Raw genomic sequence first — 144,179 nt, forward strand, 5'->3', positions numbered from 1 at the left:
ATCAAGGCCTACCATGTGCTCAGCAAGCCATCAGGCCTGATAAACCACACCTCAGCTAGAAATCTACAAGCTAGCTTTTAGTTAGCTACGGCTAATACCCTTGTCTTTAGCAACACGTGCTCAGTAGGCCTCACTAGGCCTAACAAACACACTCTAGCTAGGCCATAGGGCCTTTAGCAAACTCACACTAGCAACACAAGGCTAAACACAGAGCTAATCCTTTGTTCTGTTTAGATAACATTCTTTTGTTTAGCTACCAACAAGCTAGGCCTCCACCACGTGTAGTTAGCTACACGAGGCTAAACACATGGTCAAGTCCTACACACACACACACACACACCTCACTGCTTGTATATATTGATTTATTATTTTTCTTTTTCTTTGTATAATAAATTCATTTATTAAACAAACTGTGTTTATTTGTGTGAACAACATCTGAAGTCCCCAATCTTCTCAAAGAACTCAAAAAGGGTGCATATAAAAGTTATGTAATATGGTAAGTGATTGTAATAATTTGGAAATATACCATAATCTAGCTGTTTGGTAATTTATCCAGGATTCATGGTATGATTCATTGAACGATTCCCTAAATGATTCATTGAACAATTCCCTAAATGATTCATTAAATGATTCATTGAACGATTCACTTCAAATGAGAGTGATTCTATGGTATGATTCAATTCAAACGAGTCAAATTAAACGATTCAATGGGATTGATTCATTTTAATTATTGACCTTCAAAATTTAATGAGACTGATTTAACGAGATTGATCACTTAATATCAATAATTAACTGATTGCACCCACAGTGGATTGGCTTACTCTCGACACCTTGTTTGGGCCTGTTAAAGATGTTTGGTTGATGCTCTTACCTTCGATCTTTTTGTCTTTTGAATGCTTCTCTGGTGTGTGTGTATGTGTGAGAGAGAGAGAGTTTGAGTGGAATGATGTAAGCCATGCTGTGAGATGTAGGCTATGTTTTCCCCACCCTGTTTGTTCTCTGAGTGGATTGGCTTACTCTCGACACCTTTGGGCAAGTTAAAGATGTTTGGTTGATGCTCTTACCTTCCATCTTCTTTTTGTCTTTTGAATGCTTCTCTGGTGTGTGTGTGTGAGTGAGAGAAAGAGATAGTGTAGTGTTTGAGTGGAATGAATTTTGAATGATTAGGATGTAGGCCATACTGTGATGTCTATGTAGGCTATGTTTTCCCCACCCTGTTTGTTCTCTGAGTGGATTGGCTTACTCTCATCACCTTTGGGCAAGTTAAAGATGTTCGGTTGATGCTCTTACCTTCCATCTTCTTTTTGTCTTTTGAATGCTTCTCTGGCGTGTGTGTGTATGAGGGGTGATTGTCTGGACTGACATGGGGGTGCTCTCCTCTGCATGGTGTCCAGGGGGTGTGAGTAGAATGAATTCTGATTTGATTATTTTAATAAATGTAATTTTGTTATTTCAAACACTCGTAAATAGTAATTATTTGAGGTTTAATCTGGTGCTCAATATGATTTATTCTTCCCTAATGAGTGCGACAAAGGTATTAAATTTCACTTGAAATGGCATTAAAAAAGTCTTAAGTCTTAAATTTTGGTTTAACAATCCTGGGGGTACCCTGTCATCACTGAGAAATAAACACACACACAAAAGTGGATACACAACAGAAATCAGTCTGAGCCGTTGACTGAGAGAGCCTGTTTTTCAGAGCAAGTGCTTTGTTGGAAAGTTTACCTCCATCCAGTTCCATCCAAATCTTTTGGATGACCTCAAAAGTATAGCGGAGGTCAGCAGGGTAGCTGAGGTTCAGTGCATACATCAGTCCAAACAGCATAGCAACAGCTAATGCTACATTATCAAGATCTTATAACATCTTGATGCCTTCGAGAACAATGCCAATGTCCTCTTCATCACTTGAAGTATGTTCTTTAAGAACATAAAGCCCAATGGTGGTGTCTTCAGTGGCCTCACTGATGGTGTTTTGATCCATGCTCTGTACAAAACAGACAAAAGGTAGGTAAACCAATGTTAGGTAAATCAAACCTTTTCACCAAGCCCTATCAAGAAAAGGATAAACATAAAATAGTGACACTATAGATCTAGGTAAGGTGAAAGTTAGAATGAAGGTAAATTTAAAGACAAGAACAAGTAACTACAGCAGAACATGATATCATTTTTATATATATATTTATATAAGTGTCCTCAGACACTTCCTACTTTTGTTTTAAAAGACTCAGCCCCAGTGTATGATAGAACTGAGATCTTAAATTGTTTTAATAAGCACTTTGTGTCATCTGGGTCCTTGTTTGAAGCCACAAGAACTGTTCCCGTGCCTCATTGTACTACAAGCTCTGAAGCATTCTTTGGAGAACCTTTTACATTTGTACCTTTTACCATGCAACAAGTACGTAAGGCTCTTAAAACTTTGAACCACAGTAAACCTCACGGGCCAGATTTTATAGAGCCTTATTTTGTGAAAATGGCTGCTGATTTTATTGCACAGCCCATCACAACACTTTTTTTAATTTATCAATTGAAAATAAAGAACTACCTTCAGTTTGGAAGTCAGCCTTTGTTATTCCTCTTTTAAAAGGAGGTGATCCAGCCGTATTAACCAATTACAGGCCAATATCTAATTTGTGTATCCTGTCAAAAATCCTTGAATCTCTGGTGTGTGAGCAACTCAAAGATTTTTTATATTCAAACGACCTTCTTTCAAAGCTGCAATCAGGTTTTAGGAAAAAGCACAGTACTGTCACTGCTGCCACAAAAGTGATTAATGACATATTTGTTGCCCTTGATAAAAAACAGTACTGTGCTGCGCTTTTTATTGACCTGTCAAAGGCGTTCGACACTGTGGACCACATAGTTCTAAAGAAAAGGCTCTCCAGTTTTGGTCTTTCAGATCATGTAGTTTCCTGGTTCACAAATTATTTAAGTGATAGAACCCAATGTATCAAATATGATGACTTGTGTTCAGAATTTGTGGGTGTCCATAAGGGGGTGCCACAGGGTTCTATATTAGGTCCCCTCCTATTCATTATGTATATAAATGACGTGGGTCAAAATGTGTCTGATGCAAATATGCATTTCTATGCTGATGACACAATCATTTACTGCTGTGGGTCATCCCCTACTAATGCTGTTGAATCCTTGCAGAAGGCTTTTGATGTGATCCAGCACGCATTTCTGCAGCTAAAATTAGTACTTAACGTGGACAAGACTAAACAAATGTTGTTTTCAAAGCCAAGGAAGGGACTGTTAAACATCCCCACAGTATTCACTCTTGAGGGAAATGAAATAGAGGTGGTCCACTCGTATAAATATCTTGGTATCCTGCTTGATGACACCCTGACATTTAAAGCCCACATTGAAAATCTTGTTAAGAAACTTAAACTGAAGCTGGGTTTTTTATTTAGAAATAAATTTTGTTTTTCTTTTGATGTTAAGAAGCGCCTTGTCGCTGCAACTTGTTTATCTATTTTAGACTATGGAGACTTGTTGTACATGAATGCTTCAGCTCAATGCCTGAGTAAGATTGACTCTGTGTATCATGCTGCCCTGAGGTTCATCACTAATTGTAGGGCCTTGACCCATCACTGCGAACTATATTCCCGAGTCGGATGGCCATCATTGTCTGCCAGGAGGCTGACTCACTGGTATACCTTTATATACAAGGCAATACTTGGACTACTGCCACCCTACATCAGTAACCTAATCACATTGAGGAACCTTGACTCTTATGGCCTGCGCTCTAATGATCATTTGCTGCTCTCTGTCCCATCCGTCTGCACAGAGCAGGGAAAAAGAGCTTTTGTTTTCTCTGCCCCTACCACCTGGAACAAGCTGCAAAAGGACTTAAAAATTAAAGAACTTATTCCATTGAGCGATTTTAACTCCAGACTGAGAGCACTTGAGACGGCGTCCCTGATTTGTAACTGTTTTAAATGATTTTTTCTTTTTTCTTTAGACTTCTGTAAATTGTAATTTTAATTTTGTAACTTGTGCTGCCTCTTGGCCAGGACGCCCTTGTAAAAGAGATTATTAATCTCAATGGGTCTTCTTTCCTGGTAAAATAAAGGTTTAATAAAAAAATAAAATAAAAATAAACATTTAATAAAATGGAAGCATTATCTGTTCCATGAGAACACACTGTGAACACACCTGCTGATTGGCTGAAATAATGTTGTGAGGCTCGGTCCGAGCCACTTTGTTGCCCAGTTACAGAACCATGGTTGTGTATGAACACTGGGTTCTTTTTCAGTGCACACACAGATCAGACAGCTGGCGGACCATGAGGAGATATTTACTGAGTTTGACAAAAAGTGTGTTACACAATTGTTCTTGAGAACCATTTATTCTACCTTTAAGTTAAATCATCTGTGTGTGTGTGTGACAGCAGCCTATACTGCCAGACACAATGTGGAAGTGCCGGTAGGATTTTTGTAATTATGTAGAATTCCTCTAGGGGTCAACAGAAGTTGAGCACTGTCGCTTTAAAGGAGAACTGAAGGCAATTTTTTTTCTCATCTCATCATCTCTAGCCACTTTATCCTGTTCTACAGGGTTGCAGGCAAGCAGGAGCCTATCCCAGCTGACTATGGGCGAAAGGCGGGGTACACCCTGGACAAGTCGCCAGGTCATCACAGGGCTAACACACAGACACAGACAACCATTCACACTCACATTCACACCTACGGTCAATTTAGAGTCACCAGTTAACCTAACCTGCATGTCTTTGGACTGTGGGGGAAACCGGAGCACCCAGAGGAACCCCACGTGGACACGGGGAGAACATGCAAACTCCGCACAGAAAGGCCCTCGCCGGCCATGGGGCTCAAACCCGGACCTTCTTGCTGTGAGGCGACAGCGCTAACCACTACACCACCGTGCCGCCCCTGTTTGAAATATGCTCTGTAATATATCAGTCCATATGTCAAAGCAATGACCGTAAACGAGATTCACTGAGACCTGTGCGAGACATCGTAGGACGGAAGTATAACGTTAAAATCGCGCCTCTCCTTGGTTCACCTCTGAGCTTAGGGCCATGAAGGCCAAGGGAAGGCAGCTTGAGCACCTTTATAAGAAAACCGGCCTTACTATTCATCTTTCATTCTTCTCTGAACACATCGCAAAGTATAAGGATGCTCTTAACACTGCCCGATCCTCTTACTACGCTAACATCATTAAGAGTGGCAACCATAGACCCAAAGCTCTGTTTAATACAATAAATAAACTTCTTCAGCCTCCTTCCTCAACCACTCCCAGTTCCCCTGCTCAGTGTCAGACTTTTTTGGATTTTTTCAAGGATAAAATTGACAGTATTTACCAACACTTTCATTCTGAAATTCATTCTTCTGTCTCGCAAGTAGCTCTTTCTCATAAAGCTGACTGCTGTCTCTCTGCTTTCTCTCCTGTTGATTCTTCTAAAGTATCAGAAATCATGACTAAGTCCTCCTCCTCCTCCTCATGTCTGTTGGACCCTGCACCCACTGCACTTCTTAAATCCTGGGTATCTGCTATCTCCCCTTATATTGCTCATATGATTAATCAGTGTTTTGCTTTAGGCACTGTTCCCATCTCCCTCAAAATTGCTTCTGTTACACCAATACTAAAGAAACCTGGTCTAGATCCTCTTTCACTGTCCAATTATAGACCCATTTCAAATCTCCCTTTCCGAGCTAAAGTAATGGGGCGAGTTGTAGCCTCTCAGCTTCATACTTTCCTTGCTTGGAATGATCTCTATGAACCCTTTCAGTCAGGCTTTCACAATCTGCACAGCACTGAATCTGCTCTCTTAAGAGTTGTTAATAACCTCCTGCTCTCAACTGATGCTGGTCATCTCAATATCTTTGTTCTCTTGGACCTCACAGCTGCCTTTGACACTGTGCATCATGAGAGACTCATTTCCAGACTATCTTCTTTTGGTATTACTGGCTTAGCTTTAGCCTGGTTTCAGTCATATCTAGCAAACAGGCAACAGTTCATCTCTATTGGTGTTCATAAATCATCCACTGCTACTGTTGCTCAAGGTGTGCCTCAGGGTTCTGTCCTTGGTCCCCTTCTTTTTATATGTTTCTCCCCTCGGCCAGATTATTCGTAACCATGGCCTTAACTTTCATTGTTATGCTGATGACATTCAAATCAATATCACTATCACCCCTTCCATAGCCTCTGTTCAGCTTCTAAGGACTTGCATCGCTGACCTTAAGCAATGGCTGCATAAGAACTGCCTTAAACTTAATGCTAGCAAAACGGAGGTTCTATTAGTAGGTACCAAAAGACAGGTTCTGAACTTCTCCAGTTTTACTATTGATGTTGATGGCGTGTCTATTAGCCCTTCCCAAGTTATAAAAAACCTTGGAGTTCTCTTTGACTCCACCCTTACGTTTGAACCCCATTTTAATCTCATTACTAAGAATGCTTTCTTTCACCTCCGCAATATTGCACGTCTCTGCCCTCTTCTCTTGGAAACTGATGCCAAAATGTTGGTCAATGCATTTATTTTTTCTCGTCTTGACTATTGCAATTCTCTCTTTTATGGTCTCCCTGTCACATTGCTCAATCACCTGCAGTACATCCAAAACTCAGCAGCTAGAGTCCTCACACTCACCAAGCGCACTGCTCACATCACTCCTGTTTTACAGCAACTGCACTGGTTGCCAGTTATTTCTCGGATCAAATACAAAATCTTGCTTTTAACCTATAAAGCTCTTCATGGTTTTGCCCCTTCCGATCTCTGTGAGCTAATTCATTTGTACTGTCCCTCCCGCTCCCTCAGATCTTCCGTCTGTGGACTTCTGACTGTCCCACGTTTTAAACTGGCATCTATGGGTGGCAGATCATTCAGTGTTGCTGCTCCTAAACTTTGGAACTCGTTACCACAATCACTTCGGGACTGTTCCACTCTCTCTTCCTTCAATGCTAACTTGAAAACTTTTCTCTTCACCTCACACTACTCTTCCTAGTGTGACTTTTTTTTTGTAACTCCTGTGTAAAGCATCCTTGGGTTTGTGGAAGGTGCTATATAAATTGAAATTATTATTATTATTATTATTATTATTATTATTATTATTATCATCGTTATTATTATTATTACAGCAGAAATCAAAATGACCAACATCTGCCAATGTTCCCTGTGTCTGAAATTGCTCACTCGTTCACTATTTCCTACTCCCTATATAGGGAATTACTATATAGAGGACTATACAGTGAGCTCATTGGTAAAATGTAAAAACACTTTCGGACACTAGTCCATTGCGCTGGTATTTACGTCATTACTGTCGTACAATTAAAACGTGCCAGATCAGTCGGCTGGTGGGTTTCAAAATAATAAATACATGCATGTGTTTTTATGATAAATCCATATTATACTGAGCGCATTTCCCACATTAATCAATACAAAGTACCTGCAGCTTTCAGTTCTTTTAAATCAAGGCTGAATACTTTCTTCTTTGCAGACTGTTAATTTGATTTCTTTCAGTGCAACCACAAAAAAGACGCGCGCCCTCTCTTTCGAATGCTGATGTAATCAAGCCGGAAGTTTTGTTTGATAGCAATCAGGAAAGTTTGAAAAAAGTAGGCAGTAATCGTCATTTAAACTCGTTTTTGTGCAATACTTCGTTTGGAAAACAGTTTTCAAAATGGCGGCACTGACACCTGGCTGACACGTCATGTTTCGAAGTCTTGAGCAAGTCTCGTGAAGATCGCGTGGATAAGCAATGCCTGCCGTCGACCAAATGAACTAAACTCAACACGGCTAAAAACCGAATAGGCCGATAAGTATAATATTTAATTGCAATGAGCTGCCAATACGAGTCATGATATAAGGTTACTAAAACCGAAAATGCAATTGAATAGCACGTTAATTAAGAAATAAAGCAAGTTTAAAAATGACTTCAGTTCCCCTTTAACATTGACATGAGCTCGCATTTTACTGACACTTGCACCAACACATAGCCACATAGCCACACCAGCATTTATTTGACACGTTTATTCTCACACACACACACACACTGTCCTAAACATGTCATTCCTAAATAAACGGCTGCTCTCCACCAGCTGCGACTTTAACGAAGCACCGTGGTCAGTAGCAGGACTGGGAGCCGGGGCTCAGCGGAGAAACACAATTATTCAAGTTAACAATCAACTGTAAATTAACTAGCGGGTGTTAGCTAACGTTCGCAAACATGCAATGCATATATATATATATATATATATATATATATATATATATATATATATATATACCAGAAAAAGTTAACAGGCTGTTGTAATTGTTCCATAACATTACTATTTGAAAACAGCACTCGAGTGGACTATCGCCCAACTTACTTGAACACAAACATATATATAAATTTGAAGAACTTACTTTTTCAGTGATTGGGTTTCTCTCCACGGTGACTTGTTGCTGAAGAAAATGGAGACTTGTCCATAATTTTCACGGGCTTGCGGGTCTTCTTGGCTTATTTGGCCTCCAACTTATTGGTGCATTAGCGCCACCTTCTGCTCCAGAGTGGGTAATGACACTTCCTGGCGACATTTGAACGTATTCCATTTCCGGTAGAGACTAAACTCGATTACACTGAGTTTGTTTTTTTAATTCAATAAATTTCAATCAACATGAAAGAAATTATTACATTCAGCATTCTCTATAAACAACTGAAGTCTACTTGATTAATCCATGTTCACAAGCAGAATATAAATTAATTGTGTTGCATTTACTAACTTCATTTTTGTAAAATTTAAAGACCCGATATTTCCCTTTTTTCAGTGTGTGTGAGAGAGAGTACTGTTTGCAGGAGTGTGTGAGAGAGACAGAGTACTGTGTGTGTGAGAGAGAGCGCGCGTGCTCTCTGTGTGTGTGTGTGTGTGTGTGTAAGAAAGAGAGTACCAGGGGTGGAGCTAAAGGGGGGCAGGGCCATTGCCCCTGGGCCTTGGGCCCTCCCCCTAGCCATACAGGGCCCCACCCTTTGACATTCAGGCCCTCCCAATAAATGTGCCTTATGCGATTTCATTGAAAATTCCTTGAAACCTACAAGTTTTCACATGATTACAGACTAGTTGACCGATATATCTCTCATTTTTGCTACACGTTCTTATCATGGTTAAAAAAAATAAAATACCCCCCCCATGAAATCCCTAAACAAACTTAAAATATAATAAATTGTAATGTTTTCAAGCTAAACTTGTTAGGACTAGGACTGTTTTGGCCTCTAGAGGCCGCTGTTATTTCCTTTTCATGTCGTGTTTATTTTGGCCTCTAGAGGCCGCCACTGTTCCTGTGTTTTGTGTTTGTGTTAATTGCCTAATTATCTTCACCTGTGTCCTTAATTAGTTTGTCTATTTATACCCCTGAGTTCAGTCCTCTTGTCACGGAGTCTTTGTGCTGTTATGTTTATCTCCAGTTTCCTTTGTACTGTGTTTTTTGATCTTCTTAGCTTTTGAATTTTTGCACTTTGCTTTTCTTTTGGATTATACTCTTTGGTTTTTTTTTGTCTTTTGTTTTGCCCTGTATATAGTGTATATAGTTTAAATAAACCTTTTGATTCTTTTTCTACTTCCGCCTCACGCCTCTGCATTTGAGTCATCCCCCTGGTGGCCTAGTGGGGGTTTGCTGGATTATCACACCAACGAACCAGGTTCGAATCCCAGCAAAACCCTAACAGAAAGACTCCATCATGACCGACTCAGCAGAGGCTGCTTCAACTGTCTACCCGGCCAACCTTCAGGGAATTATGGCAGCTTTGACACGCTTCGGAGCGACCATGGACGCTCATGGACGTACGCTCACCAGCCAACGTGAGGCCCTCGCTCGCCACGAGGAACTGCTTCAGCAAATTGGGAAAACCCTGGCACAGCTGACATCTCTGCCTGCATCTCCTGCTCCTGATCCAGTTCCTGCTCCTGATCCAGCTCCCACTCCTGCTCCAGTGCCTCCTGCAATGCTGCCTTCTTCACCTCGCGAACCCAGCCTTCCTGCACCACAGAGGTATGACGGCAAGCACAGTGAGTGCCGAGAGTTCCTTACCCAGTGTCAACTCACCTTTGAGCTTCAGCCTACCACCTACACTACGGATCGCCGCAAGATTGCCTTTGTGATCACCTTATTAGCTGGTAAGGCGCGAGCCTGGGCTACTGCTATCTGGCAAAGACAGGGACCTGAGTGCTTTGATTTCCAGCTGTTTTCTGAAGAGATGCTTCGGGTCTTCGATCAGGCAGACATCAGTACCGACGCAGCCCGAAAGCTCATGTCCATCCGGCAAGGAGGAAGCGTCGCAGATTACGCCATCTCGTTCCGAACACTCGCAGCAGTAAGTGGATGGAACGAGACTGCCCTGGTGTCAGCCTTCCACCATGGTCTGTCTGACCCCATCAAGGACGGTCTGGCCTCTATTGGATGCCCAAGTGACCTCGAAACCCTCATCTCACATGCTATTCGTCTGGACAACAGGATGAGAGAACGCCACCAAGCCTTGAGCCCCCCCAGCCTCCCTACCTCTACCTGGAGACCGTCTACCTCCTTCAGTGACTGTCCAGAACCCATGCAAGTGGGTCGTACTCGCCTCTCCGCATCTGAGAGGGAGCGCAGAAGGAGGGACAAGTGCTGCATCTACTGTGGCAAGCCTGGTCACTTCCGAGCATCATGTCCCGAACTCTTGGGAAAAGGACCGCCCCGTCCAGCCGAGGGAGGGTTGTGACGGGGCCTACCCTCTCTCCCGGACTCCCTGGCCAAGGAATCTACATCCCGGTCTCCATCTCCTGGGGTGAGTCTGTCCACTCTTGTCAAGCTCTGATAGACTCAGGGGCGGCTGGGAACTTTATGGATATTCACTTCGCCCAAAGCATCAATATTCCGACTGCACCTCTTGAAGTCCCACTGTCTGTGTCTGCCCTCGATGGCCAAGCGTTAGGTGATGGAAGAGTCACCCAAGTTACTTCTCCAGTTTTCCTCCAGTCTCAAGGTCACAAGGAAGAAATATCCCTGCACCTGATTCCTTCACCTGAGTTCCCAGTTATTCTAGGCCTTCCTTGGCTTACTCGCCACAACCCTCGCATAGACTGGGTAACAAGCCAGGTTGTGGAATGGGGCCCTGCATGCCATGCCTCTTGTCTGCTCTCTAGCTCTCCTGTGTCTCCTGCCGAGCCCCCTGATCTCACCGAGTTATCTCAAGTTCCCACAGAGTACTGGGATCTCAAGGAGGTATTCAGCAAGAGCAGGGCCGCCGTTCTTCCTCCGCACCGGGCCTACGACTGTGCCATCGACTTGCTCCCTGGGACTACCCCTCCTCGTGGCAGACTGTTTTCCCTCTCTCAGCCAGAACGCAAGGCTATGGAGGAATACCTCAAAGATGCCCTGGTCTCTGGGTTTATTCGACCCTCCACTTCACCTGCTGGAGCCGGCTTCTTCTTTGTCGGCAAGAAGGATGGGGGGCTCCGACCATGTATTGATTACAGGGGCCTGAATAAGATCACTGTGCGCAACCGATATCCCCTTCCGCTGATGTCCACAGCTTTCGACCTGCTCCAAGGCGCCACCGTCTTCACCAAGTTGGACCTACGGAACGCATACCACCTCATCCGTATCCGACAGGGAGACGAGTGGAAGACTGCCTTTAACACCCCGTCTGGGCACTACGAATACCAGGTGATGCCCTTCGGACTCACCAACGCACCAGCTGTTTTTCAGGCCCTAATCAACGACGTCTTAAGGGACATGATTAACCTATACGTTTTTGTCTACCTCGACGACATCCTTATCTTTTCCAAGACCGTGCAGGAGCACCGCCACCATGTCCGCCAGGTTCTCCAGAGGCTGCTACAGAACAATCTGTTCGCCAAGGCCCAGAAATGCGAATTTCATGTTCCCGAGGTCTCCTTTCTGGGATTTATTGTACGGACAGGCCAACTCCAAATGGACCCTGCCAAGACCCTGGCCGTCCGGGACTGGCCTACTCCCAAGTCCGTTAAGGAGGTTCAGCGGTTCTTAGGATTCGCTAACTTCTACCGCAAGTTCATCAGGAACTTCAGTTCTGTGGCAGCACCCATGTCAGACCTCACCAAAGGGACAGGTGGATCTTATGGCTGGTCTCCTCAGGCAGAAAAGGCGTTCAAAGACCTCAAGGACCGCTTCTGCACGGCACCCATTCTGGTTCTCCCGGACACCTCCCAACCATTCATCGTGGAGGTGGACGCCTCGGACAGTGGTGTCGGCGCGGTGCTCTCTCAACGTTCGGAAGGAAAGCTGCACCCCTGCGCTTACTTCTCCCACCGCCTGAGTCCTGCTGAGTCCCGGTACGATGTGGGGGATCGAGAACTGCTAGCGGTCAAACTGGCCCTTGAGGAGTGGAGGCACTGGCTGGAGGGAGCACAACATCCATTCCTGGTTTGGACTGACCACAAGAACCTGGAGTACCTCCAGCAAGCCAAGAGACTGAACCCTCGACAGGCTAGGTGGGCCCTGTTTTTCAGTCGGTTTGACTTCACCCTCTCATACCGCCCCGGCTCCAAGAACACCAAACCTGACGCACTGTCCAGACTGTTCTCTGCCACTAACAGGGAGAATGAAGTCGGGCCTATTATCCCTGTGTCCCGGATTGTGGCCCCTGTCCGCTGGGGTATTGAGGAGGCTGTCCGACGAGCCCAACGCCAGGACCCCGGTCCTGGGACGGGGCCACCAGGCCTCTTGTACGTCCCACATCAAGCCCGGGCCAAGGTTCTCCAGTGGGGTCACTCTTCCCCTCTCACCGCCCACCCGGGAGCTCGGAGGACCCTGGACTTCCTGAAAAGACGCTTCTGGTGGCCTAACATGGAGAAGGAAGTAAGGTCATTTGTCCTGTCCTGTGAGGTTTGCACCAGAACCAAGAACCCACGACAGCGTCCCCAGGGTCTCCTGCATCCTCTGACCATTCCCCGGCGTCCCTGGTCCCACGTGGCAGTCGACTTTATCACGGGTCTCCCTGAGTCACAAGGTAACACGGTCATTTTGGTCTTAGTTGACAGATTCTCCAAGGCCTGCCGCTTCATACCACTGTGCAAACTCCCCTCTGCTCTTGAAACTGCGAAACTTTTGTTTAATCATGTCTTCCGAGTCTTTGGTCTTCCACAGGACATCGTCTCAGACCGAGGGCCCCAGTTCTCCTCCCGAGTGTGGCACGGGTTCTGCAAGGTCATCGGAGCCACTGCCAGCCTCTCCTCTGGGTTTCACCCACAGTCCAATGGTCAGACGGAGAGGCTCAACCAGGACCTGGAAACCACCCTGCGAGGCCTGGCTATGGATAACCCGACATCGGGGAGCACCTGGCTGCCATGGGCGGAGTACGCCCACAACACCCTGCAGTCATCGGCCACCAAGCTGTCGCCATTCCAGTGCCAATTCGGGTTCCAGCCACCTCTGTTCCCGGACCAGGAGGAGGACGCGGGGGTGCCCTCGGTCAACCAATATGTGAGACGGTGTCGCAAGACCTGGAGCAAGGTCAGGAAGACCCTCATACAGACCTCCAGAACCAACCAGACTCAGGCCAACCGCCATAGAAGACCTGCACACGCTTTCCGCCCTGGGCAGCGTGTTTGGCTGTCCACTAAGGACCTTCCACTGCGGGTGGAGAACCGCAAGCTTGCTCCTCGCTACATTGGCCCCTTCAAGGTGGTGCGCAGGGTGAACCCTGTCTCCTACCGGCTCCAGTTGCCCCGGACTCTGAGGATCAACCCCACTTTCCATGTTTCCCTGTTACGGCCCGTACTGACATCTACGTATGCCCCTGCCCCTAGGAACCCCCCACCCCCCCGCATCTTCCAGGGGCAGACTGTGTTCACTGTGAATCGCCTGCTTGACTCCCGCCGGGTCCGCGGCGGGTTGCAATATCTGGTGGACTGGGAGGGCTATGGTCCTGAGGAGCGCTGCTGGGTTCCTGCTCGGGATGTCCTTGATAAAGAACTATGTCGGGACTTCCATTCGGCCCATCCGGATCGCCCTGGGAACATCAGGAGACGCTCCTAGGGGGGGGGTCCTGTTAGGACTAGGACTGTTTTGGCCTCTAGAGGCCGCTGTTATTTCCTTTTCATGTCGTGTTTATTTTGGCCTCTAGAGGCCGCCACTGTTCCTGTGTTTTGTGTTTGTGTTAATTGCCTAATTATCTTCACCTGTGTCCTTAATTAGTTTGTCTATTTATACCCCTGAGTTCAGTCCTCTTGTCACGGAGTCTTTGTGCTGTTATGTTTATCTCCAGTTTCCTTTGTACTGTGTTTTTTGATCTTCTTAGCTTTTGAATTTTTGCACTTTGCTTTTCTTTTGGATTATACTCTTTGGTTTTTTTTTGTCTTTTGTTTTGCCCTGTATATAGTGTATATAGTTTAAATAAACCTTTTGATTCTTTTTCTACTTCCGCCTCACGCCTCTGCATTTGAGTCATCCCCCTGGTGGCCTAGTGGGGGTTTGCTGGATTATCACACCAACGAACCAGGTTCGAATCCCAGCAAAACCCTAACAAAACTAAGCTGTTCCTTTTGTATTTAATTGTTTTTTGTTTGAGGAATTTGCAAAAAACTGCAATGCATGATGGGTAGGATCTAAAGGCTGCCTAACATCCTCATCCGTCTGACGACATACAACAAGACTAGGAAGGTGCATGCCTGGTTGCGGTTGTCGGTTGTCTACTAGAAACGAATTCAGCATGTTTAAAAGTAAAAGTGGGGCACAAAAGAGGAAGGAAAAGAAAAATAAAGAGGAGGCAAACTCTAAACTTCCAAAGTTGAATTCATTTTTTACTTTGCCTTCTCCTGTCCCTGAATTTGCTAGTAGTGAACATGCACTGGCCTGTGTTAGCACTAGCAGCATTAGCGTGGTGGTGCTTAGCAGTAGGTCTGGCCAAAGTCATATAGAGGAGGGTGGGGAATGTGGAGAGGGGTTAGCTGAGATGAGCAACCAGAATCAGGAGGGTAGGGAACGTGGAGAGTTAGCTGAATTAGCTGAAGTGAGCAGCATGATTCCCAGTATGGAATCATCAAACCCAGCTAATTTTCCAACAGACCATGGTAATTTCCCTGAAAACATTGCAGATGCTAATGTGAAGATGTATATCCTTCAAACTGGCCCACGTAAGCCGAATGGTCCCTTTCCCGTCACTGGCAATCGCAGTTTTTCAACTCATCACTACACATCTGTCACGAAAGCTGGTATTAAACTTCCACGAAGCTGGTTATTAGAGTTGAGCTGGATACTCGGCTGAAACGAGTATCCGGTACAGTTAAAGCACTTTTGCCGAGTATGAGTATTATACGAGTAATACGAGTCAATATCTGTGCTCAGACTGAATGAAAATCCTCACACAGCGTCACAACACCCCTTTCCTACACACACTGCTCTGCTCACTCACACAGAGAACAGCTCTCTGTCTCTCCCTCAGTCACTCAGGTTCGCGGCTCTTTTCCGTTAACGTTTCGGGTTTCTTCAGCTTCAAGTTTGTTTTTATTTCAGTTTGTACTTACTTATAACCAGTAGAGTTCTGGGTTCGTTCAGACGTGGTGCTTGGTAGAAAGCGACTCGCGTTGCGTCTCTGCCTGTCGGAGATTTTTTTTTCTTTTTTTAACCATCGGTTAAAAACAGTTTTTTTGACTTCACGCATTGAGTGTCTGACACTTTCTTGATGTAATTCATGTAAAAATAAAGGTAGTAGTGGTATAAGTATTACAAATTAAGCTACACTCTCTCTCTCTCTCTCTCCCTCCCTCTCCCGCTCTCTGCCGGTCGTCAGAGTTTTTTTTTTAAACCGTCAGTTGGCTCTAACCAGTTTTATTTTACTTCATGCACTGAGTGTCTGACACTTTCTAGGTAGTAGTGGTATAAATAATATTACAAATTAATCTACACACACACACACACACACACACACACACACACACTCCCCCCCCCCCCCCATGATCAGTGATACAGAATAATGAGTGATATAGAGAGTACTTCAGCTGACACTGAACCACCAGTCAGAGTTTGCTTAACCTTGCAGGACAGTGAGCGTCAAATTAGTGACAATGAAAACAGTGGCAGTAGCACCCACCTTTCCCCCACTGAGACCAATATTGCATCTGGTGATGGAGGTCCTCCTCCACCAAAGACCAAGAGGACTTCTGCAGTATGGGACTCTTTGACTGATTCTGAAAATGATCCCTCCAAAGCCATTTGCAAGCTTTGCAAGTCCAAGCTAAGCAGAGGTAGAGATGCAAAACATTACAACACAACATCTCTACATAACCATCTGCTATATGCCCATCACATTAGAAAGCCCACTGTATCAGCCACCTCCTCCTCCTCTCTTCTTCCTTCTCGGGTCACTGGTGTTCAGCTGGGTGCTGCTAAGGGCTCACATTCATCTTCCTCTTCACCAATACTCACTGCATTTGCAGCAAAGCAGCATTTCTCAGCAAACCATCCCCGGTCAAAACAAGTTACAGAGATGATTGCTAAAATGATCTGCGCTGATCTTGAACCTTTCTCTGTGGTGGAGAGGAGAGGCTTCAAGACACTTGTTGGCTTTTTAGAGCCCAAGTATAAGATCCCATCGAGGCACTATTTCAGTCGAACTGTAGTGCCTGAGCTGTATGAGGCAATGAGAGGGGAGTTGGTCCAGTCACTTAAGGCAGCTGAAGGAGGTGTCATCAATCTCACTACAGATCTCTTGACCAGCAATCACAACGCACATGCATATCTCGGTCTTACTGGGCACTGGTGTGAACGTGTAGGGGAAGCTTCAGTACAGAGGAAAGCAGGGCTGCTAAATGTTGGTGTGCTCGACATTGAGCACACATCAAACAACATTCTGTGCTGCCTTAAGGAAAAGATGAGAGAGTGGGAAGAGTCTGTTGGTCAGTCTGTCACAATACGGTTTGTTGTTTCAGATAATGCAGCCAACATGGTGAAAGCTTTGACTGAATATGGGCACATCCATTGCATGTCCCATACGCTTCACTTGGTGGTGATCAAAGCACTAGAGAAGGACAGGGTTGTGACATCCCTTCTCTCCAAAGCCAGGATCATATCTGGCCATGTTCATCGCTCAAGCAAAGCCAGCAACAGACTACATGGGCTGCAAACACAGTTGAATCTCCCCCAGCACACGCTCATAACAGATATAAAAACAAGGTGGAACTATATGTTCTACATGCTCCAGCGGCTGGTGGAGCAGCGCAGGGCTGTGCAGATTATGACACAGGAGTCTAACATGGGTAGAGCTCCAATAGTCATCTATCCAAATGAGTGGAGGTTAGCATCAGACATGCTCACTGTTCTTAGTCCTTTTGAGGAGGTCACACGGGCGCTCTCAAAACACAGCGCCTCCATCTCTGAGGTCATCCCCCTCCTGCATGGCCTGTGCTCCATCATCAGGTCACTGCATGTGGGAGGTCTTGCAGCTGGTGAGGAATCTGAGGATGAATCTAATCAGTTCATGGCTGGTGATGATGATCAGGATGCCACAGTGGGGCTGGGCCAAGATGTTGCGGATGAGTCCAGGGAAAAGTTAGGCACAGCAGCAAGGAGACTGGCAGCCAATCTGAGCAAAGAACTAGAATGGCGTTTCAAACCAATTTTTGCAAACTCCACATTTCTGCTTGCCACTCTCCTTGACCCCAGATATAAGGCCAGCTGTTTTCCAAACAATGTTGATGTGGAGGCACTGAAGAGGACATTACTCCTCAGGATGGACCTCTGTGACCCTGTGGCTACACCTGCAAGAAACACAGAAGAGACACCTGCCACCAGCAGCACTTCAGTCTTGTCTTTCCTGCAGAAAAAGAAATCGGCTATTCCAATGAGGACGCATTTACCATCAGGTGATGTGGAGGCCTACCTGGCAGATGGGGACATCAGCCTTACCGATGACCCAGTGAAATACTGGTCAGGCAAGCTTCAGTGCTGGCCCAATCTTACAGGCTTTGCACTGCAGCTTCTCAGTTGTCCACCTACAAGTGTCCAGTCTGAGCGTGTTTTTAGCACAGCTAGAAATGTGGTCAGTCCACAGCGTGCAAACTTAGACCCTAGCCATGTGGAACAGCTGGTCTTCATTAAAGTCAATGCAGACCTGAAAAACAGCATCAGACTATTTGATCCGTAGAACACAGTCCCCCCCACCCCTGCTCCCCCCATCTCTCTCTCTGTCTCTGTCTCTCTCTTACTCACACACACACACACACACACACCTGGTGTGGAAATAAAAAAAAATTAAAAAGAACCAAAAAAAAAAAATCACACTGATCATAAAAAAATTAAAAGTTGAAAAAAGAAAATTATGTTGAGCATGAAAACTCTTGTTCATTACATTTCATTTCATAATTGCAACCGCATGTGTTGTCTTCATTGTTGCAAAACTTGTTCCGTAAATAGTTCATTTGCTATCGTGATCAAAACCATTGATCGGAAGCTCAATGCTGATGCTGTCCTGTAAATTGTTTTCTAATCAGAAATAAATATAACAATTTCTGATCAACCCATATCAATTGCATGCTTAAAATAACATACTGGTTAAAGACCCGCCCGTTTCAAGACAACCAGACCCACTTCCGGGTTAAATCCTGTCCACTTCTGGGTTAGGCCCCGCCCACTCTGAGTACAGATACAGATAATTCATATGGTTAACAGATACAGATAATGCTGTATTTGCTCATCCCTATTTTCTCTATTTCTTTTCTCTGTTTATCTGTAATGATGCTGCTGGAATCTTAATTTCCCTGAGGGAACCCTCCCAAAGGAATCAATAAAGTTTTATCTAATCTAATCTAATCTAATCTAATCTAATTCCTTGTAACTCAAATAGCAAGGGACCTTAGCATCCCAGATTGCTGTTCCCCACTCCTGAGCCCTTGTGATAGCATAGGCAATTCAAGAGTTCTCGGAAGGGAAAGCAGAGGCCTGGAGTTCTATCAACAAGGAGCACTGGGAAAGGAATAAGTGGCAGGTCCCAGGCTCCCTATCGTAAGGCAGCAGGGCAGGCAGGTATGGCTCTTGGAGGGGTTGTGGAGCTGGAACGACTGTTGGAGCAATGGATGAGCTGACTGGCGCAGGTGCTGGTTGACTGGAGATCGTATCTGAAGGCTTTCCATCTGAGAGGAGAATTTCTGTAATGCGTCTGTGATGGCCATCATGCTCTGTTGGACAGCCACAGTTTCCTGCTGATGGTAACGCAGAATACATCCTTGTTTGGTCAAAGCTGCTCTAATTCTTTCAAAGTCTGCTGGGTCCATTTCTCTAGTGGGATTGTTCTGCCACGAGCCAAATTGGAGTAGGTGCTGCCTGGACCCAAAATCAGATTTGCATGTACTGGAGTGAAGAAGGCTGGGTGTAATACGCCCTCGTGGGTGGAGTACTGAAGCATGGCAGGCAGGAGATGATGTTCACACACACTTTATTTTTATGATTATTGCTTTTCAGCATCATGCGTTCGCTCACTCACTCGCTCACTACTCAGGCACACATGTGTTCTGGTCAGGAGAGCTTTCTTCTCTTTGCTCTCTCCCTCCTTTTCTACCTTCTCCAATCACTGCAACAAACACACACACACACACACACACACACACATACAACATTAACTGACAACAGGTGCATTGACTTTGCCATTCATCTTCCCTGACCCTGCCTTCCATTCACAAACTGATGCTTGGCCATTCCACCACTGCCACATACCCCCACCGCCCGACTCAGGCCTACTCCCCCCCGATGGGACAGGAAGTCCACCACTACCATCTGCACCCCCAGTCTGTGGACCACCTGGACGGCAAGATACCGACAGGTGTTCCGCACATTGGCATCTTTCATGCGGTGGAGCCACTGGAGGGGCACATGGTCCAAACATAAGGTGAAAGGGTGCCCCAGCAGGTAGCATCGGAGTATGAGGATTGCCCACTTAATGGCCAGGCACTCTTTTTCAATGGTGCTCTACTTACTCTCACGCATTGAGAGTTTGCGGCTGACATACAACATGGGACACACAGTGCATCTTTTACCCTGGTGAAAGCCTGTTGGCACTGTATCTGCTGCTCCCTTCTTAGTGAGATCAGTCAGCGGGCTGTTGATATCTGAATAATTAGGTATGAACCTATGATAGTAGCCAGCCAGCCCCAGGAACTGTCTCACCCCCTTTTTGGTCTTGGGCCTTGGGCAGGCTGCAATTGCTGCCGTCTTGTCAATTTGAGGACGGACCTGCCCATGACCCAAGTAAAAACCCAGATGCCGTACTTCCACCTGCCCAGTTCCACACTTTTTTGGGTTAGCTGTGAGACCCGCATGCCTCAGTGACTCTAGGATGGCCCTAAGGTGTTCAAGGTGCCACAGCCATTCATTGCTATACATGATAATGTCTTCGAGGTACACTGCCACATAGGCGGCGTGGGGATGGAAGATCTTGCGAGGCATAGGGTATGCATCAAATTTAGACACCACGGTGACTTTTCTGTAGTCTACACAGAACCAGACCGACCCATCAGTCTTGGGTCCCAGGATCACCGGGCTGCTCTAGTCACCATGTGACTTCTTGATTATGCCCATGTCAAGCATGGCCTTGAGTTCATCCCGAACCACCTTTTTTTGTGTGTTTGGGTAAGCGGTAAGGGCAGCTACACACCGCCACTCCCAGGGGCATTTCAGTGTGGTGTTCTATGAGGTGGGTGCAGCCAGGAAGGGGCAAGAACAGGTCCAAAAATTCTTCTTGCAACTTGGCAACTTCTGTGAGTTGGGCCAGTGAAAGGTGGTCTCCACACAGGACTGGAGCGGTTTGAGTTGTTGCTTTTGTTGTTTTTACCTCCGGCCCCAGCTCTGCCTTCTCCAGAACTACTGTACCAATGCCAATGCCACAGGGACCCCCTCATTCCAACATTTTAATAGGTTGAGGTGGTATATTTGCAGAGCACCGCCCCATCCATTCGCCTCCCCTCAAAGTCAACATCCCTGATTTGCCATGTGATGTTCACACACATTTTATTTTTATGATTATCACTTTTTAGCTTCATGCATTTGCTTACTCACTTGCTCACTACTCACACACACACACACACACACACACACACACACACACACACACACATGTTCTGGTCGGGAGAGCTGTCTTCTCTTCACTCTCTCCCTACTTTTCTGCTCTCTGCCAACACTGCAACAAACACACACACACAGACACACACACATACACAACGTTAATTGACAACAGATGCATTCACTTTGCCACTCACCTTCCCTGAACCCACCCTCCATTCACAGACCGATGCTTGGCCATGCCCCCTGCTGCCACACTGGGATTTAATCCCGACCGTGAATGACTGGAGGAGGGAAGCAGCTGACGGGAGTAATACTGGAATAGGTAATTAGAGAAAAACGGAGACGAGAGACAAACTGTCAGATGAGCACAGAAGCACAAAAATGTAGCAGATTCCAGAATCCAACTCCACAGCAGGAAAAGAGCTCTCAGCTAATAAACAAAAGTTCAAAAGTTCTGAGCGCTTCTGCATCAGGAGAAATGTGCTCACAGTCCCAAAATAAGAGGCAAAGTAATCCACAGAAAAAGAGCAAAGTAATTCCACAGTGCAAAAAGTAACAAAATAACTGAATACAAAAATAGCAAAAAAAAAGGGTGAAATACATAACCTGAGGTGAAGACAATCCCACGCCAAGTGACTCACCAAGTGATATAATATAGTCAAGTTTATTTGTATAGTGCTTTTAACAAAAAACATTGTCGCAAAGCAGCTTTACAGAATTTGAACGACTTAAAATATGAGCTAATTTTATCCCCAATCTATCCCCAATGAGCACGCCTGTGGTGACAGTGGGAAGGAAAAACTCCCTCAGATGACATGAGGAAGAAACCTCGAGAGGAACCAGACTCAAAAGGGAACCCATCCCCATCCGGGCAACAACAGACAACATGACTATAACAGTCCTAACAAAGTCAGCTTCGTTGATGCTATAAACCCCCCACCAACGGAAACCCGAGTGCAAAACTGTTCATGACAACTGCAGTTCCAAAGTCAGCAAGTCAACTGCAGTCCTAAAGTCAGCCACAAAAACACCACTGCAAGAGTCCAGCGTGTCCTCCAGGTGCGACCCCCAACTATCCACATGGGGTTGCCCTCCACAGGAGCGATGCGATGAGACTCCAACCAGACACAGGGCACCAGGATGGATCAGGCAGGTCCAAGGAGCAGAAGAGGCCAGCATCTCGATTCCAGGACCGACATGTAACTCTGAGGGACAGATTTTTTTTGGGGGGAGAAGAGAGAGAAAACACAGGTTGTTAGGTATGCCCAATGTCACCTGAATAAGTAGGAACAGGATACATATTGCACTGAGTACAAGCAGGGACTCCGGCAACTAACTATGACAGCATAACTAAAAGGGGAGAGCCAGAAGGTAACACAGGCATGAGGGAGCCCTGGGACATAAAGCAGCCAGCCACTACACCATCAACAAACTTGAGTGAGCAAGTGAGTGGGGACTGACAGCATCCATACATCCCAGTTTACCAAAACACTCTATGTCTGAGGATCCTCCAGATCTACACCTTTACTTCATAAACGCCATTAACAAAAGGCTTGACTAAACAGATATGTTTTCAGCCTAGACTTAAACACTGAGACTGTGTCTGATTCCTGAACACTACTTGGAAGGCTGTTCCATAACTGTGGGGCTTTGTAAGAAAAGTATCTGCCCCCTGATGTAGCCTTCACTATACGAGGTACCAGCAGATAGCCTGCACCTTTTTATCTAAGTAGGCGTGGTGGGTCATAGAGGACAAGAAGTTCACTCAGGTACTGTGGCACAAGACCATTCAGTGCCTTAAAGGTCAATAGTAGTATTTTATAATCAATACAAAATTTGATTGGGAGCCAATGCAGTGTGGATAAGACGGGATGATGTGGTCATATTTTCTAGTTCTAGTAAGGACTCTTGCTGCTGCATTTTGAACTAACTGGAGCTTGTTTATGCACTTACTGAAACATCCAGACAGTAAGGCATTACAATAATCCAACCTGGAGGTAACAAAAGCATGAACTAGTTTTTCCGCGTCATGTAGTGACACTAAATTTCTTATCTTAGCAATATTCTGAGATGAAAGAAAGCTATCCGGGTGATGTTATCAATGTGAGTTTTAAATGAAAGACTGGGGTCAATAATCACTCCGAGGTCTTTTACTGCTGCACGTGAAGAAACAGAAAGGCCATCCAGAGTTACTGTGGAATCAGAAAACTTACTTCTAGCTGCATGTGGTCCGAGTACAAGTACTTCAGTCTTGTCAGAGTTAAGCAGAAGGAAGTTAATAAGCATCCAGTGTCTAATGTTCTTTACACATTCCTCAATTCTATTAAGCTGGTGTCTCTCATCAGGTTTTGCAGAAACATACAACTGTGTGTCATCAGCATAACAGTGGGAACTAATACAATGTTTACAAATAATATCACCCAGATGTAACATATATGAAGAAAAAAAGCAGTGGACCCAAGACAGAACCTTGTGGAACACCAAACTTTACCTCAGTACGTCTAGAAATATCACCATTTATATCAACATACTGATAGTGATCAGTTAAATAAGAGCTGAGCCAGGAGAGGGCTGTTCCCTTAACTCCCACAACATTTTCTAGTCTATCCAGAAGAATGGAATGATCAATGGTATCAAATGCTGCACGAAGGTCAAGCAACACAAGCAGCAAGACACAGCCCTGATCAGATGCCAACAGTAGGTCGTTTACTACTTTAACCAGTGCTGTCTCTGTGCTATGATGAGGTCTAAATCCTGACTGATACATTTCATGGATGTTATTCCTATGTAAATAGGAGCATAACTGCTGTGCTACAGCTTTTTCAAGGATCTTGGAGATAAAGGGGAGGTTTAATATTGGCCGATAATTGGACAGCTGACAGGGATCAAGGTCAGGTTTTTTAATCAGGGGTTTGATAACTGCTAGTTTAAAGGATTTGGGTACATAGCCAATCATAAGAGAAGAATTTATTATTTTTAGAAGCGGTTCAATTATTTCAGGTATTATCTGTTTGAATAGACGTGTAGGTAAGGGATCAAGTACACAAGTTGAGGCTTTTGATGCCGAGATGAACGAAAGTAATTCAGTTTCTTTTAGGGTAGTAAAACATTCTAATTGATGATCTGATACAGTTATATTGTTAACTACAGGGTCACTTACATTGTCTGACCTTAAGTTAGTAGTTTGAATTTTTTGTCGGATATTCTCAATTTTGTCATTAAAAAAATTCATGAAATCATTGCTACTACATACTACAGGTATGCATGTGTCTATAGTGGACTTATTCCTGGTTAATTTTGCTACAGTATTAAATAGGAATCTAGGATTATTTTTGTTATCTTCTATTAGGGAGGAGAGACATGTTGATCTAGCAGCACTAAGAGCTTTTCTATACTTCAGGAAGCTCTCCTTCCAAGCTAATTTGAACACTACCAACTTTGTTTGATGCCATTTATGTTCCAATTTTTGAGTGGTCTGTTTTAATGTGCAAGTGTCATCATTATACAGGGTGCTAATTTTTTGTCTCTGACTATTTTCCTTTTAAGAGGAGCTACATTATCTAAGGTATGGCGGAATGTTGACTCTAAACATTCAGTTGCCTGATCAAGTTCTACAGGGGCTGACAGTGACCCAATCAAAGTTGATAACTCTGGGAGATCATTTATAAAGCTCTGTGCAGTAGTTGACATGAATGTACTTTTAAGACAGTAGCATGGTGAGGTGCATATATTATTACTCAGACATAGTTTGAATGAGATGAAATAATGATCTGAGATAACTTCAGACTGTGGAAGTATGACTATATTTTCTACCTTTAACCCGAATGTTAGTATTAGATCGAGGGTGTGACCACCATTGTGGGTCGGTCCTATGACATTCTGATTAATCCCTGTTGAATCTAAAATGGACACAAACACTGTTTTCAAAGGGTCTTCTGGGTTATCGAAGTGAATATTAAAATCTCTGACAGCCAAAGCTTTGTCTAAGGAAATAACCAGATCTGAGATAAAATCTGCAAATTCAGAAAGAAACTCAGAATATGGCCCCGGGGGCCTGTAAATAATAAGTAACAGAATTAACTGGGTAGACTTATTTTTCGAGGCTACATACATTATATGAGTATGACGAATTTCAAATGTATTAAATTTATAACCAGGTTTTTGTGTTACACCTAGATAATCATTATAAATAACCGCAACGCCGCCTCCTCTGCCAGTTAGACGAGGCTGGTGTATATTACTGTATCCAGGAGGACTTACTTCATTTATTGCTATATATTCATTTGGCTTAATCCATGTTTCAGTTAAACAAAGTACATTAAACTCCTGATCAGTAGTGAGTTCATTAACCATTAGCGCTTTAGATGTAAGAGAGCTAATATTTAATAGCCCCACCTTTAGATCAAAGGTGCTGGCAGCAGCTGTACAGTCAGTATGATCTAATTTTATATTGATTAGGTTACTGGAACAGACCCTCTGAATATTTCTACCTTTTTGTTTAGCTTGGGGAACAGACACAGTCTTGATGTAGTGGACCCTGAGTGACGACTCTGTGCAGCTAGCAGACAGTCAGTTTAGCCTGTTTGTCTGCTCCCTGGCCTTGGCCCTGGATTGTCAGAAATTAACTAGGCCTGTTCTGAGACTATGACCTATGCTGCAGGAAATGAGAGCAGCACCTTCCCGAGTAGGATGGATACCATTCTGCCCTAACAGGCCAGTAGTGCCCTCAAAATTAGCCCAATTATCCATAAAGCCCACACTGTTTTCAGCTCACCACCTGGACAACCAGCAGTTCAGTGACCATAACCTGCTGTAAGCTATATTGCCACACTGCATTGGGATGGGGCCAAAGCATACTACAGCATCAGGCATCGCCTTCGCTAATTTAAACACCTCTACAAAGTTACTCTTAGTAACCTCAGACTGACGAAGGCATATATCATTAGCTCCTGCATGGATAACTATCTTTGAGAACCTGTGCTTGCCTAGGACCCTAAGATTACCTGCTATGTCCGGTGCCCTGGCTCCCAGTATACACCTGACTAAAGCTGCTGGTGCCCCTAAAGGCTGAGCTAATTTCATGTGCCGTATGATAGAGTCCCCTATAACCAGAGCTCTTTCAGGTTTCTCAGTGGGTGCATCACTAAGGAGAGCAAACCTGTTCGACACGTGACGCGGAGAGGAGTGGTGCTCCCGTGGGCGAGCCTCAGTGGTAGCTTTGGCTCTATGCTTATGCCGCCAAGCCGTCACCCATTCGCCCCGCTGTAAGGGCTCTAATGCCGGAGTTGGGGGATTACTAACTCCACCTAGGGCATCCAGACTTTCCCCTACAGAAACTACACTGTTCTCATTCTCACTGGCCTTCTCTAAAGCCTGGACACGTGCTTCTAGCACTATAATTTTCTCCGTCAGAGAGCTAACTAATCTGCACTTATCACAAATAAAGCTATCACTAGCGAAGGAGGAAGAATGACTAAACATCCTGCACTCAGCACACTGAACAGGCTGAAGGTGTGCCATGATGAAAAGATTCACGTACCTTAATTGAAGATCTGTTGATATTAAAGCAGAGCCGATGTAGATGGCCTCCGCTTATGGTCTTTACACAGGAGGAGAAAAAAAGAAAAAGAAAGCTTCCAGTCTCGGCATTCTTCCGAAAAAAGAGAGAGAGAAAAAAATGGAAAAAGGAAAGTGAAAGTGGAAAGTACAAAAAGGAAAGCAACAGTACAATAAAAATGAAGAGGATACTGGAAAATTGTCTCGTCTCGTCTTCTTCCGCTTATCCAGGACCGGGTCGCGGAGGCAGCAGTCTAAGCATGGAAGCCCAAACTTCCCTTTCCCCAGACACCTCGGCCAGCTCCTCGGGAAGAACACCGAGGCGTTCCCAGGCCAGCCGAGAGACATAGTCCCTCCAGCGTGTCCTGGGTCTTCCCCGGGGCCTCCTCCCGGGGGGACATGCCTGGAACACCTCCCCAGGGAGGCGTCCAGGAGGCATCCGAAAAAGATGCCCGAGCCACCTCAGCTGGTTCCTCTCGATGTGGAGGAGCAGCGGCTCTACTCCGAGCTCCTCCCGAGTGACTGTGCTTCTCACCCTATCTCTAAGGGAGCGCCCAGCCACCCTGCGAAGGAAACTCATTTCAGCCGCTTGTATCCGCGATCTTGTTCTTTCTGTCATTACCCAAAGCTCATGACCATAGGTCATGAAAATTGTTACTGGAAAATTGTTTGTAGAAAAAAGTTAAAAAAGATTAGTAATTAACGCCAACACTTGCGGGAAAAAAGGACTCGTCGCAAACAACTCAGGAACCAGGAAGTGCATAGCACAGAATGCGCATAATATAGAGCCGTGGATGAGCAGACGAGAGACAGATGTGCTGGCCGCAGCACAGGGAAGGTTCAGGGAAAGCCAGGGAGTGAAGTAAAAGATCGAATCAGTACCTAGATTTTCCCGGCTGGCTCGTGACACATTTGTGTCATCACATGGACTGCAGACAACACCAGTTTTGTTGTTATAATGGGATGATATCAGTTTCCACTGTGCAGATGACATAGAAGAATGGTTTGCCACACATCCAGCTGATAATCCTTCCACCATATCCCCCTTTCCTCAATCCAAAATAATTTTTTTTCAGTGTGTCAGTGGAAGGTATATGGGCAGAACCCATAGCAACAAGTGAAACTTCTTGAGGCAATGCATAGAGCCTGTGAAGATATCACTGCAGAGTCATGTCAGGGGTGGATCTGTAACTTTAGGTAGTTCTTCCCCAGTTGTTTGTCCAGGAAAAATGTAGAGTATGGTGTAGATGAGGTTTTGGGGCAAAATCCTCATGATCTACGTACAAGATGATGTTGAAATTTAAATTTTTTTAAATTTCTTTAATTTTGTTTATTTTTCTGTAAAGGAGAGTGGGGAGACTTGGGACAGTTTGTATTACCATAAATTAATTTCAACCAATCAGGTTTTAGATTCTATCAGAAGTTAGATGTTGCCCCTTAGAGTAACCGACTTCCTTTGCAGCCACGAAGCTAGATACTGCACTAAGGTTTGTGCAGTTCAATATTTTATCAAGCAAAACTTGTATTTTCTATTTCGCCTCCACTCCCATTCTATGATGTAATATACGCTGGTGAATTGGGGATTTGTTAGGAATTAAAGTATGTAGCCTAGAGTTACCATATATAGTATTATTTATTAAACTTAAATTTCAGGGAAAAATATTGAAGGATTTTTTTTCCAAAATGCCCAGATGGGGAGAGTTGCAACACATGTGGTGCAATGTGGCATTTCTTGACACATGGTCAATTTGGTCAATTTTAACCACACTTGCAGTATAATTTTAATCAGCCAATAATTTGAAAGAAGTGTGAAAGTGTAAAGAAGCTGGAGCAGACAACAGTGTAGGATACAAGTCCACTGGATATTTATTTACCAAGTGTGTTCCTTCGTGGGTAGCAGGCAATATATAAATCAACACCTGGGGTCGCCACCTAGTGGCGTCTTCCAACTGTGGCCTATCTGATTTAAAGTGATTAGGGATGAGCGAGTACAGCATTATCTGCATCTGTATCTGTTAACCATATGCAGGGTTTTTTCTAGAAAAATTTAGTATGAGGGCGCTCACCATGGCGAGGGAGCGAAGCGGGGGGGGGGGGGGAGATGGTGCTGGTTGTCCCGCCCCGCCGTGCAAAGCCTTTGAAAAATGCTCCAATGGGACATTCTGAGGCTATCTGAGAGGGAAATTGTAACAAATTGTCTGTCAACATTGAAAAAGAAAGAAGTAAGGCCAAAAAAAAAAAAAAGTGTGTTTCCGGTAACATGAAATATTAAAATAAGGTCGGTAGGTAGGAAAGTTTTTTTTTTTTCTTTTTTTTTTTCTTTTGTTCGAAAAAATTAACACAAGTAAACATCTTACAAAATAGTATTTTGGCACAGAATCCTTTATACCACACATCATAAGAAGTGTTTTAAATCTTTAAACGAATAAAAAAAAAATCGCGAGAGTTCGAGTTATGATCTACGGAAGCGATATTTCATGATATTTTCATGTAATAACGTGAAAACACCTTATCAAGAAATAACATGAAAATAACGTCCTAGGCTAGGCTACTTCCATTAAAAGCAGACGGCCTAGCCTAGCCTACTGTAGAACTTGGGTCGAGCAAAAACATGGCTGAATCCTGAATGACTCCTATTTGTATAAATAGGGGACTACATAGGCGGCAAAATGTAGTGTTTTTCCCTGCCATGGAAGTGCACTTGTATACTGAAAAGGAAGCAATTTGCATTACAGCCTTGAATGAGGATTCAAAATGGCGGCTCGGCTCAGTTTATGCAGGAGGGCTGATAGAAGTGGCGAAACATTTTACTTTTTATCGTTTCTTTCACAACTTGAATGCGTTGAAACAAAAAATGACAAACTAACGCCGCTCACACTAAAATATCGAGGGAAATTTGTAATAAAAACTTTACGGTCGGCAATTTCGACGCGGAAATTCTCGATCGGTCGGGTTACCGGAAACACACTTTTTTTTTTTTTGGCCTAATCTTCTTCTGCCCCGGACAGTCTTTGGCTTTCTTCCGCTTCGTGCTGCGGGATGATATCTTTAAATGCCCAAGTGTCAACAAAAACAACTCGCAAACTACTTCTATCAAAAGCTCCCACGCCGGTGGGTGAAAGGTCATTCAGTCTCGAGAAATCTCACGCTACAAGTCAGCTGACCTTGTATGTAACCCATGTCAAATCTCGCGAGAGCAGCTGCGACAAGTAAACAACTAAACAACATGGCGCCTCAGTCTGGAAAACGCCAATTCGGATTGTTTTTGCACCGTCTGGCGGTGTATCTACTATGATTGGAATATTTTTGGAGCAATTATAACGTATTTGATGATCAGACACATTGTCACGTAGTATTGCTGGTATGTTTTCACGGAGTCGGTAAGGGGGCGCACGCCGAGAGTAAGAGGGCGCAGCGCCCCTGTTCCCCCGTTTAGATGAAAGCCTGATATGAATTATCTGTATCCGTATCCGTACTCGGAGTGGGCGGGGCCTAACACGGAAGTGGGTCTGGTTGTCTTGAAACAGGCGGGGCTGTAACCAGTATGTTATTTTAAGCATGCAATTGATATGGGTTGATCAGAAATTGTTATATTTATTGCTGATTAAAAAACTATTTACAGGACAGCATCAGCATTGAGCTTCAGGTCAGGGGCGTGTTTAGCCTATTTTTGGGGGTGCTCAAGCACCCCCAAAAATGAGCTCAGCACCCCCTAGCTCAGCACCCTCAAAAACACTGCTTTTGGACGTAATTTTCAGAAATAAGTGCCCTTGCGCACTGCGCAATGAATGTGTGTGCGGGCATGTGTGTGTTCTTGAATTCACCTGTTACGTGATAGTTCTATGACCAGTAAAATACCTCTCCTCCTTGCGTCCCCTCTGATTGGGTTGCCTGTCTGCACGAGTGCTTGCTACGACATGGTGTTTTTTTTAACTGGATTCCATGCCGATGAGGAACTCGAAGTAGCACCTGAGTATTACTGGCATAGTGAGATGTGAAGGTATGGACTGGAGTTACAATTGTTAAACACAACACAATAATATGCATAATGCAATATTGATGTTCCCTGGTCTATGAACAGAATGATAAAAATGACATATCATCCATATCGAGATACTTTGTGGTTGTAAATGTGTAGATATCATAGTTTATTGGGTCAGCTTCTGTTAAAACATTGCATAAGTCTAGTCTTGTCTAGTCTAGTCTTCTTGTCTAGTTAAGTCTAGTCTAAATGCGGAATAAACGTGGAAACACTGTCGTTCAAGCCAGGTGCCTCTGTCAGCTCTGGGGGCTAAGCACACCCCAAAGATCAGATGCTAGAATCGCCCCTGCTTCAGATCAATGGTTTTGATCACGATAGCAAACAAACTATTTACAGAACAAGTTTTGCAACAGTGAATACAAAACATGCAGTTGCAATTATGAAATGAAATGTAATGAACAAGAGTTTTCATACTCAACTTTCTTTTTTAACTTTTGATTTTTTTATGATCAGTGTGATTTTTTTTTTGTTCTTTTTAATTTTTTTTTATTTCCACACCAGGTGTGTGTGTGTGTGTGTGTGTGTGTGTGTGTGTGTGTGTGTGTGTGTGTGTGTGAGTAAGAGAGAGACAGAGAGAGAGAGAGAGAGAGATAGAGGGGGGGCAGGGGTGGGGGGACTGTGTTCTACGGATCAAATAGTCCGATGCTGTTTTTCAGATCTGCATTGACTTTAATGAAGACCAGCTGTTCCACATGGCTAGGGTCTAAGTTTGCACGCTGTGGCCTGACCACATTTCCAGCTGTGCTAAAAACATGCTCAGACTGGACACTTGTAGGTAGACAACTGAGAAGCTGCAGTGCAAAGCCTGTAAGATTGGGCCAGCACTGAAGCTTGCCTGACCAGTATTTCACTGGGTCATCTGCCAGGTAGGCCTCCACATCACCTGATGGTAAATGCGTCCTCATTGGAATAGCCGATTTCTTTTTCTGCAGGAAAGACAAGACTGAAGTGCTGCTGGTGGCAGGTGTCTCTTCTGTGTTTCTTGCAGGTGTAGCCACAGGGTCACAGAGGTCCATCCTGAGGAGTAATGTCCTCTTCAGTGCCTCCACATCAACATTGTTTGGAAAACAGCTGGCCTTATATCTGGGGTCAAGGAGAGTGGCAAGCAGAAATGTGGAGTTTGCAAAAATTGGTTTGAAACGCCATTCTAGTTCTTTGCTCAGATTGGCTGCCAGTCTCCTTGCTGCTGTGCCTAACTTTTCCCTGGACTCATCCGCAACATCTTGGCCCAGCCCCACTGTGGCATCCTGATCATCATCACCAGCCATGAACTGATCAGATTTATCCTCAGATTCCTCACCAGCTGCAAGACCTCCCACATGCAGTGACCTGATGATGGAGCACAGGCCATGCAGGAGGGGGATGACCTCAGAGATGGAGGCGCTGTGTTTTGAGAGCGCCCGTGTGACCTCCTCAAAAGGACTAAGAACAGTGAGCATGTCTGATGCTAACCTCCACTCATTTGGATAGATGATTGTTGGAGCTCTACCCATGTTAGACTCCTGTGTCATAATCTGCACAGCCCTGCGCTGCTCCACCAGCTGCTGGAGCATGTAGAACGTATAGTTCCACCTTGTTTTTATATCTGTTATGAGCGTGTGCTGGGGGAGGTTCAACTGTGTTTGCAGCTCATGTAGTCTGTTGCTGGCTTTGCTTGAGCGATGAACATGGCCAGATATGATCCTGGCTTTGGAGAGAAGGGATGTCACAACCCTGTCCTTCTCTAGTGCTTTGATCACCACCAAGTGAAGCATATGGGACATGCAACGGATGTGCCCATATTCAGTCAAAGCTTTCACCATGTTGGCTGCATTACCTGAAACAACAAACCATATTGTGACAGACTGACCAACAGACTCTTCCCACTCTCTCATCTTTTCCTTAAGGCAGCACAGAATGTTGTTTGATGTGTGCTCAATGTCGAGCACACCAACATTTAGCAGCCCTGCTTTCCTCTGTACTGAAGCTTCCCCTACACGTTCACACCAGTGCCCAGTAATGTGCGTTGTGATTGCTGGTCCAGAGATCTGTAGAGAGGTTGATGACACCTCCTTCAGCTGCCTTAAGTGACTGGACCAACTCCCCTCTCATTACCTCATGCAGCTCAGGCACTACAGTTCGACTGAAATAGTGCCTCGATGGGCTCTTATACTTGGGCTCTAAAAAGCCAACAAGTGTCTTGAAGCCTCTCCTCTCCACCACAGAGAAAGGTTCAAGATTAGTGCAGATCATTTTACCAATCATCTCTGTAACTTGTTTTGACCGGGGATGGTTTGCTGAGAATGGCTGCTTTGCTGCAAATGCAGTGAGTATTGGTGAAGAGGAAGATGAATGTGAGCCCTTAGCAGCACCCAGCTGAACACCAGTGACCCGAGAAGGAAGAGGAGAGGAGGAGGAGGTGGCTGATACAGTGGGCTTTCTAATGTGATGGGCATATAGCAGATGGTTATGTAGAGATGTTGTGTTGTAATGTTTTGCATCTCTACCCCTGCTTAGCTTGGACTTGCAAAGCTTGCAAATGGCTTTGGAGGGATCATTTTCAGAAACAGTCAAAGAGTCCCATACTGCAGAAGTCCTCTTGGTCTTTGGTGGAGGAGGACCTCTATCACCAGATGCAATATTGGTCTCAGTGGGGGAAAGGTGGGTGCTACTGCCACTGTTTTCATTGTCACTAATTTGACCCTCACTGTCCTGTAAGGTTAAGCAAACTCTGACTGGTGGTTCAGTGTCAGCTGAAGTACTCTCTATATCTCTCATTATTCTGTCTCACTGATCATGGTGTGTGTGTGTGTGTGTGTGTGTGTGTGTGTGTGTGTGTGTGTGTAGCTTAATTTGTAATATTATTTATACCACTACTACCTAGAAAGTGTCAGACACTCAGTGCGTGAAGTAAAATAAAACTGGTTAGAGCCAACTGACGGTTTAAAAAAAAAACCTCTGACAACCGGCAGGGAGAGGGAGGGAGAGAGAGTGTAGCTTAATTTGTAATACTTATACCACTACTACTTTTATTTTTACATGAATTACAGCAAGAAAGTGTCAGACACTCAATGCGTAAAGTCAAAAAAACTGTTTTTAAACGATGGTTAAAAAAAGAAAAAAAAATCTCCAACAGGCAGAGACGCAACGCGAGTCGCTTTCTACCAAGCACCACGTCTGAACGAACCCAGAACTCTACTGGTTATAAGTAAGTACAAACTGAAATAAAAACAAACTTGAAGCTGAAGAAACCCGAAACATGAACGGAAAAGAGCCACGAACCTGAGTGACTGAGGGAGAGACAGAGAGCTGTTCTCTGTGTGAGTGAGCAGAGCGGTGTGTGTAGGGGAGGGGTGTTGTGATGCTGTGTGAGGATTTTCATTCAGTCCAAGCACAGATATTGACTCATATTACTCGTATAATACTCGTACTCGGCAAAAGTGCTTTATACGTACCAGATACTCGTTTCAGCCGAGTATCCGGCTCAACTCTAAAAGTGATAGTGTCACAACTCTACATCCCCTTTATTTCAGATCAGCACAACACAAAACACTGCACACAAAAGTTTAAAACATATGTGACAACGACACTGCACACAAAAGTTTAAAACATATATGACAACTACTGGATAAACAAAACACTGCACACAAAAATTTAAAACATAGGTAACAACTACTAGATGAACAAAACACTGCACACAAAAGTTTAGAACATATGTAACAACTACTGAATAAACAAAACACTGCACACAAAAGTTTAAAACATATGTGACAACTACTGAATAAACAAAACACTGCACGCAAAAGTTTAAAACATATGTAACAACTACTGGATAAGAAGACTTAATAATGACTCAGTGCCTACTGTTAATTAAGGCCTATCAGCATAACATGATAAGGCACTAACAATAACATAGGTTCAGCAACAGCAATTACACAGAATCAGCACACATGGAATCACAATGTTCAGGATACGGGTGGGTTATTCAGTGACAGTCCTGATATCGCTGGCTGGGTTGGCTGACTCTTCCTGCATGTGTCACTACTGGTTGCCTGCCAGATGAATCACCCGTAGAGACCACCTGAGTGGCACGGGGTGGTGTAGGTGGTGGTGCATCATCGTGGTCAGTGTTGGGGTTAGATGGTGCTGAAGAGAGCATTAGTGGCATGTCTTCTTCTGTGATGACTTGTATCGGTTCATCAACACAAAGGAGATGTCTTCTGTTCCTGATGTACGTGGCACCTTGTGATGTTATTGTGTAGCTGTTAGGTTGCAGAGCCGGGCCCTGCACTCTTGCTACCTGGTCAAAACCACGTGCAGTCTGCACCCTGACAGTTTGACCTGTGTTTAATGTAGGGAGGCGCTGGGCAGTGCGGTCATAATATGCTTTCCCCCTCATTCTGTGTTTTGTGATGGTGGCAGTGACATTTGTTTGGATGACTGGCTGCAATATTGCTTTAGTTGCTGGCAAGAAAGTTCTGGTCCTCCTTGATAGTAGACACTGATGGAAGTCCAGCATGGGGGATGTTGTGAGCATGCAGGGGGGCTGCTTGAATGTCTGTGCAATCACGATAGCACTTCTCCAGAAGGTGCTTTGCTGATCAGACTGCTTGCTCAGCAAGGCCGTTGGATTGAGGGTAATGTGGACTACTATGGATGTGTTTAAAGTTCCAAGCATGTGCAAAGTCTACAAAGTCCTTACCCGTGAACTGAGTCCCATTGTCAGTCATGAGAGTGTGAGGGACTCCATGTCTTGCGAAGTGTCGCTTTAATTTCGCAATCACTGTGGTGCTTTTCAAGTTTGGCAGGTATTCTAGCTCAAACCACCCTGACTAAGAGTCCACCAGTACTAAGTGCATTTTGTCTTGCCATTCAAAAATGTCAGCTGCAGTGAACGACCATGGCAACTCAGTAATGTCGTGAAGGAGCAAGGGTTCCTTTGTGTAGTGGGGTGTCAGAACATTGCAGGCAGCACAGTGAGATACTTCCCTCTCAATGTCTACATACATTGAGGGCCAATACATTGTCTCTCTGGCCCTGCATTTAGTAGCTTCAACTCCAGGGTGGCCCTGGTGCAGCTGTGTGACGTAAAACCTTTGTAACAATGCAGGTATGATGAGTCTTTGTCCATGCAGTATAAGCCCATTGTCAACAGTCAGCTCTTCTTTCATAGAAAAGAAGGGACGCAGTGCATGAGGCACTTCCTTGCATGTCTTTGGCCAACCCTGCATGATGATATCAGAGAGCTGTTGGCAGATGAGATCATTCTTCACAGCATCCCTGAGTTCATCTATGCGACAAGAGGAGAGAACCTGAATAGTCATAACCTCCAAGAGATCATCAGTAAGTGGGGGCTCAGTCACAGGCAAGTGTGCACATGATAAGGCATCCACAACATACAGTTCTTTCCCACATTTGTATATCACATCAAGGTTGTAGCGATGTAGTTTCAACATCATACCTTGCAGGCGAGGTGATGCAGTGTGTAGAGGTTTCCTCAGAATGGTTATTAATGGTTGATGGTCTGTTTCAGCCGTGACAGGGCGGCCATAGATGAAATCATGGAACTTCTTAGTCGCAAACGCCAGTGCCAACATCTCTTTTTCAATCTGAGTGTACATGGACTCAGTTGGCATTAAAGCTCGTGATGCGAATGCTACAGGCCTCCCTTGTTGGAGGCACACTGCACCTAGCCCATGTTGTGAAGCATCTGCTGATATGACTACTGGCCTTGAGGCATCAAAAACTGCAGGACCGGTGGGTTTGTTACAACTTGTTTCAGCTTGTTGAATGCTGCATCATGTGCTTCGTGCCAATTCCATTCAACATCCTGGTGTATCATCTGTCTCAAAGGGCCGGTGAATTCACTGTACTGAGGGCTGAACTTTGAGAAATAATCTGTCATGCCTAGGAATTGCTGTAGAGCATGCTTATCCTGTGGTTTCGCCATGTCACAGACTGCTTTGGTTTTCTCGGTGTCTGGCTTAACACCATCAGCAGTTAGTAGATGGCCCACATATTGGACAGAGCTGACTCTGAATTTACATTTATCTGGGTTTAGTTTTAAGTTAATGGCACGGATTCTGTTCAGGACTTGTTTCAGGCGATCATCATGTTCTTGTAGTGTACGCCCCCAGATCAGAATGTCATCCACCACAATCTCACAAGGCTGTCCAGTGAATAGTTGTTCCATTACATTTTGAAAAACTTCGCTGCCTGTACAGATGCCAGATGGCATTCTGAGGAACCTGTATCTACCATAAGGTGACATAAATGTTGTGAGTGTTGAGGAGGCATCATCCAGGGGGATTTGCCAAAGCCCACATTTTGCATCCAGGATGCTGAAAACCTTAGCACCCGGCATATCTGCAATGATCTGATCAATTGATTTCAGAGGGTGACGTGGTCTGATAAGGGCCTTTTTAATGTGCACTGGGCCAATGCAAATTCGAACAGTTCTGTCTTTTTTTGTGGCTGCAACCATGGCCAACACCCATTCTGTGGCATCATTTACTGGTGTTATGACACCCAGGGCAGTCCTCTGATCTAGTTCTGCTTTGACCTTTTCTTTCATGGCAATTGGAACTTTGCATGGTGCACATACTGTGGGAACAACAGTGTGATCCAGCCTCATATGATAGAGTACGGGTAGTTTACCTATTGAATTGGTGTCAAAGAGGCCTTGGTATTCACGCAGCTCTAATGCGTCTTGTAAAGTATGGACATCAGGTCCGAGATGTATGAGTCCCATGTTAACACTATCTTGTAGCCCCAATAATGGCTTCACATCTCTGTTAACAACATGAAATTTGAACTGACCCTGCATGCAGTCCAAAATCGCTGTTCCCTCTGTATTTATTGTTTCACCACCATATGCAACTAGGTTAACTCTCTCTGCTGTGTTTACAGAAATTGTATGGTCAGTATCATGCAGAATGTGTTTGGCCAGCACATTACATTTGGCACCAGTGTCTACTTTAACTTTCAGTTGGCCAAGTCCATTTTCTAGTTTCAGCATGGTGAAGATTTCTCCCTTGTTGGTGGGTAAGTGAACAGTGTCACAATAAAAAGCATCGCCATAAACCCTATACGTTTCGGTGGTCAGCTCATTTACCCTGCCTGTCACTCGTTTCCGGATCTGATATGTGACCTTCAATCGTGTTGCGGACTGTAGGCCTAACGGTGTTGAGCGGCAGCATTTGGCAAAATGGTTAAGTTTACCACAATTATTGCATTGTTTGTTAAATGTGTAGCATTTACTGCGCTCAGGGGAGTGTTGGCCGTTGCAGTTGCCACAACTGGGCTTTAGAATTGCACACACTTCAGCATCTTTTTTAAGCACCCTTGAGCTTTTCTCAGACTGTTCATGAAGCATACACGTGCTAACTGCCAATTCCAGGGTGAGATTCTTCTCACGTAATAGTTGCTTGCGAACGTAATCACTTTCTATGCCACAAACAATTCGATCCCTGATTAACTCATCACAGAGTATACCAAAGTCACACTTCTTAGCTAATATTTTCAAAGTAGAGACATAAGTCTGAACTGACTCACCGGGCTTTTGGCTAGCAATGTTAAAAACATGCCTATCCATGATGACATTTTTTGCTGGCAAGCACAAATCTGCAAACTTTTTCAGGAATACCTCCGGATCTTCGTGACTTTCCTCTTCTCCAAAGATAAATGATTCCGATTTTTCAACAGCCTCAGGCCCAGCGAGGTTCAGTAGCATGTAAGCTTGCACTTTCTTGGATTTGTCCGCCGGTCCTGCATTGCAATATATCCTCCATTCCTTTTCAAACTTTCGCCAGTTGTCGGCAACATTGTCATCAAAAACCAAGGGGTCAATACGACACAGTCCTTGAGCCATATCTGCACACTTCTGACACCATGTAAAGAAGCTGGAGCAGACAACAGTGTAGGATACAAGTCCAATGGATGTTTATTTACCAAGTGTGTTCCTTCGTGGGTAGCAGGCAATATATAAATCAACACCTGGGGTCGCCATCTAGTGGCATCTTCCAACTGTGGCCTATCTGATTTAAAGTGATAGTGTCACAACTCTACAGAAAGAAAGAATCCATGCTGTGGTTCTTCACCAGTGTGCATGAACAGTGAATAAAATCAAGATGTGTGAGAAGTAATGTCAGAATGGCAGCTGTTAGCAACTGAAGTAATGTCACTATAAATGTTATAAGCAGGCATTGATACTGACACCATTTTAATAACCAAGCTGACTCCCTACACACTTCTGTTGCCAAGCCATGAGAAACATGCACTTTATGGCATGCTGTGTTCTGAGTTCATTTGTGATGAGCTTTTTGATCATTTTGACAACTCAAGTACCTGATTCAGAAAACGAGCAAGCACTTAGACCATTCAGGCTATTGTGTGTTTGCCACTACATTGTTTAAAATATTTTTTGCTCAAAATGTGGGCATGTCCCTGCAAGATGATTAATCTTATTGTATTACTTCTTGAGAATAGAACTGTTTTGTGCAGTGGGGTTTTGTCAGAGTGCAGGCACTTATGGACACAATTGCAGGGGAGAGTGGATGCATGGCAAACTGGTGAACAAAGACAAATCATGAGACAAGAATCAGGGTCAGGCTAGTGTTAAATGTCGGTTGATGCAAAATCAGAATGTCAGAGGTAAACCACAGTCTCAGAGTCAGTAAATCTGTAGCAAATGTCAGAACAACTAGAGTCAGGCCAAAATAACAGAACGACTCGGTATGATCAGGTACAAGAACACAGAATAATACTTCACAACAGCCTGGAGCGTTTGGCATGCTTATATAGGGAGTGTGATTAGAAACAGGTGTACTCTCAATCAGTACTGGAGAGAGGGAGGGTGCTGTGGCACTTGGGAGTTGTAGTCCATGGCAGCCATGTTTGAAGGCTGCCACGAACTCACACGGTCACTGACGGAACACCCCCACCCCCCTCGGTGCTCAATCTGGGAGCGCAATTCTTCCTGGCACACCCTATCTTTTTTGGTGTGGGTTTCTCAAGGTGCTATGTGTGGAATTTCTGAGTGAGCATGGGGTTTAGAATGTCCCTGGCAGGTACCCAGCCGTGCTCCTCTGGGCTGTCCCCCTCCCAATCTACCCAATCTTGCTGGCTATGTGTTCCAGATGTTGGTGAATGATCTCCCATACTTGCTCTAGGTTACCTTGTCTGTGGCGAGAGTTGAGAGGTGAGAGCAGCTCTTTTAGTAGTAGATTGCTACACCCACGGTGTAAGAAGGAGAGGTACCACAGGTCATTCATACCTACTGCTGTCAGACTGTATAACACCCACAACTTGTAATGTAGCATCAATAACCTGTTTGTCGTTTAATTTGCACTACTTCACCACTACTACCTCTGCCATCTCTCATCGATGCAATTATTATGTGCAATAATATAGGCCCTAAATACTTATATATGGCAGATCACAGAATCCAGGGACACATGTCGGCCCGGGGGCATTTTGAGTTATTGACAGATTCAGAAAGTACAGTTTCTAAGCTTTCCAATGATGCCTTCTATGTGGAGATCTGACAATATTTGAAGAATGTGTGGCCTTTTGAAAGTGTATACTTCTTAAAACAGAAAAGGGAGAAAATCGCCCTCAAAGTTTTCCATCTCAGCTACTCTGGGTGTAGGGCGGGCACATAATGGTGCTCATTTGCATGACATTAAGGAAAGCCCTACCCCCTACGAGCTAGCATGATACTACTTTCATGTAAGCAAAGATCAGACGTCAATTTTCCTTCCATGCAAAGTATGCCCAACACAATTATGAAGTACAAAAATAAGTCCTAAAGTATACTTTAACGTTTTGTGGTTGAAAAATTACTCACACCATAAGAAAGAAAGATAGCACGATGATGACACAACTAACACAACACTAGTTTCATGTAAAGCCTCGGTCACAACCGGCCGTATGTGCTCCTACAACCGGTCTACATGCAAAAAACGCAAGAAACACACGGAGAGCACGTATGAAACGCACGAGAGCGCGCGTGTGAAAAACACGAGAGCACGCGTGTGATGTGCTGATTTTCGAGCCGCAGACTGGCCGCAGAGGTTCTTTGTCATGTCAAACAAACTCTACGGGCGCTTACGTTTTTTTCAGGTTGCAAGACAAACTTACGGCCAACGCGCGTCTTTCTCCGTGAAAAAAAAAACCCGCAGCGATTTGGGAAACGCCAAAAATCACACGGCCAAAAAATCGTACGTCCGGTTGTGACCTAGGCTTAACCAAACCACAACACTCTCCGTTACATGTAAAAATAACCACACAGCCTTAGATTAATAAACTTACCCCATCAGAAAGAGAAACGGCGCCTTGCACACACCAATGCCTCCGATGGAATGTAATCCTAGAACGGTCCGTGTATCATCCAATCATTCAAGTATTCCATTCAATCTGGAAAACGAGGTTGCGTTTTTTTTTTTTGCTAGAAATGGTGATCTCCGGTGTAAATACCGAGTGTCTGTTTGCTTCGCGGTGTGTCACCTCCTCTGCGCTCTGTTTAATAACTCATTCCATAGTGAAATCACACGCCTGTATGCAGTTAAGTAGCCATGCGCTCAACTCGGATCATACAGCTGATTCACAAAAAACAACAACAAATGACTTAAATCATCATGTGAATGGCCCATATGGTAATTTACCCACACCCCCCAGCAGGCTACAGTCCTGACAAAAACGAGACAATTTGCAACAAAAAATGTATGCTTTTCCAACAAAACAATCTATTATCTGAAATACTGATTGCATTCTTCAAGATCTCAACTTGCACATGATGGAAAAAAAACAAAAATCACAAATTTCGAAAAAAAAATGCTTCTTTTGCGATTATCTCGGATTCGTTTCGGCCGACATGTGTCCCTGGATTCGGTGAGGGGTCACATATACATATATATATATATATATATATATATATATATATATATATACAGAGTCTACCTGTAATGTGCAATTTTTCCGAGCCTCTCAATAAGGCAATTTTTCTATACTTTTTCACAGTAGATAATGCAAATAGCCCTTTGTATTTAATCCTTCATTTGTCTAATTTTTATTTCAGTTTTATTTGTTATCTGTTTGACATTTTCTTGCTACTGTAACACGTGAATTTCCCCGATGTGGGATGAATAAAGTGAATCTAATCCAATCTAATCTAATCTAATCTAATCTAATCTAATCTAATCTAATCTAATCTAATCTAATCTAATGTCCATCAGGTTGGATGGGGAGCACCGGTACACAGCCATTTTCAGCTCCTTCTACAGATGTTCAATTGGATTCTGGTCTGGGCTCTGGCTGGGCCACTCAAGGACATTCACAGACTTTCTCTGAAGCCACTGCTTTGCTCTTTTGGCTGTGTTTCAGGTCATTGTCAAGGTAAACCTTCACCCCAGTCTGAGGTCCAGAGCACTCTGGAGCAGGTTATCTTCAAGGATCTCAGTGTACTTAGCTGCATTCATCTTTCCCTCTATTAGGACTAGTCGCCCCATTCCTGCTGCTGAAAAACATCCCCGCATCATGATGCTGCCACCACCATGCTTCACTGTATGGATGGCATTACCCAGGTGATGAGCGGTGCCTGGTTTCCTCCAGACATAATGCTTGGTATTCAGGCCAAAAAGTTCAATTTTGGTTCATCAGACCAGAGAATCTTGTTTCTCATGGTTTGAGAGTCCTGTAGGTGCCTTTTGGCAAACTCCAAGTGGGCTGTCATTTGCCTTTTACTAAGGAGTGGTTTCCATCTGGCCACTCTATCATAAAAGCCTGATTTGTGGAGTGCTACCTGGATGGTTGATCTTCTGAAAGGTTCTCCCATCTCCACAAGGATACACTGGAGCTCTGTCAGAGTGACCCTTGGGTTGCTGCTCATGTTCCTGGCCTAGGTCCATCTTCCCTGATTGCTCAGTTTGGCCAGATGGCCAGGTCTAGGAAGATTCTTGGTGGTTCCAAACTTCTTCCATTTATGAATGATGGTGGCCACTGTGCTCTTTGGAACCAGTAAAGCTGCAGCAATTTTTCTGTACCCTTCTCCAGATCTATGCCTTGGCACAATCCTGTTTCTGAGGCCTGCAGATAATTCCTTTGACCCCATGGCTTGGAGTTTGCTCTGACATGCACTGCCGACTGTGGGACCTCATATAGGCAGGTCTTGGCAATCCCCAATAATGTCCAATCAATTTAATTTACCACAGGTGGACTCCAATTAAATTGTAGAAACATCTCAAGCAGTATCAATGAAAACAAAATGCACCTCAGCTCACTTTTGGGTGTTATATCAAAGGGTGTGCACACTTATGTACATATGATATTTTACATTTTGATTTTTAATAAATTAACACAAATTTCTAAAAACCTGCTTTCACTGTCATTATGGGCTATTTTGTGTAGAATTTTGTGACAAAAATGGACTCAATCTATTGTAGAATAAGTCTGTGACATAACATAACATGGAAAAGGTGAAAGGGGTGTGCAGACTTTCCAGCTTGACTGTATACTCATGCTATCTGTTATCACCCACATGAGGATGGGTTCCCTTTTAAGTCTGGTTCCTCTAAAGGTTTCTTTCTTGTGTCACCTGAGGGAGTTTTTCCTTGCCACCATTGCCACAGGCTTGCTCATTGGGGATAAATTAGAAATAAAATTAGCTCATGTTTAAAGTCTTTAATTTTCTGTAAAGCTGCTTTGCAACAGTGTCTTGTTAAAGGCACGATAAAAATAATCTTGACTTGGAAAAAAAGCTACTGGATGCAGCTTGGGTTTTTCTCCATGGTGCAGGGACAGCACTCCACCAACTCTGGTCTCAGAAACATCTACCTCAACAGAGAAAGGTTTCGAGGGGTCTGGGTGCTTAAGGATGGGTGCCGTGGTGAAAGCTGATTTCAGCCGAGCAAAGGCTTCCTCTGCTCCCTGGTTCCACTGTCAATGTTTTTGGGCTGTTCTTGAGCAGTGTTGTGAGGGGTGCCACATTGATGCTAAATCCCTTGATGAACTGGCGGTAGAAGTTGTCACACCCCAGGAAGCATTGGAGTTCCTTAATGGATGTGGGCATGGGTCATGAAGTGATGGCAGAGACCTTGTTTGAGTCCATGCTGACCTCATCGACATAAATAGCATACCCCAGGAATGAAATCTTTGAAATATGAAACTCCCTTTTCTCTGCCTTGACAGACAACTAATTTTCCAGGAGTTTGCTGAGAACTGACTTGACATGCTCATGATGACTGGTTTCATCGAGGGAATACAGTAGATCAGAATGTCATTGATATAGGCTATTATGTAGCATCCCAACATGTCCCTGAGCACATTGTTGATTAGGCACTGAAACACGCTGGGTACGCAAGATAGTCCATATGGCATGACTAGATATTCATAGTGACCCAAGGTGGTACTGAATGCTGTCTTTCACTCATCCCCTCCCCTTGTACACAACAGGTTATAGGCACTTCTGAGGTCAAGTTTGGTGAAAACATGAGAAGATCTTAGCTGTTCTAAGGCAGATGAAATGAGGGGAAATGGGTATGGATACTTTATGGTTATCTGGTTAAGGCCTCTGTAATCAATACAAGGTTGAAGGCCTCCTCCTTTCTTCTACACAAAGAAGAAGCCCATGGATGCTGGAGATTTCTGTAAAGCTGCTTTGTGACAGTGTTTATTGTTAAAAGTGTTATACAAATAAACTTGACTTGACTAGATGTAGATGGACAGATGTAACCCTGCTGAAGTGCCTCCTGTACATACTTTTCCATTGCTGACTGCTGTCTTCTTGAAAGAGGGTAGATGCAGCTGCGTGAAGGGATAGTGCCTGGAAGGAGGTCAGTGGCACAGTCATGTGGTCTATAAGGTCTTTGCTGAAGACTTCACAGAGTTCATGATAGCAATCTGGTACCTGCTCAACAGAGGTGGAAAAACTGGATTGACAGAGTAAAAGTCCTGCTTAGGTTTTCCTTCTGCCTGTGCTCTCAACACAGGTGATTTCACCAATTAGCTCATCAACCTGGCTTAGGGGATGTGGTAATTAGGATCAGCTGGTTCATTGAATTGGCTGGAGCAAAAACATGGCAGGGTTTTTACTTTCTGCACCCAGGTTTTTCCACCTCTGCTGCTCAATGTCCCCAGGGGAAGGGCTCTCCATGGAGGCGGAAGCCACAGTGAGTTGAGGCAATTGCAGGCAGTTCTAATGGCAGGATGGGGACCATTTCAATATTTCTTTTTGTTGCCAGGAGATGAGTGTATCATGCAACTGCAGCCATGGAAATCCGAGCACGATTGCATGGTTGGAAGTTCGAGTGATGTACAGGGACAGATGTTCCTTGTGCAGAGCCCCAGTGTGAATCTTCAGAGGTCTAGTTCTTTTGTTGACGAATAATAATAATAATAATAATAATAATAAAAGTTCAATTTATATCGCACCTTTCCCATACACAAGGTCACATTACAATTAGAGAAAAAAAAAGTCCACCAAAAGAGGGTCAAGATGCAATTCCCATGGTGTAGCTGCCTACAGTTCCACCAAAAGGTACATGAAGGTATGTCTCACACTACCTACATAGCCACCACGATGCCACCAGGCAACATTGCCCGAAACACCATGCCATGGATCCACAAAATGAGCACAGAAGCACCTCTGCACAGACCGCTGGTATGTCCCAAACTGCCTGCACAGCCACCACAATGCCACCAGGCAACATCACTCAAAACACCGCACCAAGCACAGAAGCACCGCTGCACAGAGTGCTGGACAACCTTGAGATTAAAAAGAGCAACATGCTCACTGCAGTCCATAGCGAGGAGCACAAGCATCACCCATGGCAGACCAAGGCCCGAAGGGAACTGATGCCCAAAACTGGGTCCAGAGCTACACCACAACTGGCGGACAAAACACCCAAACAAAGAACATTCAAATAAACAACAAACATCAAATCATACATTCACAAAAAGAAAAACAACGGGAAAAAAAGAAAAAGCAAAAGCTCCAGTTAGAAGCAGCAGCCAAAATGTGCACAGTGTACTCTCAACCAGAAAAACGATTAATGCCATCTTCCACTTCCATTGTAGAAGGAAGCCTTTTCACACAGTTACGTCACCAGAGAACTGATCTGGCCATGGAATGGCTGTAGCAGAATTACCGGTGGATGTTGGACATGTCAGGAGGGCCTGCTATATAGCAGCAGCAAGCTGAGAGAGATGTATGTCAATATCGCTCAGCATCTTCTGATGTTCTAACAGATGTCCTTGCGCCAAAACTGCAGTTTGCTTAGCCTCTTCTGCTGCGTCCATGATAGCAAAGTACTGTCAGAGTGCAGGCACTTACGGACGCAATTGCACGGGAGAGCAGGTGTGTCACAAACTGGTGAACAAAACAAAATCCTAAGACGAGAATCAGGTTCAGGTTCATGCCAAAGGATGGTCGATGTATAATCAGAATATCAGAGGTAAACCACAGTTTCAGAGTCAGTAAATATGTTGTGAAAGTCAGAACAACTAGAGTCAAGCCAAAATAACAGAACAGCTCGGTATGATCAGGTACAAGAACACAGAACAATACTTTGCAAGGGGCTGGAGTGTTTAGCTTGCTTTTATAAGGGAGTGTGATTAGAAACAGGTGTACTCCCAATCAGTACTTGGGAGAGGGTAGGCGCTGTGGCGCTTCGGAGTTGTAGTCCATGGCAGCCATGTTTGAAGGCTGCCATGAACTCACACTGTTGCTGACAGGTTTTGGGTAAACTGACATTTTTTTTTTCACTGTAGCAGCATTGTGTGTTCATACAGTTCTTATGGTACACGTTTTGATGATGCATAAAAATTAAACATGCAGGCCTAGGTATTTTATTTTTGTTCCATGTCTCCCTAATATGTCCCAAGTCTCCCAACTTAATGTCTCATGTCTCGCCTCAGTGTCTCAGGTCTCCCTGCAAAAAATAATGACAGAAAAAGTGAAGGCTGAAGGCCAGCATATGTCACAAGCTGAGAAACTAATGTTGTGGTAAGAGGGTATAGTAAATACTCTCTAATGCAATATGAATGTGATGCTACCTGCAAAGAATTTCACACAACCTACAAAAGATGAAAACATGTCCCAAGTCTCCCCGCTCTCCCACACCAAGACTACATTTTCTTCCACAATTGCTATAATATTACAATTGCTTCTTCAGTGGCTGCTTTTGTGGATTTTGCATTTTTTAAAAGAGTAATTTGTGCTTTGAAATACTGTGTCTAACTTGGTGGTTGGTGTGTACATATCTGTGTGTGTGTGTGTGTGTGTGTGTGTGTGTGTGTGTGAGAGAGAGAGAGAGAGAGAGATATTCTGACTGGATTATTAAGCTATGAGTCAAGTGCGTAGAGTTTTTGAATTAAAAGTGTGTGTGTGTGTGTGTGTGTGTGTGTGTAACCCATGGCAGCACTGTTGTGTTTATGGAGACGCTATGACAAGTATAACACTCTGAAGGTTTGGCTGCTTTAGAGTATGGCTGAGGATAAAAAAGAGAGTTCATCAGAGGAGCTGAAGGAGAAGATCTGCTTTCTGACTAATGAGAACGTAAGAATTTATAAAAATCACTGTTGCTGTGTGTGATCAGCTAGAAACTGGGGAAATTATTTCACTCAAAGGCTGGAATTGGGATCTAAAAATATTAAATTGCTGGCTTCTGATACCTGTTATATCCCTTTGGCTCTGTCTCAAACGTTAGCATTCATGGTTACCCACAATGCACTACAAACTGGGAAATGTCATCATGAAATAAAGGACAATTTCATACTTGCCAACTCTACCAATTCGCACGGTAATCTGCCGATTTTGACAGGTGAATACCACCTACCGCTTTTAGTTCTAAATACTACTGCATTACAAAATAATCAGTGAACACTTTAGGGTTTGCTCTTCTGACCTCGCTTCAGCTGTTTTCAGCACAGGGGATACAAGTAGATAGTGTCAGATAGTCATGGAACATTGTGATAATGATGGAACGGTGTGATGATGTTGACTCTAAACTGTATTGCTCTATAACGCCTTTCCATTGGTTCTCATTATGGTTCTAGCGAATCAGCAACAAGCTCACATGTTACAACAAATCGTGCCAGTATTTGTAAAAACCAAACACACTCTGATGATCACAAACAATGAAAACTCTGAAGAAAAAAAGATTGGCTATGACAACAAGTTCAAGGTGACTTGGTCATCAGATTATCCAGCATCAAACCATCAAGGCAAGGTGAGTAGTAGCATTCTGTGAAGTACATCAGTCTGATTTCCCAATCAATTTTCTTCAAATATGGCACTCAGAATGCAGGAGAATGCACCATTTTACACCTTTTTTTTCTCAAAATTTTCTGGGGGAGCATACCTCTGGACCCCCTAGAAGGGCATTACTGTGTTGCGCAATCTGATCTACTGCTCTTTATTCTCTAGGGTTTGGCAAGTGTGCAATTTTAAGAGCTATGTTATCTGTGATTAATATATCCATGCCCTAGGTCAGTATGTAATTAATGTACAAGAAATTGCTAGAAGTTTGCTAGCATCTATTTTGATTGAGTATTTTACTTAATGTGCCTGATGCAGACACAAAAAGAGTGACTTGCTTTTGTGTGTGTGTGTGTGTGTGTGTGTGTGTGTGTGTGTTTAGGACCATCTGTGCAGTAAACTGGGTTCCTCACAAAGCAGAGTGGTTCAACATGCTGCCTCCAACAGGGACCTGAGCTCCAGATTGGTGCAGAGTGAACAGGACAAATTAAAGGTGGGTTTCAGAGCACAACATTGCCCCTTTTACCTCGAATATATATTTTTTAGCTACACTTTAGCTGCACTTCTCATCCTCCTCAACCTTTCAGCATCATTTGACACAATCAAACATGACTCTCTTGTCCATCTTCAAAAGTCTTGGAATCTACAACACACCATAGCAGTGGCTGGCTTCCTATCTGGAGGGTCAGTCCTATGAGGTGACATGGACATGATCCACATCTGCTCTACACAGAATCTCCACTGATGTCTCACAAGGTTCAGTGCTGGGTCATCTTCGGTTCTTCCTCTATACCCTCTGCCTCTTATGACCTCTCTTGAGGACATATTCTCTATACCCAGTGTCTTGGTGTGTTCATATCCTCACATGGGTTTTCATATTACTGCTATGCTGATGACACGCAACTCATCCTCTCTTTTCCTTCCTCAGTTTATGCACAGATCTCAGCATATCTACATCCATCTCATCATGGATGGCAGCTCAGAAGCTGAAACTTAATCCCAGCAAAACTAAGCTGCTGTACAGCCCTGTCAATTCATCCCCATATTAAGATCTTGTGATCTCCCTGGATGCCTATGTGATCTCACCATCTGTCACTGCACGCATGCTTGGAGTAACCATGGGCAACATATTGTCCTTCTTGCCACACACTGCTTATGCTAGTTTTTCCTTTTCAACATGAGTTTTCATCCATTTCTATACACAGAGGTCACTCATGTCCTTGATGAGTCCCTTGTAATTTCAAGACTGGACTACTGGAACTAATTCCTGGCAGGTCTGCACCTGCATGGCATCTGACCTTTGCAAATGATTCAGAATGCTGCTGGACAACTTGTTTTCAACCTTCCCAAGTTCTCCCTGCCCATTACTATGCTACCTTCAATGGCTTCCTGTAGCTGCCTGCATCAGATTTAAAACATATATGCTTGCCTACAAAGCCAAAATACAGTGTCTTGCAAAAGTATTCATCCCCCTTTGTGTTTGGCCTGTTTTATTGCATTACAAGATGGAATTAAACTGGATTTTTCGAGGGTTAGCACCATTTGATGTATACAACATGCATACCACTTTAAAGGTGCAAGCTGTTGTTTTATTGTGACGTAAACAGAAATTAAAATGAAAAACAGAAATCTGGAGTGTGCATAGGTATTCACCCCCTTTCATATGAAACCCCTAAATAAGAGCTGGCCCAACCACGTCACTTCATAAGTCACATAATTAGTTGATTAAGAGCCACCTATGTGCAATCAAAGTGTCACATGATCTGTCACATAATGTCTGTATAAATCAACCTGTTCTGGAAGGACCCTGACTCTGCAACATTGCAAAGCAAGCAACATGAGAACCAAGGAGCCTCCAGGTCAGAGACAAAGTTGTGAAGGAGTATAGATCAGGGTTTGGTGATAAAAAAAAGTCCAAACTTTAAATATCCCATGGAGCACCATTAAATCCATTATACCAAAATGGAAAGAATATGGCACCACTACAAACCTGACAAGAGAAGGCCCCACCCACCAAAATTCACAAACCAGGCAAGGAGGGCATTAATCAGAGATGCAACAACGCTGCCAAAGATAACACTAAAAGAGGTGCAAAGATCCACAGTGGCGATGGGAGTATCTGTCCATAGGATAACTTTAAGTTGTACACTCCACAGAGCAGGGCTTTATGGAAGAGTAGCCAGAAAAATGTCATTGCTTAAGAAAACACATTTGGAGTTTGCCCAACAGCATGTGGCAGACTCCCCAAACACATGAAAGAAGATCCTCTGGTCAAATGAGACTAAAACTGAACTTTTTCGCCATCATAGGAAATGCCATTGTAGAAATCAGAGCGGGTGGGTGGAGCACAGAAGTACGGCAGGCCAGAACTGAGTTCCAAAAACTCTTTTTATTTGCACTTTTCAGTCGCAAAAACACACTCTCCCAGCCACACGCATACACACACACATAAGTCATCTGGTTGGGGAGAAAGCTCCCTTCCTCTGCTCTCTCTCTCTCCTTATATAGGGCGCGGTCACTGGGGAAGGCACACAAACACAGGTTAACTAACATCAGGTGTAGTGATTCTGCCACTTACCTTCCCTGACTCCACCCTCCTGTCACAGACCGATGCTTGACCACGCCCCCACTGCCACAGCCATGTGTGGTGCAAACCCAACACCCTGAGAACACCATTCCTACAGTGAAGCATGGTGGTGGCAGCATCATGCTGTGGGGATGTTTTTCATCTGCAGGGACAGGAAAGCTGGTCAGGACTGAAGAAAAGATGGATGACACTAAATACAGGGCAATTCTGGAGGAAAACCTGTTTGAGTCAGCCAGAGGTTTGAGACTGAGATGAAGGTTCACATTCCAGCAGGACAATGACCCTAAACATACTGCTAAAGCTATACTGGAGTGGTTTAAAGGGAAACATTTAAATGCCTTGGAATGGCCTAGTCAAAGACCAGACCTCAATCCAAGTGAGAATCTGTGGCATAACTTGAAGATTGCCGTATACCAATGCAACCCATCTAACTTGAAAGAGTTGGAGCAGTTTTGCCTTGAGGAATGGGCAAAAATCCCAGTGGCTAGATGGGCTAAGCTAATAGAGACATACCCCAAGAGACTTGCAGCTGTAATTGCAGCAAAAGGTGGATCTATAAAGTATTGACTCTGGAGTGTGCATAGGTAGTATGGACTACCTATGCACACTCCAGATTTCTGTTTTTCCATCTTGTTTGTGTCATAATAAAACAACAATTTTCACCTTTAAATTGGTAGGTATGTTGTGTAAATCAAATGGTGGTAACCCCCCAAAAATCCACTTTAATACCAGCTTGTAATGCGACAAAACAGGACAAATACCAAGGGAATGAATACTTTTGCAAGACACTATTTCAATTTTGATTCTTGCAACACATTTCAAAAAAGTTGTGACTCTAAAGCATTTCACACTTTATAATGTTTCCATTCCATGCACCACACTCCCACTGATCCTCTATCACTGCTCAACTGGTCCCACCATCTCTCAGGGTACAAGGAAGGTATGCAACAGGGGTGATTTCTCAGAGACAACAAGGGAAGCCGAGCTTCCCCTAAAATTCTCTCCTCAAACTGCGGCATCTATTACGTTGAATTCTCATTAAAACAATGACTTGCATAACATAATATATGCCCAAGATTGTATTTACGTTCATAACTATCCTGTAACTTATTTGAGTGATGTCTGATGAACTTGCAGTTCGCTACGAGAATCACCTTTGCTGCCAGGCTGTAACCAGCGTTGCCAGATACTGCTGACGTTTTCCAGCCAAAATATGTTCAAAACCCGCCAAAATGCACTTAAAACAGCCCAATCTGGCAACACTGGCTGTAACCTTTCTTATTTCAATGGGCTCTATGCGCTGGCAGCCGGGTTTCCATTGCAGTCTATGAGAGGGCTCTGAACAGCCAATTTCGGCTAGTTGTTATTGGTTAAAATCGACAAAATCGTCACTTCCAGGGAAGCCAGGCTTCTCTGGGACTAAACGAGACAGTGGGAGGGGCAAGAAGCTGGGCTGATGAAGGATTATTGGAGGTAGTGAGGTGGGCGGGCTCTGTACTTCGGCGTCGGCGAGGAACATGGAAGTATGATCAGTCCCTAGCGGATGTTGAGAAAGTGTAGTCGTGTGCCAAAGTGCTGTTCGAATTTCTTTTCATATAAACGTTTCTTCTCATTGATGTCTCTGTACATTACTCTGTAAATAAATGTAAATATTATTCGTTGTGCTCCGTTAACTTTCATCCATTCTATCAGTTTGATCATTCGTGAATTCACTCATTTATTTCATTTGTAGTTCAATCTGGTTGTAGGCTAGCTTGAGCCTTCTTTTTTTTTCTTTCGATTACGTTCATTATTTCTTATATTGAATATTGTTAGTTTTTTCTTTTTTATCAGACATCTAATTTTTTAGGTTTGTTTACCTGACATGTTTCGACGTACGACTGTCGTCTTCCTCAGAGTGTCACCGGATGTTATTGGTGATGCATCTTTTATCAGCTGATGTTTCCGAAGGCGTGGCCTTCCTGTCTGGATTGATATCCACAATGGGCAATATCCAAAGGGGCGGAACAGGTCAAAAACAATAAAACACAGAAGAAAGAGAAAAAACAAACCAACAAACAAGAACACAGGGGAGTAGTGACATTACCATACATCAGAGGAATAACGGAACGCATTCAAAGAGCAATGAGGAAATACAACATTAACACACCTGTCAAACCACACACAACACTCCTTCAGATCCTGGTTCATCCCAAAGACAGAATACATCCGGAAAACAGATGCAACACCATATATGAGATTCCATGCCAATTATGCAATAAAACTTACATTGGGGAGACAGGAAGGAGTTTCAACACAAGAAAAAATGAACATAAGAAAGAGTGCGAAAAGGAGACAGCTACAAGACAAACCCGAACAATAAAAGAAAAGGCACAACAGGAAAATTATAAGTCAGCCATAACAGATCATTGCAAAAGGGAGAATCATATTATGGACTGGGGGAATGCCAGAGTCATCCGCACAGAAGATAATAAACATCAGCGCTGGATCAGGGAGGCCATAGAGATCCGTAAGCGAAGCCCGAGGACCATCAACTGAGATGAGGGAGCATACATGCTCTCCCATACCTGGAGTACCATCTTGCAGGGGACGAACTGACAGTAGAAGGCGTGACCGACCTGTCAATCCAGACAGGAAGGCCATGCCTTCGGAAACATCAGCTGATAAAAGATGCATCACCAATAACATCCGGTGACACTCTGAGGAAGACGACAGTCGTACGTCGAAACATGTCAGGTAAACAAACCTAAAAAATTAGATGTCTGATAAAAAAGAAAAAACTAACAATAGCTTGAGCCTTATTGGGATCTGCAGTGCTAGCTGCTAACAGAAATTGGTGAAGTCTCTGGAAAGCACAACCAGCTAGTATGACAGGGTCACAGACCATTTTCTGGAAAAGGAGCAGAGGGCAGAATTTGTGCATAAATAGTGTGCATCATATAATGTTCATGAATCTGAAGTGTGTATATTGTTCAGTAATGTTAAGAGAATGGTGGGCTCTGTGCTATAGGTTATACCTGGGTATAATATTCAAGGTTCTGTGTGTTGCATAGCCTACCTGGTTATGAATTTCCAGACTGTGTTGCAGAAGATGTTCAAGGATGTGTTGCACAGCTGGGTGTTGTGTTAAAGACTCTGTGTTGCATATCAGGGTATGATTGTTCAAGGCTCTTCGTTGAATAGCCAGTGATTTTTGGATGTTTGATATTTTTGATTAAGGATATGAGGCACTAGCCTGGCAAGCCAGACTATAACATGAAATGTACAAGCAAAAATACTTTCTGCCACTAGGTAGGGTTGTCTAGTTCACTATGCTAATGGGGCACACCTTTCTATGCTTTGATATCCGGCCTACAGGTTTTACGATGAATACGTAAAATGGGCTTCCCCTGTTTTAAAAACCAGCAGCCGCCACTGGTATGCAACAAGACATTTTTTTTATCCTGGAACCTAGATGGTGGAATAAACCTCCCCTAGTTGTCCAAACAGCTGAGTCTTCAAACAACAACTAAAGACTGACCTTTTCACCACGCACTTAAATTACCACTCATAATCCCTAACCAGGTTAATCATTATAAGGATGCATTTGATATTGACACTTCTGTGTGTGCTTTTAGATCTCCAAAGATCTTGTGGAAGTGCAGATCGAAGCCAACAAATTGAAAGAGAAATATGAGGCAGATATATTTGAGCTGCAGAATAAGGTAGTGCGTGCGCACACACACACACACACACACACACACACACACACACAATATCTATCATCATATAGTGTTTCACAATTGTCGTTCCCTACTTCCTATGCAAGCTGCTAATTAATTAGCTACTCATAATCACAATGCAACAACAGAATGAGGGTTAATTTCATATACTAACGACTAACTAGCAGATTCAGAAACACACCTGTCTTGTTCATTATCTCTGTCCCACCCCCTCAGGTGTTGTGTCAGGAAGGTGTGGTGTTGAATCTGGAGGCAAAGCTTGACCAGCTGAAGCGGGAGGCAGAGTCAGCATCATCACGGTTACAGATTGCCGAGAGTAATGAGCGAGACATGGCGGAGGAGTACTCAGTCCTGAAGAGTAACTTCCTGGCTGTGAGTGAGGGGCTGGAACGTGAGATTACACACTCACAGGAGCTGAGTGATGAGCTGCTGATGCTTGCACACACAGATGACACACTGCTGCAGGAAAAAGAGCGAGAACACACACACAAACTCGAGCTGGAGAGAGTCAGAGCTCTACTGAGCAGAGTGTCACACAGCAGAGTCAGGGTGAGACACACACACACACACACACACACACTGACCTTTGACCCTATACGTGTCCTGTTTTAGCCAGAGGAACTGAGCTGAGGATGCAATGCTATGGGGGACAGACATACACATGTGAGGACATTTTTCATATATGTACTGTACGTGTGTGTGTGTGTCTCCATGTATGCATTATTGAAACACAACTTGTGTTTATGCATGCACTATGAATACCTCTGTTTTCTGCTTAATTTTTCAATAATATTTATTGTTTATTTAAGTTTTTAATATTTATTTTATTAAAAAACATAAAATTATGGTTCCATTTTATCCTGTCATACACAACCTCTCAGTAAATATATGTAGAGAGAGACATTACAAAGGAAAATAAAGCTTGGAAGGAAGTAGTAGGCATGCCTCTGTTGAGTGTATGTAGCTAGTACAGTTAATTCGCTTTACCAATCTCAAAATGAAGCTAGTACGAAGCCGAAAACACAACTGAATTTCACTCTAAGTGCATTTGGTAAGGGACATGAATGACATGCCACTCATGTTTGAATACAGGGTTAGTGTTCACTATAGTCAACATATTTAATGTTTCTTTAAACCACTCTGTTAATGAATGAGACATCCTCACAAGGCACTATGGGACTTTTGACTGATAATATGATGATAACATGAATGTATGTGGATCATTTCTGTCATTCCTTCTCTCTTTGTGTGTGTGTGTGTGTGTGTGTGTGTGTGTGTGTGTGTGTAGAGGGCCCAGTATGAGCTGAGGGAGGAGCTCGAGAAAATGAGAAAGAGTTATGAAGAACAACAACATCAGCTGGAGGAGAAAATGTGAGGCACACAGAAGAGCGAAAGATTAAAGTTCAAATGTTAATATTACAACCCCGATTCCAAAAAAGTTGGGACAAAGAACAAATTGTAAATAAAAACGGAATGCAATGATGTGGAAGTTTCAAAATTCCATATTTTATTCAGAATAGAACATAGATGACATCAATTGTTTAAACTGAGAAAATGTATCATTTAAAGAGAAAAATTAGGTGATTTTAAATTTCATGACAACAACACATCTCAAAAAAGTTGGGACAAGGCCATGTTTACCACTGTGAGACATCCCCTTTTCTCTTTACAACAGTCTGTAAACGTCTGGGGACTGAGGAGACAAGTTGCTCAAGTTTAGGGATAGGAATGTTAACCCATTCTTGTCTAATGTAGGATTCTAGTTGCTCAACTGTCTTAGGTCTTTTTTGTCGTATCTTCCGTTTTATGATGCGCCAAATGTTTTCTGTGGGTGAAAGATCTGGACTGCAGGCTGGCCAGTTCAGTACCCGGACCCTTCTTCTACGCAGCCATGATGCTGTAATTGATGCAGTATGTGGTTTGGCATTGTCATGTTGGAAAATGCAAGGTCTTCCCTGAAAGAGACGTCATCTGGATGGGAGCATATGTTGCTCTAGAACCTGGATATACCTTTCAGCATTGATGGGGTCTTTCCAGATGTGTAAGCTGCCCATGCCACACGCACTAATGCAACCCCATACCATCAGAGATGCAGGCTTCTGAACTGCGCGCTGATAACAACTTGGGTCGTCCTTCTCCTCTTTAGTCCGAATGACACGGCATCCCTGATTTCCATAAAGAACTTCAAATTTTGATTCGTCTGACCACAGAACAGTTTTCCACTTTGCCACAGTCCATTTTAAATGAGCCTTGGCCCAGAGAAGATGTCTGTGCTTCTGGATCATGTTTAGATACGGCTTCTTCTTTGAGCTATAGAGTTTTAGCTGGCAACGGCAGATGGCACGGTGAATTGTGTTCACAGATAATGTTCTCTGGAAATATTCCTGAGCCCATTTTGTGATTTCCAATACAGAAGCATGCCTATATGTGATGCAGTGCCGTCTAAGGGCCCGAAGATCATGGGCACCCAGTATGGTTTTCCGGCCTTGACCCTTACGCACAGAGATTCTTCCAGATTCTCTGAATCTTTTGATGATATTATGCACTGTAGATGATGATCAGAGGTGGAAAAACCCGGGTGCAGAAAGTAAAAACCCTGCCACATTTTTGCTCCAGCCAATTCAATGAACCAGCTGATCCTAATTACCACATCCCCTAAGCCAGGTTGATGAGCTAATTGGTGAAATCACCTGTGTTGAGAGCACAGGCAGAAGGAAAACCTAAGCAGGACTTTTACTTTGTCAATCCAGTTTTTCCACCTCTGATGATGATATGTTCAAACTCTTTGCAATTTTACACTGTCGAACTCCTTTCTGATATTGCTCCACTATTTGTCAGTGCAGAATTAGGGGGATTGGTGATCCTCTTCCCATCTTTACTTCTGAGAGCCACTGCCACTCCAAGATGCTCTTTTTATACCTGTCAGGGAAAACAGACAAGGACCCAAGAGCGCAAGTTAAATGTTGAGTTTTATTGATAACAGGGGAAAGGGAGTTGGGAGGATGTGCATGTGTGAAGTTCAATGGCAGGAGGACTGAGAGGCAGGGATGGCTGGTGGGAGCATGGTGGTGATGTCTGCTGTCTCCCATCCAAGCACTGGTCAGGCTTGACCCTGCTTAGCAGCAGAGATCAGATAAGATCAGATGTTGTCAGAGTAGGGAGGCTGTAAGCTGATGGCACTAGGTGTTCAGGCAGTGTTCCAGTGAGCAGTCCCTCAGCAGACAGACAAGACAGCACAACAGGCAGGAGTAGGGAACAGGCTGGAACACAGAGTCACAGATCAGGTAGCAAGATAAGGGACAGAAATGCAGGGTCAGGTTACCAGGACTGAAGAGCTGACAGAGTCAATGCCTAGAAGACGATCTGACACTAAAGCTTGGGAGGACAGCAGCTTAAATACACACAGAGGAGGAGCAGGTGATAGGCAACAGCCAATGACAGCCACTGAGAGTTAATAAGAGGAAGTGTATGCGGGCGTGGCCGGTAATGCTGAGTGGAGAGGAGTGGAGATGTTACCTGAAGAGAGGAAACCCACAGGTAGGACCATGACAGAACCCCCCCTCAAGGGACGGCTCCAGAAGTCCCTAGTCACAGATCCACCAAGACGGGCGTGAGGAGGGGGAATACCGGTGGAGGGTCAGAATTCCTCTGACCGGTCAGTGTCCATAGCCTCCGCACCATCTTCACTGTTGGAAGCCTCGTCATCCCAGGGCCCCCGCCCAGGATTTGGTTCAGTATCAGGTTCGGGCACTGGAGCAGGGGCAGGGTCCGGAAGGGGATCCGCACGGTGAGAACCCCTACGTCGACCCTGTCGGATGGAGGGTTGGTCAGGGTGTAATCGATGGAAGTCGGCGATGAGGGCCGGATCCATAATCCTTCCAGCAGGGACCCATGCCCTCTCCTCAGGACCATAACCCTCCCAGTCTACCAAGTATTGGATGCCCCTACCCCTTCGTCGCGAGCAGAGCAGTCGCCGGACCGTGTAGACTGGTCCACCATCAATGAAGCGTGGAGGAGGAGGTGGCGGTGTTGCCGGGACCAGGGGGCTCTCGTGCACCGGTTTGAGTTTGGAGACGTGGAAGGTGGGATGTATCCTCATGGTCTTGGGCAGCAGCAGCCGAACTGCCATGGGACTGATGACCTTCTGTATGGGAAAGGGTCCGACGTAGCGAGGCGCCAATTTGCGTGACTCCACCCGTAGTGGTAGGTCTCGAGCCGACAACCATACCTTCTGGCCGACATGGTAAATGGGTGCAGGGGTCCTCTGCCGGTTAGCCCCAATAGCATAGCTGGTACTGGACTTCAGGAGTGCGGTGCGGGCCTGGGCCCACGTGCAGCAGCAGCGGCGGGCATAGGCGAGAGCAGACGGGCAGGTGGCTTCTCCCTCCTGGCTGGTAAACAGAGGTGGTTGATACCCATACACACACTGGAAGGGGGAGAGTCTGGTGGCAGAGCTGGTGAGGGAGTTGTGGGCATATTCCACCCAGAGCAGATGTTGAGCCCAGGCATGGGGGTTGCGCGAAGCCACACACCTAAGTGCCTTCTCCAGTTCCTGATTCATGCGCTCCATTTGGCCATTTGACTGTGGGTGAAACCCGGATGACAGACTGGCAGTGGCCCCGAGGAGGTGGCAGAATTCCCTCCAGAAACTGGCGGAGAACTGTGGGCCCCAGTCGGAAATGATATCCCTGGGCAGGCCGTGGACCCGAAAGACATGTTCTAAGACGACCTGGGCAGTCTCCTTAGCAGTTGGCAGCTTTGGGAGAGGCACAAAGTGGGTCATCTTACTGAAGCGGTCCACGATGGTGAGGATGACCGTATTACCTTCTGATGGAGAAAGACCAGTAACAAAGTCCAGGGAGACATGGGACCAGGGACGCATGGGTACTGGCAGGGGCTGGAGTAACCCGGCTGGGGGCTGCCTGGGGGACTTGTGCTGGTTGCAAGTGGGGCAGGCTCTCACAAAATCCTGGATGTCCTTCCTCATCGACGGCCACCAGAATCGCTGAGACAGCAGATGGAGGGAGCGTGTGACCCCGGGGTGACAGGCCAGGTGGGAGTCGTGTCCCCATTGAATCACCTGAGACCTCAAGTCAGCTGGGACATAGAGACGGTTGGAGGGGCAAGCGCTGGGGCCTGGCTGGTCCCTGATGGCCTCTCGAACCTGCTCCTCAATGTCCCAGGTCAGGGCAGCAACAACACAGGGGCTTGGGAGGATGGGTGTTAATTCCTCCTTGGAAGCCTCATCCCTCTGAAACATCTGGGAGAGTGCATCAGGTTTGATGTTGTGGGAGCCAGGATGGTAGGAAAGGACAAAGTTGAAGCGGGTGAAGAATAGTGACCACCGGCGCTGGTGGGAGTTTAGCCTCCGGGCTGTCCGGATATATTCCAGGTTTTTGTGGTCTGTCCAGACCACAAACGGAACCTTAGGCCCCTCCAACCAGTGGCGCCACTCCTCAAGGGCGAGCTTGACCGCCAGTAGCTCGCGATTGCCGATGTCATAATTGCTCTCTGCTGGGGTCAGTCTTTGGGCGTAGAAGGCGCAGGGGTGCATTTTTCCATCCTCAGCTGCCCGCTGGGAAAGCACAGCCCCGACTCCCACATCCGAAGCATCAACCTCCACCACAAACTGCCGCTTGGTGTCAGGCATCTGGAGGATGGGAGCTGAAGTGAAACGGACCTTGAGAGTTTTGAAGGCTTTGTCAGCTGCTGCCGTCCATTGGAAGGACTGTTTGATGCTGGTCAGTGCGGTGAGTGGGGCTGCCACAGTGCTGTAGCCCCAGATGAACCTCCTATAGAAGTTGGCGAACCCCAGGAACTGCTGCAGCTTCTTACGGCTCTCTGGAACTGGCCACGATGTCACTGCCGACACCTTCGCAGGGTCCATTTGTATGCTGCCCTCGGTAACCACATATCCCAGGAATGAGACAGACTGAGCATGGAACTCGCACTTCTCTGCTTTCACAAACAACAAATTCTCAAGCAGGCAGCGCAGGACCAACTGGACGTGGTGAGTGTGTTCAGACAGGGTTTTAGAGAAGATCAAAATGTCATCCAAGTAAACGAAAATGAACTTGTTGAGCATCTCTCTGAGGATGTCATTTACCAGTGCCTGGAACACTGCTGGGGCATTGGTGAGACTGAATGGCATGACCAGATATTCATAGTGTCCCATCAGGGTGTTGAACGCAGTCTTCCACTCGTCGCCTTCTCTCACTCGCACCAGATGGTAAGCGTTCCGGAGATCTAGCTTGGTGAACACTGTGGCCCCTTGCAGTAGTTTAAAGGTGGAGGAGAGTAGTGGCAAGGGTAGCGGTTCTTAACCATAATGTCGTTCAAGCCCCGGTAATCTATGCATGGGCGAAGAGAACCATCCTTCTTCCCCACGAAGAAAAATCCAGCTCCGGTAGGAGAGGACGATGGACGGATTAGGCCGGCAGCCAGAGAGTCGTTTATGTAGTCCTCCATGGCCTTTCTTTCCAAGGCTGACAGGGAGTAGAGATGGCCCTTAGGGGGTGCGGTGCCTGGCAGGAGGTCGATGGCGCAGTTGTATGGTTGGTGTGGGGGCAACGATGTGGCCTTGGACTTGCTGAACACCTCCCTCAGGTGGTGATAGCAGACAGGAACCTTGGATATGTCGGGGGTAGAGCTGGTGGTCTCCTGGTTGGTTGGCAGGACGGCTCCCTTCAAGCAGGTCTGATGGCAGCCCCTTCCCCACTCTCGTATGGTGCCAGTCTCCCAGTCGAGTTGGGGGTTGTGTAGACGGAGCCATGGGTACCCTAGGATGAGTGGTTGGCCGGGTGAGTGTAGGAGGTGGAATTGGATGGACTCCTGGTGGTTTCCTGACAGCAGCATTGTCATGGGGGCTGTGATGTGTGTAACTGTGCCGAGACGATGTCCACCCAGTGCTCATACAGGAACGGGTGGAGTAAGATGGTGGCATCCCACACCCAGCTGCCGTGCGAGCTCTGTGTCCATGATGTTAGCTTCGGCTCCAGAGTCCACCAGGGTGGCCAGGGCACAAGCGGTGTCAGGAAGCTGAAGGCGGAGCTGAAGCAGGGGTTTACGGATGGAGGTTAGGCGGCGCTGTTGCTCCTCGGGGGTGAGGGAGGCATGGCCGATCTCCATGGGGTCAGACTGATTATGTCGGCTTTGGGGCATGATAGGCGGGAACTGGGCAGCGGAAGACTCACCCCGAGTGTGGGTGGCAGGTTGACTAGGACGCCCCTTCTCTCGTCTGCGGATCTGGATACGGTGATCGATGGCCTCATCGAGTGTCGGGGGTTGCTCATGGGAAACAAGCTCGTCCTTGACGTAGTCCGCCAAACTGTGGAGGAAGGCATCCACCAGCGCCACCATGTTCCACGAACTGCGCCTCGCCAGGGTGCAGAAGTCAATGGAGTAGTCCGCCACCGTCCGGTTGCCCTGACGGATACTCATAAGTGCTCGTGACGCCTCTGTTCTTGATGAGCCCAGGTTGAACACCTTTACCATCTCCTCGGCGAAGGCACTGAAGGAGGCACAGGCCGGGGTTTGCCGGTCGAATTCAGCTGTCCCCCACAGCCGAGCCCAGCTGGTCAGGTGAGTGATGACATACCCCACCTTGGTTCCCTCCGTCGAGAAGGTCCTGGGCTGCAGAGAGAACTGGATATGGCAGCTGGTCAGGAATGGCCGGACCTGGTTTGGGTCACCATTGAAACGTTCCGGATTACCGATCTTCGGTTCCGGGTCACCGGGAGCCAGAGCAGGTGGAACATGAGTGGATGGAGTGGTGAGGTTGGTGAGAACTTGCAGGACCTGGGTTAGCTGATGCTGCTGTTGCTGGAGCTGTTGCTGTTGAAATAGTTGTTGCTGCTGGTTGAACTGCTGTCGTTGTTGGTGGTCAAGCTGGAGCAGAGATGCAATGTCGCCGACCATCCGGTTTATTTCTCCCTCTGTACGTTCCAGTCGCTGCAGGGCAGTCACTTCAGGCTCAATCACCATGCTGGTTGGGGAGGACACTGGGTCCATGATGGTCAGATCGTTCTGTCAGGGAAAACAGATGAGGACCCAAAAGCGCAAGTTAAATGTTGAGTTTTATTGATAACAGGGGAAAGGGAGTTGGGAGGATGTGCGTGTGTGAAGTTCAATGGCAGGAGGACTGAGAGGCAGGGATGGCTGGTGGGAGCATGGTGGTGATGTCTGCAGTCTCCCATCCAAGCACTGACCAGGCTCAACGCTGCTTAGCTTCAGAGATCAGACAGGATCAGGTGTTGTCAGAGTAGGGAGGCTGTAAGCTGATGGCACTAGGTGTTCAGGCAGTGTCCCAGCGAGCAGTCCCTCAGCAGACAGACAGGACAGCACAACAGGCAGGAGTAGGGAACAGGCTGGAACACAGAGTCACAGATCAGGTAGCAAGATAAGGGACAGAAATGCAGGGTCAGGTTACCAGGACTGAAGAGTTGACGGAGTCGACGCCTAGAAGACGATCTGACACTGAAGCTTGGGAGGACAGCAGCTTAAATACACACAGAGGAGGAGCAGGTGATAGGTAACAGCCAATGACAGCCACTGAGAGTTAATAAGAGGAAGTGTATGCGGGTGTGGCCGGTAATGCTGAGTGGAGAGGAGTGAAGATGTTACCTGAAGAGAGGAAACCCACAGGTAGGACCATGACAATACCCAGTCATGTTAATGACCTATTGCCAATTGACCTAATGAGTTGCAATTTGGTCCTCCAGCTGTTCCTTTTTTGCACCTTTAACTTTTCCAGCCTCTTATCGCCCCTGTCCCAACTTTTTTGAGATGTGTTACTGTCATGAAATTTCAAATGAGCCAATATTTGGCATGAAATTTCAAAATGTCTCACTTTTGACATTTGATATGTTGTCTATGTTCTATTGTGAATACAATATCAGTTTTTGAGATTTGTAAATTATTGCATTCCGCTTTTATTTACAATTTGTACTTTGTCCCAACTTTTTTGGAATCAGGGTTGTACTTCAGAATAAATCCATTGGTTTGTGGCACATTTTTTTTTTGCTTGTGTGTTCTCAGTGTGACTATGGGAAAGGAGCAGCAGGAGAATAAGAGAGCAATCTGCAACACACAACAGGAGCTTGCACAGCAATCAGCTGTAAAAGTGCACGCACACACACACACTTGTCTTATTATCCTTGTGAGGAACACCCACTGACATAATTATTAAAACAGCTCATTAATGCTATGCTACACCTGAATATATCACTAACCTTTACCTTAAAAAGAAAAAAAGCAGCTTATTAATGCTTTTTTAATTAAAAATTAAATTTAAATTCAGTAAAAAAAAAAGAAAAGCAGATTTCCTTATAGGGACCAACCAAATGTCGCCAGAAAGTCAATCCTGTCATAATATATTCTCTCCGTTTTTTTCCACCAAGACACCATCTGTGATTGGCTGGCACATGTGGGTTTTATTTTCTCATTCCAGGATGTTTGTCATGCGATGGAGTTGGAGGGAGGCAGATGCAAGTGTAGATTAATATTTTAATTAAACATCACTGGCAAACAATTCCAAAAAGTGAAACAAAAAACCTAAACAAGAGCAGGCAGAAAGTCAGGCACTCAGCAAACAGTACAACATGGGTGTGGCAGCAGGGGTGTGGTCGAGTGTTGGCTGGGAATGGCGAGGAGGCAGGTTGAACCAGCAGGTAGCATGTGATGAGGTGCACCTGTGTCAAGTTACTGGCTGTCTATTAACCTGTGTCTCTGTGTGTCTTTCAGACAGTCAGGAACAAGAGAGAGAAAGCTGTGTTCCCCAATGTGAGTGGTGTCTGCCTGTGTGTGTGGTTCAATATTTCCAATGAAAAGTGTCAAAATAAAATGAACACACCTGTTATGAAGCTGGCTTCCAGTTCCTCTGTTTCCCAAAGTCAGAGAGTTGTTACACTGGTGCCGAAACCTGAGGAACACTGCCATGGGATCCAAACCAGTCCGAGAACTCCTCCAAACACTCACTGACGGTTGCTGGCCGGTGAGTGTGCCACATCGAAGCCATCATTGAGCAAATGACTCTGGAGCAGTTTGTTGCTCAGCTGCCAAGTGGGATGTCAGCTTGGGTCCGGTGTCATTTGTCATTTAACGACATTGCTGGAGGAGGCAGTCTGACTGGCTGAGGATCATCTGATGGCATATCCAGAAGCAGGCTCTGCTACAACTTCCTCTCTCTCTCACTCATTTTCACTTTCTCCTTCTCCCTCTCTCTCTCCTCGGCCCTCCCCTCCCCTCCCCTCCCCTCCCCTAGCCTAGCCCCGTAGAAATAGGGGCCAACTCCCCCAGAACCTGCTCTCCGCACCCGTGTTTATCCTCATGTTTCTACTCTCCCTTCACCTTCTGTGTCTTTGCTGCCATTAAACCCCTCTCTCACTCCACAGATGAGTTCATCCATACCCACCAGAACTGAGAGCAAGCTTGGGCAGGTCTGTAGGTGTGGAGGGAAGGCGGGGAATCAGCACTTCCGCAAGGAGGCGGGGCAAAGCATCCCCGATGCACCTCAGGCTTCCCCTGATCGAGTAGGGGCATACATGATAGTTGTGAGTATGCAAGGGTGTACACATCGGGCTTTGGTGGATTCAGATTGCAATCAGACCTCCATACATCAAAGTCTGACACAATGCGGGGCACTTGGAAATGCACATTTGGTGAAGGTTAAGTGTGTGCATAAATATCCACTGATGCCCATCACTATCCACTTCCAGGGAGAAAATCATAGCATAGAGGCCGTGGTTAGTCCGAGCCTCGCTCACCCACTGATTCTGGGAACCGATTGACTGGGGTTTAAAACATTGATGAAACAGATAGTAGTGGGAGAGTCCTGCAGTACTGCAGTGGTGCTTGAAAGTTTGTGAACCCTTTAGAATTTTCTATATTTCTGCATAAATATGACCTAAAACATCATCAGATTTTCACACAAGTCCTAAAAGTAGATAAAGAGAACCCAGTTAAACAAATGAGACAAAAATATTATACCGTACATGGTCATTTATTTATTGAGGAAAATGATCCAATATTACATATCTGTGAGTGGCAAAAGTATGTGACCCTTTGCTTTCAGTATCTGGTGTGACCCCCTTGTGCAGCAATAACTGCAACTAAACATTTCCGGTAACTGTTGATCAGTCCTGCACACCAGCTTGGAGGAAATTTAGCCCATTCCTCTTGTAGTAAGACCCTGATGTGGGTGGAGCACAGAAGCATGGCAGGCGAGAGATGATGTTTCTACAAACACTTTATTTTTACTTTTCAGCTTGCTTTTCCAGCTTTCTTTCGCTCACTTCCTCTTCCATTCACTCACTCACACATGTGTTGTGGTTGGGGAGAGAAGCCTTTTCTCTGCTCTCTCTCTCTCCTTTTATGCTCCCTCCCTGTAACAACCAAACACATACATACGCACACACACATTAATTAACAGCAGGTGGAGTGACTTATCCACTTACCTTCCCCGATCCCGCCCTCCATTCACAGACTGCTGCTTGGCCATGCCCCCGCTGCCACATACCCCCACCGCCCGACTCAGGCCGGGGACGTGTCCGGCCTGAAGCTGACTCCCCGCCCCCCCCCACCCCCCCCCCGATGGGACAGGAAGTCTGCCACCACCATCTGTGCCCCCGGCTTGTGGATCACCTCAAACTTAAATGGCTGGAGGGCAAGATACCAACGGGTGATCCACGTGTTGGCATCCTTCATGTGGTGGAGCCACTGGAGGGGTGCGTGGTCTGAACAGAGGGTGAAAGGGCATCCCAGTAGGTAGTACCAGAGAGCGAGGACCACCCACTTGATGGCTAGGCACTCTTTCTCTATCGTGCTGTACCTGCCTTCCCACATTGACAGCTTCTGGCTAATGTACAGCACAGGACGCTCCTCCCCCTCCACCTTCTGGGACAGAACGGCCCCCAGCCCTCTGTCCGATGCATCTGTCTGTAAAATAAAGGGGAGAGAAAAGTCAGGGGAGTGTAACAGTGACCCCACACACAGTGCAGCCTTTACCCTAGAGAAAGCCTGTTGGCATTGCTCCATCCACTGGACCGGATCTGGTGCACCCTTTTTAGTGAGATCAGTCAGTGGGCTGGTGACATCCAAATCATCATGGCTTGACTTTGCAAACGAAGATTCTAAGAAGGACATCCACGTCCATGCCGACTACAAGCCCTTTCATGGCTGACGAGGCCAATCCGGGACAGGCAAGTCCTGGTGCAGTGGCAGCAGTTGAAGGACTGGTCGGGGTTTGGGTTTGAGATGGCAGCAGCAGCAGTGCATTTTTTTCTCTTCTGGCGCTTTTCTTCCAAGGCTCCTCGTCGGGTGCGTTCAAACAGGTTAACAGCTTCGTTATGGAAATGACGCCATCCATCACGCTTGGCAGCCATGCAGGACCACTGTTTGGGATCAATGGACAGGACTTGAGAGACTTCTTGAGGCTGTCCTTGTATCTCTTCTTTGGAACGCCTCAGTCTCGGTGACCAGACGAAAGTTCTCCAAACATGATGATCTTGGGGAGGCGATGGTCCTCCATTCTAGAAACATGACCGGCCCAATGGAGCTGGGACTTCAGCAGCATGGCTTCAATACTTAGGATCTCGGCTTGTTCAAGGACCTCAGTGTTGGTTATGAAGTCACTCCAGTGGATGTTGAGGATGGTACGGAGACAGCGCTGATGGAAACGCTCAAGGATTCGGAGGTGGCAGCGATAAGTGACCCAGGCCTTGGAGCCGTAGAGAAGGGTGGTGAGGACCACAGCACGGTATACATTGATCTTGGTTTTGCTTTTCAGGTTCTTATTATTCCAGACTCATTTATAGAGTCTGCCAAAAGAACTATTGGCCTTTGCGAGTCTGTTGTCGATTTCCTTATCAATCCTGTCGTCAGAAGATAAGGTACATCCTAAGTAGGTGAACTGCTGTACTGGTTTCAGTTCAGTGTCACCAATGAAGATGTGAGGTGGGTGGTATACTTCACGGGGGGCAGGCTGATGGAGAACCTCGGTCTTCTTCAGACTGACTTCTAGGCCGAAGAGCTGAGTAGCTTCTGCAAAGCAGATGGTGATGTGTTGGAGAGCTTGTTCCGTGTGGGCGACAAGGGTGACATCATCTGCAAAGAGTAGGTCGCGGACAAGTCTTTCATGGGTCTTTGTATGGGACTGAAGCCGCCAAAGACTGAACAGGCTGCCATCCAGATACCTTACATAGACTCCATCCTCATCGTCAAGGTCCTCGGTGGCCTATTTGATCAGCATGCTGAAGAAAATGCTGAAAAGCATGGGTGCCAGGACGCAGCCCTGCTTCACGCCGTTGGAGATAGGGAAGGGGTCAGAAAGGTCACCGCCAAGTCTGATCTGGCCACGTTGATATTCATGTAGTTGGATCACCATCTCGAGAAACTTTGGGGGACAGCCAAGGTGCTTCAAGCTCTGCCATAGTCCCCTCCTGCTCACAGTATCAAAGGCTTTTGTTAGGTCAACAAAGGTTGCATAGAGTCCTTTGTTTTGCTCGCGGCACTTCTCCTGCAGCTGCCGGAGGATGAACACCATGTCTGTTGTACCTCTGTTGGCTCTGAAACCGCGCTGGCTTTCTGGGAGTTGGTCTTCGGCGATGGAAAGAACAAACCTGTTAAGCAGGATTCTCGTGAGTATTTTACCGGCAGTGGCCAGAAGGGTAATCCCCTGGTAGTTGGAACAATCAGACTTGTCTCCCTTCTTCTTATAAATTGTGATTAGGACAGCATCTCGCAGATCGTGTGGTAACTTTCCCTGCTCCCAGCAACAGAGTAGGAGATCAAGGAGCTTGCTGTGCAGCATAGAACCTCTGTGCTTCCAGATCTTTGGAGGAATGCCATCTACTCCTGCTGCCTTACCACTTTTGAGTTGGTCTACAGCTTTAATTACTTCCTTGAGGGTAGGTGGTTCATCGAGTTCTGTTCAGATTGGAAGCTGGGGAATGTGCAGGATTACTGAGTCCTGGACTGTGCGAGTTGCACTGAAGAGGGACTGGAAGTGCTCTGTCCAGCATTTGAGGATTGATGTCTTGTCATTGAGAAGCTCCTGGTTATCAGAGCTGTGCAAGAGACTTTTGACCTGATAAGTAGGGCTGTATACTGCTTTCAGAGCTTTGTAGAATCCCCCATAGTTGCCACTGTCTGCAAGGAGCTGGATACGTTGTGCAAGGTGGTTCCACCATTCATTCTTGATCTCTCTAAGCCTGCTCTGAAGGAGGCTGCAAGCATGCCGGAAAGAGGCTTTCTTTACTGGGCAGGACGGCTGCTGTAGGTGGGCCTGGTGATCAGATCTTTTCTTTGCTAACAATGCCTGGATCTCCTTGTCATTGTCATTGAACCAGTCCTTGTTTTTCTTTGTGGTGTAGCCGAGAACCTCTTCGGATGACTTCAAGATGGCTGTTTTCAGTTGGTCCCACATGGTCTCAGGGGAGGGTTCACAGGAGTAGGTTGGTTCCTCAAGTTTCTGCTGTAAGTTTGCCTCGAATTCAGCTTTCAATTTGGCTACGTGAAAGTTGCTGACATTGAGTTTTTTTCATCCTGGGACTTCTTTTCTTTGACTTGGGTTTGAAGTGAAGTTTGAGTTTGTATCGGACGAGATGATGGTCTGTATGACACTTGGCACTGGGCATCACTCTGGTGTGTAAGACATCTTTCTGGTCTCGTTGGCGCACTAGAACGTAATCGAGAAGGTGCCATTGTTTTGACCGAGGATGCATCCAAGTTGTTTTAAGACTGTTCCTTTGCTGAAAGATGGTGTTTGTGATGACGAGTTGCTGCTCAGTGCAGAATTCTAGCAACAGACGCCCATTGTCATTGCAGTTTCCAACGCCATGTCTCCCAAGAACTCTTTTCCAGGCATCTGAGTCTCGGCCTACTCTGGCATTGAAGTCACCAAGGATCAGAACCTTCTCATCAGCAGGTCTACTTTGCAGGAGCCTGCATAGATTGGAGTAGAATTTAGCTTTTTCTTTGGGCTCGGCCAAAGCTTCAAGTTTGGATACCAATGAGTTTCTCACCATGAAGCCTACACCTGAAAGGCGTCTCTCTGTTGATGGTTTGCCCGACCAGTAAAGGGTATAGCCAGCACCGTGTTCTTTGAGGCTACCTTCTTCCGGAAAGTGAACTTCGTTTAGAGCTGCGATGTCAACATCGATGCGAGACAGTTCGTGTGCAAGTCCAAATAATTAGGTGTGAACCTACGATAGTAGCCAGCCAGCCCCAGGAATGGCCTCGCCCCCTTTTTGGTCTTGGGCCTTGGGCAGGCCGCAATCACTGCCGTCTTATTAATTTGGGGACGCACCTGCCCATGGCCTAAGTGGAAACCCAGATACCATACTTCCACCCACCCAATTGCACACTTCTTTGGGTTAGCTGAGAGACCCGCACACCTCAGCGACTTTAGGACGGCCCTAAGGTGTTCAAAGTGCCATGGCCAGTCATTGCTATAGATAATATTATCGAGAGATGCAGCTGTGTAGGTGGTGTGGGGGCAGAGAACCCTGTCCATGAGCCGCTGGAATGTCATGGGAGCCCGAACAACCCAAAAGGAAGTGTGACGAATTGGTGTAAGCCAAACGATGTGGAAAAGGTTGTTTTCTCTCGGGACAGAGGAGTCAAGGGGATCTGCCAATATCCCTTTGTTAAATCCAGTGTTGAATAAAAAAGAGCAGTGCCTAATCGATCGAGCAGCTCATCAATATGAGGCATTGGGTACGTGTCAAATTTAGACACTGCATTGACTTTTATATAGTCCACACAGACCTGGACCGACCCATCGGTCTTGGGGACCAGGACCACTGGGCTGCTCCAGTCACTGTGGGACTCCTTGATTTATGCCCATTTCGAGCATGGCCTCGAGTTCATCCTGGACCACCTTTTTTTGTGTTCGGGCAGGCGGTGAGGGCGGCTGCACACTATCACTCCCGAGGGCGTCTCAATGTGGTGTTCTATGAGGTGGGTGTGGCCGGGCAGGGGTGAAAACACATCAGAAAATTCTTTCTGCAACTGGGCTACCTCCGTGAGTTGGGCCGGGGAGAGGTGGTCTCCACAAGGGACCGGAGTGGTTGGCGATGTCAATTTTCTTTTTTGAACCTCCGGCCCCAGCTCCGCCTTCTCCAGGATTACTGACACCAACTCCATGGGGACCTCCTCATTCCATCGTTTTAATAGATTGAGGTGGTAAATTTGCAATGCCCCGCCCCTATCTGTTCGCCTCACCTCATAGTCGACGTCCCCAACTCGCCGCGTGACCTTGAAGGGCCCTTGCCACTTGGCGATCAATTTGGAGCTCGATGTGGGCAATAATACGAGCACTTTGTCTCCCAGTGTGAACTCTCTAAGGCACGTGCCCCTGTCGTACAGCCGTTCTTGTGCCTCCCACAAATTCTCCTGAATTAAGTGCGTGAGTGCATGGAGTTTGGCATGCAGGTCGAGAATGTATTGAATTTCATTCTTACTAGATGAAGGTCCCTCCTCCCAATTTTCACATAGCACATCCAAAATGCCACACGGCTTACGCCCTTATAATAATTCAAATGGTGAAACCCTGTGGAGGCTTGCGGGACCTCTCACATTGCAAATAACAGGGGCTTGTGCCACTTATCCCAATTACGTGCATCTTCGCCTACGAACTTCCAAATTATGTTTTTGAGAGTTCGATTAAAACGTTCCACTAAGCCATCAGTTTGTGGGTGATAGACGCTGGTGCGGACAGGCTTAATCCCCAGTAACCCATACAGCTCATGCAGTGTACATGACATAAATGTAGTGCCTTGGTCTGTCAGGATTTCTTTCGGAATCCCGACCCAGGAGATAAAGCGGAAGAGCGCATCTGCAATACTGCGTGCTTAGATATTGCATAGAGGCCCTGCTTCTGGATATCGCATTGCATAGTCCACCAGAACTAAAATAAAATCGATATCCCTGTGCTGACCGATCTCATGGCCCGACGAGATCCATCCCAATTCTTTCAAAAGGGGTCTCGATTAAAGGGAGTGGGAGCATAGGTGCTTTTGGAGTGGCCGCAGGATTTACGAATTGGCATTCGCGGCATGCCGCACACTACTGATGGACATCCCCGTGAGTCCCTGGCCAATAGAACTGGGCCATTATTTGGGTTAGTGTTTTATCCTGCCCTAAGTGTCTGGCCATGGGATTAAAGTGAGCCACCTGGAATATGGGTTCCCCAAAATCAGCGAGTGGGTGAGACGAGGGTTAACTGCTGTCTTTATACTATGCTTTTCACCCCTAAATAGAATGTGGACGGACACTAATGGGTAGTTGTGAACATCCCCTTGCACACACAACACCTTCACCACTCGTGCTCTCTCCAGTGCCTCACCTTGCACCAGGCTTTGGTGGATTGAGATCTGGTTACACCCGGAATCCACCAAAGCCTGGTACGTATCCCCTTGGACACTTACTGGTATACAATACGCTCTGGCCCAATTGAGGGCGGTTTCTAGTGTGTCGGGGACCCGGACCACCGTGCCCACCTCCATCGCTGAGCACTGATTTTGGAGATGTCTTGGCTCCCTGCAGCACCAGAACACCGGCCCAGACTCTCCCTCTGCACCAGTGTTACGGTCATCACTCACCTGGGGGGGAGAAGACACAGACAAGGAAGGGAAAAACAGGAGGACACCACGGGTGCGCTGGGCCAGCTGGGGGGGAGCCGGCCCCCGCCTCTGCGGTGGGGGAATGGGGCAAGGACAGGAAGCAGAGGGAGAGAGAGAGGAAAGAGAAGAGGAAATGCATCTTCCTGCCATCGGAACTGCCACCATGGGGTCCTCTGCCAGCTCGATAGCTTGATTCAGCGATGCTGGGCAATGACACTGGACCCACTCTGCCATTCCTTCTGGAAGTAGCACGAATTGCTCCAGTGTCACCAGGTTGATAACTCCCTCGGTGTCACGGTCATCTGCCCTCAGCCACGGCCAGCAGCCATCCCGGAGTTGTTGCCCGAACGTGAATGGCTGGCTGACCTCCTCCAAGTGCAGCGAGTGGAAGCACTGCTGCTGTTGGTCTAGGGAGCCGCCAACACGCTGGAGGATGGCTCTTTGGAGGTCCGCATATACGAACCAGCTGTTGGCGGGGAGCTGCAGCGCAGCAAGCTGCGCCTCGCCAATCAAAAGGGGGAGGAGGTGTGCTGCACGCTGTTCAACCGGCCAACCCAATGCCTCCGCCGCTTGCTCAAAATGCACGAGGAAGGCTTCCGGATCATCGGGCAGACCCATCTTTGTTAGGGTGAGGTGGGGAGGGTCCGCTCCGGTGGCGGTCGTGGACCCCACCGACATGAGCAGGTGCCGGAATGCCTGGCGGTCTTCTTGTTGGGCCAGCACCAAGGCTTCCAACCGTTGTTCTTGCTCCTTTCAGAGGGCAATCAGTGCTTGATGCTGGTTCTGCTGTGCTGTAGTGAGGGCATGGATGAGGTCTTTGAATGGCAAGGACTCCATAGGGTTGTTCCCTTCTGCACTCCTGGGTTTTGGCACCACTGTAGTAAGACCCTGATGTGGGTGGAGCACAGAAGCATGGCAGGTGAGAGATGATGTTTCCACAAACACTTTTAGGATTGGACAAGGAGGGTGGAGCACAGAAGCATGGCAGGCCAGAAGGCAGGCCAGAACTGAGTTCTCAATGAACTATTTATTGCTAGCTTTTCAGCCTTTTATCACTTCCCAGCCATGCGTGCGTGCACTCGCGTGCACACACACACACACACACACACACACACACACACACACACACACACAGTTACATGGAGTCAACAGGAAATATTTTGGTGGAGAAGGTGGAGACCTCGACTGGCTATCGTAGCCTGCAGGGAATCGGCTGTCAAATATTCTGTCACATGTCCCAGACCCGGTGAAATGTAACTGAATTGTCTTGGCCAGCCCTAAGGGTCCCATCTGCATCTCATCATTGCTGAGGAGTGTGCTCCCATCACCCAATCAAGCATCCAGCCAGAGCAGGTCATGATATTTTTTAACCATATTAACATGCTATTGTTGTGTGTTATGCCTGATGTCAAGAGACTTGTCTCTGTGAGCCTACCACACAGATTTAATACTTGTGTCATTTTTAGGGCATACCTAACAACCTGTGTTTTCTCCCCCCCATCTGTCCTTCTGAGTTACATGTTGGTCCTGGGATTGAGATGCTGGCCTCTTCTGCGCCTCGGACCTGCTTGATCCATCCTGGTGCCCTGTGTCTGGTCAGAGTTTTATCGCATCGCTCCTGTGAAGGATGGCCCCATGAGGACAGTTGAGGGTTATACCTGGAGGATGCTCTGGACTCTTACAGTAATGCTTTTATGGCTGAGGACTACAGTTGACTTGCTAACTTTAGGACTGCAGTTGTCATGAACAATTTTGCACTCAAGTTTCCATCAATGAAGAGTTATCAACGAAACTGACTTCATGTTAAAACTGTTAATGTTATAGTCATGCTGTCTGTTGTTGCCCAAATGAGGATGGGTTCCCTTTTGAGTCTGGTTCCTCTCGAGGTTTCTTCCTCATGTCGTCTGAGGGAGTTTTTCCTTGCCACCGTCGCCACAGGCATGCTCATTGGGGATAGATTAGGGACAAAATTAGCCCATGTTTTAAGTCGTTCAAATTCTGTAAAGTTGGTTTGCGACAATGTTTATTGTTAAACGCGCTATACAAATAAACTTGACTTGCCACACACACACACACATACACACACACAAGTGTTCTGGTTGGGGAGAGCTCCCATTCTGTGCTCTCCTCTCCTTTTAAAGGGCGCGGTCACTGGGGAAGACACACAAACACAGGTTAATCCCCATCAGGTGCAATGATTCCACCACTTACCTTCCCTGACTCCGCCCTCCATTCACAGACTGACGCTTGGCCACACCCCCGCTGCCACATACCCCCACTGCCCAACTCAGGCTGGGGAGCTGTCCGGCCTGTAGCCAACTCCCCCCCCCACCGACGGGAGAGGAAATCCGCCACGACCATCTGCGCCCCCGGCCTATGGACCACCTTGAACTTAAACAGCTGGAGTGCCAGATACCAACGGGTGATCCGCAGTTGGCATACTTCATGCAGTGGAGCCACTGCAGGGGCGCGTGGTCCAAACAGACGGTGAAAGGGTGCCCCAGCAGGTAGTAGCAGAGGTCGAGGACCACCCATTTGATGGCGAGGCACTCCTTTTCAATCATGCTGTACCTGCCCTTGAAGACCGACAGCTTCCGGCTGATGTACAGCACTGGATGGTCCTCCCTCCCCACCTCCTGGGACAGAACAGCCCCCAGCCCTCTGTCCGACACATTCGTCTGCAAAATAAAGGGGAGAGAAAAGTCAGGGGAGTGTAACAGTGGCCCCCCACACAGTGCAGCCTTTACCTCCGAGAAAGCCCGCTGGCATTGCTCCGTCCACTGGACCAGATCTGGTGCTCCCTTTTTAGTGAGATCAGTCAGCAGGCTGGTGACGTCTGAATAATTAGGTATAAACCTATGATAGTAGCCAGCCAGCCCCAGGAACTTTCTCACCCCCTTTTTGGTCTTGGGCCTCGGGCAGGCCGCAATCGCTGCTGTCTTATTAATTTGGGGATGCACCTGCCCATTGCCCAAGTGGAAACCCAGGTACCGTACTTCCACCTGCCCAATCGCACACTTCTTCGGATTGGCTGTGAGACCCGCTCGCCTCAGTGACCTAAGGACGGCCCTTAGGTGTTCCACGTGCCGCGGCCAATCATTACTATAAATAATAATGTCGTCCAAGTAGGCAGCCACGTAGGTGGCATGGGGGTGGAGGAAGCTATCCATGAGCTGCTGGAACGTAGTGGGCACCCCAAACAGCCCAAAAGGAAGTGTGACAAACTGGTGCAAGCCAAATGGTGTGGAAAAGGCCATTTTCTCTTGGGATAGTGGAGTCAAGGGGATCTGCCGATATCCCTTTGTCAAATGCAGTGTCGAATAAAAATGAGCCGTGCCTAGTCGATCGAGCAACTCATCAATACGAGGCATTGGGTACACGTCAAACTTAGACACCACATTGACTTTCCTATAGTCCATGCAGAACTGGACCGACCCATCAGCCTTGGGAACCAAGACCACTGGGGTGCTCCAGTCACTGTGGGACTCCTTGACGATGCCCATTTCGAGCATGGCCTCGAGCTCTTCCCGAACCAGCTTTTTTTTGTGTTTGGGCAGTCTGTAAGGGTGCTACTCCCGGGGGCGTCTCAATGTGGTGTTCTTTACATGTTTTAAACTTTACTTAACTTTTATTCTATTTTATTCTGCTGTTTATTACTGAGCTTTTACTTCATTTTATTTTATTTCTACTATTGTTTAATTCTTATTATTTTTTCTCTCTTCTTCCCCCTTTATTTTATGTAATTTTATTTTCTATTGTTTACTGTTTTGCCTTTACCTCTGTAAAGCACACTGAACTGCCACTGTGTATGAAATGCGCTATATAAATAAACTTGCCTTGCCTTGCCTTCTATGAGGTGGGTGCGGCTGGGCAGTGGTGAGAACACATCAGAAAATTCTGTTTGCAACTGGGCGACCTCCGTGAGCTGGGTCGGGGAGAGGTGGTCTCCACAGGGGACCAGAGCAGTGGGCGATGTCAATTTCCCTTTTTGAACCTCCAGCCCCAGCTCTGCCTTCTCTGGAACCACCGACACCAACGCCACGGGGACATCCTCGTTCCAAAGTTTTAGTAGGTTGAGGTGGTATATCTGTAATGCCCCACCCCTGTCTGTTCGCCTCACCTCATAGTCGACGTCCCAGTCTCGCTGTGTGACGTCAAAGGGTCTTTGCCACCTGGTGATAAATTTAGAACTCAATGTGGGCAACAACACGAGTACTGTATCTCCCGGTGTGAATTTCCTAAGGCGCGTGCCCCTGTCGTACAGATGGACTTGACGTTCTTGGGCCTGCCGCATATTCTCCAGGGTTAGGTGCATGAGTGTGTGGAGTTTGGCGCGCAGATCAATAATGTATTGAATTTTGTTTGTACTGGTTGAAGGTCCCTCCTCCCAATTTTCCATCCAGAATGCCACGTGGCTTATGCCCGTATAGTAATTCAAACAGGGAGAACCCCGTGGAGGCTTGTGGGACCTCTTGAACTGCGAATAACAGGGGCTCAGGCCATTTATCCCAGTTGCGTGCATCCTCGCTTACAAATTTTCTAATTATGTTTTTGAGGGTGTAATTAAACCATTTGACTAAGCTGTCCATTTGTGGGTGATAAACGCTGGTGCAGATAGGCTTAATTCCAAGTAACCCATACAGTTCGCGCAGTGTACGTAACATAAACGGTAGTGCCTTGATCAGTCAGAATCTCTTTGGGGATTCTGACCCGAGAGATGATGTGGAAGAGTGCTCCAGCAATACTACGGGCTGAGATATTGCGAAGAGGCACTGCTTCCAGATATCGGGTTGCATAGTCTACCAGAACTAAAATAAAGCGATATCCTCGTGTTGACTGATCTAATGGCCTGACAAGATCCATCCCAATTCTTTCGAGCAGGGTCTCAATTAATGGCAGAGGGCGCAAAGGCGCTTTTGGGATGGCTGCAGGATTTACTAACTGGCATTCGCGGCACGCTGTACACCACCTATGGACATTGCCGCGAATCCTTGGCCAATAGAACTGGGCCATTATTCGGGCTAGTGTCTTGTCCTGCCCTAAGTGTCCAGCCATGGGATTAAAGTGAGCCACCTGGAGTATAAATTCCCGGTGGCTCTTTGGGATTAAAAGTTGGGTTATTTGTTCCTTAGTCTGAGTGTCCTGCGTCACTCGGTATAATCTATCCTTAATTATGGAAAAATAGGGGAAGGATGGGGTGGCGTTTGGCTGGAGTGTTTGACCATCAATTACTCTCACTTGGTCAAACACGTGCTGCAGAGTCTCATTTCATGACTGCTCTAACGGGAAATCTGCGAGGGATTCCCCGAGAGAGGGAGGAGGAGCCTGCTGCTCCTCACTCTGAGGTGGTGATGATGTAGACGGCTCTGTGACAGCTGCTCCCACCAATGCCACTCTGGGACCACTCCCCGCTGAAATATGGCAGGCCCCACTCTTCACTAAGTGCATCATTAGTTCCTGAAATCCCGGCCAATCAGTCCCCAAAATTATCGAGTGGGCAAGGCAAGGATTAACTGCCGCCTGTACTCTAAATTTCTCCTGTCAAAACAAAATGTGGACCGACACTAAAGGGTAGTTGTGAACATCCCCATGCACACACAACACCTTCACCAACTGTGATTTTCCCAATGCCTTGTCTTGCACCAGGCTTTGGTAGATTGAGGTCTGATTACAGCCGGAGTCCACCAAAGCCTGATACGTATCCCCTTGGATACTCACTGGTATGCGAAATGCTCCGGCCTGATCGAGGGTGGTCTCCGGCGCGTCGGGGATCCAGACCACTGCGCCCACCTCCATCGCCGAGCACTGATGCTGGAGGTGCCCTGGTTCCCCACAGTGCCAGCATACTGGCCCAGGCTCTCTCTCTCTGCACCAGTGTTCCGGAGCTCACTCACCTGAGGGGGGGAAGACACAGACATGGAAGTAGGAAATGGTAGGAAATCACGGGTGCGGCGGGCCAGCTGGGGTGGAGCCGGCCCCCACCTCCGCGGTGGGGGAATGGGGCGAGGGCGCGGAACAGAAGTGGGGAGAGAGAGAGACGAGGGGGAGAAGGGGAGACACGCTGTCCTGCCGTCGGAACGGCCGCCATATGGTCCTCCGCCAGCTCAATGGCCTGATCCAGTGACGCCGGGCAATGGCACTGGACGCACTACGTGGTTCCTTCCGGAAGTCGGGCAATGAATTGCTCCAGCGCCACCAGATCGATGATTCCCTTGGCATCACGGTTGTCAGCCCTCAGCCACTGCTGGCAGGCGTCCCGGAGATGCTGGCCAAACATGAACGGCTGGCCGACCTCCTCTAGGTGCAGTGCACAGAAGAGCTGCCGCTGCTGCTCCAGGGTGCGACCCATGCACTGGAGGATAGCCCTCCAGAGGTCCATGTAGACCAGCCAGCTGTCGGTGGGAAGCTGTAGTGTGGCCAGCTGCACTTCGCCCGTTAGTAGGGGGTGCAGGCGCGCCATGCACTGTTCCACCGGCCAACCCCACGCCTCGGCTGCCTGCTTGAAAAGAGCAAAGAAGGCTTCGGGGTCGTCCTGCAGACCCATCTTCGTTAGGGTGAGATGGGGAGGGTCCGCGGCGGTGGTGATCGGGGCCCCCGCCGACGCGAGCAGGTGCCGGAATGCCTGGCAATCTTCCTGTTGTGCCAGCACCAGGGCTTCGAAGCGTTGTTCTTGCTCCTTCCGGAGGGCAATCAGCGCCTGGTGCTGGCTCTCTTGGGCCATGGCAAGGGCATGGACCAGGTCCTGGAAGGGGGAGGACTCCATGTGGCCATTCCCTTCTGTACTTTCCCGGGTTTCAGCACCACTGTGTAGTATTGGACCAGGTGGGTGGAGCACAGAAGCACGGCAGGCCAGAACTGAGTTCTCAATGAACTATTTATTGCTAGCTTTTCAGCCTTTTATCACTTCCCAGCCGCGCGCGCACACACACACACACACACACACACACACACACACACACACAAGTGTTCTGGTTGGGGAGAGCTCCCTTTCTCTGCTCTCCTCTCCTTTTAAAGGGCATGGTCACTGGGGAAGACACACAAATACAGGTTAATCCCCATCTGGTGCAATGATTCCACCACTTACCTTCCCTGACTCCGCCCTCCATTCACAGACTGCCGCTTGGCCACGCCCCCGCTACCACACACTTTATTTTTACTTTTCAGCTTTCTCTTTCGGCTTTCTTTCACTCACTTTCTCTTCCATTCACTCACTCACACATGCGTTGTGGTTGGGGAGAGAAGCCTTTTCTCTGCTCTCTCCTTTTATGCTCCCTCCCTGTAACAACCAAACACACACACACATTAATTAACAGCAGGTGGCGTGACTTCATCATGTATCTTCCCCAACCCTGCCCTCCATTCACAGACTGCTGCTTGGCCATGCCCCCCACTGCCATACCTCTTTACAGAACAGCTTCAATTCTGGGATGTTGGTGGGTTTCCTCACATGAACTGTTCGCTTCAGGTCCTTCTACAACATTTCGATTGGATTAAGGTCAGCATTTTGACTTGGCCATTCCAAAACATTAACTTTATTCTTCTTTAACCATTCTTTGGTAGAACGACTTGTGTGCTTAGGGTCGTTGTCTTGCTGCATGACCCACCTTCTCTTGAGATTCAGTTCATGGACAGATGTCCTGACATTTTCCTTTAGAATTGGTTGGTATAATTCAGAATTCATTTTTCCATCAATGATGGCAAGCCATCCTAGCCCAGATGCAGCAAAACAGACCCAAACCATGATACCACCACCATGTTACACAGATGGGATAAGGTTCTTATGTTGGAATGCAGTGTTTTCCTTTCTCCAAACATAATGCTTCTCGTTTAAACCAAAAAGTTCTATTTTGGTCACATCCATCCACAAAACATTTTTTCCAATAGCCTTCTGGCTTGTCCATGTGATCTTTAGCAAACTGCAGACAAGCAGCAATGTTCTTTTTGGAGAGCAGTGGCTTTCTCCTTGCAACCCTGCCATGCAAATCATTGTTGTTCAATGTTCTCCTGATGGTGGACTCATGAACATTAACATTAGCCAATGTGAGAGAGACCTTCAGTTGCTTAGAAGGTACCCTGGGGTCTTTTGTGATCTCACCGACTATTACACGCCTTGCTCTTGGAGTGATCTTTGTTGGTCGACCACTCCGGGGGAGGGTAAGGGCCAATTTATGCTGACAACCCAGTCCTCGCAGATGGCGTTGCAGACAAGAGGGCTCTGATTGGTCCACTCTACATCTGCTGTACATGCACTTCCGCTTCCCTACTTTCCCGGTTTGGTTTGTTTTCACAACCGCCATTTTTAAAAACATGAGCGAAGATGGAGCAGCATGAAGAGTGGTTGATCGAGGAAGTACGTACATCTATACGACTCCAGTTCTAGTCATTATAAGTAACCGGAGGATAAACACTCCACTAACCACACCCACCAACTACTCCTAGCGATTTCGCGACTTCGCGCCCCCTTGCATCGTGGCAGTGAATAACATCGCGCATGCCTATTACTCCCCATTCAATGATAAATTACAACTGTCTGCGAAAAGCTATCTGCGAAGGCCTTGTCGCAAGAGGATGCAGAGCCCTTAACAATGGTCTTGAATTTTCTCCATTTGTACACAATCTGTCTGACTGGATTGGTGGAGTCCAAACTCTTTAGAGATGGTTTTGTAACCTTTTCCAGCCTGATGAGCATCAACAACACTTTTTCTGAGGTCCTCAGAAATCTCCTTTGTTCGTGCCATGATACATTTCCACAAACATATGTTGTGAAGATCAGACTTTGATAGATCCCTGTTCTTTAAATAAAACAGGGTGCCCACTCACACCTGATTGTCATCCCATTGATTGAAAACAGCTGACTCTAATTTCACCTTCAAATTAACTGCTAATTCTAGAGGTTCACATACTTTTGCCACTCACAGATATGTAATATTGGATAATTTTCCTCAATAAATAAATGACCAAGTATAATATTTTTTGTCTCATTTGTTTAACTGGGTTCTCTTTATCTACTTTTAGGACTTGTGTGAAAAGCTGATGTTTTATGTCATATTTATGCAGAAATATAGAAAATTCTAAAGGGTTCACAAACTTTCAAGCACCGCTGTATGTCTTGGGGGATCCCACTGCAACATTGGCTGGGGAGGCGGTCCCAGGGCCGTCTGCTTCAGACACGCGTCATGATTATGCAGAGAGTGGGGAGAGCCCTCCTCCCTCTCTGGGGAATCCCTTAGGGGACTTCCCATTGGAGCAGGCATGTGACAAGTCTGAGACACACCTTTGACCAAGTGAAAGTAATTGATGGCCAAATCCTCCAGCCTAATGTTACGCTTTCCTTCCCATACTTTTGTATTATTAAGGATAGGCTGTATGAAGTGATGCAGGACACTCAAATGAAAGAAAATATGACAGAGTTGTTGGTCCTGAAATGCTGCAGGGAACTTTTATTCCATGCGGCTCATCATAATCCTATGGCTGGGCATTTGGGGTAGGTTAAAACATTAAATCATCTCATGGCCCATTTCCATTGGCCAGGGATTCACGCTGATGTCCACAAGTGGTATGATGCATGTTGCGAATGCCAGTGGGTAAATCTCGCAGCCACCCCAAAAGCGCCATTGCACCCATTACCACTGATGGAGATTCACTTCAAAAGAATTGGCATGGATCTCATCGAGCCATTAGATTGATCTGCATGCAGCTATCGCTTTGTGTTAATCACAGTGGATTATGCAATGTGATACCTGGAAGCAGTACCACTCCACAATATCTCATCATGTAGTGTTGCAGAGGCACTCTTCCATGTTATCTCCTGAGTTGGAATTTTGAAAGGAATCCTGACTTTTATGTCACACGCACTGCACGAATTGTACAAATTATTGAGGATTAAATCAATTTGCACTCGTGTTTGTCATCCTCAAACAGACAGCCTGGTCAAACAATTTAATCAAACACTTAAGAACATGATTCATAAGTTCGTTCACAGGGATGCTAAAAATGGGACATGTGGCTCGACCCTCAGTTGTTTGCAGTGTGCGAGGTCCCACAAGCCTCCCCCAGGTTTTCCCTGTTTGAATTGCTGTATGGGTGCAAGCCCCGTGGTGTCTTAGACATCATTAGAGAGAACTGGGGGGGTCTCCTCAAAACAAAAATGAAATTCAATACATTCTTGACCTGAGAGCAAAACCCCACGCACTGAGTCACATAACCCAGGAGAATTTGCAACAGGCCCAATAATGCCAAGCTCAGAATCAGAATTACTTTATTAGTCCCCAGAGGGAAATTCAAATTTGCTACAAAGCTCCACTCACCTGTACAACAAAGGGGCGCGGTGAAGTGAATTTGCACCGGGAGATAAAATCCTCATTTTACTGCCCACCTCAAGTTCGAAATTGCTCACCAAGTGGCAAGGGCCCTTTGAGGTCACCTGGCAAATTGGAGAGGTTGACTATGAGGTCAAATGGCCAGATAGGGGCGATACATTCCAAATTTACTCTGTGGCTCTTGTGATGGTAGCTCCGGAGAAGGTGGATCTGGGATCAGAGGTAAGACTAAAAAGGCTGACCCAATTCACCCTGGTCCCCTGTGGAGGCCACCTCTCATCACCACAGAGAGCACATGTGTGGCAGCAGGGGCATGGCCAAGTGTCAGTCTGTGAATGGAGGGTGGAGTCAGGGAAGGTAAGTGGTCATGTCACTACACCTGTTATCAATTAACATGCGTTTTTGTGTCTCCTTCAGTGACTGCGCCCGATAAAAGGAGAGTGAGAAGGGGAGGACGGCGCAGAGGGCTCGATGATAGTCTCTGGGTGTGTGCGAGATTGAGGGGTTTTGAGCCCTATGCTGAAGCAAAAATAAAAGAAACACTTTAAACGCAAACAACCACCTGCCATGCTTCTGTGCTCCACCCACATCAGGGTCTCACTACAGTGGTGCCGAAACCCTGGAAGAGTGCAGAAGGGAACAGCCCCATGGAGTCCTTGCCATTTAAGGACCTGATCTATGCCCTCGCCACAGCCCAGCAGAACCAGTGCCAAGCACTGGTCGCCCTCCGAAAGGAGCAAGAACAACGGTTCGAAGCCTTGGTGCTGGTCCAACAGGAGGACTGCCAGGCGTTCCAGCACCTGCTCGCATTGGCGGGGCCCACGACTGCCACCGGAGCAGACCCTCCCCACCTCACCCTAACGAAGATGGGTCCGATGACCCGGAAGCCTTCCTCACGCTCTTCGAGCAGGCAGCAGAGGCGTGGGGTTGGCCGGTGGACCAGTGCGCAGCGTGCCTCCTTCCCCTGCTGATGGGTGAGGCGCAACTGGCTGCACTGCAGCTCCCTGCCAACAGCCGGCTCGTGTACACAGACCTTCAAAGAGCCATCCTCCAGCATGTCGGCCGCTCCCCAGAGCAACAACGGCAGTGCTTCTGCTCGCTGCGCTTGGAGGAGGTCGGCCAGCCGTTCGTGTTCGGGCAGCAACTCCGGGACGCCTGCTGGCGGTGGCTGAGGGCAGACGCCTGCTGGCAGTGGCTGAGGGCAGATGACCGCGATGCTGAGGGAGTGATCGACCTGGTGACACTGGAGCAATTCATCGCACGACTTCTGGAAGGAATGGCAGAGTGGGTCCAGTGTCATCGCTGGACCAGGCGATCGAGCTGGCAGAGGACCACATGGTGGCCATTCTGATGGCAGGATGGCATGTCTCCTCTTCTCCTCTCTCTCCCTCTGCTTCCTGTCCTTGCCCCATTCCCCCACTGCAGGGGCAGGGGCCGGTTCCTCCCCAGCCAGCCTGGCGCACCCGTGGTGTCCTCCTGTTTCCCCCTTCCTTATCTGTGTCTCCTCCCCCTCAGGTGAGTGATGCTCATAACACCGGTGCAGATGGAGAGCCTGGGCCGGTGTGCTGGTGCTACAGGGAGCTGGGACATCTCCAACATCAGTGCTCCACTATGGAGGTGGGCGCAGTGGTCCGAGTCCCCGACGTGCCAGAAACCATCCTCGTTCGGGCCAGAGCATATAAAATACCGGTAAGTGTCCAAGGGGATATGTATCAGGCTTTGGTGGATTCCGGCTGTAACCAGACCTCAATCCACCAAAGCCTGGTGCAAGGAGAGCACGAATGGTGAAGGTGTTGTGTGTGCATGGGGATGTTCACAACTACCCTTTAGTGTCTGTCCACATTCTATTTTGAGGGGAAAAACATAGTGTAAAGGCAGCGGTTAACCCTCGTCTCACCCACTCGCTGATTTTGTGGACTGATTGGCCAGGGTTTAAGGAATTAATGATGCACATAGTGAAGAGTAGGTCCTGCCGTAATTCAGCTAGGGAAAGCCCTGGAGTAGCATTGGGGGGAGATGCTGTCACAGAGTGTCTACGTCAGCACCAAGTCAGGGTGATACGTGGAGTGAGGAGCGCCCCACTCCTCCTCCTTCTCTCAGGGATTCCCTTGGGGATTTCCCGTTAGAGCAGTCACGAGACGGGACTCTGCGGCATGCATTTGACCAAGTGAGAATAATCAATAGTCAAATTCTCTAGCCAAATGCGATGCTGGCCTTCCCCTACTTTGCTATTATTAAGGATAAGCTATACCGAGTGACGCAGGACACTCAAACTGGTGAAAAGGTAACACAGCTGTTAATTCCAAAGAGCCGCCGGGGATTCATATTCCAAGCGGCTGACTTTAATCCCATGGCTGGACACTTGGGGCAGGATAAGACACTAGCCCGAATAATGGCCTGGTTCTATTGGCCAGGGATTCACAGGGATGTCCGTCGGTGGTGTGCGGCGTGCCGCGAATGCCAATTAGTAAATCCCGCAGCCACTCCAAAAGCACCTTTGTGCCCTCTCCCTTTAATCGAGACCCTGTTTGAAAGAATTGGGATGGATTTTGTCAGGTCATTAGATCGGTCAGCATGGGGATATTGCTTTATTTTAGTTCTGGTGGACTATGCAATGTGATATCCTGAAGCAGTGCCTCTCCGCAATATCTCAGCATGCATTATAGCAGAAGCACTCTTCCGCTTTATCTCCCAGGTCAGGATACCAAAAGAAATCCTGACAGACCAAGGCACTACCTTCATGTCACGCACACTGGGCGAGCTGTATGGGTTACTGGGGATTAAGCCTATCTGCACCAGCATCTATCACCCACAAATGGATGGCTTAGTAAAATGGTTCAATTGAACTCTCAAAAATATAATTCATAAGTTCATAAGTGAAGATGCACGTAATTGGGATAAGTGTCTTGAGCCCCTGTTATTGGCAGTACGAGAGGTCCCACAAGCCTCCACAGGATTTTCACCATTTGAATTGTTATATGGGCATAAGCTGTGTGACATTTTGGATGTGCTACATGAAAATTGGGAGGAGGGATCTTCACCTAGTAAGAATGAAATTCAATATATTCTCGACCTGCGCGCCAAACTCGACACACGCACTTAACCCAGGAGAATTTGCGGCAGGCACAAGAACGTCAAGCCCGACTGTACGACAGGGGCAGGGGCCTTAGGGAGTTCACACCGGGAGACAAAGTACTCGTATTACTGCCCATGTCGAGCTCCAAATTGGTCACCAAGTGGCAAGGGCCCTTCGAGGTCAAACGGCGAGTCGGGGACGTCAACTATGAGGTGAGGCAAATGGACAGGGGTGGGGCATTGCAAGTTTACCACCTCACTCTATTAAAACATTGGAATGAGGAGGTCCCCATGGCGTTGGTGTCAGCAATTCTGGAGAAACCAGAGCTGGGGCTGGAGGTTCAAAAAAGAAAATTGACATCACCCACCGCTCTGGTCCCCTGTGGAGACCACCTCTCCCTGACGCAGCTCACAGAGGTAGCCCAGTTGCAGAAAGAATTTTCCAACATATTTTCGCCCCGCCTGGCTGCACCCACCTCATAGAACACCATATTGAGACGCCCCCCGGGGTGGTAGTGTGCAGGCGCCCTTACTGTCTGCCCGAACACAAGAAAAAAGTGGTCCGGGATGGACTTGAAGCCATGCTCGAAATGGGCATAATCGAGGAGTCCCACAGCGACTGGAGCAGCCCAGTGGTCCTGGTCCCCAAGACCAATGAGTCGGTCCGGTTCTGTGTGGACTTTCGGAAAGTCAATACAGTGTCTAAATTTGACGCGTACCCAATGCCTCGTATTGATGAGTTGCTCGATCGACTAGGCACGGCTCGTTTTTATTCGACACTGGATTTGACAAAGGGATATTGGCAGATCCCCTTGACTCCATTATCCCAAGAAAAAACAGCCTTTTCCACACTGTTTGGCCTACACCAGTTTGTCACACTTCCTTTTGGGCTGTTTGGGGTGCCCACTACGTTCCAGCGGCTTATGGACAGGGTCCTCTGCCCCCACACCACCTACGCAGCTGCGTATCTGGATGACATTATCATCTACAGTAATGACTGGCCATGGCACCTTGAACACCTTAGGGCTGTCCTAAAGTCACTGAGGCATGCGGGTCTCACAGCCAACCCTAAGAAATGTGCGATTGGGCATGTGGAAGTATGGTATCTGGGTTTCCATTTGGGCCATGGGCAGGTGCATCCCCAAATTAATAAGATGGCAGCAATTGCGGCCTGCCCAAGGCCCAAGACCAAAAAGGGGGTGAGACAGTTCCTGGGTCTGGCTGGCTACTATTGTAGGTTCATACCTAATTATTCAGATGTCACCAGCCCACTGACTGATCTCACTAAAAAGGGAGCACCAGATCCGGTCCAGTGGATGGAGCAATGCCAACAGGCTTTCTCTAGGGTAAAGGATGCACTGTGTGGGGGGCCACTGTTACACTCCCCTGACTTTTCTCTCCCCTTTATTTTGCAGACAGACACATCAGACAGAGAGCTGGGGGCCGTTCTGTCCCAGGAGGTGGAGGGGGAGGAGCGTCCCGTGCTGTACATTAGCCGGAAGCTGTCAATGCGGGAAGGCAGGTACAGTACAATTGAAATAGAGTGTCTAGCCATCAAGTGGGAAGTCCTCGCCCTCCGGTACTACCTGCTGGGGCACCCTTTCACCCTCTGCTCGGACCACGCGCCCCTGCAGTGGCTCCACCACATGGATGCCAACGCGCGGATCACCTGTTGGTATCGTGCACTCCAGCTATTTAAATTCGAGGTGGTCCACAGGCCAGGGGCACAGATGGCGGTGGCGGACTTCCTCACCCGTCAAAGTGTGTGTGGGGGGGAGTCGGCTTCAGGCCAGATGGCTCCCCAGCCTGAGTCGGGCGGTGGGGGTATGTGGCAGAGGGGGCATGGCTGAGCGTCAGTCTGTGAATGGAGGGCGGAGTCAGGGAAGGTGAGTGGTCATGTCTTTACACCTGTTATCAATTAACATGTGTTTGTGTTTTGTGAGAAGGGGAGGACGGCGCTGAGGGCTCGATGATAGTCTGTGTGTGTGTGCGAGAGTGAGAGGTTTTGAGCCCTATGCTGAAAAGCAAAAATAAAAGAAACACTTTAAACGCAAACAACCACCTGCTGTGCTTCTGTGCTCCACCTACATCAGGGTCTCGCCACAACAGGTATTTAGGTTGCAGGAGGAATTCTCCAATGTATTCTCACCCCTCCTTGGTCACACTAACTTCATAGAACACCACATTGAGACTCCCCCAGGAGTAGTGTTGCACAGCCACACATATCGTCTCCCTGAACACAAGAAAAATGTGTTTCGGGATGAATTTCAGGCTGTGCAATTGAGGAGTCACATGGCAACTGGAGCATCCTGGTGGTCTTGGTTCTCAAGACTGACGGGTCAGTCTGGTTCTATGTAGACTATAGAAAAGTCAACACAGTGTCTAAATTTGATGCATATCCAATGCCTCGCATTGATGACCTGCTTGATCGGATAGGCATGGTTCGCTTTTACTCAACACTGGATTTAACAAAGGGATATTGGCAGATCCCCTTGACTCCATTATCCCACAAGAAAATGGCCTTTTCCACTCCGTTTGGCTTCCATAAATTTGTCACCCTTTTGGGTTGTTTGGGGCTCCAGCGATGTTTCAGCATCTCATGGACCGAATTCTCCATCCCCACAATGCTTATGCGGTAGCATACTTTAATGATCTAATCATTTATAGTCATGATTGGGAATGGCATTTACAACATCTCAGGGCAGTTCTGAGGTCGCTGAGGAGCACTGGGCTCACAGCAAACCCGAAGAAGTGTGCAATTGGATGAATGGAAGTACAGTATCTGGGCTTCCATTTGGGTCATGGGCAGGTGGGTCCCAAAATTGATAAGACTGCAGCGATTACTACCTGCCTGCCACATAAGACCTAAAAGTGGGTGAGGCAGTTCCTGGGGCTGGCTGGCTATTATAGGCAGTTCATGCCTAACTTTTCAGATGTCACCAGCCTACTGACTGACCTTACTAAAAAGGGGGTGCCAGTTCTGGTCCAGTGGGCAAAGCCTTGTGAATGGGCTTTTGCTCAAGTAAAGACGGTTTTGTGTGGGGGCCCACTGTTGCATTCTCTTGACTTTTCTCTCCCTTTTGTTTTACAGACTGATACATTGGACAGAGGGCCCCCAACCCTCTGTCCAATGTATCAGTCTGTAAAACAAAAGGGAGAGAAAAGTCAGGAGAATGCAACAGTGGGCCCCCACACAAAACCATCTTTACTTGAGCAAAAGCCCATTCGCAAGGCTTTGCTCCCTGTATGTGTGGTTCATCAGCCACAAGCTCTCAATGCAGAGTCAAAATACAGCATGAAGGACAGCATAGAGAAGGAGTGTCTGGCAGTTCTCACTCTCCGTTACTACCTGCTAGGACACCCATTCACCCTCTGTTCCAACCATGTCCTGCTCCAGTGGCTCCATCACATAAAGGATGCCAACATATGGCTCACTCATTGGTATCTGGTCCTTCAGCCTTTTAAATTCGAGGTGGTCCACAGGCCAGGTGCACAGATGGTGGTGGTGGTGGATTACCTATCCTGCCAGGGGGAGTCAGCTGCAGGCCGGATAGCTCCCCAGCCTGAGTCAGGCAGTGGGGCTATGTGGCAGCAGGGGTGTGGTCGAGCGTTGGTTGGGAATGGTGAGGAGGCAGGTTGAACCAGCAGGTAGTATGTGATGAGGTGCACCTTTGTCAAGTTACTGGCTGCCTATTAACCTGTGTCTCTGTGTCTTTCAGACAGTCAGGAATGAGAGAGAGAGAGCTGTGTTCCCCAACATGAGCGGTGTCTCCCTGTATGTGTGATTCAATATTTCTACTGAAAAGTGTCAAAATAAAAAGAACACACCTGTTCTGAAGCCAGCTTCCAGTTCCTCTGTTTCCCAAAGTTGGTACAATAGGCAAATCCAAAATTAAGCAACAAGACAAGAATATTAAGAAAAAAAACAGAATATTAAGATACAAAATATAATGGAAGTCAGGTTAGGGCACACTGAGCATTACTTCGCAACTGGCTGACTGTCCAACATTTGATGCCATTCCTCTTGGGAGAATTTCACAGCCAGCAACTCTCAATTACCAACACATAGAGTTTTTTTGTTGTTTGTTTGTTTTTTTTTCAGGTGGTGAAAGCTTATTAGGAAAGCCACAGAGTGTAGGTTTATCTCCAAACTTTTGGGAAAGAACTGCTCCTACTCCAGATTCAGGAGTGTCCACTTCCACATTGAATCACCTGAGGGTTCTGGGTGCTTCAAAATAGGAGCAGTGGTGAATGCTGTCTTGAGATTCTTGAAGGTTTCATCAGCTGCTGTGTTCCAACCCAAATGTTTGGGCCCCCTCATTAATATGGATATGAAGAGAGGAGTGATGTAACTAAAGCCCTGGATGAACCTTTGGTAGAAATTGGTGAAGCTTAGTAATTGTTCATGTTCCTTGACGGTCTTGGGAGTGGGCCATTTGGTGGGCCTTAGGCTTCTTTGAGGCGTAAGATATACCCAAAGAAGGAGATGGTCAACAAATGCATTGCACATTTTTACATAGAGCTTATTGTCAAGGAGATGTGCATGGACCCATTTAACATGCTTAACATGAGTTTCCAGAGGTGGGGAATAGATTAATGTGTCATCAATGAATGCAATCACAAAACCTCCAAGCATATCTCTTAGGATATTGGTTATGAAGTGTTGGAAGATTGAGGGGGCAGAAAAGAGCCCATATGGCATGACTCTAAGTGGCCAGAGGTGGTGCTAAAGACCATCTTCCACTCATCACCCTCTCTGATGTGAATGACACTGGAGACGCTGCACAAATCAAGCTTGCCAAATATCTTGTCTGAATGAAGTTGTTCCAAGGCAGATGGGACAAATGGGAGGGGATGTTGATACTTTACTGTGATCTGGTTGAATCTGTCATCATCACTACATGGCCAAAATCCTCCAGCTCTAGTATTTAGTAAGACTAAACCCCTTGCTTTAGTCCTACTAAATACTTCTTGTAGTCCTGGATACTCTGTGAAGATATTTGAAGGTGCTTGGTTTTTAGGGTTCTGCAGTGATGAGATGGGAAAGATGCAGGCAGTGACTCATGCAGTGAGATGACCATTTCTTTATTTCCTTGTCATGCTTTGATATTTGAGGGTCATAGAGGTGCACCAGCACTGTCGCCTCACAGCAAAAAGGTCCTGGGTTTGAGCCCAGTGGCTGACAGGGGCCATTCTGTGTGGAGTTTGCATGCTCTCCCCGTGTGCGTGTGGGTTTCCTCCAGGTGCTCCGGTTTCCCCCACAGTTCAAAGGCATGCAGGTTAGGCTAATTGGTGGCTCTAAATTGACCGTAGGTGTGAATGTGAGTGTGAATGGTTGTCTGTGTCTATGTGTCAGCCCTGCGATGACCTGGTGACTTGTCCAGGGTGTACCCCGCCTCTCACCCATAGTCAGCTGGGATAGGCTCCAGCTTGCCTGCGACCCTGTAGGACAGGATAAGTGGCTACAGATAAGGGATGGATGGATGGATGGATGGATGGATGGATGGATGGATGGATGGATAGAGGTGCACCCAGGGAAACCCTAGAATGATGGGGGGTTAGCTGTGATGATGATAAGGAAGGAAATATACTCCTGGTGGAGAGCACTGACCTTGATTGGGATCCTCCATCAATAGTGTGAATTTTTAAGGGATGTTGCAATGACTGTGTGGATATGTTAAGCTTCATGAAGGTATCATGGTCCATGAAATTCCCAGCTGCTCCAGAGTTGAGAGAACAGAGACATGGTCTGAATCATTTATCTGCACATTCAGGGTAAAGGACTTGTGGAACAAAAACTCACCATGTAGGCATGGGTGGTGTGGTGGTTCTCTCAGCAAGACTGGGATTCATGAGGAATGTCTAGAAAGAAGGTCACTGTGCCACAAAATGATTCACAGCAGTACAATCACAGTTTTTCCTTCCACTGTTTCTTGCACACTGTGGTGCTCAACCTGGTGTGACCCAGCTGCATCAGTTCTGATCAGACAGTTTCAGACATTGGACTCACAGCACCCTTATGCACTTGGCAGTTGCAGATGGAGTGATCCAGGTGGATAGCTAAATCAATCAGGGAATTGTGGGACATCTTGTCATCTTGACAGGTTTGCTCTGTGAGCACTTCTTGGTTTAGGCCTTACCTTGATGGAAGGCGGCTTTGGTCAAAAAAATTTGTTGAAAGAGTTCCCTGAAGTCATCATATAATGACAAATGTTCCACTATTTGGAACCATAGTGCTGCAGCTCAAATCGTGTTCAGAGCTATGGGTGGCACAGTGGTGTAGTGGTTAGCACTGTCACCTCACAGCAAGAATGTTCTGGGTTCAAGCCCAGTGGCTGAGAGGGGCCTTTCTGTGTGGAGTTTACATGTTCTCCCCATGTCTATGTGGGTTTCCTCCAGGTGCTCCGGTTTCCCCCAAAGACATGCAGGTTAGGATAACTGGTGGCTCCAAATTGACTGTAAGTGTGACTGTGAATGGTTGCTTGTCTGTATGTGTTGGCCCTGTGATGACCTGGTGATTTATCAGCTGGGATAGGCTCCAGCTTGTCTCTGACCCTGCACAGAATACGTGGTAATGGATAGATGTTCAGATATACCCTCTTGGAGTGAACTAAGGGTGCAGCTGGGATCTGGGAGAAATGAAGGTGGTGGAGATAGCATGGTTAACCTGGCATCCAACTTGACCAGGTTCTGTTGATGTTCTCCAACTATTCTCCCTTGGGCTGCCCTGGCATTTTACCAGGCCTGATCTCCTGCTGCATCCATGAGGTAGGTGAAGTAATCTGTCATGCAATGGAGTCAAAGGCAGTTGCAAGTGCAGGTTGGTGTTTTCATTAAAAGACACTGGTAAACAGTTCCAAAAATGTGAAGCCAAAAAAAAAAAAAAAAAGAGCAAGGCAGAAAGTCAGGCGATCAGCAAATAGTACAACATGGGCAAATCCAAAACTAGATACCAAGGCAAGATCAAAAACAAGAACAAGATACAAAATACAAGTCTTGGTCAGTCAATTTAGGGCACACTGAGCATTACTTCACAAGTGGCTGAATGCCCAAAGTTTGTTTAGGTAGGAGTGGGTGTGATTGGGAACAGGTGTGCATAGTTAGACCTCCAGTGATTGTGAACATGTTGGTGAAGTCCTGTGTTGGGACTGTAGTTCATGACAGCCATGTTTGTAGGCTATGATGTATTCTGGGAAGTGGAGTTCTTGGTTGATCCCAGTGCTGATGTGACAATTTTTAGTCAGTTTTATACACGCTATCACATCTGCCAGCCAATCAGACATCAGTATTTTCAATAGTCATGGTGTAGATTGTGATGTTCAGTATATAATATTATTATTGTGGATGCTCCAACGTATCATCTTTATCAGTCCAGTCAAAATACAAAATAAGCACAGCTGTCTTCTGACTGTCGCTAAATGTGTGTGTAGGCACTGTTTGTCTCTCAGCACCAGCTGAAGGAGGTGGAGACTGAAAACTCTAAACTACAGAATCAACTGAAGGAGCTGAATCAGGAGTACAGAGCACGCCTCACACACTACATCCACGACATTACGGTACACACACACACGCATGCACATACACAGCCTGATTCTTATATTCTACATACTACATGGTCATTATGTACCACAGATATGATCCTGATTTGTCTTTATTTAGTATAGCAGTGATAGACTAATAAAATGTACTGAATTATAAGTGTAGTGTAGTCAACGTACTATACTGTACGATGGATAGTACATCCAGTATGTATCACAGGCAGACTACTGGAACAAAATGGACACCAGAAAACAAGAAATAGACATTAATACAGGCTTTGTTATATGTTCACAGAATATGTCTAAAATGTGTTAAATTAAATAACTAAAACTCTAAATCATAGAACTAAACAAAAAAAATCAGAACAAAAATCTATAACAATCATATGCAAGGACAAAAACTAAATATTAATGAATGTGATAAATGCTAACACCAATACAGGACAAGGAATACTGTCAGAGCTAGAGCATGCTGTATGTAAGGCACAATGGTGCATGGTGATGCTGTGTGAACTGGACTATGACTCACAATTGCTCAGATGAAGTGGAGTACTGGGTGTGTGTTGACAAGCTAGGTTGAGGCTGAGATTCAGACTGGTAAATGGAGTTTGTTACAGAACCCCCATCTCAGAAGCTGCTCCTGAGGTGATAGATCATGTGGCCTGGTGGCTATGACCTCTAGGTGCTGGAAGATGATGAACGTCATCCTTAAGAAGGGGCTCTACAGCATCCTCAGCTAAAACCCACAAGAGTTCCTCAGGACCATAACCCTACCAATCCACCAAGTACTGGTGCTGGTCTCCTCTCCTGCTGGAGCCCAGAAGCTGGTGAACCATTAATAACCAGAACATCAAGGATGTAGTAGCGCATCTGGCCTGCCATCAAAACAACCATGATTACCAAGACATCAAACAGAACTGAAATGTGCCAATGTGTGTGAGGACCAACCTCCATGACAAATTGTTTACAACAAATGTGTTTGGCACTGATGCAGAGTGGCGGCCTCTCCAGTAGCTCTGTCTGTATCGCCTTTCTTTGACTTTAGCGCTTTCTTTTAGCATTTTTCTTTTAGTCTTTTTACAACTACACACATCTGGTATGTATTATTATTATATCCTATGGATATTTCTGATGTCAACATGCGGCGCAGCTGAGATTTTTGTGGTTATACTCAGGAATAACTGCTCACCCTACGACCGAGGGGACGCAAGGGCATTGTCCACTCAATACCTGTGGAACTGAGGAGGAGGTACTGGGGCTGCAGAGCCGGGGCCAAGCACAAGGCTAAGAAGATGGGGGGCGGTGGAGGTACAAACCCTCGGCTCCGTCGGTGCTTATAGGGAATGTGAACTCGCTAACCAACAAAACTGATGAGCTGGCAGGACTGGTGAAAACCCAGAGGCTTTACAGGGAGTGTAGTTTGTTGTGTTTCACGGAGACGTGGCTTAACAGTGACACACCGGACTTTAATGTGGAGCTACCTGGATTCACTACAGTGAGAGCAGACAGGGACACGAAGCTGAGCAGCAAGCGCAAAGGTGAGGGACTCACACTGTTTATTAACACCAGATGGTGCAACCCGGGACACATAAACGTTAAGGTGATCATCTGCTGCCGGGACATTGAACTGTTAGCGGTGAGTCTCCAACCGTATTACATGCCTCGGGAGTTTACACATGCCATTTTCACCTGTGTTTACATTCCTCCGCATGCGGATGTGCAGGCGACGTGTGACACCATTCACTCCACTATAGCAGTGCTGCAGACACAACACCCTGAGGCTTTCTTCGCAATCTCTGGGGATTTTAATCATGTCACTCTGGACTCCACTCTCCCTGCTTTTCATCAGTTTGTGACTGTCCCACTAGGAAAAATAAGACCATAGACCTATTGTATGCCAATGTAAGGGATGCATACAAGGCCCTCCGGAAGGAGCAGGAGCAAAGGTTTGAGGCCCTGGTGCTGGCACAGCAGGAAGATCGCCAGGTGTTCCGGCACCTACTCGCGTCGGCGGGGTCCACCACCTCCACCGCCGTGGACCCTCCCCACCTCACCCTAACGAAGATAGGCCTGCACGACGACCCCGAGGCCTTCCTCGCTCTCATTGAGCAGACAGAGAGGCGTGGTGATGGCCGGTGGAACAGCGTGCGGCGTGCCTCCTCCCCCTGCTAATGGGCGAGGCGGAGCTGGCTGCGCTACAGCTCCCCGACGACAGCCTGCTGGTCTACGCCAACCTCTGCAGGACCGTCCTCCAGCATGTGGGGCGCACCCTGGAGCAACAACGGCGGCGCTTCCGTGCACTGCACCTGGAGGAGGTTGGCCAGCTGTTCGCATTTGGCCAGCAACTCCGGGACACCTGCTGGCGGTGGCTGAGGGCAGACAACCGCGACACCAAGGGAATTGTCGATCTGGTGGCACTGGAACAATTCATCACCCGACTTCCCAAAGGAACAGCGGAGTGGGTCTAGTGCCATCGCCTGGCGTCGCTGGATCAGGCCATCGAGCTGGCAGAGGACCATTTGGTGGCTGTTCCGACAGCAGGACAGCATGTGTCCTCTTCTCCCCTCTCCTTTCTTACCCCTTTTCCACCAAATCAGTTCCAGGGCTGGTTCGGGGCCAGTGCTGGTGCTGGTTCACAACTCATTCAACTTGCGAGCCAGCTGAGAACCAGTTTGCTTTTCCATAGCTCGGGGTGCTAAGGGAAACCACATCATTACGTCACTGTATACGTCAGTTACGTCGTGAGTTTGCATAAACCTTGGCGCGAACATCGAAGCAAAAACAACACGGAGAAGAAAAAGAAGCAGCAGCAACAACAACAACAACAATAATGGATGACTTCACATTTGTACAGCTGCTGCTTCCGGCTTTATGGTGCTTCATTGGGATCAAAAATGGCGCCCTCTTGCTATTGTTGTTGGTCTTAACAACTCCCCCCCCCCCCCCCCCCCCCCCCCCCCCCCCCGCTGACATAAGCGGTTCTTTCCTCTAGCCCAGCAAAGAGTTGGTGCTAGCCTGGAACCGTTTTTTCTGGCCCAGAGCCAGTTCTTTGTTCAGTGGAAACAGAAAACCCAGTTCCAAACTAAGCACTGGTGCCAAACCAGCCCTGGAACTGCTTTGGTGGAAAAGGGGCATCTCTCTCTCTCCCCCTCCCCTTCTGTTCCTTGTCCTTGCCCCATTCCCCTCCCCCCGCGGTGCCCTACCATTTCCCACTTCCATGTCTGTCTCTCCTCCCCCTCAGGTGAGTGAGCTCTGGAACACCAGTGCAGCGAGAGAGCCTGGGCCGGTTTGCTGGCGCTGCAGGGAGACGGGGCACTTCCAGCATCAGTGCTCAGCGATGGAGGTGGGCGAGGTGGTCCGGATCCCCGATGCACCAGGGACCGCCCTTGATCGGGCCGGAGTGTATCGCATACCAGTGAGTATCCAAGGGGATACGTATCAGGCTTTGGTGGACTCCGGCTGTAATCAGACCTCAATCCACCAAAGCCTGGTGCAAGACAAGGCATTGGGAAAAGCACAGTTGGTGAAGGTGTTGTGTGTGCATGGAGATGTTCACAACTACCCTTTAGTGTCGGTCCACATTCTATTTTGAGGGGAGAAATTTAGAGTAAAGGTGGCGGTTAATCCTTGCCTTACCCACACGATAATTTTGGGGACTGATTGGCCGGGATTTTGGGAATTAATGACTCATTTAGTGAAGAGTGGGGCCTGCCATAGATCAGCAGGGGGAGGTCCCGGTGTGGCATTGGCGGGAGCAGCTGTCACAGAGCCGTCTATGTCATCACTGCGTCAGAGTGAGGAGCAGCAGGCTCCTCCTCCCTCTCTCGGGGAATCCCTCGCGGATTTCCCGTTAGAGCAGTCACGAGACAAGACTCTGCGGCATGCGTTTGAGCAAGTGAGAGTAATCGATGGTCAAACGCTCCAGCCAAACGCCACCCTGTCCTTCCTCTATTTTTCCATTATTAAGGATAGATTATACTGAGTGACACAGGACACTCAGACTAAGGAGCCGATAACACAGCTTTTGATCCCAAAGAGCCGCCGGGAATTTGTATTCCAGGTGGCTCAATTAAATCCCATGGCTGGACACTTGGGGCAGGATAAGACACTAGCCCGAATAATGGCCCGGTTCTATTGGCCAGGGATTCGCAGCGATGTCCGTAGGTGGTGTACGGCGTGCCGTGAATGCCAGGTAGTAAATCCAGCGGCCATCCCAAAAGTGCCTTTGCGCCCTCTGCCATTAATCGAGACCCCATTCGAAAGAATTGGGATGGATCTCGTCGGGCCATTAGATCGGTCAACACGAGGATATCGCTTTATTTTAGTTCTGGTAGACTATGCAACGTGATATCCGGAAGCAGTGCCTCTTCGCAATGTCTCAGCACGTAGTATTGCAGAGGCGCTCTTCCGCGTCATCTCCCGAGTTGGAATCCCCAAAGAGATTCTGACTGATCAAGGCACTACATTTATGTCACGCACACTGCGCAAACTGTATGGGTTACTGGGAATTAAGCCTATCTGCACCAGCATTTATCACCCACAAACGGACGGCTTAGTCGAACGGTTTAATCGCACCCTCAAAAACTTAATTAAGAAATTTGAAAGCGAGGATGCACACAACTGGGATAAATGGCTCAAGCCCCTGTTATTCGCAGTGCGAGAGGTCCCATAAGTCTCCACGGGGTTCCGCCCATTCGAATTATTATATGGGTGTAAGCCATGTGGCATTCTAGATGTACTGTGGGAAAATTGGGAGGAGGGACCTTCAACAAGCAAAAACGAAATTCAATACATTATCGACCTGCGCGCAAAACTCCACACACTCATGCACCTAACCCAGGAGAATTTGCGGCAGGCCCAAGAACGGCAAATCCGCCTGTATGACAGGAGTCATACAGCGGGCACCCCAAGACACCAAGTGCCTTAGGGAATTCACACCGGGAGATAAAGTACTCGTGCTGTTGCCTACGTCGAGCTCCAAATTGATCGCCAAGTGGCAAGGACTCTTTGAGGTCACACGGCGAGTCGGGGATGTCGACTATGAGGTGAGGTGAACAGACGGGGCGGGGCGTTACAGATTTACCACCTCAATCTGCTAAAACTTTGGAACGAGGAGGTCCCCGTGGCGTTGGTGTCACTGGTTCCGGAGAAGGTGGAGCTGGGGCCGGAGGTTCAAAAAGGAACATTGACATCGCCTACCACTCCGGTCCGCTGTGGAGACCACCTCTCCCTGACCCAACTCATGGAGGTTGCCCAGTTGCAGACAGAATTTTCTGACATGTTCTTGCCCTTGCCGGCCACACCCGCCTCATAGAACACCACATTGAGACACCCCCGGGGTGGTAGTGTGCAGCCGCCCTTACAGGCTGCCTGAACACAAGAAAAAGGTGGTTCGGGAAGAACTCGAGGCCATGCTCGAAATGGGCATCATCAAGGAGTCCCATAGTGACTGGAGCAGCCTGGTGGTCTTGGTTCCCAAGACCGACAGGTCGGTCCGGTTCTGTGTGGACTATAGAAAAGTCAATGCGGTGTCTAAATTCGATGCGTACCCAATGCCTCGCATTGATGAGTTGCTCGATTGACTAGGCACGGCTCGTTTTTATTCGACACTGGATTTGACAAAGGGATATTGGCAGATCCCCTTGACTCCGCTATCCTGAGAAAAAACAGCCTTTTCCACACCGTTTGGCCTACACCAGTTCATCACACTTCCTTTTGGGCTGTTTGGGGTGCCCGCTACATTGCAGCGGCTTATGGATAGGGTCCTCCGCCCCCATGCCACCTATGCGGCCGCACACTTAGATGACATAATCATCTATAGTAATGACTGGCCATGGCACCTAGAACATCTAAGGGCTGTCCTTAGGTCGCTGAGGCGAGCGGGTCTCACAGCCAACCCAAAGAAGCGTGTGACTGGGTGGGTGGAAGTACAGTATCTGGGCTTCCACTTGGGCAATGGGCAGGTGCGTCCCCAAATCAATAAGACAGCAGCGATTGCAGCCTGCCCAAGGCCCAAGACCAAAAAGGGGGCGAGACAGTTCCTGGGGCTGGCTGGCTACTATCGTAGGTTTATACCTAATTACTCAGATGTCACCAGCCTGCTGACTGATCTCACTAAAAAGGGGGCACCTGACCCAGTCCAGTGGACGGAGCAATGCCAGCGGGCTTTTTCTGAGGTAAAGACTGCACTGTGTGGGGGGCCACTGTTACACTCCCCTGACTTTTCCCTCCCCTTTATTTTGCAGATGGACATGTCAGACAGGGGGCTGGGGGCAGTTCTGTCCCAGGAGGTGGAGGGGGAGGACTGCCCAGTGCTGTACATCAGCCGGAAACTATCAGTGCGCGAGGGCAGGTACAACACCATCGAAAAGGAATGCCTCGCCATCAAGTGGGCGGTCCTCGCCCTCTGCTACTACCTGCTGGGGCACCCTTTCACCCTCTAATTGGACCACGGGCCCCTGCAGTGGCTCCACCGCATGAATGATGCCAAAGTGCGGATCACCCGTTGGTATCTGGCACTCCAGTCATTTAAATTCGAGGTGGTACACAGGCCAGGGGCGCAGATGGTTGTGGCGGACCTCCTCTCCTGCCAAGGGGGGGGGGGAGTTGGCTGCAGGCCAGACAGGTCCCTGGCCTGAGTCGGGCAGTGGGAGTATGTGGCAGCGGGGGCGTGATCAAGCATCGGTCTGTGAATGGAGGGCAGAGTCAGGGAAGGTAAGTGGCAGAATCACTGCACCTGATGGGAATTAACCTGTGCTTGTGTGTCTTCCCCAGTGACCGCACCCTATAAGAGGAGAGGGAGAGCAGAGGAAGGGAGCTCTCTCCTGACCAGAAATGTGTGTGTGAGAGAGTGAGTGTGCACTGGTGGTGCAGTTGGCTGAAAAGCTATATGTATATATCTTTAAAAATAAAAGAGTTTTGGGAACTCAGTTCTGGCCTGCCGTGCTTCTGTGCTCCACCCACCTGCTCAGATTCCTACAGAGTCATACAGGAAAAAGGTGGAACAGAAGCTGCAAGAAAACAACATGAAGGAGGTCTGGGATGGGATGAAAACCATCACAGGCTGCAAGAAGAACAACAGCAGCTCAGCAGATGGGGGCATGGACAGGGCAAACCAGTTTAACCACTTCTTCAACAGGTTTGATTGTCCTGCTCCTGCTGCCCCCTTCTCCCCTCCTCCTGCAGCAGTTGTCACCTCATCACCATCACCGGCAGATCAGCCATCACTCCCACCACCAACATCATCATTTTCAGAGCCATCAACACCTCCTGCAGACAGAATACACATCCACTCCCCCCATCTTCACTGCAGACCAAGTCAGGAGAGAGCTGAGGAGACTCCACCCCAGGAAGGCAGCAGGCCTGGACATAGTGTAGCAGATAACTAAAAAAATCCTTCAAATGGTGACACAAGCATTAAATTTTGCACAGATACCCTCCTGGATATACTCTTTCAGATTAGGATCCTGGCCACATGAAAATTCAAGATGGCGACCTTTTTTCAAGATGGCCGCCATCAGTATCTGGCAATCTCACACCGAGACCATATATCTGTTGAAATAAACATGCTTTTTCCATTTAAATGAACTTTAAATCATGGGATTGTGATCATGAACTGTTTCCCACAATCTACCATGTCATTCAAGATTTAAACAAAGAAGACCTCCAAGTCCAACCTAAACTATCGGAGCTAGGAGAGCCCAGCTCTGCCTGCTCCGTATCCAGCCACAGACCAGCAGTGGCACTGGGCATAGCCCAGTTATCATGGGGCCACCAAACCAGGCGAACCTGGCTCCAGCCCCAGAGAAAATAAAGAAGAGAAGAAAATGTTGTTCTATTATGCGCAATCAGCGAAGATATCCAACAAAAAAAATTAATTGCATTGAACTGCATTGAAAAGAAAGCAACAGGATTCGATTTGTTTTACTTACAGTGACATCTATAACTTCTATGTTATCTTATCTCATATCTGTTACTGCCCTCTAGTGTTATCCTAATATCTACATTAGTAATACTGTTACACAATCTTATACATATCTTATAACTATAAAACACTTATGACTAACTTAACTCTAACACTTAACTCTAACACTTAACTCTAACTCTAAAACACACTTAACTCTAACACTTAACAACACTTAACTCTAACACTTAACTCTAACTCTAAACACTTATGACTAACTTAACTCTAACTTATTTGCAACTATATAAAAAACCTTTAGGCTGTAGGAAGTCACAATAATCCCAAAAGTGATGGTCTGACAACGCATGCCATCCACCAAAAGACAAACAAAATCAATGCGCAAAATTTATCTACAGTTCACATTTGCAGGAGCAGAGTGCTGTGCACACAAGGCCCAGCCTGAAGCACTTGCATCTACCACGGCAGCTGGTTTTGCAACCACATTTGGTCAGTTGCTCACAGCTCTTGGCTATGGGAGCATTGGCCGTCCAGAAAACGTGCCACTGTTCACCAGACTTCTGCCATCCCCAGTCAGCAGGACTCTCAGGTTCAGGCTGACACAGGGTTGCCTGGCCCCACACACAACCGGCCTGGTAGGCAGCATGCTTGGTATGTTGGAGAAGAGCGGCTTTGGTTGGCGGGATGGCCTCATAAGGTCGTTGTTTCCTGGCAAATAATTCGAGCCTCGCCTCATCTACAGTGGCAGCCGTGCTGGATCTGTCATACATAAATATGACAAACTTCTCCAGGATGTCAAGGTCGCTCTGTTGCACTGTGAGAGGGTACTGACTCAGTTTGGAGAACACAGGGGAGACTTCTGGGAAGATATCCCAGGTCTGCCAGGCAGTCTTCTTTCCCTTGTTTCTGAAAGCTGACACTATATCACAGCCTGTGAACACATGAAAGAAGAGTATGCCCTTGGTCTTTTCCTGGCCCAAGCTGTGACACAAGTCATGCACACTGATATAGTGCATGCTCATAATTTTCAAGGAGTAGCAGCCATTTTGGCACCACATTGAAGGCTAACCTTCTTAAATTTATATCAGAGACAACAAAATCTGTAAAATTAGCATATAAGAGCATAAACATGGTTCACTTGGAAAATTAAATTAAGAAAAGAGGGAAAATAACAAAATTGTCACATTCGGGCAGCCATCTTGGAAAATGGCGGCCATCTTGAATTTTTGGCGTGGCCAGGACCCTTTTCTAAAAGAGAGGACATTAAAGCATATTTGTGGAGAATTTCATGCTTGTGTCACCATTTGAAGGATTCTTATGAAATATGCAATTAACCGCTGCACTAACAAGGTGTGTCCCAGGATGCTGAGGGCCTGTGCTGCCCAACTGGGGGAGCCCCTCCAACATGTCTTTAACCTGAGCCTTCACCTCGGGAGGGTTCCTGTCATGTGGAAGACATCGTGCCTCATTCCAGTTCCCAAGAAAACATATCTAAAGGAACTGAATGACTACAGGCCGGTTGCCTTGACATCACACGTGATGTAGACCATGGAGTGGCTGCTGCTGAACCTCCTCAGACCCCAGGTCCACCATGCTGAGGGCCCACTGCAGTTTGCGTAATGGGAGAAGGTGGGAGTGGATGACGCCATCCTCTATCTTCTGCACAGGACTCACTCTCATCTGGACAAGGGGAGCAGTGCAGTGAGGATCATGTTTTTTGACTTCTCCAGTGCTTTTAACACCATCCAGCCCCTTCTACTGAGAGACAAGCTGCAGGAGATGGAGGTGGACACACATCTGGTCTCCTGGATCACAGACTACCTCACTGGGAGACCACAACACGTCAGGATCAGAGATGGCATTTCTGACATGGTGATCAGCAGCATGGGAGCACCACACGGGACTGTGCTCTCTCCAGTTCTGTCCACTCTCTACACATCAGACTTCAAATACAACTTGGAGTCTTGCCACATGCAGAAGTTCTCGGACAATACTGCGATTGTGGGATGTGTTCATGATGGACAGGAGGAGGAGTACAGGAGCCTGATACAGGACTTTGTGTTGTGGTGTAAATCCAACCACCTGCAGCTGAACATTGGCAAAACAAAAGAAATCCTTGTGGACTTTAGGAGGTCCAGGCTGACTCTGCAGCTGATCTCTATTGAGGGGGTCGATGTGGAGATGGTCAGGACCTACAAATACCTGGGTGTATACCTGGATGACAAGCTGGACTGGACAGTGAACACTGATACCCTCTATAGGAAGGGTCAGAGCAGACTCTACTTCCTGAGGAGGCTCAGGTCCTTCAGGATCTGCTGAAAACTGCTGCTGATGTTCTACCAGTCTGTGGTAGCCAGTGTCCTCTTCTGTGCTGTAGTGTGTTGGGGAGGCAGCATTAAGAAGAGAGATGCTGGACGGCTCAACAGGCTGGTGAGGAAAGCTGGCTCTGTGCTGGGAACTGAGCTGGAGTCCCTTACATCAGTGGCAGAGCGAAGGGCCCTGAGCAAACTGCTCTCAATCATGGATAATGTTCACCACCCTCTGCACGGCACCATCATCAGGCAGAGGAGCTCGTTCAATGGCAGACTGTTGTCCCTGCCCTGCACCATGGACAGATTCAGGAAGTCTTTTGTCCCTCAGGCCATTAGACTGTTCAACTCCTCCCGGCTCAGCAAAAATAAGACTCTGTTACTCTGCTGTACTCAGGACTAGTTACACTGCTCATTTCATGTCCATTGCACTTTTCTGTTGCTTACATAGATGTACATTATATGCATAGATGGGTATATACAGATGTTTGTAGATAAGCCGGTATGTTGTACTTTACCTTATTATATACTTTATTATTATATACCTACTTATATATTATACATACTGCTATATATATTAACTTAATTTATACACTAACTTAATATTATATATTGCATACTATCACACTATTACATATACTATATGTACTGATATATACTTTAACTATGCCGGTCATGTAATATACTATGCTTTTTATCTACCATATACCACTAAACACACTGCACATGTATGTAACTGTCCACAAAGTATTTGCACTGCTCATTACACTCTTATTTGCACTGTGACTGGTTAATGCCAACTGCACTACCTCACTACCTCCCACACTGAGAGCTGTATATTCTATTACTTGCTCTTATTGGTAATGTTTTATTTATTTGGTATTTTGTATTTTAGTTTTTTATATGACCTCCTTGTATAATGTTGTTTAGTTTTTGTATTGATCTTGTGCAATGCGGAAATGTTACTGGATACCTTGAATTTCCCTCTGGGATTAATAAAGTATCAATCAATCAATCAATCAATCAATCAATCAATCAACAGGAAACTCAACAAAGAACTAAATTTTGTTCACTGAGGGAAGCTCGACCCAAAACATCGATCAGAACTGAATTCGCATGATAAATGACAGAGGAGATACAATTCTAGTCAGAAGAAAATGTGTTAAGTTGACCTAATTATGAATTTGTTAGCAAAAAAATTGACAATACAATGACCAAGTTTTGTGCAGAAGGTCTAGTTTTTTTAAATAAAACAATCAGAACTGAAATCCATCGAGAACTGAGGGAAGAGACATGATTTAAGTGAAAATAAACAAAGCTGCAAATAAATTGCTTACAACAGGAAAATCAACAAACCAACTTTTGTTCCCCGAGGAAAGCTCTACCCGAAACATTGATTAGAACTGGAATCAGATGAGAAATGAGAGAGGAGATACAATTTTAGTGATAGGCCTGGAAAATTTGTTAATTTGGCCTAATTACTAACTCAGCAAAATATCTGACTCCAAGTTTTGTGTGGAGTGATGAGTTCTTTCAAACAAACCAATCGGAATGGAAACCCGTGGGGAACTGACGGAGGAGTTATGATTTAACTGAATTGCGGATGACGGACGGATGACGAATGCCATGCCATGGCAACAGCTCATCAGCCTTATGGACAGATGAGCTAATGACTGGAGGTGATATCAAAATGAGAGAAGTTTATCTTCTTATGTTGTAAAATATATCACTCTTTCGCTTTGCTCACTCATGAAATATGTTCACCCCTCAAAGATAAACTTCATATCTTCACTTAACTGTGTAATATCCTCTATGTACAGTGTCTTGCAAAAGTATTCATCCCCCTTGGTGTTTGTCCTGTTTCGTCACATTACAAGCTGGAATTAAAATGGATTTTGGCAGGGTTAACATAATTTGATTTACACAACATGCCTACCACTTTAAAGGGGCAATTTGTTGTATTATTGTGACAAACAATAATTAAGATGAAGAAACAGAAATCTGGAGTCTGCATAGGTATTCACCTCCAAAAGTCAATACTTTGTAGAGCCAACTTTTGCTCCAATTACAGCTGCAAGTCTCTTGGGGTATGTTTCTATTAGCTTAGCACAGCTAACCACTGGGAATTTTGCCCATTCCTCAAGGCAAAACTGCTCCAACTCCTTCAAGTTAGATGGGTTGCATTGGTGTACAGCGATCTTCAAGTTATGCCACAATTTCTCAATTGGATTGGGGTCTGGGCTTTGATTAGGCCATTCCAAGACATTTAAATGTTTCCTTTTAAACTATTCCAATGTAGCTTTAGCAGTATGTTTGGGTCATTGTCCTGCTGGAAAATGAACCTGCATCCCAGTCTCAAACCTCAGGTTTTCCTCCAGAATTGCTCTGTATTTAGTGCCATCCATCTTTCCTTCAGTCCTGACCAGCTTTGTTGTCCCTGCAGATGAAAAATATCCCAACAGCCTGATGCTGCCACCACCATGCTTCACTGTAGGAATGGTGTTCTCAGGGTGTTGGACTTGCGCCACACATGGCATTTCCCATGATGGCCAAAAAGATCAATTTTTGTCTCATTTGATCAGAGAATCTTATTCCATGGGTTTGGGGAGTCTGCCAAATGTTGTTGGGCAAACTCCAAATGTGTTTTCTTCAGCAATTACTTTTTTCTGGCCACTCTTCCATAAAACCCCGCTCTGTGGAGTATACGGCTTAACTCTTTACCCCTTAAAGCAGTTGCTATAGCCACCCTTGTATATGTATATACTGTTCACCCTTAGAACATATTTACATGAAAAAAAGTGTAAAGACAAGGTTTTGTTCATATCAGTTTTCTCCTTCATTATGTTGAAACAATCATGACATATCATACATTTTTGAAAAGAGGGCATGGCACAGAATACAAAAATCACTTATAAAGTTATGTTTCAACATTCACCAACTCACAGGTAGTGTCTGAAAGGTGAGTAATACCTGTGTGAAAACCAATCTTCACATTTTACATGAAGAATTCATGTCATATGGTGTACAATAAATGATTACTGCAACTTTCAATCAGAAAGCTTGTTTCACTCTACGTATGTAGAGGCAAATTCAGAGTCGTCAAATGTTGTCATTATGGCGCATACATGCCGACGTCATATGTCGTCATTATGGGATATACATGGGGTTGTCATATGTCGTCATTAAGGGGTAAAGAGTTAAAGTGGTCCTATGGACAGATACTCCCATCTCCACTGTAGATCTTTGCAGCTCCTTCACTGTTATCTTTGGTGTCTTTGTTGCATCTCTGATTAATGCCCTCTTTGCCCGGTCTGTGAGTTTTGGTGGGCGGCCTTCTCTTGTCAGCTTTTAGTGGTGCCATATTCTTTCCATTTTGCTATAATGGATTTAATGGCGCTCCCTGGGATATTCAAAGTTTAGGATACTTTTTATAACCCAACCCTGATCTATACTTCTTCACAACTTTGTCTCTGACCTGTTTGGAGGCTCCTTGGTTTTCATGTTGCTTGCTTAGTAGTGTTGCAGAGTCAGGGTCCTTCCAGAACAGGTTGGTTTATACAGACATCATGTGACAGATCATGTGACACTTTGATTGCACAGAGGCGGATCTTAATCAACTAATTATGTGACTTATGAAGTGAATCGCTTGGAGCAGCTCTTATTTAGGGGTTTCATATGAAAAAGGATGAATACTTATGCACACTCCAGATTTCTGTTTTTTCATCTTAATTATTGTTTGTGTCACAATAAAACAACAATTTTCACTTTAAAGTGGTCGGCATGTTGTGTAAATCAAATGGTACTAATGCCTCAAAAATCCATTTTAATTCCTGCTTGTAATGCGACAAAACAGGACAAACACCAAGGGGGATGAATACTTTTGCAAGACACTGTATTAAACATATGTATCACAGGCAGGCTATTTATATAACCCACTATTTATTAAAGTAGACTGTAGAATGGGATGAAGCCATACACAGACTGTATTATTGTTAGTTAGCATTGTGACTATGTGTGTGTGTCTACAGGAGTGTGTGCACAGAGACGGTGATGCAAGTGTGCAGCTGAAAGAGTATGTGGACTCCATGCTGAAGGAAGTGAGAGTGTCGTATTGCTCCAGAGAGGAGCAGCTGACCAGCACACTGAGAAATTACCGCAAACGCCTCCACAACCTCAACAACACACACCAACTACTGCTCACTGCATACAGGTACACACACACACACACACACACACACACACACACACACACACACACACACACACACACACACACACAGAGGTAGTCCTTCTTGGCTGTGTGGACTTCCTCAGGAAACCTGCAGTGTTTCTGCAGCTGGTGGTAGAGAACCTTTGTGTGTGTGTGTGTGTGTGTGTGTGTGTGTGTGTGTGTGTGTTCATGGCATGCATAAAGAAGTTTGCATTTACATGGCCAAATCACACCTTCCCAAGCCTTGTGATACTCTGTGTATAGGATTATGTCACTCATGGCAGCTCTTCTAAGGGCAACGTCCGGCAGTCAGTAATCAATTCATTTTCCCAGTTAAAATACCAACCTTAGAAATAGACCCCTGACTGGAGTGAATGAGAAGTATATTAGAGTGATGCAAGACATGTATGAGAACAGTGAAACAGCAGTGAGGTGTGCAGTTGGAACAACTGAATGGTTCAAGGTGAAAGTGGGACTCCATCAGGGATCTGCTTTGAGTCCTTTCTTGTCTGCCATAGTGATGGACAGCTTGACGGGCGAAGTGAGGCAAGAGTCACCATGGAAAATGATGTTTGCGGATGATATTGTGATATGTGGTGAAAGTAGAAAGGAGGTTGAGTTGGGTTTGGAGAGATGGAGGTATGCATTGGAACAAGGATTTTGGGAGTCATTTGTGATAGGAAAGTCTCATCAAAAGTGAAAGGTAAGATGTATAAAGCCTAGGTCACAACCGGACGTACAATTTTTTGGTCGTGCGATTTTTGGCATTTCCCAAATCGCTGCATTTTTTTTTTTGTTTGTGGAGAAAGACGCACGTTGGCCATAAGTTTGTCTTGCAACCTGAAAAAAATGTAAGCACCTGTAGAGTTTGACATGACAAAGAACCTCTGCGGCTAGTCTACGGCTCGAAAATCAGCACGTCACACGAGCGCCCTCCGTGCGTTTCTTGCATTTTTTGCACGTAGACCGGCCGTAGGAGCACGTACGGCCGGTTGTGACCTAGGCTTAAGACAGTAGTGAGACCAGCTATGGTGTATGGATTGGAGACCGTACCCTTAACAAAGAGACAGGAGGCAAAGTTGGAGGTGGCGGAGTTGAGGATGTTAAGGTTGGTGATGGGAGTGACAAGGTTGGACAGGATAAGGAGCGAGCAGATCAGAGGGACAGCACATGTGGAGAGCTTGGGAATTAAGCTAAGAGAGATGAGACTGAGATGGTATGGGCACATCCTGAGAAGAGATGCAGAGCATGTGGGAAGGAGAATGTTGAGGATGGAGCTGCCAGGTAAACGAAAATGAGGAAGGCCAAAGAGGAGATACATGGATGTGGTGAGAGAGGACATGAAAGTGGCAGGTGTGGTAGAGAAGGATGCAGAAGACAGGGAGCAATGGAGATGAAAGGTCCACTGTGGCGACCTCTAATCGGGAGCAGCCTAGCCTGGGAAATCCCATGCAGCTTTGCACAATCGTTCCGATCTGAAAAGACAGCATGGAAACTATGGTCTAAAGCAGGGGTCTTCAATCCTATCCGCAAAGGGCCGGTGTAGCTGCAGGCTTTCATTACAGCCAAATTGGAGGCTCACTTGATTGTTGACTGGAGACGAGGGTGAAATGATTAAACAAGTGAAATCAGGTGTAGCTCCTGCTTGGTTGGAATGAAAGCCTGCAGCCACACTGGCCCTTTGTGGATAGGATTGAAGACCCCTGGTCTAAAGGCTCGCCTGAGTTAGGGAGCCAATCAGAGAGTGGGGAGGGGTGGAAAGACGGTGACGCATACTACTCGACAAACGGAAGCTTGTAGTTTATTTGGGACTGTTTACGGATCACATTTAACATGGCGGCGAGCGATATGAACCAAACTTTCGATCAAGCTTTAGACACTGTTCTGAATAGTTTAGAGCGAAAGTTTGTTTTAAAAAAAGAACAGCGTTTGGCGTTACAGTCTTTCTTCGCCTCTTCGTCTTCTTCGTCGCTCTAACTACGTCACCGGGTACAACTGCCATGATTGGCCATGGGCTACGTATACACCAAATGATAGACATTTGCAACGTCCAATAAACGGCCGTTGACAATCGTAAACCACACCTCCCCTACGAGAAATTCAATAGGCGGATTCCAGACCATATTTCACTTGTGATATGGTCTGGTGTTAACCAGACTAGGAGCAGCCAGAAGAAGAAGAAGAAGAAGAAATAGACCCCTGAGTGCACTGTTTGGATTCTCCAGTAGATGGCAGTTAGTACACATGTTCACAGCACAGTTTCACTTCATGTTCCAGTTTGGCACTGACTCAGTGAGTAAGGATCCATTACACATGTGTGTATATGAGTGCCCTCTGGTGGTCAGTCCTGGATGCATTCTTTCAATATTTTGTTTCCTGATATTTTCAGGACACTTTGCAGTTTCTCAGTAACATGAAATTTTTTGTCTTATTAAGTTTAAGAGAGAGAGAGAGAGAAAACAAAACAGGTTAATGAGGGAATGACTGTTTATAGCTACTATAATGTAAGTGAGAACAGGAACTAACTTTGTTCACAAACATTCCACAACATTTAAAGTAACAGTAAATTGATTTTTTTTTAAAAGGTATGCTGTATTGTTCTTTAAGAATATTTATTTATTTACTTATTTATATTATTTGTATAAATCACTGTGGTATATAGGTATAAAACACTTGGGGATGTCCTGTTATAGGAAAATAATCAACATCAGAGTGGTAGCAGTAACTCTGCTTCATCACACCACCCTCTCATTCAGTATTTGACTGTACCACAATCATACACTGTGCTTATTACTTATTACATTTTCCCAGAATGCAGCGTGAGCAGATCCTGGCACACAGTGGGCATGGTCTGGAGGCAGGGCCACCTGAAGCACACTTCAACCCTGCAGAGGCGGAACTTAGCGGAGAGACTGAGAGAGAACTCCAGAAGCTAAGAGAGGACAAATCTCGCCTGGAGACACAACTCAGAATTGCACAAGAACAGGTGTGAGCATGTGCGTGTCTGTGTGTGAGATTAGCACTCAGGCTCTGATTGGTAATGAACTGTAATTATTATGATTACTGTTATTGTTGTAGGTATCTCTGCTGTCACAGCCGTCTCAGAAGTGAGTGTTAAACCGTTTAGAAAATTTAGCATCTTTAAAGGTCCACTTTGTAGGATTTAGGTGGGACTCTATTAGCAGAAAGGGAATATCTCATCTCATCTCATTATCTCTAGCCACTTTATCCTGTTTTACAGGGTCGCAGGCAAGTTGGAGCCTATCCCAGCTGACTACGGGCGAAAGGCGGGGTACACCCTGGACAAGTCGCCAGGTCATCACAGGGCTGACACATAGACACAGACAACCATTCACACTCACATTCACACCTACGGTCAATTTAGAGTCACCAGTTAACCTAGCCTGCATGTCTTTGGACTGTGGGGGAAACCGGAGCACCCGAAGGAAACCCACGCAGACACGGGGAGAACATGCAAACTCCGCACAGAAAGGCCCTCGCCGGCCACAGGGCTCAAACCCGGACCTTCTTGCTGTGAGGCGACAGCGCGAACCACTACACCACCGTGCTGCCAGAAAGGGAATATAGTATTCATAAATATGTTTTCAAAAGTGTAAAATGACCTGATGCAACTACAAATTGCTGTGTTTTTGTAAGCTTAGAATGAGCCCTTTATATCTACATATGGTGAAGGTCCAGTTCCATGGAGCTGCCAGGTTGTGCCACTACAGTAGCCCAGAATGGACAAACCTCTAGATAGCACATTCCGCATTTCACAGTTTTCCAACTGGCAGCATGAATCCAGAAGGAAGAAGAAGAATCCATGTTTGATTTTGCTGGCTAACAAGTTTGAGAACCCAAAGTTTGTAAAATGAAGGATCAGATTTATTATTTAGCACAAGAGAAAGCAAGAGAGTATGAATGTATGTATCGGAAGTCACGTCAAGTCATTTGTATAGCGCTTTTAACAATGGACACTGCTGCAAAGCAGCTTTACAGAAAATTAAAGACTTTAAACATTAGCTAATTTTATCCCTAATTTATCCCTGCTGAGCAAGCCTATGTTGACGGTGGCAAAGAAAACTTCCTCAGACAACAAAAGGAAGGAACCTTGAGAGGAACCAGACTCAAAAGGAAACCCAACCTTGTGGGTGATAACAGATAGCATGATTAATAACTCACTTCTAAAACTTTGTCCTATATAGTCACAGAGTATAACTGTGTAACCAGGAAATTCATTATAGTTTAACATGAAGTCTGTTTTGGCGGCACGGTGGTGTAGTGGTTAGCGCTGTCGCCTCACAGCAAGAAGGTCCTGGGTTCGAGCCCCGGGGCCGGCGAGGGCCTTTCTGTGTGGAGTTTGCATGTTCTCCCCGTGTCCGCGTGGGTTTCCTCCGGGTGCTCCGGTTTCCCCCACAGTCCAAAGACATGCAGGTTAGGTTAACTGGTGACTCTAAATTGACCGTAGGTGTGAATGGTTGTCTGTGTCTATGTGTCAGCCCTGTGATGACCTGGCGACTTGTCCAGGGTGTACCCCGCCTTTCGCCCGTAGTCAGCTGGGATAGGCTCCAGCTTGCCTGCGACCCTGTAGAAGGATAAAGCGGCTAGAGATAATGAGATGAGATGAAGTCTGTTTTGTTGAAGTTATAAACTGTTCATTGATGGAGACTTGAGTGCAAAACTAACAACTGCAGTCCTAAAGTTAGCAAGTTGACTGTAGTCCTCAGACATAAATGTATTACTGTAAGTGTCCAAGTGTGACTTTCGACTGTCCATACGGGGCCGTCCTTCACAGGAGCAATGTGATAAGACTCCAGCCAGAAGTAGGGCATCAGGATGGATCAGGTGAATCCGAGGAGCAAAAGAGGTTCAGCATCTTACTGGTGTCTCAGGGTTGACATGTAACTCAGAGGGACAGACAGAGGGAAGAGATGGGGGGAGAGAGAGAGAGAGAGAAAACATGAGTTGTTAGGTATGCCCAATGTCACCTAATGAGTAAGAACAGGATACATTTTGCGCTGAGCGCAAGCAGGGACTCCGGCAAAATTAACTATGGCAGCATAACTAAAAGGGGAGAGCCAGAAGGTAACACAGGCTTGAGGGAGCCCCGGGACATAAAGCAGCCACTACACCGTCAACAAACTTGGGTGAGTGAGGGGGGACAGTATCCATACATCCCAGTTTACCAAAACACTCTATGCTTGAGGACCCTCCAGATCTACTCCTTTACCTCATACACATTATTAACAAAAGGCTTGACTACACAGATATGTTTTCAGCTGAGACTTAAACACTGAGACTGTGTCTGATTCCCGAACACTACTATCGGAAGAATGCTATGGGCATCTGATGGCCACCGTACGATCGAATACATGACTGGAAAGGGAAGGGTGAGGGAATCCTACATAGTGGACCTTTAAACTTAATTTGCATTAATTTTTATTGTATTTTTTATTATTAATTGTTTATTAAATGCTGTGTAGTATAGCACTCACTGAGGAAGCCTGGACTGATATCAGGAAGCAACTCCGAGAGATTGCAGTCAGTGCACAGGTAACCATGACACCCATCACATCAACACTGCATAGGTAGCTGACATGCTGCTCTGTAGTCATAGCAACAGTCCCTAACAGTGATGTCATCCAGGTAAAGGTGTGTATGAAACTCTTATGTATCTTATGCTCTTATATCACTTCATCAGGAGACACATGAAAGAGAGCGTGCGCAGCTCATCACCAGGGCAACAGTTGCTGAGGAGCAGCTGAGAGAGCTGCAGGAGTATGTCGATAATCACCTGGGCAGGTAATCACACACACACAGTTCAGTTTCCTTCCTATAGGTGGATACTTTTTTATAAACAACAGCTGTTGGTATTAAGTGTGAGATTGTATACAATACTATTGTTTAGTGTGTGTGTGTGTGTGTGTGTGTGTGTGTGTGTGTGTGTGTGTGTGCATGCTTGCATTTAGGTACAAGATGGAAGTCACTCGGTTGAGGAGGATGCTTCAGTTGGAGGCAGGGCGATCACAGAGTGCTGAATCACCTAAGCCCCGCCCTCTACACCAGTCACTCAATAAGACCAGCTATGAATTCTAAACAGAAAATAAAATACAAAACCCAATAAAATGTTAACAATATTTATTAGCAAATTAACCCAGTGTGAATCTTAAGTTATTTATCAGTCAATCAGTTGATGTAGCGTAAAGTGGGTAGCCAATCATAATCTCTCAAACATGTTATATGGAAACACTAGAGCACAGAAATCCTCTGTATGGGGGTGTCGTGGCTCAGTTGGCTAAGGCGCCATACCATAAATCCAGGGACCCGAGTTCGATTCCGACCTGAGGTCATTTTCCGATCCCTCCCTGTCTCTCTCTCCTGCTCATTTCCTGTCTCTACACTGCCCTATCCAATAAAGGTGAAAAAAGCCCCCCAAAAATCTCATCTCATTATCTGTAGCCGCTTTATCCTGTTCTACAGGGTCGCAGGCAAGCTGGAGCCTATCCCAGCTGACTACGGGCGAAAGGCGGGGTACACCCTGGACAAGTCGCCAGGTCATCACAGGGCTCCCCAAAAAAATCTTTAAAAAAGAAATCCTCTGTATTACCCATAATGCTCTGCACTTGGAAAATGTACCGTTCATGTTTGATGTCCTTATACAAAACTGCTAGTTGTCCTTTCAGCCAGCAGGTTATTGGCACTATTCTACACAGGGTAGAATAAATATGGAATAAAATACAACAAGGGATTGGGATGAAGCGAAGATACTGTTACTACCCTGAAGTTGATTATTTTCCTATAACAACACACCCACAATGTTTTATTTATTTCTCTTATACCACAACAATTTGGCAATGATTACCATTACCAATTAACTCTTTTCATTCGAGGCCAAAAAATGGAATTTCCATTTGTTTTGGGCATGTCCATATTCAGTGTTGAATTTACTTGTGATGTCACACTCCACAGTAATTGTTAATATCTCGTATGAAATTAGACACGCAGAGTTTTAAGAATTTGAATTTTTTTAATCAGTATTTCTTTTTTTATCTACCCTACTCAGATTAAATGTTATAATTGTATTGTGGCAGTTGTATACAGTGTTTTACTATCGAAAAAGCTTTAGTTGGACTGTCTGTTTTATCTCTGTACCAGATGTGAATTGTTTGGCCACCACAGAGCTCATGGCCATCCTTTTCCCTTCATTCTGCTCATCAGCATCTAAACACAGAGTTATGATATTCTACACACACAAACCTAACAGTGTCCTGAATAATCTTATAACAGATTTGCGGTGACAAAAATTAATTTGTTTCTACTGACTGAAAACATTTAATAAGTCAATTTCCATTTTGCCAGCAGAATGGAATGCCAGTGTACTGCAGGAAAGCGTTAAAGTGAGATGGCCTTTCAATTTAATAAAATCTGTGAAATTTAATTCCCTCTGAAATGTGGTCGTTGTGATATCTGTTTATTTCTGTAATATCTCACAAAATATCAGGCCATTCTGTGGCTGGGAAGTTATTTAATTTGAGGGGATTAAAGCAAATAATGTCCAAGAAATCGCTCACTTGGTGCAGTCAAGCAGACAGAGGAAGTCCGTGTGCGCATGCGCAGGTTTACCTTCTTCTTCTTCTTTTGGGTTTTACGGCAGCTGGCATCCACAGTGTTGCATTACTGCCATCTACAGGTTTACCTTTGAGTGTGCACTGACAGTTCCATCATTCTGTCGCTAAACGAACAGCTGATCACACCGAGGTGCTCACTGAGCACCCATATTTATTAGTTTGGTCCTGCGTTTCCTTTCCTTTGTATATAACATAACGTCTTTTCTTTTTCTCGCTTTCCGTTACTGTAGTCACTCTTTCACGTTTCATTCGCACACTCACATCCTCCATTTTTCTCTCCTGTTTCAAATTTGTATCCCACAATGCCTTGCGTGAACGGGGAAAGCCCACCACGTGATGCATGACACAGTATCTTGAATTGGGTCATGCTGAAGCAGGAAAAAATAGCAGAGAATTTAGGGCCACGTGGCCTGAAATTAATTAATTATTTTAGTTTTTAAAAAAAAACTAATAAAATTGGAAGTCTGTGATTCGAATTCAGTAACTTTTGGTCATTAAACAAAAATTATTGGGTGTTGGGAAATTTTTTTATGACATACACTTGAAAAATCTGAAAGGCAGTCTACATTTAAACCCCAACATGTCATCTTTTTTTTTTAATCCATTTATAGTTATATTTAATGTTATGGAATGTCCACAGACAAGTTGATTCCTGTTCTCACTTCCCTTATAGCAGCTTTAAACAGTCATTCTCTCACCGGCCTCTGGTTTTTCTCTCTTTTGAAAATAATAAGATCAAAACAAAGCTTTACAGAGAAACCATGTACTGAGTCCATTTTTAAAGTTCAGTTTATTTTAAGCAACTTTTGGCATGTTTGATAAGTGTAGCTCTTAGAGCTGCAGCGCCCTCTAGTGTCCACTTCATGCCTGTCGGTTTGGAACACAGCCACAGTGTTGTGAGAGGATTAAGTGATAAGTCTGTCTGTGTGTGTGTGTGTGTGTGTGTGTGTGTGTGTGTGTGTGTGTGTGTGTGTGTGTGTGTGAGAGAGAGAGAGAGAGAGAGTGTGTACTCTTGAGAAACTATGTGTGGAATGTTTGTAAAGCTCAAATCGATGTCATGAATCAGAGAGAAGAAAAACTCGCTTACAGGCGAGAGTAATCTCATTACATAACACACAGAGTTTATATGGTATAAGAACAGGCTGGAGTGTGTAATATCTGCTCAGAGAGTATACTCATTTCTGTTTGGACGCTTCTAAAGTCCATTTAGTACTAAATCACTGTCACCATAGCAACTGTAATCTAAATCAAATAAAATGACTAAATCAAATGTAATGTAAATTGTAATCTAAATCAAACTGTAATCTAAATTCTAAATCAAATGTAACCATAGCAACAAGCGTAAACAGGTCCTTTGACATCACTGAATAACCAGAAATATGAATGAAACTGATTTAAAGGCTATACATGATTCTCAAGACAAAATATTTGAAATAGAATTAATTTAATCCAATATTTCTTACAATATTTCTCACAGTAACACTTAACCAAGTATAACATTGTCAAACCTTTGATCAAATAAAAAATAATTAAACATAAAAACTTTTTTTTATAAAAATAAACAAAAGACAAAAAAAAGGAATACTCCAAAACATCTGGTAATGTACCAGATGTTAAACACTACACCACCACAGGTGGCACGGTGGTGTAGTGGTTAGCACTGTCACCTCACAGCAAGAAGGTTCTGGGTTTGAGCCCAGCGGCCGGTGAGGGCCTTTCTGTGTGGAGTTTGCATGTTCTCCCCGTGTCTGCGTGGGCTTCCTCCGGGTGCTCCAGTTTCTCCCACAGTCCAAAGACATGCAGTAGGTTAACATGAGGGCAGCCTTGGGCTGAAGTGCCCTTGAGTAAGGTACCTAACTCCCAACTGCTCCCCGGGTGCTCTCTCTGTGTGTGTGTGTGTGTGTGTGTGTGTGTGTGTGTGTGTGTGTGTGTGTGTGTGTGTTCACTGCTTCAGATGGGCTAAATGCAGAGGATGAATTTCATTGTGCTTGAGTGTACATGTGACAAATAAAGGTTTCTTCTTCTTCTACCAACTGCATTCAGGACAGTGAGGGTTATTCTCCTCCTGAAGAAACTGTCTCTGAATCCTTCAGACCTCAGAAACTAGTGAGTGCTATCACTTCACTCTGCCTTCTCTCTACCTCTCACAGAACACCCTCCCAGATCTGAAAACACAGCCTTTATCTGTCAGTATAAGGGATTTTGTTTTTTGGGTTTTGTTTTACTTTAACACACTAAGCACACGAATGGACATGAGCAGGATCATGCCATGATGTTTTTCACAAGCATGCAATTTTCCACAATTTCAAATGAAAACAGTGAAAAGGTTTAACATTTCTCCACCTTTAAAATAATATGCTTAAAAAATGAAAACAGTGAAAAGGTTTAACATTTCTCCACCTCTAAAATAATATGCTTAAAAAATTTGTAATTTTTTTAATGTGTTATTTTAAAAAATATTTTTTAAATATCTGTATGTATGTGGGTGGAGCCTTACTATGACATCACAAAGCACTAAGTTGATCACATCACCTCTGCAGAAAGAAATTCCTCTCTCTCTCTTTCTCTCTCTCACACACACACACACACACACACACACACACACACACACACACACACACACACTTTTCATTTCCCATAAAGCTGCCCCTGTTTCTGCACCTCATTCACAAGGCCTGTCTCTGCCAATTACACACATACACACACTCTCTCTCTTTCTCTCTCTCTCACACACACACACACACACACACACACACACACACACCACAAACATTCATTAAGCCAGTATCAGCCAAACATTGCAAAAAAAAAAAACAAAATAACAAGAGCAGTGAGGACTTCTCACGTCCGCAGTGTGTGTGTGTGTGTGTGTGTGTGGGGGGGGGGGGGGGGGGTGCATCCTCTCTTTGCTGTACCCTGAATTCCTCTTTCATTCATCTCCAACTTTTCCCACTATGCACCCTAGTTTAATTCCCACATCCCCCCCCCACACACACACACACTGGTTTTATGAGACCAACATGCCTGAGCTTTTGATTAAAAAGTTGCAGCTTAAAAAACACTGTAAATGGAACTTCTATTCCAGCTTCTATGATAAAATTATAAAAATATAATGAAATGAAACATTCAATTATGTGTGTAAAGGTCAATATGATAAAATACTATCGAACATGGACTGGTCATGAAAATAAGTTTTTACACATCTTTAACCTCTAAATAAGCTTAACTTTAATCAACATTTTACTGCCATACAGTCATCAGAGCTTCTACAGCAGAGTCACACTGCAAAAAATGATCTCTTGCGAAGGGAAAATATCTTTAATATGGGTGAATTTATCTAATATTTCTTCTTAGAACATCATTTGGACTCAACTATAAGTTTATTTAGCTTACTTTTAGATGCTTTTCCTCATTTCAAGCTTTAAATTGTCTTATTCTGTTGCCAGATAATTTTGCTTCTTTCTACTGTAGAATTAAATGCTTAAAGGAGATATGCAGAACCATGGCCTCACTTTTTGTTTATAAATGCCTTGAGACCTCAAGAATAGCACAGGAATAGTTTGAAGTGTTAACAATAAATCTAATATAGTCATTTTTATGATTAAAGTGATTTATATAGGTAGCGGTCTGAGTGAATGACCTTGATGAACGTAATGTCACAGCAGGAAGTCTATCGGTCTCATCGCCATTTCCGCTATACCTCTGCCCCCTGCCACAGATTCTGCCCGTACACCCCCCTGCCCCCCCTTCAGCATCTGACATCATGTCACCCTCACAGTTTCTCCCCCCCAACACACACACACACACACACTCTCAACATTCATTCGCACACTGAACTCAGGGACTGCACATTTCACTTTATATACCTGTGAGTGTTTAGTCTATGTCTATTTCTTATCTAGAGTGTTTATACTGTTTATATTGTTTATTTCAGTTATTCTATTTTTATTTATTGCATTGCCAGTTTGTACCGTGGGTCAGAGAGGACTGAAATTTCATCTGTGCTGTATGTCGAGCATGTATAGCATATTTGACAATAAAGTTGACTTGACTAAAACACAGCGCTGACTGCAACTCTGATCCTCCATTTTGAGCTAATTTATCACCATGCCACGTAGATGTGTTGTTGGCTGGTGCAGCAACATGACAGAAGGTGGATTTACATTGCATTCATGGCCCAAGAATGTTCAAACTGCAAAGATGTGGATGCGTTTTGCGAGAAGTTCACGGACACATTGGGCGACTATGAAGTGGTCTCTCCTCTGCTCTGCACATTTTACTGAAGACTCGTACGAGACCTCTGATCTGTTGAGGAATGTTGGCTATAAGCCCGTATTGAAAGAGGGTGCAGTACCAACAATTAAAGGAAAAGAAAACTACAAGAAAAGGAAAGTAAGTTCAGTTGCACTAGTTCTCCTGGAGTGTGAGCTGAGGGTTGTTGCTAAAACCTGGGATTGAACGGCACGGGATGGGGACGTGACATATTATAGCTCAGGCAGTGACCTCCCCACGGTTGTTGCTAAAACTGGTGATGTCCTGTCTCATCCCAGATTTTAGTAATTGCCCAAGCTGAGCAGTAATGGCGGAGTACTCAGTCTGGAGAAAATGGAGAATGAGTTGACCAGTCATCAGATTTCTCCGCTGGATATGCTCGCCTTAGCAGCAATATCTTGCCCTTACGTAGAAGAAGTGAATGAACGAAGAACTGAACAAAGAACTGAAAGTCAGATTGTTTCAAAACAATCAGCCATAAGATTGGCTTTCAAGAAGCAAGAACACAGACGGGTAAGATGCGACTCTCATTTGGTTACATCACAACAACAACAACACTCGTTGTTGACCTCCATTTAGATTAACACATGTAACTTGTATTGTGTGTTTAAGTTACCGGTATAAGATTATTTAATTTGCTTCAGAATGTGATTTTCTCAGTTCATCTGATTATTTAATTAGCCTTTTATGTTTTATCAGTGAAAATGCATGCATGTACATTACATAAGTTATAACACCTATTCTGTTTTAATGAGAGTCACATGAGACCGTCAGTTAAATTCCATCCAATTCTCTAGACGGCTTTGTTCTCTGGCTTTATTTCATAAGGTGGGGGCCTCCGTGGCCGACGTTTTACTATTGGATTCACTTTCCGATGGTTTGAACTGATACGGTTCTATGTGTATAGCAGTAGCATGTACACACTCCAATTTCAGGACTATCGCAGTCAGATGTATTACTATCTGAGGAATCTGAAGAATCTCCAATAAATCCGAATGAAGAGGCCATTGCAACCGCTCTCGCCTGCCAAGACTGGCCTTAGTCTATAGCTGTCAAAGGCCTTGGCCTTAAAACCAGTTATCGCTGTGACGTCACACACTCAGGGCTGGCTAGCTCAGCGGGGCAGCTCGAATGCCAACTTTGCGGTCAATTTTAACTCTCAAAAAAATATATTTTTGTTCCCATTTATGCAGCATACAAGAGTCAAGGATGGAGATACTATCCACTCAGAAATTTATTTGAAAATAAAGGTTCTGCATATCTCCTTTAAAGATATTTTCTCCTAACAAGATATCATTTTTTGCAGTGTACACACTCCTGAGTGTTTTATTCCTTTTATAGCACAGCAGTGTGCCAAGAACTACAGTATTTTATTTATTAAAGAACAACATATGATATTGTTCTCTCTTTATAGTTACAATTAATGTTTCCATGGAATAGCTTAGTTCCTGTTATCACTTTCATTATAGCAGCAATAAACAGTCATTCCCTCACCAGTCTCTCTCTTTTTCTCTCTCTTGAAGTTAATGAGACAAAATACATGCAGCTTGTCCTGTTACTGAGAAACAGAAACAAAAGGATTTTGGAAAACTTAAAGCTTTAGCTCTGACTCTTACAAAGCACTGAACCTGGAGACTCCATCCATAAATATTACATACACACATTTCTCCTTCCAGAAAACTTCACTCCTGCAACATTTTTTAAAAAATACGACCCCAAATCAGAAGTTAGGCTCGTATGTTCAAATTGAAATTAAAACTGAAAACAATGATTTGTAAATAATCTGTGACCTGTATTACACTCACAAAAATACACAGCAGCACATCATTTTATGTTTTACTTCATGAACTTTTTTTTTTAATAAACACATTTAAAAAAAAAAAGTTGTTACAGTAAAGCATGTTCCCATTCCTTCTCCCAACACTTAAAAGGTGTTTATGGACTGAAGACTCCAAGTGATGAAGTGTTAGATTAGGGATAAAATTAGCTCATGTTAAAGTCATTAAAATTCTGTAAAGCTGTTTTGCAACAATGTCTATTGTTAAAAGCGCTATAGAAATAAACTTGATTTGACTTGTTTCAGGTGTTATTTCTGTCCCGTTCTTCCTGTAAACAGGTCTTAAGGTGTGTAACAGTTTGAGGTCGTCACTGTCATATTTATCATTTCTAAATTCTCCACCCATTCTCTATTGGGGACAGAGGGGACATGCCCTCTTCTTCCAAAGCCATGCCTTTGTAATGTGTGCAGAATGTGGTTTTGCATTGTCTTTAGATTAGATTAGATTAGATTAGATTAGATTAGATTAGATTAGATTAGATTAGATTAGATTAGATTAGATAAAACTTTATTGATCCCTTTGGGAGGGTTCCCTCAGAGAAATTAAGATCTTATTTCTTGTTGAAATTGTCTTGTTGAAATCTCCCTGGAAGACGTCGTATTGAAGGCAGCAGATGTTGCTCCAAAATGTCAATATACATTTCTGCATTAATGCTCCATCACAGAAGTGTAAGTTACCTTTGCCAAGGGCACTGACCCAACCCCATACCATGACACGCCCTGGCTTTTGGACTTGTTCCTGCTAACAGTCTGGATGGTCCTTTTCCTCTTCAGAGCACTCGGTGTCCATTTCTTCCAAAAAAGACCTGGAATACTGATTCGTCTGACCACAATACCCATTCCCACTGTGTGATGGTCCATCCCAGACGCCTCTGAGCCCAGAGAAGTCAACGGCACTTCTGGACACAGTTAACATAAGGCTTCCTTTTTGCACGGTAAAGTTTTAACTGGTGTTTGTGGATGTAACTCCATATTGTAGCTTGATAAAGATTTCCCAGAGTAATCCTGAGCCCATGTGGTTCTATCAGCTGTAGATGAATGACAGTTCTTGATGCCATCTGAGGGATCGGAGATCACGGGGGTTCAGATTAGGCTTGAGCCCTTTGCTCTTTACACACCGAAATTCCTCCAGATTCCTTGAATGGTTTAATGATATTATGCACCACAGAGGGTAAAATATCCAAATCCCTTCGTATCTTTCTTTGAGGAACACTGTTTTTAAACATTTCAATAATTTTCTCATGCATTTGTTGATAAACTGGAGATCCTCGGCCCAGCTTTGCTCCTCAAACACTAGGTCTTTCCTGGATACTGATTTTGTACCAAATCATGATAACAGTCACCTGTTATCATCACCTATTTCAAATCACATCATTATTTAATTGTTTTACTCCATTACTCGTGCTAAATTGCCCAATTTTTTTGGAATATGTCGCAGGTCTGAAACACAGGAATGGATGTATATGAACATATGAAATGAAGTTGACCAACAAAATATTAAATATCTTTGGTTCATTCTGTCTACAATGAAATACACATCAAAGTATATTTACAAATCACTGCTTTTTTTCATTCATTTGTTTATTTATATATTGTGTTTTCCCTACCATCCCAACATTTTCTGATTTGGGAGCATCTGCTGTATGGGTTTCTGTGAATGACCTGTTACTGTGTACACCATAACATATTAGGATGAGTGTATTAATATAAACCTGTGATTTGACGCTGCACTACTATCACAGCTGCTGTTCTAGAAAGCTAATCAACACCTTCTGACCAATCAGAGTCCATAATTCAGCAATACTGAGGAGCAACAGACGTTATAGCAGTGCTCATGTGAAAAACACACTATAACATCTAACATCAAATTAAAGAATCAGCAATTCAGATAAAAGCATACAGATTTCAGCTGAATAATCAGATCAGTGTGAGTGTATGTGCACCAATTATCTGATAAACTGCATGGAGTACATACTGTATAAATAACGTTCATTAATGAAAGTCTAATTAAACTGAGAAATTTATAGCAGGTACTATAAATGTAACTATTTGTAGACGTAAATATTTTGTGTATATTGCTCAATTGAGATTTTATCAGATTGTTCTGTAATTCAAAACCACTGAGAGAGAACTGAAAGTGTCTAAACTGACTGGAGAGAGAGTGTGTGTGTGTGTGTGTGTGTGTGTGTGTGTGTGTGTGTGTGTGTGTGTGTGTGTGTGAGAGAGAGAGAGAGTTTCAGTTGGAAAGAGAACAAGGTCGAGAGAAAGCTGAATTGTCGTGTGTGTGTGTGTGTGTGTGTGTGTGTGTGTGTGTGTGTGTGTGTAGAGGGTGTTGTTTCCCACAGTCTCTCTGTTCCCAGAGTTTTTCCTCTTTAATCCATGTTGCAATTAGGAGTGAATTCCTACACACACACACGGTGAGATTTGGGTCGTTTCCAGATCAGGAGCAGTGTGGAGGAGAGAACACATCATCAGAGGAAAAACAGTTTTGCTTCTGTTTACAGAACTCAATAGTGTGTGTGATTTCATCTGTACAGCTGCTGGGATTATTCCTCACTACACACACAGTCTGTGTGGCTGAAGTGTGGCAGTGTCGACTCTTTAGTTAAACTCCGCCCTGAAACACATTAAATATGTTTATACTGAGATGGCTGTGATGTGTTTAGTGATTCTGGGGCTAATTTGCTGATTGTTGCTGTATTTTCATTATTCCACTTCGAGGCTGTGTGTTGTAGTGATGTCACAGTCAATCTTGGGCACTGTTAAAAGTCACATGATAATTATAAAGACTTGTTTCATTTTATTTTCTCTTTTGTTTTTCTTTTTTGTGTTTGTTTTTTGTTTGAGTGTTTTGTCCACCAGTTGTGGTGTAGTTCCGGACCCAGTTTTGGGCGTCGGTTCCCTCCAGGCCTTAGTTTGCTGTGGGCCTGTGCTCCTCGCTATAGACTGCAGTGAGCTCGGTGCTCATTTTAATATTGGCGTTGTCCAGCGCTCTATGCGGCGGTGCTTTTGTACTTGCTTTGTGGATCCATAGCGTGGTGTTCCAGGCAGTGTTGCCCGGCGGCATTGCGGCAGCTGTGCAAGTGGTGTGGGACTTGTTTTCGTGCGCCTCTTGGTGGGACTATGGCTGCTACACCATTGGAATGAAATCCTGACCTTTATTTTGTGGACTTTTTTTTCTTTTTCCCCCTCCCTTTCCTTATAAGTGTAAAGTGACCTTGGGTATTGAGAAAGGCGCTATAGAAATTTAACTTATTAAAGGTGCATGTTTGTGTTTAAAGGCAGTAAGTAGACTCTAATGAAATCAGTATTCTACTCAAGATAAATATGGAGGTGTGACCAACATGCTGGTGATTTTAATAATCTAAACTTGGAGCTCAGGAAATCCACGTGAGCAGGTGTGTAACTTTCCCTGTTTACATACTGATGTAACTTTTAGACATAAGTCACTGATTCTGAAAACAGGAAGCCATTTGTGTTTGGGCTCAACTTAAAGATTACTGTGTGAAAATAAAAGTGGATCAGAATCATTTATTTATTTAATGATATTTTAACATTATGCTTCTTCTGCAAAGTGATTTTCAGGAAGGTCCTGTAAAAACTAATTATGTTACAAGATTGATAAAGTTTGAAAACAAAATATTTAAACTAAATTGAAATAAATTGAAAATAAATTAACATTACAATAATGTAAGAAAGCCCTGTGATGACCTGGCGACTTGTCCAGGGTGTACCCCGCCTTTCACCCGTAGTCAGCTGGGATAGGCTCCAGCTTGCCTGCGACCCTGTAGAACAGGATAAAGTGGCTACAGATAATGAGATGAGATAATGTAAGAATGTGAAAATTTAATTGTATGCATTGAAAGACTTTAAAACAATTTAGATTTAAAGCTAGACTGTCTTTCAAATTTTTCAAGTGTAGGTCATAAAAAGAATATTTTCCCAACACCCAATTATTTTTGTTTAGTGACCGAAAGCTACTGAATTCAAATCACAGACTTCCAATTTTACTAGTTTTTTTTTTTTTAAATAGAACAATTAATGAATTTAGGGTCATGTGGCCCTAAATTCTCCACTAAATTTTCCTGCTTCACCATGAACCAATACAAGATACTATGTCATGCATCACATGGTGGGCTTTCCCCATTCACGCAAGGCATCATACATGTCATGAATGAATGAATGAATGCCTTGATTGTCACTAGTCACAAGTACCAGCGAAATTGACCATCAACCTGTCCTTACATACACACAACTGACAGAGGGGGAGTAGACAGGACAGGAAGACAGGGATGAAAAGAAAAAAAATACAGAGTAACATGAGGAGAGGGGAGGAGAAAAAAGCAACCCCCACACTATGCTCCTGTGAGGAGTACAGTGTGGGAACATTAAAAAAAACACCTCAGCACATAAGCACAAAATAACAAGTACACTTTACAACATGAAAACTCGGGACTTGAGGGGGGGAGGGAGGAGAGAGGGGGCGATCGTGGGGAGGGGGGAGGTAGAGGTAACCCAGTGCAAGCAGCCATCCGTTCCTGCAGCCATGATGGCGCTGGTCGCGCACCCGCTTGTCACACTGGGGGTAAAAGCGGCGACCGCGAGAAGTGGGGGAAGGGATGCGACAGGACAGGCGGGTTCCCCCGAACCCAGGCTTCTCGTCGAGAAAACTGTGTCAATTGCGTTAAGAGACCAGTTTATCAATTCCATGATTTTTTAGTTTGGAGAGCAGTGTGGAGAGAGTCTCTCAAAAGTATAGACAGACGAGACGAGACAAGAGGAGCATAAGCAGGGAAGATAAGGGAGAGGAGAGCAGAAATGCGACCGCCTTCCGTGAGAGCATGGAGAAAAAAAATGTTAGACGGTTTCCCCATATTTTGTATGGGAAAATGCAATTTTTTGGCTAATACGGCGTACACTGATTTTCATACGGGAAAATTACGTTTTGTATCAGAGATTTTTTTCCATTACTCCGAGAAAATTTTCTTAGCATCCACCATTTATTTTTTCAAACATGCATGCCCAGTGAAACGGAACTATTTTCGATTTATGTGGTTCTATAGTTGCACGTGGTTTTCTCGGTCATTTAAGTCCATCAGCTCGGACTGCCCAGACTTCTGTGACGGCTGCAGAAGTTATGTTTTGCCAATTTCTTGTGGAACACAATATCCCCCTCGACTGTGACAGACCATTTTTCACAGCTAGCAAAAAAAAAAAGTTTCCCGATTCAAAGACTGCACAGGTAAGCATTTGTGTGTGTGTGTGTTTTTTTTTTAAGTTTTTACTGTTTGCATGTAGGAAAGCTTCCTCCATTATAATGATAATTTAGGGAGGCGATACAGGGAGTCACTGTTTATACAAGGGCAACTGTAGTTACCCAGCAATTTCTGGTTTCGCTTCCCTAAACATTTTAATTGCTGATAGACATTATATGTAGACACAGATGACCAACACCCGTTACTACCATCAGTCATCAGTAAACTGAAAAAGTATTGAATGAAGAGTAATGGTGGTAACAACCATTGGTAACCTGTCTCTAAAATGTGTAGTAGGGGATGGAAGCAATTTAACACCATCTACATGTTTGCCGTGCTCTGATTTTATTGACCAGGAAAATAATAGATGTATATTGGGGAAAGGTCTTCGATGTAAAAACTGCTCTGGGTGTTGCCATGTTTCCAACGCTGAAACAACTTTTTACTGCTTTGCAGTGCCTCCCACAGAGCAATGCAGATAGTGAGAAGGCTTTTTCATTGGTTAGGAAAATTCATCCTGAGGACAGAAAAAATATGGCTGCAGACACATTAACTGCATATCTGCAAATTAAAATGAAGTGTGATGAGGAGCTACAACTGCTACCCAAGCAGTGACATTATAGCTAGTGCCAAATCTGCAACATCTTTGTACTACAAAGAACACTCCAAAAAGGAATAAGATTTAAATTCTTATTATAAATTACTGGGAAGATTTTCAATTTAACTTCATAATTTATTAATATTCCCCTCCTAGAACTGCCACCTTATTGTGGTGGAAGGGTTTGTGTGCTTGAATGATCCTAGGAGCTATGTTGTCGGGGGCATTATGCCCCTGTTAGGGTTTCCCAAGGCAGACAGGTCCTAGATGACAGGCCAGACCAAGAGCAGTTCACCAAACCCCCTTATGGAAATAAAAAAAATCAAGGACTGTGACGTCGCCCGGTATGGCGCAGCCGGGGCCCCACCCTGGACCCAGGCCTGGGGTTGGGGCTCATATGCGAGCACCTGGTGGCCGGGCCTTTGCCCACGGGGCCTGGACGGGCTCAACCCGAAGTGGTGACGTGGGCCCGACCTCCTGTGGGTTCACCACCCACAGAGGTAGCCGTAGGGGGCCGGTGCAGTGTGGATTGGGCGGCAGTCGAAGGCAGGGGCCTTGATGACCTGATCCCCAAACACAGCTGCTAGCTGTTGGGACATGGAATGTCACTTCGCTGGGGGGGAAAAGAGCCTAAGCTTGTGCGGGAGGTTGAGAGGTACCGGCTAGAGATAGTCGAGCTCACCTCCACGCACAGCTTGGGCTCTGGAACCCAGCTCCTCGAGAGGGGTTGAACTCTCCACTTCTCTGGAGTCGCCCACGGTGAGTGGCGGCAGGCTAGTGTGGGCTTGCTTATTGCTCCCCAGCTCAGCCGCCATGTGTTGGAGTTTACCCCAGTAAACAAGAGGGTCGCCTCTCTGCGCCTTCAGGTCGGGGAGAGGGCTTTTGCTGTTGTTTGTGCCTATGGGCCGAATAGCAGTATAGAGTATCCAGCCTTCTTGGAGTCCCTGGGAGAGGTACTGAGAGGTGCTCAGACTAGGGACTCCATTGTTCAACTGGGGGACTTTAACGCTTATGTGGGTGACGACAATGACACCTGGAGGGGCGTGATTGGGAGGAACAGCCTCCCCGATCTGAACCCGAGTGGTGCTTTGTTATTGGACTTCTGTGCTAGTCACGGTTTGTCCATAACGAACACCATGTTCGAGCATAGGGGTGTTCATAAATCAGTGTTTGAAATACCCGTCTGCAGTCTGCATTTTGCAGAATGATTTTCAAGATTGCAGAAGAAAAATTAAACAACCTGCAATTTTGCAGAATGAAAAAATCAGGCTCGGGATTCAATGGTTCTCAATTTAGCAAACTGGCGGCGCTGTAAATAAACTGAAACCTGCACCGCATGAACCTGACGGCGTTTTCCAGGTCAAAGTTGAGCAATATTACGTAATGGCGACGACAACCAAATAAGGGCATTTGCCATTTTCCGATATAAGATCCCCACCGGGAGGACCCGACAACTACCTTGGCAGTGTTCGGCAGTTTCTGCCATACATCTCCCAGAATTCAATGCGGCACAACAAACATGGCTTCCAAGAAGAGGACTGTTTCTTCGGGGCAAGAGTCCGATAAAAACACCAAGAAAACAAGGACGTTTTTGTCATATCTCAGCAAAACTGGCAGCCAGCGTGACTCCAACAACAACAGCGACAGATCACGCGTCCGCGAGGGTGACAAAAATGAAGACAGGATCTGGTTCAGAAAGCAAAGACTCTGACTAGTTCTTATCTTGCATACATACAGTGGGGCAAAAAAAGTATTTAGTCAGTCACCAACTGTGCAAATTCTCCCACTTAAAAAGATGAGAGAGGCCTGTAATTTTCATCATAGGTATACCTCAACTATGAGAGACAAAATGAGAAAAAAAATCCAGAAAATCACATTGTCTGATTTGTAAAGAATTTATTTGCAAATTATGGTGGAAAATAAGTATTTGGTCAATAACAAAAGTTCATCTCAATACTTTGTTATATACCCTTTGTTGGCAATGATAGAGGTCAAACGTTTTCTGTAAGTCTTCACAAAGTTTTCACACACTGTTGCTGGTATTTTGGCCCATTCCTCCATGCAGATCTCCTCTAGATGTTTTGGGACTGTCGCTGGGCAACACGACTTTCAACTCCCTCCAAAGATTTTCTATGGGGTTGAGATCTGGAGACTGGCTAGGCCACTCCAGGACCTTGAAATGCTTCTACGAAGCCACTCCTTCGTTGCTCGGGTGGTGTGTTTGGGATCATTGTCATGCTGAAAGACCCAGCCACGTTTCATCTTCAATGCCCTTGCTGATGGAAGGAGGTTTTCATTCAAAATCTCACGATACATGGCCCCATTCATTCTTTCCTTTACACGGATCAGTCGTCCTGGTCCCTTTGCAGAAAAACAGCTCCAAAGCACGATGTTTCCACCCCCATGCTTCACAGTAGGTATGGTGTTCTCTGGATGCAACTCAGCATTCTTTCTCCTCCAAACACAACAAGTTGAGTTTTTACCAAAAAGTTCTATTTTGGTTTCATCTGACCATATGACGTTCTCCCAATCCTCTTCTGGATCATCCAAATGCTCTCTAGCAAACTTCAGACGGGCCTGGACATGTACTGGCTTAAGCAGGGGGGACACGTCTGGCACTGCAGGATTTGAGTCCCTGGCGGCGTAGTGCATTACTGATGGTAGCCTTTGTTACTTTGGTCCCAGCTCTCTGCAGGTCATTCACTAGGTCCCCCCATGTGGTTCTGGGATTTTTGCTCACCGTTCTTGTGATCATTTTGACCCCACGGGGTGAGATTTTGCGTGGAGCCCCAGATCGAGGGAGATTATCAGTGGTCTTGTATGTCTTCCATTTTCTAATAATTGCTCCCACAGTTGATTTCTTCACACCAAGATGCTTACCTATTGCAGATTCAGTCTTCCCAGCCTGGTGCAGGTCTACAATTTTGTTTCTGGTGTCCTTTGACAGCTCTTTGGTCTTGGCCATAGTGGAGTTTGGAGTGTGACTGTTTGAGGTTGTGGACAAGTGTCTTTTATACTGATAACGAGTTCAAACAGGTGCCATTAATACAGGTAACGAGTGGAGGACAGAGGAGTCTCTTAAAGAAGTTACAGGTCTGTGAGAGCCAGAAATCTTGCTTGTTTGTAGGTGACCAAATACTTATTTTACCGAGGAATTTACCAATTAATTCATTAAAAATCCTATAATGTGATTTCCTGGATTCTTTCCCCCCATTCTGTCTCTCATAGCTGAAGTGTACCTATGATGAAAATTACAGGCCTCTCTCATCTTTTTAAGCGGGAGAACTTGCACAATTGGTGGCTGACTAAATACTTTTTTGCCCCACTGTATATACTGGTAAATTGTCTAGGTTTGTAAATGTTGTATTGTTGAATCATGCAAAATGATACTGATATTATATCCCTTTTGAAGACAGCAACAGTATTTTACCTTTATTCATAGATACTTTTGAATATTTTGTTTTCTCATACTAAGCTACACTAATACATGTTTTGTGTACATGTTCTATTTTTTTTTTTTTACTAGTGCTGTCTTGCCTGTGGTGCAGACTAGCACAAAGTAAAACAGTTGCCCTGTAAGACAAAGCTCATAGGTTCAGTTCTGTAGCTCTCAGTAGTTCTGTAGCTCTCAGTTCTGCCATGATTAGTTTGTACCCAGGTCTCTGTTGTTAGTTTAGAGCAGTGAAGCCCCTGCAGTAGTTCTCAGTTCAGTTCATGACCTTGCACTTTAGAAGCCAGGCAAACACAATGAACCCAAACGTCTTTCCATTTGCCAGTTGGGTTTTATTCCTTAATGGCATCAATTCTTTGCATCATGGTAAGATGTAACAGAGTGTAGAATTGAAACCTTGCTTTCAATTTAAAACTACAGGTTGCAGATGCAAACACTGTGAATGAAGTACATTCTGGGTAACTTCAAGCTAGAAACTTCATCTTGACAAAATGTAACATGATGTGCAACATGAAAATGAATGTTTTGTTTCTTGAAGAACAGTTGTGTTCTATTTTTTATTGTGGTGATACCTTTATTAGTATGTTGTGTGGAAGGATAATGTGTGGGTGTGATAACTAGTACATTTATGAATTAGTTGGTATACTTCAAGTTGTAGTAGCCCGTAGTGTCATTTGAAGAAAATATTTCCAAATTGCAGAACAAAATTTTGACATTCTGCAATATTGCAGAACACTGGAAAAAAGTATTTTGACCACTGCAGTACCTCTCCCAGGGACTCCAAGAAGGCTGGATACTCTATACTGCTATTCGGCCCGTAGGCACAAACAACAGCAAGAGCCCTCTCCCCAACCCAAAGGCGCAGAGAGGCGACCCTCTTGTTCACTGGGGTAAACTCCAACACATGGCGGCTGAGCTGGGGAGCTATAAGCAAGCCCACACCAGCCCGCCGCCGCTCACCGTGGGTGACTCCAGAGAAGTGGAGAGTCCAGCCCCTCTCGAGGAGCTGGGTTCCAGAGCCCAAGCTGTGCATGGAGGTGAGCCCGACTATCTCTAGCCGGTACCTCTCAACCTCCCGCACAAGCTCAGGCTCTTTCCCCCTCAGCAAAGTGACATTCCATTTCCCAACAGCTAGCCGCTGTGTTTGGGGATCAGGTCGTCAAGGCCCCTGCCTTCAACTGCCGCCCAATTCACACTGCACCGGCCCCCTACGGCTACCTCTGTGGGTGGTGAACCTACAGGAGGTCGGGCCCACGTCACCGCTTCAGGCTGAGCCTGGCCGGGCCCCGTGGGCAAAGGCCTGGCCACCAGGTGCTCACATACGAGCCCCAACCCCGGCTCCAGGGTGGAGCCCCGGCTGTGCCATACTGGGCGACGCCATGGTCCTTGATTTTTTCATTTCCATAAGGGGGTTTGGTGAACTGCTCTTGGTTTGGCCTGTCACCTAGGACCTGTCTGCCTTGGGAAACCCTAACAGGGGTGTAATGCCCCTGACAACATAGCTCCTAGGATCATTCAAGCACACAAACCCTTCCACCACAATAAGGTGGCAGTTCTAGGAGGGGCTCATTGGCGTATGTAAGGGAAAAGTACAGATTTTGTAAGGGCATGGGTAACTAAAGGTTAACATGTATGAGGCATTGTGGGATATAAATTTGAAACAGGAGAGGAAAGTGATTGTGCGAATTAAACGTGAAAGAGTGACTACAGTAACAGAAAGCAAGAATAAATGATGTTATATACGAAAGAAAGGAAACACAAGACCAAACTAATAAATATCGGCAGTCAGTGAGCACCTCTGTGTGATCAGCTGTTCATTTAGCAACAGAATGATGGAACTGTCAGGGCATGCTCAACCGTAAACCTGTAGATGGCAGTAATGCAACACTGTGGATGCCAGCTGCTGTAAAACCCAAAAGAAGAAGAAAAAGGTAAACCTGCGCATGTGCACACGGACTTCCTCTGTCTGCTTGACTGCGTGAAGCAAGCGATTTCATGCACATTATTTGCTTTAATCCCCTCAAATTAAATAACTTCCCAGCCACAGAATGGCCTAATATTTTGTGAGATATTACAGAAATAAACATGTATCACAATGACCACATTTCAGAGGGAACTAAATTTCTTGCTTTAAACTGGGGAATCTTCAAGTACTGTGTAATATCATCACTTAGATTGTTCTATTCTTTGATGGCTTGATATGATATCCCTTGCTTTCCCCATTTTGTTTTTGGAGTTGGTAGACAAAACTTGCTTCCATATCTTGTGTCATAACTATATTCATTCAGCTTCGTCAACTTTAGGTTTGACGATAAGTTATTCTTACATTTGAAGATGTGCAGACATCAGTGATAGAGTCTCGGTTGAGTGAGATCTTTTCAGTGGAGTTCTTTATGTGCATCAGTTGCTTAGAACTGGAGGGGACGATCCAAGATAATCTTGGCAGCTTTCTTGTGTAGAATTTGAAGTGATTGCATCAGCGTGATGCTGATTTTATCTCCCCACACAATATCATCATAATCAAAGAGTGGTAGGACTAAGCACTATCCAGGATTTCGCGATGTTGCGATTTGCAACTTCAACGCAAATTCAACCAATCCCCACAAATTCAGGGTGGTGTTGCAATTATATCCAATCACCGCAACTTTCCCGCAAATTTGACCAGTCGTTGGTGTCGTCTTGAGGTGACGTCGACAAACTACCTTCCGCCTTACTTCCAGTGTTGCCAGATTGGGCGGTTTTCCGCCCAGTTGGGCGATTTCAAGTGCATTTTGGCGGGTTTTTAATATATTTTGGGCTGGAAAACGTCAGCAGTATCTGGCAACACTGCTTACTTCCGTGTATACATTCAAGAGAAACAGCATGTGCGAGTCAGTGTTTATATAGGCTTAAATTCTGTTACTGAAAGTGTGTTGTGTTTACAGTGAAGGACTGTGTGCACTTTACATTATTTTTTTACTTAATACAATAAATTAATGGATGCCAACATTTTTGCCAAAATGGTATTTTATTTTCCATTGTTTAGGCAGCTTCAGCATCATACTGTGAGATTCTGTTCAATTTTTTTTCTTCTATGAAGCCTGAGCCATTTATTTTATTAGTTTATAATTATTGTTTAATTTAGTCTTCAGGAGAGACTGCCTGCACACAGTACTAGTATTAATAGTTTTTTTCTTACATGAAAGCTGAGGCATTTATATTATATTTTAAGGTAACTTCATGTTGTGCTGTGAGGTTCTCTGCACTTTAACTTTTGAACCAACAGGTGCATTTGGATAAGTAAAGCCTATTTTTCTGCATTTTTTGTAGTCCTAGTAATCTTTTATATTGGTAAAGTTGTTTATAGGACCATTTCTCAGTGTCTTTGTTTTTTTAATCAACAGTTTTTCAGTAATAACTTAATATTTAACATATCACTCAATTTTAATCACAAAAAGAGAAAATTGCAACAATTTCTCGCAACTTTCACTTCCTCCCGCAATGTAATCGCATCAAAAACCTAAAAAACACCGCAACTTTCATCACAATTTTTTGGAAACCCCCCCCCTCGCAACATCAGACATTTTAGCCCGCAACAATCACAAAAAAGGCCCACGAAATCCTGGGGGGACTGACTAAGCTATTGAAATACAACAATCAAGCAAATGTAGGTAAAAGATTTTTAATTCGGGGGCGGCATGGTAGTGTAGTGGTTGGCACTGTCACCTCACAGCTAGAAGGTTCTGGGTTCGAGCCCAGCAGCCAGTGAGGGCCTTTCTGTGTGGAGTTTGCATGTTCTCCCCGTGTCTGTGTGGGTTTCCTCTGGGTGCTCCGGTTTCTCCCCCAGTCCAAAGACATGCAAGTTAGGATAATTAGTGGCTCTAAATTGACCGTAGGTGTGAATGCGAGTGTGAATGGTTGTGTGTCTCTCTGTGTCAGCCCTGCGATGACCTGGTGACTTGTCCAGGGTGAACCCTACCTCTCACCCATAGTCAGCTGGGATAGGCTCAAGCTCACCCGGAACCCTGTAGGACAGGATAAGGGGCTACAGATAATGGATGGATGGATGTTTACTTCACTTCAGAACACCAAGGCACTTATTGATTTTGGTCATCTGTTTTTTAGTTGTGAGCAGACCAAGACATGTTCTGTGAAAAGATCACACCAAGGTACTTGAATTCCTCCACTCTTTCAATCTCTTTCAGGTGTACTTGAATGGATATAGCAGCAATGTTGTTAGTTTTCCTCTTACTTCCAAACATCATGGCTTTAGTTTTGGATGTACTCAAGGTGAAAGGATTGCACTTAAACCAATCACCATCCATTTTGAGATTGTCATTAAGTTTATCTTCAATGTCAGCAACTGAAGAGGAAAATCATTGAAGTTTATGATGAAATTGTGTCATTTCTTTTTAAATCTGACAAGACATGGGGATTATAAAAGAGAAATAAACTTTACTCTCTTTATTTAAGGACATTAATCAATGACTAATCTGTCACCGGTGTGTTTCTGCCCAGTCAGTGAACTGCACTGTTTATAGCTCCACCCACACGTTTCTGTTCTGTGTGTGTTTACCTTTTGCAGTGAGGAAACAATGCAGAGGTTTCACATGGAAAATGGCCAAGACCCCCCCCCCCCCCCCCCCCCCAACACACACACATCCTCCCCCTGTGCCACATTCTCTCTCACACAGTTTAAAACTCATTCCACCGGCTGACATATTATCTTCTCCTGACTCTGCTTGATTTGTGTGTGTGGGGCACGGACTGAGTTTCGGTCAGCCCACCTGGCAGCCACTCATTGTGTGTGTGTGTGTGAGAGAGAGAGAGAGAGCGAGCAAGTGAAATGAAGCTTTTTCTCTACTTTCGGTTGGCACTTGGACAACACGCACACACACACCTGAATTTTGTTCAGTTTGACTACTAGCGCCGTTAGCCGTTAGTACAGTTATCAGTGTCGCTATGATATCTCATCTCAATCTCTAGCCGCTTTATCCTATTCTACAGGGTCGCAGCTTGCCTGGGCTATGATATCACTGTTTGTAAAAGTCTTGCAGTGTTTTTTGACTCATGAAGCTCTTCTACTGCATTTGATTGACCTCGTAAACAGTAACTCACAGGTCAGAATGAGATTTTTAACCCCGCCGTATTCAACACACAAAGTGGAAACAGCATTCGCTCATCATCTGTTACCAACAAGCGAGCCAGCTCACTGTGATGACTGATGTACAGCTCTGTTATATTATGGATGTTATGGTTTCCATAGTAACAGGTCATTCACAGAAACCCGTATAGATGCTCCACATAAACTGATAACCCCAAATCAGACGAAGTTGGGATGGTGTGGAAAACGCAAATAAAAAAATAAAGCAGTGATTTGTAAATGTACTTTGACTTGTATTTCATTGCAGACAGAATGAACTCAAGATATTTCATATTTTGTTGGTCAACTTCATTTCATTTGTTAATATACATCCATTCCTGTGTTTCAGTCCTGCAACACATTCCAAAGAAAGTTGAGATGGGGTAATTTAGGGCGAGTAATGAGGTAAAACAATTAAATAATGATGTGATTTGATGTTAACAGGTGACAGCAATCATGATTTGGTACAAAATCAGTATCCAGGAAAGGCCGAGTCTTTGAGGAGTTAACACGGGATGAGGATCTCCAGTTTATCAACAAATGTGTGAGAAAATTATTGAAATGTTAAAAACAGTGTTTCTCAAAGAAAGATAAGAAGGGATTTGGATATTTCACCCTCTATGGTGCATAATATCATTAATTTCAAGGAATCTGAATTTCAGTGTGTAAAGGGCAAAGGGCTCAAGCCTAATCTGAACCCCCGTGATCTCCGATCCTTCAGATGGCATCAAGAACCATCATTCGTCTACAGCTGATAGAACCACATGGGCTCAGGATTACTTTGGGAAATCTTTATCAAGCTGCAATACGGAGTTACATCCACAAACACCAGTTAAAACTTTACTGTGCAAGAAGGAAGCCTTATGTTAACTGTGACTATTTCAAATTAGTAGAAGAAGAAAAAAGAGACAATATAGTATGTCATTGTGGTTGTGCTTGGTGCCACATCATTACATCATGGTATAAGTCTGTGTTTTCCCAGTGGCTCAGTGGTGGCTCTCTAGCCTGTGGAAAAGCAAACCAGTTCTTTGAAGGTTCACAAGTACCCCTTTTCCACCAAATCAGTTCCAGGGCTGGTTCGGGGCCGGTGCTGGTTCACAACTCATTCAACTTTGGAGCCAGCTGAGAACCAGTTTGCTTTTCCATAGCTCGGGGTGCTAAGGGGAGCCACGTCATTACGTCGCTGTATACGTCAGTTACGTTGCTGCATTTGCATAAACCTTGGCGCGAACATCGAAGCAACAACAACACGGAGAAGAAGAAGCAGTAACAACAATAATAGTGGATGACTTCGCGTTTGTACAGCTGCTGCTTCTTGTCACTTAAAAATGGTGACCTTTCACAGTTTTGCTATTGTTGTTGGTCTTAACAACTCTGCCCCCCCCCCACGATGTAAGCAGTTCTTTCCTCTGGCCCAGCAAAGAGTTGGTGCTAGCCTGGAACTGGTTTTTCTGGCCCCAGAGCCAGTTCTTTGTCAGTGGAAACAGAAAACCCGGTTCCAAACTAAGCACTGGCCCCGAACCAGCCCTGGAACTGCTTTGGTGGAAAAGGGGCAAAGTTGAACCAACACTAGTACCAACCCAGAACCAGCAGCTGACTCGCACTGGTGGAAAGGACCTATACAAGAGCTACAGTGTTCCCAATACAGGAACCTTTTTTCAGAAACTAAGCCACTTTTCCACTGAAGGAACCAAACCCCATTTGATTCATGTTCATGAGTCGGGACCTTTCTGTGGACCAGTCTTTAAACATTAACTTGTGATGATTCACATCATGTCACCTTCGTTTGTTGATAATTTATGCTGTAAGATATAAAATAAAAGACATTTAACTGGGTTAAATTTCCAAAATGTGATACGGACCAGTTTTTTTATTATGTTTTATAAATGCCTGTTCCTTAGTTTAAATGCTGCAATTTATTTCTTGCAAGCTGAAATGACATGGCGGATTTTTTTCACTGTGGTGAGAAGAGGAACTCATCTAGGAACTGTGATGTTTCTGGAAAGTTCCACCACTCTTCATTTCCTTTTTCGCTGCCTGATTTCACCATTTATTCTAAATCTACTTAAAAATGCAGAGGGAAAACGTGTGTGTGTGTGTGTGTGTGTGTGTGTGTGAGAGAGAGAGAGGACACAGGAGTGACAATTAAGTTCACTCTTCTCCATCTTCAATTTTCTCACACGTCCGTTTTGGCGGGAAATGAGAAACACTGAATGGTCACGTCAAGACCCCCTACAACACACACACACAGGGTTTCCCTCTGCATTCTTATGGGATTAGGACCATCTGCAGACCCTGGAAGAACAAAAAAAGGGTGTTCCTGTGGTGGACAAGTTCTCCACGGAGATTACAGGGTTATTGCGCACACACACACACATACTTGTCATGTCATTTAAAACAATACAACAGAATGGATACAAAAGACAGCTGAGTGCGAAGGTTTGTACACCCACCATTTAAAATGGCAAAAAACAATAAGACACTTAACGCACAGTTAATTTGTTATTAAAAAGGGTTTTTTTAATTATTAATATTGAAAACAAAATAATTATATTTTTGAATGTGATAAACAGTTTGATTTCACTTTCATTCCTCTTTTTCAGGACTTTTTCCGGTTTCCTGATTAGTTCAAGATTTTTTTTTTTTTTTGCGAATCTCTCTGGTTCTTTTTCTTTCCTTTCATCTCTCAGATATTTTACTCTCATTTCTGAATAATGTTTGTTGCAAACAATCTGATATCTATATTCTATCCACAGTCACTGGATATGAGCAATCACATGCTCTGATTGGCTACTCTATTACTAGGATATCAGCTCATATACCATGAGTAGAGAAAAATAAAATGGCAGAGTGTGTTACTGAACCAAACAAGGACAAAATAAAAACTACTCGAAAACAACCCCCCCCAAAAAAAAAATCAAAATATGGAATAAAAGTATTTGATAGTAAGAACATATCTTTTTATTTTTAAATAATTATCGCATTTTTCACAAATTGCTCCCATTATTTCACTGGTTTGTTTACATTCTAAGTGGAAATGATTTTGTCAGATGTTTGGTATAAAGTTATTTATCAAATTTGCAAAAAAATTAAAATGCTCCATTTCTAAAATCCAGTGAATGTGGATAGAATAATGCTGCGTTCATGTGCTATGGGAAGATGATATTTTCCAGTTGGGAAGTGGTATTTACCAGTGTGTTGTGTTCACATGCTTTTGTTGTTGTTGACAAATTAAAGATGGTGGACCAGATTCAAGTTAGCAGTAGTTAGTTAGCTATCGCTAGCAATAGCGTCTGCTCTGGATAGGTAAAAACAAACCATAACACATTTTTAAAGGAAACGGATTTCTAAAGTATTATATTACACTTGTTAATGACGCAACATTGCATAGACACAAAAAACTACCCGCTAGTACTAGTAAAAAAAAAAAACTTTAGCAGCGTACAATGCTTAACATTCAAGTGTCTTGTACCACTCGCCGCCATGTTGAAAAGGTTAAAGTTCATCTCATCTCGGCAACTCGTGTATCAAAATTTTCTACGAGTTGCCCAGTGGAAAATACCACAAGAGCGGGCGTTCATGTGTGCTTTCCATGTCGGCGTTTGGTATTTACCATAATTCCCATAGCACATGAACGCAGCATAAAACAATTATTCCACTCGATCTCGTCATACGGTACATGATTTATCGAATTGTTAATTATCCTTTGTCCTGCTCTGTGAAAGATCAATATTATCTGATTTAAAGTGTCTGATAACTTTATTATAATAAGTTTAGTAAATATGTAAGTCATTAGACTCCTTAATAAACCAGTTTAAAAAGAGATCAACTATAGTGTCACAGTGGGGGGTGTAAACCTTTGAGTAAGCTGCTGACTGAGAACCTGTTGCTGTGATATTCAGGCTGTAGAGGCTGTGATTAGGTTTTAATCAGAAAACAACATTAAAACGGTTTTATATATAAACTAGGAGGGTTTTATTTTTTATCCAGAAACTGAGGGGATGCAAACTTTTGCAGCCTGTTTGCTTGATGCTAAACTGGTGGCTATACAATTTTATACCATGCTAGCTTTACACTAGTTTTTAAGCCGTTAAGAGTTTAATCACGCTAGTTTTTGAGAGAGAGGTCAGTGTCCAGTGATGAGTGAACTCAGTCCACAGTCACAAATATCGGATTTCTTTTAATTATAAACATGTTTTATTGATAAAGAGTTTAGCCGAAGCGTAGCTGAGATACAACTATTACACCATGGAGTTCTGGACTCTGATTGGTCAGGTGTTGATTAATTTTTTTTTTTTATAACAGCAGTGCAGCTGCAACTCACAGGTTTATTTCAGATCAATGCACTCGTTTTAATATGTTATCATTATTATTTCACTCCGTATTTTACTGTAACAGCATCACACTATTTTATTCCTCTTATACCATGTCAGTGGGAAATACTCATCTGATTGGCTGAGAGGTGTGTGTAGTGTGTTATAGAGCTCACAAATCCGTGAATCAACATCATTCATTAAAATGAGTTTAATCAGTCATATGTATACAATATTCTCTCCTCTAAAACATCTTACACACACACACACACACACACACACACACACACACACACACACACACACACAGCAGTAAGAAGCGGCTCAGAGTTCTGTTTGGTTTCTGTCTCCACTGGTATAGTGCACAATAAAACATTTAACACAATATCGATTTTGAGTAAAGGTCAAGAACAGATCCGTGACCATCTGAGCTGACCACCGAGATGAATATCGTGATGTATTGTATAGATCAGATTATCAGCATACTCTCTCCATTCTGTAATAAAATCGCAGAAAATCTTCTCCAGGTAAATTAAATATATTTCTCTTACATCATAGACATCTTCTAAAAAAAATAAAATGAATACAGCAACGTCAAGTAAATACAATCCAGATTTTTTTCCAAATGAGAATAAAAATAAACATCTGTTCCGTTTCAATAAAAACGCACTCAAAGTTATTTAAGTCGTGTGAACAGAGGTGCTGTGAAAGTGCTTCAACATCTGTTCCAGTTCGTTCTCACAGTTTAACATTAGCATGCTAGCAGGGTTCTGTTTGGGTCAAATCTAATGCTAGCTTCGCACTGAAGCGGATTTATCCTGCGTTAGCACATGTCGTGAACAGTGTGCGTTACAGCGTGGATGAGTTCAGGATGCTGATTAGATCAGGGATCAAGACTCCAGCTAGGATTTACTGTTAAAATGTCAGTGGTGTGCGCGCGCTACATATTGTCTGCTTTCATTTGGTTTCAGCTCCCTCCTCATCCTCAGTGCAAATTTATATGTGATATATTTAACCCATGAGGGGTGTGAATACTGACAAGTGCGTCACGCTACATATCCTTCGTTTATAGCTTATATGTCAGAGTCCTGAGGCATCGTGTCTCACTGCACAGCATCAGAGAGAGAGAGAGAGAGAGAGAGAGAGAGAGAGACACACGTGATCCAGGACAGAGGAGTGTCTCGTACAGTCGGAGGGTCATGACCTCTGAACAGGTATCACTTTCACTGTCTTACTCAGAGATACACATTTCTGTCTGTCGAAGTAACACAGTGCTATTGTTCGGTCTCTTCTCTCTCCAACAGGTCTCTACTTCTAACATGTTGGGTGTGTATGTGCGCCTCTCCATGAGGACGCCATTTTGTGCGCCTCTCTCTCTCTTTTCCCATTAAGATCCCATTTTGTGTCTTTCCATTAAGATCAAGATTTTGTTGTCCTTCTCTTTGGATCACCATCTCCATGAGGATGGTGTTTTGCATCTCTCTGATGATGAATCTCTCCCCCCCCCCCGAGATGACATTGTCCTGTCTCACTCTCCCATCCTGACTGTCAATGTCAGGTGTCGAGGGTGCAAGGGATCTGCAGGTCCTGCTTAGCACGCTCATACACTCTCAGGAAGTCCTTAAACCTGGGTGCGCAGGTGAGCCAGGCCTGCCCAAAATGGGCGTGTCCGGTGAAGAGGAAGCTTCCGGAGCCAGCGCGGACACCACATCGCAACAGTGTTCGGATCTCTCCGGAGTGAGAGAGACGGCCCACGCTGGAGAACAGAGGCCACTTCTGACGGTACACGCGTGTTGCACTCACCCTGATTACTGACACGCGCTTCTCCGGATCCGCTTCCACCGCACGGATATTCCCACGCACCACTACACACACACAAATCATTTATATCATTTTTATGGATGCACATCTGAACTCTGTGTTTGAGTGACACCTTGTGTGTAGCTACATGTTATCTGCTTTTTTGTCTCTCTCTGTGTGTGTGTGTGTGTGTGTGTGTGTGTGTGTGTGAGAGTGAGTGAGAGAGCATTAGTTGACCCTGCTGTCTTTGACTCTAGTAATATGATCTGACCCCCGAGACATTCCTCCCCCCACACTGAGTTTCCATGACGACACTGCTCTGTCTGACCATGTCTCTGTTAGAACTGTGTGTGTGTGTGTGTAACTCCACTCGGACATGAGAGGTATTACTGTGTGAACTTTAACCTGACAGAGTGGGTGGGGCCGAATGACACTGATGGCACGTTTGTGTGTTTTCAGTGATTGTTGTGTGATTGGATCATGAGCAAAACTAGAGTGTGTGAGACTCACCGAAGTCACTGGTGCACATGGCCATCAGCATTTCTGTGTCATTGCACGGCCTGCACACTCCTAACACACATGAGAGAAACAAAAGAGATGGGAAATATTTGGTTTCTTTCACACACATTGGGTATAACACACACACACACAGTCTATGTTCCAGATTTCCTGGTTGTTCTAGAAAGATTGGAACTGTGTGTGTGTGCGCATGCGCTATGACTGGTGTGATTTAAGGCACCTGTTGAAAAACACTGAGGCATGAAGCTTTCAAAACACTTCCTGTTTCCATTCAATGCTGTCTCTCGCTCTCACACACACCTCTGTAGCCCTCATGTGTCAGTTGTGTGTGTGTGATAAAACGTTAGGAAACATCACTGCATTTTTCAAATTACCTCATATCCTGTGTGCGCGCGTGCACGCGTGTCTCTAGCTCCTGAACAAAAGCCCTGTCCCTCAGCTGACCATCCCCCCGTTACCACGGATACGACTCATTCATGCGGTATGTTGAAAGGACTCGTCCCCTCTCCATACTGAGCTTTTGTCCTCTAGTCTCTCTTTCTCGATCCCACCCCCTCTTTCAAATCTCTGTTCCCACAGAGTGTGTGTGTGTGTTGCTTTCTGTACTGATTAAAAGGTAAATGTAGTTGAGCTACAATGCTGAAGTAGCTAACAAGTTTGTGGAGGTCTTTTTGATGTGGTTTGGGACACTGTGTAATTAACTTTATTGATTAATATGTTTAAATTGTATATCAGGAATTTATACATTTCTGTAAAGCTGCTTTATGAACAATGCTGAAAAAGCACTGTATTAATAAAAACTGAACTGGACTGAGTTAATGTGTACAATCTATACAGATGGTGAACCCTCTTGAGTCAGCCATCTTGTACAGCCAGAAGCCTTAAATCCTCCGTTACACACGTTAGCCATCATCTGAACTGCTTTGCACGTCTGTGTAAAACGAACACAGTAAAAAGCGTCGTACACACCAACACACCTGATTCACCTGTAACGCAAGAACAACCTGAACAGAATGTAGAGTTAACGTTTCACTCTGCTCACCTTCTTCTGTGTCAGCGTCCAAAGAGCTGACGGACAGCCGCGCTGTCCAATCCCCCCTCAGCTCGTAGCGGAATGCTGCAATGCGCCTGCTGATGTCACTGTGGGGCGTGGCCTGCAGAAACAGGGCGGTGCTTTCCCCAGGAGTGATGCTGAAACAGTGAATATGGGAGGGACCAGGTGTGTCGCTCACTAGTAGCCTCAGGACTCCGCCTCTCTCCAGGTAAAGCTGGGCTCCGCCCCACTGAGACTCCGGTTTGATGCAGACAGATGAGGGCATTCCGCTGACCCCGCCCAGTCTGTGTCCGGGTAGGTGGGGCAAGAGAGTGAGCCGCAGGGCTCCGGTGGGGTAGAGGAACTCGATGGAGCCTTCAGCGCAGCGCAGGAACACCTGTTCAACACCTTGCTCTGGCCGAGAGAGACCGCTATGCAGCACACAGAGTAATCATTACAGATACACACACTCCGTTCAGTACAGTGTGTAGTACAGCACTACTATGGGATTTTAACCAACCTGTCTCACAAGTCAGTGTGTTAATTTGTCATTTAAATAATCACAAGTTGTCAGTACTGGATCAGTTCTTGTCCATACACTCGGTTCATCTCATCATCTAGCCACTTTATCCTTCTACAGGGTCGCAGGCAAGCTGGAGCCTATCCCAGCTGACTACGGGCGAAAGGCGGGGTACACCCTGGACAAGTCGCCAGGTCAACACAGGGCTGACACATAGACAACCATTCACACTCACATTCACACCTATGATCAATTTAGACTCAGTTAACCTAACCTGCATGTCTTTGGACTGTGGGGGAAACCGGAGCACCCGGAGGAAACCCACGTGGACACGGGGAGAACATGCAAACTCCACACAGAAAGGCCCTCGCCGGCCACGGGGCTTGAACCCGGACCTTCTTGCTGTGAGGCGACAGCGCTAACCACTACACCACCGTGCCGCCCTCACACTCAGTTCATGCATGATATTCATTTAAACTCTCCCTCTCTCTGATCTCCGCCCCCTACAGGCCAACGCTGTTAATGCACATCCCTGTGTGCACACTGAGCTCTAAACTTTACACAAACTACAGTTAAACTTCAAGTGTTTCCTGATTAAGGATTTATACAGGTTTTTTTTTTTTTTAAACAAATGCGCCTGCGTGCGCGCGACCCTGTAGATAAGAACATTAGCATTCTCGTGCGCGAGCGCACT

At 45.4% G+C, this 144,179-nt stretch overlaps 2 protein-coding genes across 2 annotated transcripts in view; one reads left to right on the top strand and one right to left on the bottom strand.

The window, feature by feature from the left end:
- The first annotated feature begins 47,061 nt into the window (after positions 1 to 47,061).
- On the top strand, positions 47,062 to 113,233 carry ccdc78 (coiled-coil domain containing 78). The gene is given in 14 exon segments (XM_060920871.1): positions 47,062 to 47,133; positions 48,218 to 48,328; positions 54,040 to 54,126; positions 54,361 to 54,693; positions 54,757 to 54,807; positions 55,433 to 55,515; positions 63,181 to 63,259; positions 92,590 to 92,715; positions 106,956 to 107,137; positions 109,949 to 110,123; positions 110,216 to 110,244; positions 112,621 to 112,690; positions 112,839 to 112,939; positions 113,107 to 113,233. Coding segments are annotated over 14 exon segments (1,626 nt in total).
- Positions 113,234 to 139,809: 26,576 nt separating this feature from the next.
- Positions 139,810 to 144,179, bottom strand: part of metrn (meteorin, glial cell differentiation regulator) — a 5,105-nt gene continuing 735 nt past the window's right edge. Inside the window, exons 2-4 of the mRNA XM_060920761.1 lie at positions 142,975 to 143,396; positions 141,924 to 141,983; positions 139,810 to 141,478 (exon numbers count right to left, since the gene is read on the bottom strand). Of these exons, the coding sequence (XP_060776744.1) occupies positions 141,168 to 141,478; positions 141,924 to 141,983; positions 142,975 to 143,396 (793 nt within the window). The 3' untranslated portion in view covers positions 139,810 to 141,167. The remainder of the gene's footprint in view (positions 141,479 to 141,923; positions 141,984 to 142,974; positions 143,397 to 144,179) is intronic.

Source organism: Neoarius graeffei, chromosome 5 (genome assembly GCF_027579695.1).
Source record: "Neoarius graeffei isolate fNeoGra1 chromosome 5, fNeoGra1.pri, whole genome shotgun sequence".
NCBI lineage: Eukaryota > Metazoa > Chordata > Actinopteri > Siluriformes > Ariidae > Neoarius > Neoarius graeffei.